Source organism: Pelophylax lessonae (genome assembly GCF_965119305.1).
Source record: "Pelophylax lessonae genome assembly, chromosome: 6".
Taxonomy (NCBI): Eukaryota; Metazoa; Chordata; class Amphibia; order Anura; family Ranidae; genus Pelophylax; species Pelophylax lessonae.
The window spans coordinates 176,148,214-176,270,109 of NC_138773.1; the positions used below are offsets into that span (position 1 = coordinate 176,148,214).

The following is a 121,896-nucleotide window of genomic DNA, read 5'->3' on the forward strand; positions in this document are numbered from 1 at the left end:
GGATGGGAAGGTATCTGGGTACGGATCTGGCTCAGGGGGTTTGGACTTGGGAGGAGTCCAGTCTGCTGATCGATATCCTGGAAATTTGGGTGATCAGGCTTTGCCTAATTCATTGAACGGATCGTCTGTAGGGGCGCCAGGTGAGGATTCAATCGGACAATGCCACGGTCATCAAGGGGGTACCAAAAGTGCTTTAGCAGCCTGGGAAGTAGCCAAAATTCTAAGACCGGCAGAACGCTTTGTTCCAGCCATCTCTGCTGTGTATATTCCAGGGGTGGAAAATTGGCAGGCTGATCACCTCAGTCAGCAGACGTTGGATCAGGGAGAATGGTCTCTCCACTAGGAGGTGTTTCATCAACTGTGCCTCAGGTGGGCGACTCCTAATGTGGACCTGTTGGCCAATCGTCTCAACAAGAAGGTGCAGAGGTTCGTAGCAATGTCTCGGGATGCCACAGACGCTCTTGTGTCTACTTGAAACCAATACCGTCTAATGTACGCATTTCCTCCGCTGACTCTTCTGCCAAGATTTCTGTGGAGGATCCTAGTGGCACCGGGCTGGCCTCACAGGTCCTGGTATGCAGACCTAGTACTGCTGGTCGCCGATGTCCCTTGGAGACTCTCTTTAGGAGAGGATCTGTTAACTCAAGGACCGATCTTCCATCCTGCTTTACAGTCGCTGGTTTTGAAGGCCTGGCTATTGAAAGCCAGGTGTTGAAGGATAGAGGGATGTCTGAATCAGTGATTCCTACGTTGTTAAAAGCTAGAAAATCTACTTCTAGGAAGATTTATCGAGTCTGGAGGATGTACATTACCTGGTGTGAGTCTCAGGGGGTTTCCCCCCATTCCTTCTGGGTGTCTCATGTCTTGGAGTTTCTCCAAAGAGGTGTAGATCAGCGTTTGGCCTTGGGTACCATCAATGACCAGATATCAGCCCTGGCAATTTTCTTTCAAAGCCCATTGGCCACAAATTCCTTGGTTCAAACTTTTGTTCAGGGGGTCTGCCACCTGGCTCCCCCTGTAAGGTCTCCGTTGCCTCCGTGGGACCTCAATTTGGTGCTGTCAGTTCTTCAGAAACCGCCCTTTGAAAATATTAGTGAGATTCCTCTGCTCACTTTGACACCGAAGGTACCTTTCTTGGTTGCTCTTACTTCTATGGGCAGGGTGTTGTAGCTGGCCACGTTGTCCTGTCATTCACCTTACCTGGCAGTTCGCAGAGACAAGATGGTGCTTCATACCGGTCAGTCATTCCTTCCTAAAGTCGTCTCTGGTTTCAATTTAAATGAAAACATTGTGTTGCATTCTCTGTGTCCTAAAACTAAGCATCCTAAAGAGATTGCCTTACATTCTTTGGATGTTGTTCGGGCAATCATGGTGTCCCTGGCGACGACTGAGTCATTCCGTAAATTGGATTCTCTGTTTGTCCTTACGGATGGACCCCGTAAGGCAATGGCCACGTCTGCTGTGACCATTTCCAGATGGATCAGACAGACGATGGTGCAGGCCTGTTCCATTAAGGGTCAGGATTCTCTTTTCCCTGTTAAAGTGCATACTACAAGGGTGCTTAGTGCCTCCTCGGCTTTCCTTTATCAGGCCTCAGTGATGCAGGTATGCAAGGCGGCCACATGGTCGTCTGTGCACACTTTCACAAAATTTTATAAGGCGAATGTGTCGGCATCTGCAAATGCTTTTTTTGGCTGCAAGGTTTTGCTGGCCGCTGTTTGAGAGGTTTAGTCCTCTTTGAGGGTGTATTTGTTATTTTTGTCAGGTGAGCTCCAGTTGTTCCTGATAGAGCCCCTGTTTTGCCTGGTTGGCTATGTTTAGCCTTTGGGAAGTGTGTTTTCTTGCTGTGTTATTCCCACCCCTCATATTGACACTGCTTTGGGATGTCCCATCGGTCAAGAAGATATGGAGCTGTGTCTGTCAATACATGAAAGAGGAGAAAACTGGATTTTTGTCTTACCGTACAATCCTTTTCTCTGATGTTCATTGACAGACACAGCACCCGACCCTCTACTGAGTTGGGTTTTATAATCTTCTGAAACTGCTTGTTACAAAACTGAAGTCCTATAGCAGGAAGTGGGAGTATACCCCCTGGGACTGCCCTATAGGCGTGGTCATTTTTTTTTCTGCCTAGTCCTACTCCCATAGAGAGCAGCATAAACCCATCGGTCACGAAGATATGGAGCTGTGTTCATCCATGAACATCAGAGAAAAGGATTTTACGGTAAGACAAAAATCCAGTTTTTGGCACGACAGAAGGTCTTTTTTGATAGTTGCCAAGAGAGGTAGAAAATGAAGGGCAAATGCGTCCTCCACCTTGCTAAGTAAAAAGATGCCCAAATATTTTACATGGGACGTAGCCCACTTAAAGGGGAAGTCCGCCCTGAGTAGGGCAATCTGGGAGGCTGTTAACGATACGTTCAAAGGCTCTGACTTTTGGTAATTAATCCGAAAAAAAGATAGGCTCTCATAGGTCTTAAATTCAGAAAGTAGATTTGGAAGGGCAACGAGAGGGTTGGACAAAAAAAAAACATAAATCATCGGCATATGCTGCGACCTTTGGAGCTATCCGTATGCCAGTAATGTCTTGATTGTTCCTGATTATTTGCAGAAAGCTTTCAAGGGTTAAAATAAATATGAGGGGAGAGAGGGGACACCCCTGTCGTGTCCCGTTAGTTATCCCTAAGGAGGATGAGAGGTGACCATTCACCTGGGCGGAAGGTTGAGAATAAGGAATCCAGTCAACATTAGCTGACCCAGCCCAATATGTTTAAGATTCTCCATCAGAAAGGTCCAGTTCACCCTATCAAATGCCTTTTTGGCATCTGTTGAAAGGTGCAACATAGGGATTTTCCAAACATGGGCAGCATGAATCAGATTGATAGCCTTGACTGTTTTTTTTTTTTATAAATTCGTTTATTGAAACAAAAAAAAGGAAAATAGGCATATAACAAGCCAACAGATTAGACATAGTAAGCAGTGATAGTGCAGCGGTAAGATGTACAGCTCTTGGTGGACATAGACAGTATGGAATAACAGCATAGTGTAACATGGGGGCGGATATCCCCCGATAATCAAACCCAAGCATTCCGACCCCCCCAGAACCCATCACAGTGAGAAATATGGCATCAAGAGTGTAGTCAGGAGCCCCAGGGCCACCGCGGGGCAGGCCCCCGCCACCACCGGCATCCAACATTTGGCCGGCATCTGGCGCGCGGAGGGCCGCCCCCCGGCGGATTCCCAAGAATCTCCAAGGGGCAGGGGGGGATTGACACCAATACGTCTGTCTGGGAGCAAGACGTGGATCTTAACAAACAACCATAGTAATATGCCTGCAAGAGTAAACCAGACAGGAAAAAGAGGAAAGAAAGATAAAAAGGAGATAAAGGAGGGACAGCAAGATGAAGGAGAATAAGAGGGGAGAGAAAAAGAGGGGTAAGGGAGAGGGACAGGGGGGGGGGAGGGGGGGGCAGGAGGGGGCAGGACGGTGCGGCTCAACAGCACCCACAGTCATAGAGCATCATAGCAGCAGGTCACGGTATTCCCCTGAAAAAGTAAATTCGTGCCAATAGAACCAGCGTTTCGTGAATTTCTCTCTGGTTCCCCTCTCCGTCGCCATCAGATCTTCCATTTCATTAATGCATTTGACTTTATTAAGCCACATGGCCACAGTCGGGGGCTGGGTCTGCCTCCAAAGGGGGGGGATGCAACTCTTCGCTGCCGTGAATAATAGCGGCAAGATGGATTTCCGATAGGACGCCCTCGGGAACTCGTGATGGTGGAGCAGGAAAAGTGCAGGGTCTAGCGTCAAAGAGTGGTCTGTGAATTTTTGGGCAATGAGGCGTACCGATGCCCAGAATGGCTGCACCCGTTCACATGACCAGAAAATATGGAGGTACGTCCCCCGCTCCTTACCGCACCTCCAGCAAGTGTCAACGCTGGTCGGGAACATCCGACTCAACCGCACCGGGGTATAGTGCCATCTAGTCAGACATTTGTACCCCACCTCCTGGTAGCGAGAGCAGACGGAGGTCTTGTACGTGAAAAACAGTAGGCGTTCCACCTGCTGATCGGTGAAGGATAGACCCAGATCCCGCTCCCATCGAGCAACATAGGGAGGTCGGAACGACGCTTCAGGAGTGACCAGGGTCCTGTACATGAGGGAGATAGTGTGACGCAAAGGAGACGGAACGGAGCAAAGTTCCTCAAAGTAGGTGAGACGCCTGGCAAACAGGGGCGCTGCCGGTAGGGACTGCAAAAAGTGCGAGAGTTGGACCTGTTGCCAGAAGTTCAGCTCGGAGAAGGCGGCGTCCGAGTGAAGGCGAGACCTAGTGATCCAGGACCCGTCCCGCACAAAGTGGCGGGCCTGACCAAGTCCCGAGCCTTGACTGTTTTGTTGCGGGCTTCACTTGTAGGGACGAAGCCCACCTGATCCAAATGAACCAACTTCATTATCAGACCTATCATGTGCATTGTGAGAATTTTGATGAACAAAAAGGGTCAGTGTTCAGGAGGGATATTGAGCGATAGTTTTGGCAATGTAATGGGTCCTTGCCCTACTTCAAGATCACTGTAATTTGGGCATGAAGAGTATCCTCCAGGAAGGTCTCTCGCCCGCAACTTTGTACGACGAGAGGAAGTTTGGGGTCAGGAGGGATGCAAACGTTCGGTAATAAAGCAGAGAATAACCACCTGGACTTGGGGCCTTTCACAACTTTGTTTGCGACATGGCTAAAGTCAGCTCTTCTGCAGAGATGGGATCCTCTTGAGAAGCCATTGCCTTACACTGGAGCCAAATAGAGATTAGTATGCCCACATGTCAAAATCAATACATACGTATGTATTGATTTTGGGATGCAGGCATACTAATCTCTTTTTGGCTCCAGTGTAAGGCAATTACATTATCCAGGGTAGTAAATACCCAACCCTCGGATAATTTTTCTGGGGCCTTAATGGGCCATACACACTATAAGATTTTCTGAAGACCTATTCCTTGAGACTTACCAAAACCATATAATATGAGGTCAAACCTAAACACTTTCAATTTGTATGCAATCTGGCAGGCCCTTGCACTACATAGAAAAGGTAAATCTGAAGGAAATCTAACCACAAAAGTTGGATAGTGTGTACCCAGCATTAGAGTATGCTAGTCTTAGATCTACCATCACCAACTTTGTAGGGAAGGAATGGGACACACGCATGTCTCATTTCCTCCAAGAATTCTATAAAAAGGAACGTAAAGATGCTGAACTATCGTCCTTATTCTTGAGCCTTAAAAAACTATTACAGAAAAAGTCATCATATTATTGCCATATTTGCTCCTTTGAGCAATATGAAAAAACCAACATTGCCCCCTTTGGGCTGAGGGTGCAAATTTTTCCTACCATGGAGAACCTCAGCCCGGCTTTCAAGAAGGAATGGGAGGATAACTTATTGATGTGCTCTAGGGGCATGATGACCCTTCTAACAGAAGAATATAAGAGGAAAATCAATGATCTAGATAAGGAGATAGGTTTGATCAATGTCAAACTACAACCCTATAAAGAATATCCAATGTTCCCACAGTTGGATAAAGAATTGGCAATACACCTTGAAAAATTCAACAGAGATATTTTGAGCAAAAAAGAAAAAAAGTTTCACAGGGATAGAATGGCTTTTGAGGACAATGGAGCATTCAATTGAAATATGCCTATGTCCCGGAAAAAACGACCATCATATAAAAAGCAGAGACCCACATCGGATGTAGCTACCTCTGAGTGTTCGTCTCATTCTTCCTTGTCAATTTCTTCCACAAGACCACCTTTTCCTAAACAGTCATGGAAAGTTAAACGGGATCCACCTGAAATTGGTTCACACCTTACCAAAAAAAGAGTCACGGAACCTTCACTTCCCATAACCACCTTGGGTAATGCACACACAGTGACAGGGAGTCTTCCCGCCAAGTCGGGTCTTCTTTCTTCCTGTAATGCACATGGTGTTCTTAAAACAGCATCTAACGCTACATCACAACAATTATTCACTGATCCTGGCACCTCATGAAATAATCCAGAGGGGTTACAAATAACCTCACCTACTACTGGTAACACCGATATGGACTCACAGAATTCCCCATCCACACATCCTGATCAGCAGGATTCCTTAAACATGGTTAATCTTTCACAGCACATCCTCACTCCTATGGAAAAACAGGTTCTATCGAGAGGCTTGAGCTTGTGCCCGAACGAAGATATTGATCACTTTGAGGTGATCAAAGATCTCCAACTATTTGTTAGGAAAATTATACTTAAACTGTTATTTGATTAAAAAGAAAACAGGTTCATCCCAGCCGGGGACTCCTGAGACCAAAGGTCTTGAGAGTCTCATCAGCCTACTTGAAGACAATAATTCCTACAATTGGATCGATCGTCCTGATCTTGATGAAATATTGTCACAAATTGATCAGACCTCAGAGGTAGATACACTCCAGGGATCCCATTCCTCTAAAAACAAAAAAGTCAGACAAATTCCCTGCTTTAAATCTAAACAATAATGTTCTGGCCTTCATCAAATTGACTACTAGCGAGATTGCCAAGATTAATTCCAACAAACCTCTGCATGGTAATTTGTCCGCCTCTGAAAGGCGGGCTGTACAGGAACTCTCAAAAAATCCCTTGATCACAATAAAGCCCTCAGAAAAAGGGGGCAATATTGTTATTAAGGGCAACGACAAGTGTTACAAGATTCTTAACAATAAAGAATGGTACTGTCGGATCTCGGGAAATAAAATTGAGACATTTCAAAAAGAGTTCTATACACTAGTGGATGCCGCCTTTGCGAGGGGAACAATCAAGAAGACAGACTGGGACTTTATTTGGACAGCTCTCCCACGCACCCCAACCTTCTATGCTCTTCCCAAATTGCATAAAAGTCTCAAGTGCCCTACAGGTAGTATCGGGCAATGGTTCCCTCACGGAGAACCTCAGTAAATTTGTGGACGACTGTCTACGGCCTCTTGTCCAAACCCTCCCTAGCTACATCAGGGATTCCATTAATTTGCTACAAAATATCGATGGTTTACAAATTCCACCAAAAGCCTTACTTGTGGCTATAGACGTGGAAGCGTTATATTGTTCGATTCCACATGACAAAGGGATGGCGTGTATTCAACATGTTCTGTCGCAAAAAAGCAGATATGAATGTAATTTCCATAACTTCATCAGTGAGAGCTTGAGATTCATACTACACCACAATTTCTTTTCTTTCCATGGTTCCCACTTCCTTCAGGTACAGGGAGTTGCGATGGGGACCTCGTGTGCCCCATCGTATGCCAACCTGTAACTGGGGGAGTGGGAATACTACATTAGATCATGTGACAAGCTTTTACCCTTCATGGAGAAGGTTCTCATCTGGGCACGCTTCATTGATGATATTTTTGTGGTGTGGGATGGTTCTCACCCTGACCTGCAGGCCTTTATGTCCCTTCTGAACGTAAATGATTTCAACCTTAGATTTACTGTAGAAAGTAGTACCCAAACTATTAACTTCTTGGATGTAGAAATTTGGAAGAACTCCGAGGGGGGCCTGTCAACAGGTCTATATTGCAAGCCGTCAGCTGGCAATTCTATTTTGCACGCGACAAGCTTCCTTGCCGAGCCACTTATTAGATCAATCCCCTATACACAATATCTCAGGATTAAGCAGAACTGTTCTGATGAAGCGGTATTCAAGAAGGAAGCAGACAAACTAAGAGAGAGACTTCTCTCTAGAGGTTACTCGCCCACATGTCTGAAGAAAGCCTTCAGGAGGGCTGTCAACCACAACGGACTGCACCTCCTCTACAAACCCAGAAGGGAACCTGATAAAAAAACAAGCGCTATGCATAGTCACCAGATTTTCCAATCAGCATGGTAAGATAAGGAGGATCATGCAAAGGTATTGGCATGTCCTCCAAATGGATCCTCTTGTAAATTCATATATACCGAACAACCCGCTATTTACCTTCAGACGAGCCAAATCCCTCCGGGATAAATTAGTCTCAAGTGAATTTAACCACTTGCCTACAGTGCACTTTCACCCCCTTCCTGCCCAGGCCAATTTTCAGCATTCAGCACTCTCACGCTTTGAATGACAATTGCACGGTCATGCTACACTGCACCCATATGACATTTTTATCATTTTTTTCACACAAATAGAGCTTTCTTTTGGTGGTATGTAATCACCTCTGGATTTTTTATTTCTTACAAAAAAAAAAGAAAAAAGTCAGAAAATTTTGAAAAAAAAAAAAAGTTTTTCTTATTTTCTGTGAGTAAATTTTGAAAATAAATACATTTTTCTCCTTCACTGATGTGCGCTGATGAGGCGGCACTGATGGGCACTGATAGGCTGCACTGATGGGCACCGATGAGGAGGTACTAATATGCCGCACTGATGAGCACTGATAGGCGGCACTGATGGGCACTGAGAGGCGGCACTGATGGGTGGCACTGATGGACACTGACGGGTGGCACTGATGGGCGGCACTGATGAGCACTGATAGGCAGCACCATCAGTGCCCACACTCAGTGCCTAGATGAGCAGGCACTGATGGGCGCTGACTGGCAGCACTATGGGCACTGATTGTGGGCACTGATGGCTGGCACTGTGGGCACTGATGGTGGGCAGTTATGGCATTTTATTTACCTCTTGTGTAATCAGGGCACTGGTGATCAGTGCCCTGATTACATTTCTCTGTGTCCCCTAACCGCTGATCGGCTCTCCTCTTCCTCACACGCAGTCTCTGTGTGAGGAAGGAGAGCTGGCAATGAGAGATGATCTCAAATGTTTACATTTGAGATAATTTCTCATTGGATGTTCCGATCGCGTGGCAAATGGCCGCTGTGATTGGCCATTCACCACGATCTGTGATTGGCTGTGTCCAAGGGACACGGCCGACACAGATTTTCCCCGATGCGCATGCGTGGGAGCGCGTAAGGAGCCTGTTACTGGGAGGCCGTTTAAAGACGGCCTCCCGGAAATTAGAGCCCGCGCTGTAGCCATCTTTCGGCTATAGCGCGGACGGGAACTGGTTAAAGTAGGACCACACGGGGATCCGTGTAAAAGATTTGGTACTTTTCGATGTGGGGGCTGCCAATACTGTAGGTATATAAACACTTCCAGTGCCTTAACTTTGCCTAAAGGTGAGAGTTACAGATCTCAAGGTGTAGTCTATCTGCTATTGTGTAGCTGCACATGCTTCTATGTAGGGAAGACGCGTTTAGAATTTTGGCAGCGTGCCTACCGACATATTCGCAGCATGCAAACCAGCAATCCAGATTTACCCCTGGGCAGACATGTTGCCATGGCCCATGGTGGGGTTTTCCACGCATTTCGTTCCTTATTTTGGATCGAGTCCACCCAGGGTTTCGAGGGGGAGAATGAAATAAAATCTTACTCCAAAAAGAGCAGAAGTGGATATTCAGGCTCGGGGCCACCGCACCTCCTAGCCTGAATGAATCAATTTCTTTTAGGCCATTTCTGGATGGCTTTGTCTCAGGAGGGGTCCGAATGGGCTATGAGCTAATTGCTATTTGTCGGTCCCATCTTCTGTCCATCTGACACTATCTCCCTTTCTTTATCTCTGTTTAATTCTGCTCCTATTCTTTAAGCTGGATATGTGCAGAATCCTCTGTTTCTGTCTCCATGAATATTTGTATATAATTAAATCATTATATAGGACTTGGGTTGTTGTATATACTACTGTATACGGATTACTATAATTATTTACCGTATATAGTTCTCCTTGTTCCATTGGTGTGACTCTTTTCTATGTATATTTTTTACTTTAACCAATCAGCCCATGCATTTATTCATGTATACTTATTTGCCAATAAGCCACTGTTTTCTTCCCCCCTCTTTTTCTGTATTTAGCTTAGGCTGTATATTTGTATATAGTGCCCATGCCTGAGTTTCATATGGGGCTGCACTCTCGTCCGTCTCCAGCAGGGGCCGCTGTCCTGATTTCCCCTCCAGTGTCCACCCGGCGCACCCAGGTCGGCTTTCATCTGTTTAGCCGGCCTATTGTCAGGAGATCGATTGGCAACTCTCTGTTGCCATGACTCCTGTTATGGCGTCGGTGGAGTAGCGACGGTTCCGCCAACTACGCTGCTGCTGATGGTGGTGCGCACTTGTTGCGACCCTGCACACATCCATGGCATCCTCCCTTGGACGCCGGGCTGTGTGTGTTTCCATCCCAGCATCAGTGTATCCTGGGTGGGCGTCTCCCCCTCCTGGAGGCGGGGCCTTCCTCATCTAGCTGTGCCTACTAACACAGCTTCTCATCTCTCCCTATTAATAGAATGGAGCTATGCTCATCTACCCTTTCAGCTACTATGTCTCCAGGAGGCGTCTCCGCCTCCAGGGGCGGGGCTACATTCAGTTCATGTTCACCTACAAAGCTCTCTATCCCTCCCCATCAATACAATTAAGTTAAATCCATTCACTGCTCTAGCTGTGACGTTTCCGGGAGGCGTCTCCGCCTCCTATGGGCGGATTGACATACACCGGTGTTCCGTGAAAAAACCATACCCGTGAGAAAACCATACCCTCGTCACTTCCGGTTCCGCTACGGAGGGTATGGATTTCTCACGGTAGTTAAACTTGCGGCGGGTACATTAAAACACTTCGGGTGCAACATAAATCATGTCCTCTCCTATCACTGTAACTTCCCTCATCTCCGGTAATAAATATAAAAGCGTCACATTTACGTCTCATACACCCGCCGCCGCTTTTATATTTATTACCGGAGATGAGGGAACTTACAGCGATAGGAGAGGACATGATTTATGTTGCACCCGAAGTGTTTTAATGTACCCGCCGCAAGTATAACATTAGAAACAGTGCCGTGATAATTTCATGCCCACCGAGCATGCGCACTTCTCAAATTCTTTCTTCTTCAATCACGTATCCGGGGCTCTGAGCATGCGCACTACTGCGCTGCTCAGCTGTTTCAGACCGGAAGTGACGAGAGTATGGTTTCGTCACGGGGTATGGTTTTTTAACGTTACACCGGCTGGTGTTATCACACAGATTGCTGGATCCTATTTATATGCTCATTCAGCCACACACCCTTTTTACCTCTACTCAGCAGAGTGTGGTCACGGGCTGATGAGCTGCTTGAAACCAGGTATGCACAGACTTGAATGTTTTTGACATATTATTTAACTTGTATTTCCTATATCCACCCCAGCGGGTGTTCCCAGGCCATTTTTTAAATTTATTTATTTATTTTTTTGTATACCTCATATATCTCCATGGTATTTTTATCATGACATGCACTTTGTATATTTAGCTAAGGACCGTAATGATCACATGCATATATATAACATATATACTGCATATACACATTTTTCTTATAATGATAGTCATTTTAACTTCCTCTAGAGGACCTGCTATTGACCCCTGTCACTATGTCCACATATTTTACTTCACTCTCTAGCATTATATATGTTTTTTCATACTAGGTCTTTTGTGATATATATTGCACTGGCCTCCCTTCTGGTACTGGTCTGTGGATCACCTGGCATAATAAACCCCTCTGCATCGTGTATCAAGTACTTCACAGGTATTTTCCACCTTTCGGTAGCCCCATACTATATTTTATCCCTTGTTTAGGGTAGATCACTGACTTTTGTCCATTTCAAACTATGCAGATACTCCAGTGTGGACGCTGGGGGTGCCCAGGTTCTTGGCCAGTGGCCCGCTCTGGTACTGACTGATTTCAGTCAGTACGAAATACTCTGGCTTGGTTCTTTTAAACATGCGTTTGCTTCATTCCAAACACCAAAGCATCTGTGATTGTAGGTATGTAAGAAATTATATTAATTTTCTCTATGTAGTCTATTATGTTAACTTGTGATATATATTTATGATCATTCTAATATAATGACATTGTTTCATCATTATTTTTCTAGACCTCTGTACATAGCCATGCATTGGGTCTTAGCTATCTATGTTTTTCACAATATGCTCTTTTCTTTTGTCAGGTTTTCTGTATGACATTGTGTAACCACATCATTTTGTTTTAACTAATCCGGAGGTTCTCTCTGGATTCATGTGATTTTTACATGTTTCATGCAATAAACTTCATATTTTTTGAGAATTGTTTTCCCTTTTTTTCTCTTTTCCTATATTTTCTTATACTTTTTTGAAATTCATACTTTGTCTACCCATTGCCCTTAAAAGTATCTCTTGAGAAGTCAAGTACTCGTCTGAGAGACTCGGAAGGCCCAAGCTCCGCAAGTATGCCTGTATAGCAGCCACCTTAGCAGGGTCGTCTACGGAAGGATCAGAAAGGGGAAGATTATAAAGCAAAGTATAGGATCTTTGGAAAATTTCAGCAATTTCCTCTGTTGCATGAACCTTATGTTGAGTTTCATCAAGGAGCTCCGGAATAAAGGTACGAGCTTGTTGAGGTGTGAGCAAGCGAGCAAATATTTTGCACATTTATTGCTGTGCTCATAAAAGGAGCATCTACATTTAGCCAGCGTGCTTTTGGCTCTGTCCATTGCATTGCCAGAGAGTGAAGTTGTCTTCTTAGTACTGTAGGTTCTGTAAGGGTAGTCTTAACGAACGACTTCTTGTGGATTGCCTCTAGTGAGCTGATGTTCTCCAGGAGGTCTGTAATTTTGTATTGCCCTTTCTTTTTTAAGGCGTGAGCCAATCTTGATCAGAGCTCCTCGGATGTACCCCTTATGGGCCCACCTCCTAATTCATCATGTGGGCACTTTCCGGTTTCACATTCACAGAAAATAGCTATGGTTCTCTGGAAATCTCCTCAATCACTTCTTGTGTTTGGAGCATAGAGTCAATATGTTTCCACATCCATGGTTTAAGGGCTGCAGACAGTGAGTCCATGTCCACAAAAACTGGGGCATGGTCCAAAAAAGTGATTGAACCAATGGATGCGGAGGTGACCTTTGACAGGAGTGATTGAGGCAACAAGAGATCTATTCTAGTGTACGAGTCATGGGGGTGAGAATAAAAACTATAGTCCCAGTGGTTTGGATGAAGAATACGCCAAACGTCCACCAAGTGAAAGGCATGAAAGTTTTTCACACGTTTCAGTGCAGAGTAAGAGATATGAGAAGCATTCCTAGAGGCATCCAAGACCTGGTCCATAGTGAGGTTCATGTCATCTCCAACTTTTACCGCTCACTCTGCAAATTCGCCAAGTTTGGTGAGCACCGATTCCAGAAAAGCGATCTGGTTTGAGCTGGGGAGATAGAAGTTCACCAAAGTTCACCAGGGTGACCGTAGAACGACCGATAAGCCCCTTAACAAAGAGTGCCCGACCCCCTGGATCGTACCACTGATCCTAAAAAACCCAAGAAATCGAGTTACATATCATGATACTAACACCCTTAGATTTGAAATCAGGAGAGCAGCCATGATAAACCGTCGGGGGGAAAAAACGGTCATAAAGTTTAGGGATTCTGGCAGCAAGAAACTGAGTCTCCTAAAGAAAACATAGATGCACCTTCATTTGTTTCAGATTGGAGAGTACCATAGAATGCTTTTCAGGAGTATTCAGCCCCTGTACATAGAAAGAAGCGAGCAGATTGGGGTTTACTAGAGGCCAAAGCTGAGGGTGACTGTTGGGAAAGGGAGGTATGGAGGAGAAAAAAAAAAGGGAGGAAATGAAGCGTCAAAGCAAAAGAGCAGAGAAAGAAAAACCAGCAACCGTCCGGTCACTAGGTTAAGAGAACAAACCTAAAATGCCAAAGGCGTTGGCAGGATAAAAATCTCAAAGCACCCTTAAAGCCTATCAAGGCTAGGCAAACATAAAAAAAAAACCTATTGGGTGCAGCCCCATGTGGGGAAGAGGTCGCCAACCAGGCCTAAAATAAGCCATCAAGCAGTGTCTGGACTCTGGCCTACCTGGTTACAAGGGACAGAGACTCCCTATCCCAACTTAGGCCAAAAAGAAATCGATACTCAACAAGAAGAATTCAATGAGGACAGCCAGGCGATAAAGTCACATGTGTGGTGTGTCGGGAGGAGTTTTTGGATGACATTAATCCCTGTGTCTCGGCCGGACCGGGATTACTCTGAAGTGTGGACTGTATGGAATGTCAATGCATTACCCTGTATTTAAATGTAAGTGTTATGCTATTTTTAAATAAATCTGTAACGTTTTTACACTATGGGACATTTTTTTTTTATTTCATTTATGCGAAAAACCTGGGAGTAGAAAGGAGAGGAACAATGTAGGAGACCACTCATGAGCAGATCATTGGCAATCACAGTACAAAGGAGAGATGTGCTGAAAAGTTTGTTTGATCTAGAGAAGGTTTTCCAAAACTGTGGGTCGCGACCTGCTTTTGAGTGGGTCACCGGCGGTAGAGCAGTCAGAGAGGCATTGGCAGCAGCGCACTGTGTCATAAGCAGGCAGGTGAGGCCTTGAGTTCCACTGACGCTCTGACCCCGCCCCTTTCCGTGCACGCTGTTCTGTACAGGAGGCGGTTTCTCAGGGTTGGAGTCGGAGTGGAGCCGTTATCAGAGAGCAGTGCATCACATCAGAGCTGAGTGCCAGGACCAGTAACCAGGTAGGCCAGAGTCCAGACACTGCTTGATGGCTTATTTTAGGCCTGGTTGGCGACCCACATTTGCACAGGCATAGCAGCTCGTTGATTTGAATGGGCTGCTATGACTGCGTTTTCCGCTGAAAAAAGGTGCATGCAGAATGTAAAAAAAATGCAGTGGCCGTGAAATCCATCCTCCACCCTGCACACGCAACTGTTTTTAAATGCTGGGCCCACGTATATAAAAATGCAGTAAGCTTGCCAGTGCAGGAACTGCGGGTAAGACGCATGAGGCAAAAGCAGGATGGATTTCGAGGCCACTGCATTTTTTTAAATGCTGCATGCACCTTTTTTCTGCGGAAAACGAGGGCACAGCAGCCCATTCAAATCAATGGGCTACTATGCCTGTGCAAATGTGGGCTGCCAACCCACATTCATGTGAACCAGGCCTAAAGCAGTTGAAAAGTAATTTACAAATAAAAACTAAGACGGGCGGTCGGGAACCAGTTAAGTCATACTGCACTAGTATAACACTGTGATGTGTAAAGGGGCACTATGACATGAAACTGGCTGCAAGTGGGTCTCGAAAAATAACTGTATTCAGAAGTGGGTTTTGGCCCCAAAAAGTTTGGGAAGCCCTGATTTAGAGTATAGATCTATTTTTGAGGTGAGCTGCCATCCACACAATATACTTTCACACGTGGTAATCACTGGATTGAAAGCATAACACGCTGTTGAAGATGGGAGAAGGCATTATCACTATTGGAAGGTTTTCCCAGCTTGTGCCTTTCAATTCCCTCTTTAAAGCGGTAGTATCCCGCTTTTTGACACTTTTACCTACAGGTAAGCCTATAATAAGGCTTACCTGTAGGTACAAATAATATCTCCTAAACCGGCATGGTTTAGGAGATATTTACAGTGCATGCAGCCGCTCGCGCGAGCGGCGCATGCGCTCTGAAGGTCCGGGGGGACCTTCAATTATCTTGCCGGGAGCTTGCCGGAAAAATCACTCCCGCGCGCATGCGCGGGAGTGACGTCATCGCGGCTCCGGCCAATCATCGCGCCGGAGCCGTCTCTTCCGGCCAATCACCGCGCCGGAGCCGCCGAACCCGGAAGAGACGGCGAGGGATCATGGCAGCGCCCGCAGCGATGTCCGGGGGTCCGTGTCTGGGCTTCGTTCTAAGGTAAGTTACACATAATTATGCCTTTGTCTTGCAGGTTTTTTTTTTTTTTTTTTTTGTTTCTAGGGTTTACAACCGCTTTAACTTGCTCAGTTGTCTCCCCGACATAAGATAGTCCACACAATTAATTAGATAGATAATGAAAGCACTCAAACAAGTAAAATAATTCTTTATATTTATAGGATATCCTAGGTGTGGGTGAAGAAAAAAACTCCCTCTGTTCATATTTGAACAATGAATGCATGATAGTCAGGGGAAACTACCCCTGTTTTTGGCACCTAGAAAAGTAGTAGTAAATACAGTGAGCCACACACCGCAAAAAACACTTGATTATAAATCATCCATCCTCTTCTACTTTATTGACAAAATTCACTAATTTGGGGGTAGTTACTCCTCAGTAAGTGCCAAGGTCATTTGAGACAAGAAAAATCTTTTGTAACATTCCATGATATTAGAGTGGTTCTAAAGGCTCAGTTTTTTTTTTTTTGTTTTTTTTTACCTTCGTACATTCTATGGTATTTACTGCACTAACAGAAGCGTTTGCTGGGCACACTGTATTAACTGTATGTAGCCTCAGCTAAAACTTCCCATCTCACTTCCGGAACAAAATAGTCAGACTGAGTGTTGCTCAGCCATTCACAAAGAAGCTTTGTATTCATTCATAGAATACAAAGGTCTCTGTGAATGGCCGAGCAGCGCTCACACCAACACTGTTTTGTTCCATGAGTGAGACAGAAAGTTCTTGTCCCACTGCCGGAACACAGCACTGTATACTGTACATAGCTGAGACTACATACAGTTTATGCAGCACACCCAGCAAGCGCACCTTTTAGTGTAGTAAATAGTTTCCTTCCTCAGGAGAATATTATCAGTGGGTACAGATCTATAACATACAAACAGTAAACATGTTATAATACACACATATTTATACACATTTAATCATAGAGATGTATCTCACAAAAGTGAGTACACCACCTACATTTTTGTAAATATTTTATTATATCTTTTCATGTGACAACACTGAAGAAATGACACTTTGCTACAATGTAAAGTAGTGAGTGTACAGCTTGTATAGCAGTGTCAATTTCTGTCCCCTCAATATAACTCAACACACAGCCATTAATGTCTAAACCGCTGGCAACAAAAGTGAGTAACCCCTAAGTGACAATGTCCAAATTGGGCCCAAAGTGTCAATATTTTGTGTGGCCACCATTATTTTCCAGCACTGCCTTAACCCTCTTGGGCAAGGCGTTCACTAGAGCTTCACAGGTTGCCACTGGAGTCCTCTTCCACTCCTCCATGATGACATCACAGAGCTGGTGGATGTTAGAGACCTTGCGCTCTTCCACCTTCCGTTTGAGGATGCCCCACAGATGGTCATTAAAGTTTAGGTCTGGAGACATGCTTGGCCAGTCCATCACCTTTACCCTCAGCTTCTTTAGCATGGCAGTGGTCGTCTTGGAGGTGTGTTTGGGGTCATTATCATGCTGGAATACTGCCCTGCCGCCCAGTCTCGAGAGGGGATCATGTTCTGCTTCAGTATGTCACAGTACATGTTGGCATTCATGGTTTCCTCAATGAACTGTAGCTCCCCAGTGCCAGCAGCACTCATGCAGCCCCAAACTATGACACTCCCACCACTATGCTTGACTGTAGGCAAGACACACTTGTCTTTGTACTCCTCGCCTGGTTGCTGCCACACATGCTTGGCACCATCTGAACCAAATACGTTTATCTTGGTCTCATCAGACCACAGTACATGGCTCCAGTAATCCATGTCCTTAATCTGCTTGTCTTCAGCAAACTGTTTGTGGGCTTTCTTGTGCATCATCTTTAGAAGAGGCTTCCTTCTGGGATGACAGCCATGCAGACCAATTTGATGCAGTGTGCAGGGTATGGTCTGAGCACTGACAGGCTGACCCCCCCACCCCTTCAACCTCTGCAGCAATGCTGGCAGCACTCATATGTCTATTTCCCAAAGACAACCTCTGGATATGACACTGAGCACGTGCACTCGACTTCTTTGGTCAACCATGGTGAGGCCTGTTCTGAGTGGAACCTGTCCTGTTAAACCGCTGTATAGTCTTGGCCACCGTGCTGCAGCTCAGTTTTAGGGTCTTGGTAATCTTCTTATAGCCTAGGTCATCTTTATGTAGAGCAACAATTTTTTTTTTTTTCAGATCCTCAGAGTTCTTTGCCATGAGGTGCCATGTTGAACTTTCAGTGACCAGTATGACTTTTACAAAATTGTTTACGGTTGGGTCTGCAGTTAATATACACTGCTCAAAAAAATTAAAGGAACACTTTAAAAACACATCAGATCTCAATGGGGAAAAATCTCATGCTGGATATCTATTCTGATATGGACTGGGTAATGTGTTAGGAAGGAACAGATGCCACATCGTTTGATGGTAATGAAAATGATCAACCAACAGAGGGCTGGATTCAAAGACACTCTGAAAATCAAAGTGAAAAAATTATGCAGCAGGCTAATCCATTTGGTTCAAATTTCATTGCAGCAACTCAAAATGGTACTCAGTAGTTTGTATGGCCCACACATGCTTGTATGCATGCCTGACAACGTCAGTGCATGCTCCTAATGAGACAACGGGTGGTGCTCTGGGATATTTACTCCCAAATCTGGACCAGGGCATTACTGAGCTCCCGAACAGACAGAGTTGCAACCTGGCGGTGTCAGCTGGACCAAGAATTAATGTCCCAGAGGTGTTCTATTGGATTTAGGGGGCGAGCGTGGGGGGAATTCAATGGTATCAATTCCTTCGTCCTCCAGGAACTGCCTGCATACTCTCACCACATGAGGCCAGGCATTGTCGTGCTCCAGGAGAAACCCAGGACCCACTGCAGCAGTACAAGAAAACAACAAGAGAAGGGTGCACGACCTTGTGCATTACCACAAAAAAAGTTTATTAAAATCAAAGAAGGTAGTGTACAATATACTCACAAACGTAGGATATGTACAAGCATGTAGGAAATAGGGACTGCTCACTTCCAGGACACTTCTCTACTGCTGGATAGCGTGATGGCGTCCTCACAACCTTGTATGGCTTACGCGTTTCGAGGGAGGACCCTCTTCCTCAGAGCCAAAGTTGCCACTGCAGCAGTGCAGGGTCTGACAATGCATCCAAGGATTTCATCCTGATACCTAATGGCAGTCAGGGTGCCATTGTCCAGCCTGTAGAGGTCTGTGCGTCCCTCCATGGATATGCCTCCCCAGACTACCACCAACAAACCGGTCATTCTAAATGATGTTAACCACTCAACAACCGCCCATCGCAGTTTTACTGCGGCAGGCAGCTGCTCCTGGGCAAAGCGGCGTAGTACTACGTCGCTTGCTCCGGAGACTCTAGGGGGCGAGCGCGCACCGCCCGCTCGTCAGCCGGGGGGCCAGCGCGTGTGACCGGCGGCTCCGATGGCTGCTGGCCACTCTCAATCTCCCGCAGCTGAGGGAGAAAGACAGACGGCTGATGTAAACACAGCCGTCTGTCATTCTCCCTAAAGTGATCACAGAGGCTATGTGATCCTGCTATGTAGGATCGCATTTCTCTGTGATTACTTTACAAGCCACGCCCCCTGACAGTTAGAATCATGCCCCTAGGGACACATTTAACTCCTTGATCACCAGTACAGTTAACCCCTTCCCTGCCAGTGTCATTTTTACAGTAACAGTGCATATTTTTAGCACTGATTACTGTAGTAATGTCACTGGTACCCCCAAAAATGTCAGTTAGGGGTCTGACCTGTCCACTGCAATGTCGCAGTCCCAGAAAAAAAAATCGCAGATCGCCGCCATTACTAGTAAAAAAAAAAATATAAAAATGACAACTCTTTCCCGTAGTTAGTAAACACAATAACTTTTGCGCAAACCAATCAAAATACGCTTACTGCGATTTTTTTTTTTTTTTTTTTTACCAAAAATATGTAGCAGAAAACAAATTGGCCTAAAATGTTAAGAAATTTAGATTTTTACATTTGTTTTTTTTTTTTTGGAGAATTTCATATAAAAAAATGTAAAAAATATTGTGATTTTTTTTTTCAAAATTGTTGCTCTTTTTTTAATTATATTGCAAAAAATAAAAATTGCACAGGTGATCAAATACCACCAAAAGAAAGCTCTGTTTGTGGGGAAAAAAAGGACGTCAATTTAATTTGGGTACAGCGTTGCACGACTGCGCAATTGTCCGTTAAATTCACGCAGTGCCGAATCACAAAATAGGGCCTGGTCTTTGAGCAACCAAATCCTCCGGTCTGAAAGTGGTTACAGGCAGCATAAGGTTCTCCATGGCTTCTCCAGACCCTTTCATGTCTGTCACGTGCTCAGGGTGAACCTGATCTTATCTGTGAAAAGCACAGGGCGTCAGTGGCAGACCTTCCAATTCTGGTGTTCAATGGCAAATGCCAATTAAGCTCCACGGTGCTGGGCAGTGAGCACAGGGCCCACTAGAGGACATCGGGTCCTCAGGCCACCCGCATGATGTCTGTTTGTTTGGTCAGAGACATTCACATCAGTGGCCTGCTGTAGGTAATTTTGTAGGGCTCTGGCAGTACTCATCCTGTTCTTCCTTGCGCAAAGGAGCAGATACCGGTCCTGCTGATGGGTTAAGGACCTTCTACAACCCTGTCCAGCTCTCCTAGAGTAACTGCTTGTCTCCTGAAATCTCCTCCATGCTCTTAGGACTGTGCTGGGAGACACTGCAAACCTTCTGGCAATGGCACATATTCATGTGCCACCCTGTAGGAATTGGACTGCTTGTGCATCCTCTATAGGGTCCAGGTATTGCCTCATGCTACCAGAAGTGACACTGACTCTAGCCAAATGCAAAACTAGTGAAAAACAGTCAGAAAAGATGAATAGGGAAAAAATGGCAGTGGCCTCCACCTGAAAAATCATTGCTGTTATGGAGGTTGTCTCCTTGTTGCCCATCTAGTGTACCTGTTGTTAATCTCAACACCAAAGCAGGTGAAACTGATTAACAACCCCTTATATATTACAGCTGTAGTAAAGTCCACTGTCATTTCTCGTTTTTGGGAGCCCCCAGGTGGGTTATGCCATTAAGAGCAAGTATGCCCAGCATATTATCACATTATGACAGACTTACCTGTCAAATCGAGCTTTACAGCACTGCGCTGTAAATAAGTCGGTGGGTCCCGAGCGCTTCCATCTTCACCTGGTCTTCCTTCTGGGTTCTTTGCCACCAAATTGGCTGGGCCGTTACTCACAGCTGCATACGGGCTGCACATGGGAGTCACACTGCAGCTGCATAGAGCGGGGCTGTAAATGCTCACTAAACTGCACATGACGGGTCTAGGGTGCCATTACCTGCCATGGATTTCCAAGAAACGATTGTGTCGATAAGTCATCAGGTTGCTTCTTGATAGTAATATCCAAAAAAAAGATATTACAAAGAAGGAAGGACATGGCGAATGCTAAATTTAGATCATTATTGTTCAAAATATGTACAAATTAATTCAGCTCCTATTTCAAGCCTGTTTAAAAGAAAACCACATCAATGCACCTCTGCCACAAAATAATGTGGCACAGGTACATCGAGAGGCCTTTCTGAAAAAAAAAAAGACTTTGTTTCCCCACCCTAGGTACAGATTAGTGCACCATAGGGTACAAGTGGTTCCCATAGTTGCACCCTGGGGGACTCTGCAAGCATTGTAATAAATATTCCAGTAATTGAAAGGTATTGGGATCATGCAAATTTAACAAACCAAAATTATTCAACATCTAGATTTAAAGGCAAAGCTTTTTCTAGTAATGTGATTTCCCAAAGTGTATTTATTAAGTGTGGAGTGTCCCTGACACAGAATAGTAGTTTCCTCAGGACTGCGGGGAAAATGGTCCGTGTTAATACTAAACATTTTTAATAATTGACTCATTGCCTGGAAAAATTGGTAATCCCAGTGGGTCAACCATATTTCAGCGCACCTTGGTCAGGGCATGGAAAGTAATAAAAATATCTAATTTACTTCCATTGAAACTATTTTCTTAGCTACAGTAAAATCATTCAGCTGGAACAATTCATTCATAACAATCCATAAAGATTCCAGATACCTTTTTTAACCACAATTCTATTGCACAGAATTTCCATACAGTTGTGTACATTCCTGTCCATAACCACAACATCCAAAAAAATGTTGTGTTAAACATTGGTATAGGTATACATCTGTGTGTGTATTTAACTCCTTGGCACTGGCGCCTCCCTGCACTTTAAGGGGCTTCAGATGCCAGTGAGGCGGTGGGGTTTATGATTATGTGACCACCAGTGACTGGGCCGGAAGTGCGCAGGGTGCGCTTTCAGCACAGCTGTATTTACATTCTAGTACGCAAATATGCAGCCACTTGGTCTCAAGGCCAAGCCGCATAGAGGACACATATTTGTGTACTGTTTGTGTCAAGAGCTTAAAGGATCATAAAAAATACTTCAAAATGTAACCAATAGTAAGTTACTAGTAGCACTGAATAAACCCTAGAAAAAAAAAATAACTATTGATTCATATAAACCAATAAACAAATCTATATAATATATAAAAACGTGTTTGTACTAAATAATCAAAATTCTCAAAGCTCCATTGTGAATTGTGAAGGAGAATTATGTTTCAGTTACGACAGGTAAGCAGTACCATATTGAGGAGTTTATTACCTGTCAGATGACATATGTATTGTTTGTTTTGGAATGCTCATGCGGCCAACAAAATGTTGGTCGCACAAAGCGTCCACTTAGAAAACGCATTGAAGAACATGATAAAAATATAGTATTAGTTTTTCAGCAACATAGCGTGTCATTGCATTTTAAATGTTATCATAAAAAAGATCCATCTAGCATAATAAAGTTCCATTTAGCCGTTTTTGGGGGATTGATAGGGTGTCTCCTTCCTGGAGAGGGTCAAATATAGTGAAAGACCTCTGCAGAAGGGAAACAAAATGGATCTATACTTTGGGGACCTTGCATCCAGCAGGTTTGAATATTGAATTAGATATCATCTGTTTTATAAGCGATTATTAATTTGGTCTCTGTATTGTTATGTATCACTTTTATTTATTGTTTATTTGTGGTTTATTGTTATAAATTAGGATGTATCTAGATAAGGCGCTGAGCTGCATTATAGAGGTTCTTTTTTTGGACAGTGTGTAAAGGTTTGAATATTATGGGGAAATAATTTTAATAATAAATTGGTTATAGTGAGAAGTGTTAATATTTTTTCATATGGAGAATTTTTATACATATTAAAACTTTTATATATAAGGTTTTATGTGTAAATATTTTTGCACATATATATATATATATATATATATATATATATATATATAATATAATATGAACTTTTTTGAGGTGTGTGTATGTATATGTATATGTACATGTGTGTGTATATATATATATATATGTGTGTATGTATATATATATATATATATATCTATCTTTTGCGATTTATTATTATTATTTTTGACATAGCTTGGGTAGACGCTGTTCAAATAAACTATATTATGCTGCATGTAGGATATGTAATTGATATTGAATTATATATGCTTTGGCAAAAGAGGGGTTCATTTGTCATATGACACATATGAGATATTTAATCTTAACTGCTTTTTTATTTTATATGATTCAGTGAAAGAGCAAAGGACGAGTTAATTTGCCATGATGAATCGGGTTTGGATAGTTCTGGCAAAAGATGGGTTAATCTGCCATGTTAGACTATTTAGGGGACACTGTTTCCAACCAGGTGATACCTTGATATGACGAAACATGCCGGGCTGTCACTCAGTGTAAGTAGTAAGAGTGGCAGTTGTGACGGAACCGGAAGTGACGTCACATGGGTGGTCGAATGCGGTGTCCAGAGCCCGATAGCTATCTGTGTGTGGCATTGCTCTTATGTATTGGAAATTGAGTTATGTGGGATTTACAGATTTGCCTGTGACAAGAAAGTCTCTGGTGAGATATGTCCTAGTAAAATAAAGGTTTTATTTAAAGTGTAAGTCCACCCTAAAACGAAAGTCCCTGCAACTATAGACATCCATTATCTAACACTAACCTATCTAGCCCTGTAAAGAAGAAATCAGTATACATACCTTTTTTGAATGATGTCAAGCCTTAGATACAGCAACAAGTGAAGCCAAACCGATCCGGTCTCCAGCGGCGGATGCTCTGCAGAGGACACAGCCGACAATGGCTGTGAAATGAATGGGGAGTAATGCCACCCATAGACTTAATATAGGGCTTCCATTGTCAGATGTGTCCTCTGCACCCGCCTTCACAGCGAAGCTGCGACTGACAGCTCAGCATGGAATTTGGTCGGATCACCTTTAAAAAAGGTATGTATACTGATTTCTTCTTTACAGGGCTAGATAGGTTAGTAATAGATCGCAGATATCTATAGATGCAGGGTTTTTAGTGTTAAGGTTGACTTCTACTTTAAGTTTTACTGCACTTGAGAGTTTTTTCTTTTCATGTGATTCCTGGCCATTAAAGTGGGAATAAACTCCCATGCATGAATTTTACCTATAGGTAAGCCTAAAATAAGGTTTACCTATAGGTACTGTAAATATCTCCTAAACGTGCACCGCTCTGAAGTAACGGCCACCCGGGCCATTCCTTCAGAGTCTTGTGCCGTAAACAGCGGTTCCCACGCGCATGCGTAAGAGTGACATCATCATGGCTCCAGCCATTCACACAGCCGGAGTCCGCAAACCTGGAAGCCGGTGACGGCTCGCCGCTGAAAAGGCTTTGTTCTAAGGTACATTTCACGTAATGTGCTAGTATGCAATGCACACTAGCACATTATAACTTTGGCTTGCAGGTTACAAAAAAACAAAATCGCCGGGTGTTTACTACCAATTTAATATCTGCTTTAGATTTGTGGAGTTGAATAGAGGTGAAAGAGAGTCCATTAAGAAGAGATGTGTGGAGATTTCTATTGTGAGTGTTTATTGCCTATCTGAAAAATGACAGGCAATATTGTCAGGTGAGTGTTCTACCTTAATTGGGAGAAGGAGTCTGTACAGCATGATCACTATTGGTGTGGTGGAAGAAGACATCCATGTTTATATTTATATTTGGACTTTAAATGTTCACTATGTTATTGGACTCGCTGATTCACAAAGGTGTTTTGAGAACTTTGTTTAGTACAAACATGCTTAGATATATTATATATGTATATATTTGTTTATTGGTTCATATGAATTATTTTTATAAATATATATATATATATATATATTTATATATACAGTGGGTACGAAAAGTATTCAGACCCCCTTAAATTTTTCACTCTTTGTTATATTGCAGCCATTTGCTAAAATCATTTAGGTTCATTCTTCTTCCTCACGAATGTACACATAGCACCCCATACTGACAGAAAAACACAGAATTGTTGACATTGTTGCAGATTTATTAAAAAAGAAAAACTGAAATATCACATGGTCCTAAGTATTCAGACCCTTTGCTCAGTATTTAGTAGAAGCCCCCTTTTGATCTAATACAGCCGGGAGTCTTTTTGGGAAAGATGCAACAAGTCTTTCACACCTGGATTTGGGGATCCTCTGCCATTCCTCCTTGCAGATCCTCTCCAGTTCTGTCAGGTTGGATGGTAAACTTTGGTGGACAGCCATTTTTAGGTCTCTCCAGAGATGCTCAATTGGGTTTAAGTCAGGGCTCTGGCTGGGCCATTCAAGAACAGTCACGGAGTTGTTGTGAAGCCACTCCTTCGTTATTTTAGCTGTGTGCTTAGGGTCATTGTCTTGTTGGAAGGTAAACCTTCGGCCCAGTCTGAGGTCCAGAGCACTCTGGAGAAGGTTTTTGTCCAGGATATCCCTGTACTTGGCCGCATTCATCTTTCCCTCGATTGCAACCAGTCGTCCTGTCCCTGCAGCTGAAAAACACCTCCACAGCATGATGCTGCCACCACCATGCTTCACTGTTGGGACTGTATTGGACAGGTGATGAGCAGTGCCTGGTTTTCTCCACACATACCGCTTAGAATTAAGGCCAAAAAGTTCTATTTTGGTCTCATCAGACCAGAGAATCTTATTTCTCACCATCTTGGAGTCCCTCAGGTGTTTTTTAGCAAACTCCATGCGGGCTTTCATGTGTCTTACACTGAGGAGAGGCTTCCGTCGGGCCACTCTGCCATAAAGCCCCGACTGGTGGAGGGCTGCAGTGATGGTTGACTTTCTACAACTTTCTCCCATCTCCTGACTGCATCTCTGGAGCTCAGCCACAGTGATCTTTGGGTTCTTCTTTACCTCTCTCACCAAGGCTCTTCTCCCCCGATAGCTCAGTTTGGCCAGACGGCCAGCTCTAGGAAGGGTTCTGGTCGTCCCAAACGTCTTCCATTTGAGGATTATGGAGGCCACTGTGCTCTTAGGAACCTTAAGTGCAGCAGAAATCTTTTTGTAACCTTGGCCAGATCTGTGCCTTGCCACAATTCTGTCTCTGAGCTCTTCAGGCAGTTCCTTTGACCTCATGATTCTCATTTGCTCTGACATGCATTGTGATCTGGAAGGTCTTATATAGACAGGTGGGTGGCTTTCCTAATCAAGTCCAATCAGTATAATCAAACACAGCTGGACTATAATGAAGGTGTAGAACCATCTCAAGTATGATCAGAAGAAATGGAAAGCACCTGAGTTAAATATATGAGTGTCACAGCAAAGGGTCTGAATACTTAGGACCATGTGATATTTCAGTTTTTCTTTTTTAATAAATCTGCAACAATGTCAACAATTCTGTGTTTTTCTGTCAGTATGGGGTGCTATGTGTACATTCATGAGGAAGAAGAATGAACTTAAATGATTTTAGCAAATGGCTGCAATATAACAAAGAGTGAAAACTTTAAGGGGGTCTGAATACTTTTCGTACCCACTGTGTGTATATATATATATATATATATATATGTGTGTGTAGCAGGTTTTCCAGGTTTTGACACTCTGGTTAGCTCAAAAGTCCTGTAAACAGCTCCCTCCAGCCCTTCACTGACTGAAGAAGCTCCTTGTAACTGCTTGTGCTGCTGCAACTCTCAACACTGTACACTGCACGCTGTACACTTTAACTCTTCAGGGCCCAACTGATGCCCCCTTTACACTTCAGGGTCCTCTCACTAGGCACCCCCTCTACACTTCAGGGTCCTCTCACTAGGCACCCCCCTCTGAACTTCAGGGTCCTCTCACTAGGCACCCCCCTCTACACTTCAGGGTCCTCTCACTAGGCACCCCCTTTACCACTAGCTGGCTCCTGGATCCCTTGGACCTTCATCAGAGTGGTCCCCTCAGCTAGGCAGACCCTCGGGGGTAGTTTACAGTACTCACAAACTGGGAATGCTTTCCTGAAACTGGACCCCCCTCTGCTCCACTGGTCCCCGGCACACCGGATCCTCTCTGCGGCTCAGCTCAGCTCACTCCGTCCTCTCAGGCAAGCTGCCCGGGACAACTGATCCTGCTGACAGGAGGAGAGACAGCCGTACTCTCCATCCTGGGACTCTGCTTCCTGCCAAAGACGCTGCGTCATGCGCTACCCTCAAACTTATACCCACTCCCAGAATCCTGTGCGGCAGAATCTGCTTTTCTGTAGGTATATACAGGCCTGAGTGTGCCATTGGCTTGGTTTCCTCCACTGCCCAATGAGAACCCTCTCATGAAGCACAGTGGGGAGACTCCCCAGTCTCAACAGCTACACCTGGGAGACATGACAGCCCAGCTGAAAATCATGGCCCTGCCTTAGGCAGCTAAGGCCCACTATACTTTGCCTAGCACATACCTTGTAGGGTGCTACATCTATCTATCTATCTATCTATCTATCTATATATCTATATATATATATATATATATATATATATATATATATATATATATATGCGTTTTTCTGGGGTTTAATCACAGCAATACTAGTAAGTTACTATTGTTTACCTTTTAAGTTTGCACACGAGCAGGGGTTGTTTTCAGATAAAAAAATACTTGTTATTTTAAATACTGTTTGCTGTTAATGCCATTGTTACAGACAAACTTTAACACCTATATTTCTAGTTTTTTAATATTAATATTTTTTTTTTATTTTGCTATCACAGGATTTGGTATTTAAAAATTCTCACTTTTTTTCCTTAAGAAAGTTAATATTTACCATGAAAAGGCAGACTGTGTGAGGCTGATTTACTCAATGGGTTGAGATTCTTCACTCAATAAATTAAAGTTTTGTTCATTCTGTTGTATTCTTGTATTTCAAATCAAATGTAGGTGAAATGAGTAAACTGGAATTTACTTTTCAGCCAGTTGTGACAATGAAGTGAATCTTCACTTCAATTTATTGTTTAACGATTCTCAGCTCCATTAGTGGATCAACTTCACATAGCAGGGAGAGTTAGCCTTTTAGCACTTTTACATGTGCATTCCTGTATAAATATTTCTTTTGATTTTGGTAAAATGGTTTCCCATCAATGACATTTTATTCAGTTTTGTCTTATATTTGGTCACATTCAAAACTGTACAACAAATTATTCCTGTATTATTACTATATCTTATCCTCCCAAGCTGCAGAGGACTAGCAATAAAGGTAATAAATGAATTTTCCATGACTTAAGACACGTTTTTTTATCACGCTACTTTGTTTATGGGCACATCTGTGATTATCATTAACAACTGTCCAAAACACACCGGTTCAGGATATTTGTTTAAACTCTCTAAACAATTCCCTTTAACAATCATTATTTGTCATAATGATCATTATTATGATCATTAGGTGCATAAAAATTGATCATTATGGCTAATAACACACATATTATAACTTGTCATATTGAGTCTATTGTAAGAAACCTGTTAGAATTTCATAGAACATCTCTTTCAATTTTGCTGGGACCGTCTGCCTATTGATGATAATTTTTACTGAAACAGTGGATTTGCTTTTTATATCTTTTTTTTTTCCTGTTACCTTTCAGTCCTGAAGCATTATGTTGAAGCAGTTACTTTAGGTAGCCTATTCAAATGAATCTGCTGGAAATGCAACAGAAAGTTCAACAAATTAACATGCACCGTTTTTGGCAGCACAGTGCACCACAATGCATAGTCTTGTTCTGCACATTGTGGTGCACTGCAACAGGTGTGCATTGCAGCTGTGTTGCCTTAGTTTGTTGCGGTGCCCTTCAAAATGAATGGCACCACAGTGCACTAAAGCATGTAACACACGTTTATGTGCATTGTGGTAACGTGTTACTGCTATGCACCGCAGCCATACTAAAGCTTATATGAATGGCATAGGAGCTATGAATAGAAGATGAGTGGATGGCTGATAACTCCACCACCTCCATTCACTAATCCCGTGAATCATAGAGCTTTAGTATGGCTTCTATGAATGGCGGATCTGGCAGGAAAAGACTGGGCATTGGCGAATCTTAAACGGAGTTCCTGACAGCCCCATAGCTGTACTAATGCCCGCTGCACTGGAAGATTACAACAGCAGGGGAGTAGGATGGAGGAAGATTTCTACTGAAACAAGAAGAATAAACTCTAGGGACACATCATACTAACTGTAAGTTGTGTCCCTTATTGTTGATATTTATGATTTTATTTTTAGCCAAACTTAAGCTTTAAGAAATAATAATTATTTAGTATAATGGAGCTCACCATGCCTCCAGCACAAGCAATTAGCATTGCTTAGTATCGGGAATAATCTATTCAACATCCCTATTAATACTAACACTCCTGCCACTTCCAAACTTCTCAGTCTAACCTCCTCCTTTGACCTGAAGCAAAGGATACATGCTTCTACTCACTCTGAAGGCAATATCCTTGACCTTGTTTTCTCCCACCTATGCACTCCGCACAACCTTTCAAACAATCCTTTCCCTCTCTCTGATCACTACCTTATTAGTTTCACTCTCTCCCTCTCCTCCACCTCCTCTCCCTCCAGCTACCTTACAGTTACCCGCAGAAACCTACGCCATCTCAACCCTTCTGTTCTCTACTCTGGTACCGACCACCTCTATGACAAAATCGCACCCCTGTCCTGCACCAACCTAGCCACTTCTGTCTACAACGCTTCACTCTTAGCCTCCCTGGACACAATGGCCCACCTCACCACACACCGAATCAGGCCCCGACCCCTTCAACCTTGGCAAACAGATAACACTAGAAGGCTGAAAAAGCATAGCCGTGCTCTTGAACGCCTATGGTGTAAGACTAGGTCTCAGAAGGATTTTAACCAATATAAATCTGCCCTCCAAAAATACAATTCCAGTCTCCACACAGCCAAACAAACCTATTTTATCTCTCATTAACAGCCTGTCATCACGCCCCCGGCAACTCTTCGCTACCTTTAATTCTCTACTCCGTCCTCCACTACCCCCCTCCCACCGACTCACTCACTGTCCAGGAGATTGCCTACCACTTCAAACAGAAGATTGATACAATTCGTAAGGAGATCATTGCTGTTCAGATACCTTCCATGCCTTATGCTTCATGCCCACAGGTGCGATCATTACTTCCCTCATTCAACCCCACCACTATAGATGAGGTTGCTAAACTACTTGCTAACGTCCACTTAACGACCTGACCTCTGGATCCTGTTTCCTCGCAAATGCTATGTTCACCTTCTGGCCCTATTCTACGCTCTCTAACCCACATCTTCAATCTCTCCCTCTCTTCTGGCATCTTCCCCAACTCTCTAAAACATGCACTAGTCAGCACCATACTTAAAAAGCCCTCACTGGACCCAACCGATCGGAATAACCTACGCCCTATTTCCTTGCTCCCCTTCACATCCAAACTCCTCGAACGTCTAGTCTACAACCGACTGTGCGACCACCTTGCCGAGAATAGCCTCCTTGATCCCCTTCAGTCTGGATTTCGGCCTCAACACTCCACTGAAACTGCTCTCCTAAAACTGACAAACGATCTACTAATGGCCAAAACCAATGGACACTATTCTGTACTCCTACTTCTGGACCTTTCTGCTGCCTTTGATACGGTTCCATGGCCCACTGGAGACCCTCCTCCCCCCAGGCAGCCCCGACTGAGCTGTCCCAGCTCCCACCTGCTGGCCAGGTTGGGATCCCAGATTCAGCTGGTGACTAAAGAGTACCTGGAGCAGGGCTTCAGGTTGGAATGTGGGTAAGGGAGAGGATGGGAAGAGGTAGAGTGGGAGGGAGGCCAAGTCGCCATGGGCCTCTGGTTTGTACTTGCCCCCTGGGCCGAAAGTTGCCAGTCTGCCCCTGTCACACCCATTCTGTCACACTACTAAGGCAATACCACAGCATCCAAATTCAATAAAATAGCAAAACGATGCAGTCTTTTATAAACCATGCGTTCTTAAAAATTTCTAGTTTAGAGCAGTTAGCAAAAAGCTCTTGTTGAGCATTAAGCATTTGAAAAATTCACAAATATTTTGCAAATACTTACAACAATTTAATCCTATATGAATTAATACTAGAAAATTCACAATCTCACTGTTGGATTTATCACTTTTTCTTTCACCAAACAATAGTGTGCAGTGTAAGGTTCCCTTCACACTGGCGGAATCTGCCAGGGGATCCTCCTGTTCAGCAAGGGATCTCTTTGGTGATCCCCGCTGAGCAGGCGAATGACAGGTCCATGTCCACTCAACTGATGCAGAGCAGATACAAACTCAGCCCGATGTTCTCTATAGGCTGTCAGATGGAAACAAACTGCCTGTCTGTTTCAATCTGTCATCCGATCCACCAGACTGTTTAGTCTGTTTTTAGCAGACAGGATCGGTTTTAGATGTAGGCGGGTATCAACGGACACATGTACTCTCTAAGCAATGGATGGTATGATCGGGTCTGCCTGAAAAACTGACAGGTGGATCTGATCAGTCCGTCAGTGTGAAAGTGGCCTAAAGTTGACCATACAGTTATTTTGAGTGAGTGAGTATGAATACTGAATAATTGTCTGGTTCCTGCTGAACAGGTCAAATTTCAATCTGTATATCTTAACCTGTTCCCGACCGCCCGCCGCCGCTCCTAGGCAAATCACCGTACATGTACGGCGCTCGCGAGCACGAGGCTAGGGGGCGAGTGCGCTCTGCCAGCGGCACGCTCTCGCCCCCATTTGTCAGCGGGGAAGCTGATGCAGCGGGCAGGCGGCTCTGATTGCCGCCTGACACCCACGATCGTTCCCCACTGAGAGAGAACGGTCAGCTGTTGTAAACACAGCTGACCGTTCTTCTCCCTGAAATGATCAGAGAGCGCATGTGATTCTTCTTTATAGGATCACATGTCTCTATGGTCATTTCTAAAGCCACGCCCCCCCACAGTTAGAATTACTCCTCTAGGCTCACATTAAACCCCTTGATCAACCACAATGTTAACCCCTTCTCTGCCAGTGTCATTATTACAGAAACAGTGCATATTTTTAGCCCTGATTACTGTAGTAATGTCACTGGTACCCCCAAAAGTGTCAAAAATTACAGTCAGGGGTCCGATCTGTCCACCGCAATGTCGCAGTCCCGCAAAAAATCGCAGATCTCCACCATTACTAGTAAAAAAAAACAATAAAAATGACATAGACTTTCCCGTAGTTAGTAGACGCAATAACTTTTGCGCAAATCAATCAAAATACACTTATTGTGAAAACAAATTGGCCTAAAATATTAAAAAAATTTGATTTTTACATTTTTTTTTTTTTGGGAATGTCATATAGCAGAATGTGAAAAATATTGTTTTTTTCAAAATTGTCGCTCTTTTTTTGTTTATAGAGCTAAAAATAAAAATCACACAGGTGATCAAATACCACCAAAAGAAAGAAAGCTCTATTTGTGGGAAAATAATGACATTTATTTTTTCGGGTACAGCATCGCACGACCGCACAATTGTCCATTAAAGTAATGCAGTGCCGAATCGCAAAATAGGGCCTGGTCAGGAAGGGGGCAAATCCTTCCGGTCTTAAAGTGGTTAAGGGTGTATTTGCTTCCAGGCCAAAATACTGATCATCAGAATGGCATGAGAGAATAAAAAAAATTACTACAGAGTAAGGACAGGCAGAGTGGTTTTGCTGAAATTTATTTTGCTAGTTGAAATTGCCAATGGTAATTTTCGCAAAAAATTTGCTACAGCAAAACTCTCAATTATGCTCACTGAACTGCTTAGGCTAAATTTTCTAAATTATGTCTGTTTGCCATTTATTTGTGTTTTTTGAGGGGTGGTATTTAGGTTGTTTAGCTCTGGGGTCCCCACCACCCGGTCCATGGAGCGCTGCCAGTTCATGGCCTGTTGATGAATTTGCCGCACAGCAGAAGATGAGCGGCGACCATAGTCAGCACAGGGCTTTCACACACCACGGTTGCTGCTCACCTCCTGCTGTGCAGACTTTCCTTTGTGTCCTCTCTCAGCTCCCCTGCCCACCAGGCAAACAATGTCATCCAATAAGCAGGGGAGGAGCTGCAAATCAGAATGGAGAGCTCCTTCCTGTTCCTGCCCTGCTGATAGGATGACATTACAGTGCCCCCGTTACAGAGCCGTCCCAGTTACATTAATGTAAAGGGGCACTGTGATGTAAAGGGGGGCTGTGATGTGAAGGGGAACTGATGACACTGATATAAAGGGGGGACTGTGCTGTAAAGGGGGGCTATGGACAGACTCCATGAATAGCTCCAACCCCCCCCCCCCACCCCTCAGTACCTGGGAAAATTGGCTGCTGTGGCTACCGGTCCTTAGTGCCAAAAAGATTGAGGACCACTGGTTTAGCTTATTTCATTTAGTGTGCATGTATGTGCTTTCTTTTTTTAATCATATATTTAATGGTGTATTTGCTGAAAAGTTTCAAAATGCCATTTCATTTTTTTTTTTTACTTTACTTTTCTCCACTGCCTGTTCATTTCTGTGAATAAAATGTAAATTACTTAGGATAATGATGAGTCTGTTTTTGGCAGAAGAACAGCTCCAGGATAGTGTTCATAGCCGTCAGGAGTCATTATACCCCTAAAATACACCAAAAAACACCATTATTTTGGGAAAATGAAAACTGAGTTTCGCTCATCCCTACCTCAGCGAATCCCAGAGTTGTCTACTTTGTTCTTAGGTAAACTTCAAAGCTATGAATTGTTTCCAATGCTACTACCCATTTGTTTATTTATGAATTAAGGCTGGGTATTAGTAGTACAGTATGGCAATGTCTACTTTCATTCACACAATACTCCTCTTCCAGTTTCAAATAGGTGAAACAGGTCACTTTTCTCATGATAGTGTAAACACAGGGACCCATATTCCACATGTGACCAGTGATGAGATACCTCTTTGCATTACATTTTAGAAAAGGTGTAATAAACAAACTTGCATTCACTCAATTGGGTGACAACCTTTTTTCGCATCTCACGTGCCAAGCAGTCTGTACATGATGGCAACTTGATTACATGATCCAAAGCTCCAGATAGTTCAGTCTGAGTTCAAGTCCTGAGCCATTTTTCTTTTTTTATTAAAAATTGTGTCCTTCATTCCTTTTTGCTTCATCCAGAAGCATTATAAATACTTGCTTAACGTTGAATCCAGTTAAAATATTTATACAGTATATATAATTCAGTCAGTTATGTTGCCTTAATCAAAGAGAAGCATCTGCTTTTGACAGCTGTTTAGGTACATCGATATATGTCTGAATTTGCTTTCATACTTTGTTTATGACATTATGTACACATTATAAGCACCTCAAAAAAATAAACTCTACAAAATTCAGGAACTGTATTGTATGCCAAATGGTTTGTAAAATAAGAGACATGGCATTGATAAGGCACTAGGAAAGGCACTTACCATGCCTCGTTATGTACTGTCTCAATGTGGAGGCAGCTATTTTGTGGTAAAGGCAGGGTTTTGATTTCTCATGTCAGGACATCCAGCAAGGAGAATAGAGAACAGCACAGTAGTGAAATCACAGAATCTCCTGAGACTAGCTGTCAGATGCAACAGTGCCTTGGATCTATCACTGCATTTATAAAACTATGTAGCTTATGTACAGGAGTGCCTAGGTAACCTCACCAGGAAAAACACCGTTATTGTTAATGCGGCACCTTGTTTAGAGTACTGTTTAACATTTAAATTAACATTTCAAAAAGCTCTCTCAAAGCTTTACTATTTGTGTTCAGTGCCACTTTAAGTTTAGGCTGTAATGCACATGGAGCATATGACTTGGAAAAGCACTGCTGGCTGTGCAGATGAATGCTCTATATTTCTCCTTGATCATACGAACTATGATGAAACGTGTATCCTATATGTAGCACCCTCTAGTGTGCTACTAGTGTTAGTGTAGGCAAATTTATGTTATGACTCATGGTTTGTGAGTCTGAAATTGGGTCAGGGTTTACTGCAGGTCAGGCTGAATAGCACCACACAGGCAGGTCTCTGGTACCATTTGGAGAAACTTCTAGAAGTTAGTGAGCGGAGGCCAGAAGAGCTCATCTGCATACTTGAAGGAACTTGGCCAATCCCCAGGCAGAATGTCCTGGCAGGGTGGTTGAGTCAGCCCTTAAATATGGTGAAGCTATGCCAGCAGGGGAGTCGGCCGGAAGATAACGTGCTTAGGAGTCTGTCGGCGGCCTAGAAAGGATCACTGGGTCTGGGGGGCTCTGCCTCCAGGCTGGGCTCGGGCTGGCTTGGGAAGATCCTAACAGTATTACGGTTTGGAAAGAAATCTTGCCTAAGGAGCAGCAGCGAGCAAAGAGGACATAGTGGGTACATCAGCACACCCGGTAATTCACAAGGGACAGAGTGCCACATGTATCAAGCTTTCAGGAGGGCAGTGCTGTGATTAACCCTTCCTATCCCTTGCCCTGGGAGAACTCAGAGCAGCCAGGTGGGCTGGTAGTTCCTGCAGGCAGTAAAGCTGGGAGCAGTTCTACATAGGAGAGGGGATACTCCTGTATGCAGCTTACAATGTATTGTGCTATTTTCTAAAGGGGCTGAGAGCTCCTAGTCCTCAAGGGACTATTGCTTCTGCTCACTAAAGACTGTTGGACGCCAGGAGACAGAACAGTCCAGGATTTTTGTACATAAAGAGGAAATTATCCCCATCCATAGTTTCAGTCAAGCTGGGCATCCCATAATCCCTTTTACCTCCTCTAAGTTATCACCCCTAATAAAACAACAAAACTAAGCTCAAAGAATATTCCTTGTGTCTGGATGTGAATGGAAAATGCTTGTTGCCTGGCTGTGCAGGAGTAGGGGAACCACGCACCAGCAGCTCCTGCTGGGTTAGTGCTACAACTATAAAGCCCACTTCAACTATTTGCATAAATGCAGATAGTAGACATACAAATACTGTGCATGCAACATCGCATTCCTTCTGTTGCAACACTTGGAAGCAAAATGTATCATTTTAGATGCATTAACTTCCATATGCAAGGTTCCTAATACTTCCAGATGTGAGATCTACCCTCCCCAAATTACTATGCGGTTGCATAAAAGAAGGAAGGTAAAAATACTCTTCAGGGTCTATAGTTCTATAGCCTGTGCCAGCACCCGGTATCCTCTTTGCACAGTAGCTAGTAAACCATATGCATGCTCAATGCTTTCCATCCTGTAAGCCTAAATAAGTACTCCTCTCTACAACCCATAAATTTAACAATGCAGGTGCTTCTCCAGCAAGCCTCTTTTCAAACTTCAGATGACATAAAGCAATTTAATATAATTATCTAAGGTAAGTTTAAAGAGCTGAATTAACAAATTATCTTCTCACTGGGTTTTATGTTTGATTTTTTTTAAAGATACAAATCCTTTATTGTAGAAGGAGATGGTATAGAAAGAATTGGATTTAGAGCCTGTATTCACATGCAGGTGACTTGGGTCACGGCTTCTTCTTGTTCATATTGTACATCATCCAGGTCTCTTAGCATACTATCATTGCTGCTGAAACCAGAAAAACTTCCAAAATGCTGATTGCTGTCTGTATTCCAGTATTGCTTGGAAGGAGAGAGGTGAAGTTCATTTGATGGTTGCCCAATTTCAAAGCTTCCTGGAGTCTTCTGTCCAATGCTTCTGCTGGATTTGTTATTCCTTTCTTCATTTACTGTTTGTCTTACAGACTTTTTCTAAAAAAAAAAAAAAAAAAAAACATTACATCACAAATGTCTGCTTAGTGAAATGACAACAGGATTTTGGAAGGTGCTGTTGTATTTATAGGCACCCTTAGGTTCAACTCCCACCCCTCACGTTTCTTTCACATCATTGACTCACTAGGTAGTGAATCCAGAATCAGGCTGACAGCCCCTGTCTCTTCTAAAACAAGTCATCATTGCCAAAATCTGTAAATGTATCCTCAAAAGTTCACTTCAAACAATTTTGTCTAAAGCCTGAACCCACCTTTGTAAATAAAAAAATAAATAAAAAATAGGTAGCTTATAATGTTTAAAAATTAAAAAAGCTCCTTAGCCATCCAATTTCACCTCCCGCATACTATGCTCTTTCGGTACCTTCAGCTACGGCATGCGTTCCGCACGCAATTTCCTCAGCCGTTGCCAGCTCTGCCCCCGGTCCCAGTACTTGAAGTAGTTGGTTGCTCGAACCCTAGTCACCTTATCTCGATTTTATACACTATGCTGCACGAGCCGGCCTCCACGGTCCTTGCGTATACACCTAAGGCTAAGTGGGAGGAGGATGTGGGCCCCCTGGAAGACGACGAGTGGAGTGACGCTCTGGATGCCTGTAAATTGGGCTCCCCTAAACTGTCCGACCGACTTACTCAGACATACATCCTACATCGTGCGTACCTTACCCCCCTATTGACTGCCAAATACCGACAAGACGCCACAGACACCTGCCCTATGTGTGGCCGGGAGCAAGGTACTTTTTATCATCTGTTGTGGAGCTGCCCCGAAATCCAGGGTTACTGGGCTCAGATAGTTAAATTTCTTCATGACACTATGGGCTCCCCCCTCTCATTGTTCCCCAAACCATGTTTATTGGGAATTTTCCCTGATACCAGTATGAATAAATTTACTACTATTTTTCTCCGCCCGGAAAATGATAGTGCGCCGTTGGATGCGTGACAGACCCCCTACGTTTCATGACTGGCTCAGAGAAGTTAACGCTACTGTACCCTACAAGAAACTGTTGTACACACATCGTGGTTGCCCCACGAAATTTAATAAGATATGGGATAGATGGACGCAGGCCCCAGAGACGTGTGTTTAACCTGGGTTCCCTTCTAATGTTGCCCTGCATAGATGATCTACTGGCCATCTGATGTACGCCTCGGTCTTCGTGCCTTATATCCTGAATTTGTTCCTTACTAGTGACGCCTCCTTGAATTACATTTCACACTGTACTTGTTATTATGCTCTTTTTGATACTCATGTCCAGCTGTACCCTATGTTGCTTATTTCATTACCTGTGATTCACTGCATTCTCCTGTTACTGTTGTTTACACCTATATGTGCAATAAAGACTCGTTTGATTAAAAAAAAAAAAATTAAAAAAGCTGTTTATGCTGTAATACTCGCCCCCTCAGTGTACACCAGAGCTGGTCCTCTTCTGGGCTAAAAGTAGCCCAGCATCATTCAAACTTCTTCCTGTGAGCCTAGGCCATCATGGACGCCCAACTTTGGGGTGTAATATTACAGACTACTGCACAGAATGTTAATCAAACATCAAGCTCCGCTTTGTTATGAAGTAAAGATAATAGTTTCTAATGTGAAGGCGCCTGGTTGTATGGGTCTATAGTATACCTGCTGCCCCTTTAATTGTATAAAATACAATAATAATTCAGGGTATAAGGTAAAAAGGCGCTGGTATAAAGCTTCCAGAGAACTGTGATAGGCTTGTACAGCCATAGCCAGAAGTTTTGAGAAGGACACAAAGTCTACTGCCTAAGTTTTTATGATGCCAATTTGCATATACTCCAGAATGTTATGAGGAGTGATCAGATGAATTCCAATTAATTGCAAAGTCCCTCTTTGCCATGAAAATTAACTTAATCCCATAAAAAAACATTTCTACTGCATTTTTGAAGAAGGCTTCAGGGCACCCAAAATAGTCCATCAAGCGCCAAGAGCATCTCCTTTAGTTGATTCAATTGCTTGATCAGGGCACCACCAGTGTAGAAAAGCAACAGGCAGGTGTGAGTGCATCTGCACGCACAATGAGGCCTCACTGCATGCATAATGAGGCAAATACTTTTCGAGGATGGCCTGGTGTCAAATAGGGCAGCAAAGATGTCACTTCTCTCCAGGAAAAACACCAGGGACAGGCTGATATTCTGCAAATGTTAAAGGGATCAGACTGCTGAGGACTGGGGTAAAGTAATTTTTTTCTGATGAATCCCCTTTCTGATTGTTTGGAGCATCTGGAAAAAACCTTGTCTGGAGAAGGTGAGCGCTACCATCAGTCCTGTGTCATGCCAACAGTAAAGCATCCTGAGACTATTCATGTGTGGGCTTGCTTCTCAGCCAAGGGAGTGGGCATACTCACAATTTTGCCTAAGAACACAGCCATGAATAAAGAATGGTACAAAAACCTCCCCTGAGAGCAACTTCTCCCAACCATTGAAGAACAGTTTGGTGAGAAACAATGCCTTTTCCAGCATGAGGGAGCACTTTGCAGTAAGTCAAAAGTGATAACTAACTGGCTTGAAGAACAAAACATGAAAGTTTTGGTCCATGGCCAGGAAACTCCCCAGACCTTAATCCCGTTGAGAACTTGTGGTCAATCCTCAAGAGGCGGGTGAACAAAAAAAACCCAACATTTTCTGATAAACTCCAAGCATTGGTTATGGAAGAATGGGCAGCCATCAGTCAGGATGTGCCCCTGAAGTTGATTGCCAGCATGCCAGGGCCAATTGCAGAGGTCTTGAAAAAGAAAGGTCCGGACCTTGTGGGGTGTAGCGGGGGGCCGAGCTGGGCCACAGTATTGCTCCCGTCAGGGGTGGCCGGGCTTGGCCTTCCTGCTGGGCCCCTGAGGGAGTTTCGGGTCGGGGGCTGGTCTGAGGGGTGTATTATAACACCGACTGTTGGTGGAGCCAAGTGTACAATGTTAATCGTGATTGTTACTTTCTTCAACCAATGTACCTGTATATGATGTAATTGTTATTTGTTCTTTTTGGAAAAACCTAATAAAAACTATTGGAAAAGAAAAAGAAAGGTCAACACTGCAAATATTGACTCTTTGCATAAACCTAATGCTATTAACAATAAAAGCCTTTGACACTTATGAAATGCTTGTAATTATACTTTAGTATACCATAGTAACATCTGACAAAAAGATCTAAAAACACTGAAGCAGCAGACTTTGTGAAAATGAATATTTGTGTCATTCTGAAAAATTTGGCCATGGCTGTAGATAACAGTACAGGGATAATAATACAGTGGGTTGGACTTTTACTGAACAAACTATGAAATGGTGCATGTATTTGGTAACTGATGCTTATGAGTTTTACAAGCACTTAAAACAAAACACTTTTACTTAGGCTGGGGCAGCAGGAGACACGCACCCTTCACTCGTGAGTCTCCTTTGCTTGTCAGTCATTCAAATGACAGGTGGTGTGGCGACACATATTTTCTGCATGTAACAGATTTTTTACCAGTAGCAAAGTGGGGAGGATTACAGATGGCCGGCTGCTTGTATCCCTGCCAGAATGTGCACAAATGAGTTGTGCTGCATTGCTAAGGAAAGCTATATTGTTCAGTTAAATGTTTGTTATCTGGGTTTACAACCACTTTAAGCCTAAACTTTGAGCAAGAAACGTGTTCTGGATTCAGTCACACAATAACGTATCCTGGATTCAGTCATGAAATACAATCTCTACTCAGGGCCGGTGCTAGACTATTTTATGCCCTAGGCAAGACCAGCTACTTGCGCCCCCCCAAAAAAGGGAAGGGGTTAAAAACTCCTCTATGTGACCCTGATCTGATGGTTCCTCCATTTTATGCTGTCATATCCAGTGACCCCCATATTCCTCCATTTCACACCCAGGGACCCTAATGTCCCTCAATGTCACACCAAGAGACTTTGATGTTTTTCCATGTCACACCCTGGGACCCCAATATTACTCCATGTCATGCTGTCATACCCACTGACCCCGATGTACCTCTATGTCAGCTCCTGTTTTTCCATTTTACATTTGGGGACTCTGATGTTCCCCTGTGTCACACCTGGGGACCCTGATGTTCCTCCGTGTCACACCTGGGGACCCCAATCCCCCATGGCACACCCAGGGACCCCAATTCCTCATGGCACACCTGGTGACCCCGAACCCCTGTTAAACGCGGTGGCTCCTGGTGGAGGGAAAAGCAGCAGTTAGAAAGCTCCACACATCCTTTATCACCAACCTCCTCAGACCATTCTGTTGCCTCGTCGCTTCTGCCCTAATAAAGGTTCCGCCCTCCAGTGCCGAGCTCTGGCTTAGGTTCAGCTCTCCTCAGCTCCCTGCTTAATACCAACCCAGGGAAATAAACGGCTGCCCTCCAGCTCAGTGCAGAGAGTCACTTCCTGCCGCTCAGCTCCACCTGAAGAGGATCATCATGCAGGATGCACTCTGGGGGGCTTCCTTCTTGCCTTTTGGGGCCCCTCCAACAGTGGTGGAAAGCCAGGGCCTGGTAGTTCCACCACTGCCAAAGACACTTCCGCTGTCCCTTCTTTCCCCCCACCTCCGCCCCTCGCCTCAGCTCACAATAATCATTCATGATGGATGGAGAATTCATGATGGAGAGAGAGTGCTGACTCCTGGCTGCGCCCCTAGGTGGCAATGCGCCCTAGGCGGCTGCCTAGTTTGCCTAGTGGAAGCACCGGCCCTGTCTCTACTTGGGTGATAACTTACCTCAGGTGACTGAACAGCTGTAAGTGCGTGTGGAATAGCAGATCTTTGAAGAAATATGACTTGTTTTGTAGTCAGATTTCCTTCACTAAAACAATAGATAGATAATGTTAGTTGCATAATATTCACATGACATAATAATTATTGTATATAATGACCTACAAAAGCTTTATTTTTTCCCCCTCGTTTAAATTTAACTGTCTGTCATGAAAAAATATACAAATGTACCAAGCCAGCAAATGAGAACGGATTTAAACCCTGCTTTTTAAATTAGACCAATAACAGATGTCTCTGATGCATTTGATTGCAAATACACATGGAAGCCATGCACTATATTGGAGGTGCCTCTGAAAGTGTGGTTCCTACTATATGTAACACAATATAACAACATGAGGCACCGAAAACATAAAACATGCATTATTATAAATATTCACCACTGTGAAAGCTCAAGTGACAAGGTGTATGACAAATAATGATTAGTCCATCCTGCAACAGTTCTAGATAAACTCTTCTCAAGAAAGGTTTATTAAGTTGGCTTGGAACAGCCAACTTACTGATATTGTATTTAAACTTATTATTATTATTCTTCTTCTTATTATTTTTCTGGCCGGTAAATTTTTGGACACTATCTCCTCCTAGACCGTTCAAGCTACATACTCCAAACTCGGCACAGACCTTCATACTGTTCTGACTCGGTGTGCTATATCTTTTCAGACTGGTTTGAGTTACGGTTTTCCTAAAAATTAAAATTAAAAACCCAAAAAATGCCCATAGACTTTCATTGACAGGATGTTCAGATGACCCAAGCTCCAAATCCCATTAGACTCAATCAAGCTTTGATGCTTATCAATGTAAACTCATTCAAACTCATCTAATCTATCTATCAATCGATCTTCAAACCTTTTCGATTGATCGATCTTCAAACCTTTTCGATCGCAAGCCTTTTCGATCGATCGATCTTCAAACCTTTTCTATCGATCGATCTTCAAACCTTTTCTATCGATCGATCTTCAAACCTTTTCGATCGATCGATCTTCAAACCTTTTCGATCGATCGATCTTCAAACCTTTTCGATCGATCGATCGATCTTCAAACCTTTTCGATCGATCGATCTTCAAACCTTTTCTATCGATCGATCGATCTTCAAACCTTTTCGATCGATCGATCTTCAAACCTTTTCGATTGATCGATCTTCAAACCTTTTCGATCGATCGGTCTTCAAACCTTTTCGATTGATCGATCGATCTTCAAACATTTTCGATCGATCGATCTTCAAACATTTTTGATCGATCGATCGATCTTCAAACATTTTTGATCGATCTTCAAACCTTTTTGATCGATCGATCGATCTTCAAACATTTTTGATCGATCTTCAAACCTTTTTGATCGATCGATTGATCTTCAAACCTTTTCGATCGATCGATTGATCTTCAAACCTTTTCGATCGATCGATCGATCTTCAAACCTTTTTGATCGATCGATCGATCTTCAAACCTTTTCGATCGATCGATCGATCTTCAAACCTTTTCGATCGATCGATCTTCAAACCTTTTCGATCGATCGATCGATCTTCAAACCTTTTCTATCGATATATCGATCTTCAAACCTTTTTGATCGATCAATCTTCAAACCTTTTCGATCGATCTTCAAACCTTATCGATCGATCGATCTTCAAACCTTTTTGATTGATCGATCTTCAAACCTTTTCTATCTATCGATCGATCTTCAAACCTTTTCTATCTATCGATCGATCTTCAAACCTTTTCGATCGATCGATCTTTAAACCTTTTCGATCGATCTTCAAACCTTATCGATCGATCGATTGATCTTAAAACCTTTTCGATCGATCGATCTTCAAACCTTTTCGATCGATCGATCGATCTTCAAACCTTTTCGATCGATCGATCTTCAAACCTCTTCTATCGAACGATCGATCTTTAAACCTTTTCGATCGATCGATCAATCTTCAAACCTTATACTGAGAGATAACAATGTAACATCCCATAATATAATGAGAGATAACAATGTAACATCTGATAATATACTGAGAGATAACAATGTAACATCCTATAATATAATGAGAGATAACAATGTAACATCTCATAATATACTGAGAGATAACAATGTAACATCCTATAATATACTGAGAGATAACAATGTAACATCCTATAAGATAATGAGAGATAACAATGTAACATCCCATAATATAATGATAGATAACAATGTAACATCCGATAATATAATGAGAGATAACAATGTAACATCCCATAATATAATGAGAGATAACAATGTAACATCCCATAATATAATGATAGATAACAATGTAACATCCGATAATATAATGAGAGATAACAATGTAACATCCTATAATATAATGAGAGATAACAATGTAACATCCCATATAATGAGTGATAACAATGTAACATCCGATAATATACTGAGAGATAACAATGTAACATCCTATAATATAATGAGAGATAACAATGTAACATCTGATAATATACTGAGAGATAACAATGTAACATCCCGGAATATAATGAGAGATAACAATGTAACATCCTATAATATACTGAGAGATAACAATGTAACATCCTATAATATAATGAGAGATAACAATGTAACATCTGATAATATACTGAGAGATAACAATGTAACATCCCATAATATAATGAGAGATAACAATGTAACATCCCATAATATAATGAGAGATAACAATGTAACATCCCATAATATAATGAGAGATAACAATGTAACATCCCATATAATGAGAGATAACAATGTAACATCCGATAATATACTGAGAGATAACAATGTAACATCCTATAATATAATGAGAGATAACAAAGTAACATCTGAAAATATACTGAGAGATAACAATGTAACATCCGATAATATACTGAGAGATAACAATGTAACATCCGATAATATACTGAGAGATAACAATGTAACATCCCATAATATAATGAGAGATAACAATGTAACATCCCATATAATGAGTGATAACAATGTAACATCCGATAATATACTGAGAGATAACAATGTAACATCCTATAATATAATGAGAGATAACAATGTAACATCTGATAATATACTGAGAGATAACAATGTAACATCCCAGAATATAATGAGCGATAACAATGTAACATCCTATAATATACTGAGAGATAACAATGTAACACCTGATAATATACTGAGATAACAATGTAACATCTGATAATATAATGAGAGATAACAATGTAACATCCGATAATATACTGAGAGATAACAATGTAACATCCGATAATATACTGAGAGATAACAATGTAACATCTGATAATATACTGAGAGATAACAATGTAACATCCGATAATATACTGAGAGATAACAATGTAACATCTGATAATATAATGAGAGATAACAATGTAACATCCGATAATATACTGAGAGATAACAATGTAACATCCTATAATATAATGAGAGATAACAATGTAACATCTGATAATTTACTGAGAGATAACAATGTAACATCCCAGAATATAATGAGAGATAACAATGTAACATCCTATAATATACTGAGAGATAACAATGTAACACCTGATAATATACTGAGAGATAACAATGTAACATCCTATAATATACTGAGAGATAACAATGTAACACCTGATAATATACTGAGATAACAATGTAACATCTGATAATATAATGAGAGATAACAATGTAACATCCGATAATATACTGAGAGATAACAATGTAACATCCGATAATATACTGAGAGATAACAATGTAACATCCGATAATATAATGAGAGATAACAATGTAACATCCGATAATATAATGAGAGATAACAATGTAACATCCCATATTATAATGAGAGATAACAATGTAACATCTGATAATATACTGAGAGATAACAATGTAACATCCTATAAGATAATGAGAGATAACAATGTAACATCCCATAATATAATGATAGATAACAATGTAACATCCCATAATATACTGAGAGATAACAATGTAACATCCCATAATATAATGAGAGATAACAATGTAACATCCCATATAATGAGTGATAACAATGTAACATCCAATAATATACTGAGAGATAACAATGTAACATCCTATAATATAATGAGAGATAACAATGTAACATCTGATAATATAATGAGAGATAACAATGTAACATCCTATAATATACTGAGAGATAACAATGTAACACCTGATAATATACTGAGATAACAATGTAACATCTGATAATATAATGAGAGATAACAATGTAACATCCGATAATATACTGAGAGATAACAATGTAACATCCGATAATATACTGAGAGATAACAATGTAACATCTGATAATATACTGAGAGATAACAATGTAACATCCGATAATATACTGAGAGATAACAATGTAACATCCCATAATATAATGAGAGATAACAATGTAACATCCCATAATATAATGAGAGATAACAATGTAACATCCCATATAATGAGAGATAACAATGTAACATCCGATAATATACTGAGAGATAACAATGTAACATCCTATAATATGAGAGATAACAATGTAACATCTGATAATATACTGAGAGATAACAATGTAACATCCCAGAATATAATGAGAGATAACAATGTAACATCCTATAATATACTGAGAGATAACAATGTAACACCTGATAATATACTGAGATAACAATGTAACATCTGATAATATAATGAGAGATAACAATGTAACATCCGATAATATACTGAGAGATAACAATGTAACATCCGATAATATACTGAGAGATAACAATGTAACATCCGATAATATACTGAGAGATAACAATGTAACATCCGATAATATAATGAGAGATAACAATGTAACATCCCATAATATAATGAGAGATAACAATGTAACATCCCATATTATAATGAGAGATAACAATGTAACATCTGATAATATACTGAGAGATAACAATGTAACATCCTATAAGATAATGAGAGATAACAATGTAACATCCCATAATATAATGATAGATAACAATGTAACATCCCATAATATACTGAGAGATAACAATGTAACATCAAATAATATAAGGAGAGATAGCAATGTAACATCCGATAATATAATGAGAGATTATCTATCTATCTATCTATCTATCTATCTATCTATCTATCTATCTATCTATCTATCTATCTATCTATCTATCTATCTATCTATCTATCTATCTATCTATCTATCTATCTATCTATCTATCTATCCAGCTATCTATCTAAACTTTTCAAACTTTCTGGTCAGGCTTTCTCAAGCCAACTTAAAGTTTGTCTCGACGAACTTTTTTTTCTAGTTATTCTTCTTCTTATTATTATTTTTCTGGCCGGTAAATTTTTGGACACTATCTCCTCCTAGACCGTTCAAGCTACATACTCCAAACTCGGCACAGACCTTCATACTGTTCTGACTCGGTGTGCTATATCTTTTCAGACTGGTTTGAGTTACGGTTTTCCTAAAAATTAAAATTAAAAACCCAAAAAATGCCCATAGACTTTCATTGACAGGATGTTCAGATGACCCAAGCTCCAAATCCCATTAGACTCAATCAAGCTTTGATGCTTATCAATGTAAACTCATTCAAACTCATCTAATCTATCTATCTATCTATCTATCTATCTATCTATCTATCTATCTATCTATCTATCTATCGATCGATCGATCGATCTTCAAACCTTTTCGATCGATCGATCTTCAAACCTTTTCGATCGATCGATCGATCTTCAAACCTTTTCGATCGCAAACCTTTTTGATCGATCTTCAAACCTTTTTGATCGATCGATCTTCAAACCTTTTCGATCGATCGATCTTCAAACCTTTTCGATCGATCGATCGATCTTCAAACCTTTTCTATCGATCGATCGATCTTCAAACCTTTTCGATCGATCGATCTTCAAACCTTTTTGATCGATCGGTCTTCAAACCTTTTTGATCGATCGATCGGTCTTCAAACCTTTTCGATCGATCTTCAAACATTTTCGATCGATCGATCGTCAAACCTTTTCCATCGATCGATCGATCTTCAAACCTTTTCGATCGATCGATCTTCAAACCTTTTCGATCGCAAACCTTTTTGATCGATCTTCAAACCTTTTCGATCGATCGATCTTCAAACCTTTTCGATCGATCGATCTTCAAACCTTTTCTATCGATCGATCAATCTTCAAACCTTTTCGATCGATCGATCTTCAAACCTTTTCGATCGATCGATCTTCAAACCTTTTCGATCGATCGATCTTCAAACCTTTTCAATCGATCGATCTTCAAACCTTTTCGATCGATCTTCAAACCTTTTCGATCAATCGATCTTCAAACCTTTTCTATCTATCAATCGATCTTCAAACCTTTTCTATCTATCGATCGATCTTCAAACCTTTTCTTTCTATCGATCGATCTAAACTTTTCAAACTTTCTGGTCAGGCTTTTTCAAGCCAACTTAAAGTTTGTCTCAAACTTTTTTTTCTAGTTTTAATTATACTCTCAGTATAATACTTTCTATGTGTCCTGAATGCTGGTAATCCTTTAGATTATAGTAGGAACCATACATCTAATCACCCAACTCAGCTCTACAAACATACAATACCCAAAAAAGAATATTAATACAATGCGTAATATCGCTGCAGCCTTCAATTCAATATACAGTACCCAAAATATGTAACACAATATAACAATAAGAAAGGCACTGGGAATGTAAAATATGCGTTATATAAAATAAAAAACATGTATGACAACATAAAGATTAGTCTATCCTGCAACAGTTCTAGATAAATTCTTGTCAAAGTGTTATCTTTCTACAATTAATACTTTTGTACCTCCAGTGGTCAAACACCTTTCCCCAGCAGACTAGGAACCCACCAGACAACAATGCCTCTCTTTTTACACATTGGCATTGAACGCTTATACAGATACTTTCATCTAATATGGCTTCCGTCCTGACTCTTCTCTCTTGTGGAACTCCCCATATAGAAAGAAAAAGGGGCACCAATAGCATAAAAACGTTCAACTAAAATGCGCTCCATTTGTATTAAAAACACACTCACAAGAAGCGAGCACATTACTAAAGTGACTCAGCCTGCATAATGTATTATGCCAAAAGGAACATTAAAATGCAGCCTCAGTCTCACCAGATGGCTGCTGCATCACTTCTAATAGGTCTCTTCTGGCACCACCATTGACATCTCATCCAGTTGCCCCTCGGCCAGCACCCAAGGTTTCATCTAAGTCGGAATATATGAAACATTGGGGTGCTGGTCGAGGGGCAACCAGATTTGCCCCTCGACCAGGGGTGGTAACCAGAAGTAACGTATTGGAAGTGGCATAGCAGCCTTCAGGTGAGACCAAGGCTGTGCTTTAATGTTCCTTCTGGCATAATACATCATACAGGCTGAGTCACTTTAGTAATGCTGGAATGTTTTAGCTTGTGAGTGTGTTTAAAATACAAATAGAAAGCATTTTAGTTGGAGTAGGATCGTGTCCAGGGGCCTGACCTGAGGGGGGCCACCCCGGTATAGGATAGTCAGAGGACGGGTGTCAGTGTGTCAAGTGAAAGGGGACAATGGTTTGTAGTAAATTGGCACAAGTAGAGGTCTCAGTGTGGGCTGGTCCTGGGGACCATGAGGGGGAGGTGGGGGAGGGGGAAATAAAGTTCAGGGGATAGCAAGTTCAGCGGATAGCTGTCCACTGTAGCGGCTGCCGACGGGAGAGACAGAAGTAATCTCTGGGGGGAGACAAGAGGAAACAAGCGCAGCACCTTCTAAGTGCAGCAACGCATTTTAATATGGTGTAAAACAGTAATACACTCACATAAACAGATGGAATAAAGGCACTTCATGAAGAAATGGAAGTTTCTCATCTAGGGCATCACTGGAGCAGGTCCTGGTAGTTTAGGCACGGGCACCACCGAGGCCGCCCCACCGCACGCGGAGGAACTCCCCTGCCTCTTGCCGGGACCCCCCTGCCTCCACTACCAGGACCTGCTCCAGTGATGCCCTAGATGAGAAACTTCCATTTCTTCACAAAGTGCCTTTAATCCACCTGTTTATGTGAGTGTATTACTGTTTTACACCATATTAAAATGTGTTGCTGCACTTAGAAGGTGCTGCGCTTGTTTCCTCAAGTGAAAGTGGATACTAGGAGAGTATCCTGAAGATAATCTAGTCCATCAAGTTATCTGGATAGAGACTTAATCCAAATTTACCTAGTGGCAGGATGAAACAGCAGCCTGGCTGCACCATCAGAAGTAGGAGTCCTCCGCATTGTGAATAGTTAATTTTGAGCATCCCACTATTCCCTTCTCCCATCCCTAATTTAAATAAAACACCAAAAACAACTACATACCCCTGGACTGATCATTGACTGAGCCAAGAAGTAAAGTGTTATACTGCGCATGCTGAAATTGCTAATGGTAACCCAGGGGGACCCGAAGGTGTCGAATCCAGCAGTCCTCAAGGGGGCAGTGCTACATAGATTTATATAAAAGAAAAAGACTGATGCAAACCATACGCAATAATGCTTGCAACACTATTTCACTAGAGGCTCTAAAGTCATATCACAGTGTACTGGTCAATCCATTAGAATACTAATATACAGACATGTAGACATGACTATAAGATTATCTGAAACTATCCTTAATCTTTGGTCAAGCCACTGCATTTATCATGTGTTGGAACTGATTTACTAGAGAAGCAAAGTGAATGCTCATTTAGCTTAGTGACTAAAAATCCTTTTTCTCTTATTTGGAAGGGGCGGGGGTGCTTTTCCTCCAATCAGCTGTCTTGGCTGTATACCAAGAATCCACTCACAGTGCTGAACAGGAAGAGAAAATTTCTAACACGAAGTGCACTTTTTAAAGAATATATAAAGCTGAAGACAGCAGATATGCATGTAAAACTTTATGTAGGGAGATATGTTTCATCTCTATGTATCATCTGAGGCTGTTCGCTGCATTGGGTATATGTGAGGTTTTACATCCACTTTAAAGTAAAGTAAAAAAAACTTTTAATAGTGGCTTACCCCCCAGCCCGCCTAAATACTCACCTGAAACTGATCTTCGTCCAGTGCTATGCACGTCTGCAGCAGCTCCTTTCCCCTCCCCTCTCCCAGCTCTGACAGGCTTGGCTGAGAACAGGTTCCTGCTGCTGTCAGTCAAAACTTGTCAGCAGAGAGCGGGAGCGGAGCCACGCCTGGTTGTGTGTCTGAAAAGATGCAAACAGCCCAGCTCAGGTTCTAGCATACATGAGTGCCCCCATGGGAAGCAGCTTCCTACAGGGGCACTCGGTGAGGGGGAGGAGTTAGAAGCATCGGCGGGGGACCCGAGAAGAGGAGGATCCAGACTGCTCTGTGCTAAACCATTAACCGCTTTAAGACTGGAAGATTTTGCTGCTTAATGACCAGGCCCTATTTTGCAATTCGGCACTGCGTTATTTTAACGGACAATTGCGCAGTTTATGTCATTTTTATAGTTTTGTTTTTTTTACTAGCAATGGCAGCGACAGGACTGCAGGACTGCGACATTGCAGAGGACAGATCGTACCAGTGACATTACTACAGTAATCAGTGCTAAAAATACGCACTGTTACTTTAATAATGCCATTGGCAGGGAAGGGGTTAATACTATTGGTGATTAAGTGGTTAAATGTAAGCCTAGGGGAGTGATTCTAACTGTGGGGGGGTTGGGCTTGTGAGATGACCATAGAGACATGCGATCCTATATAGCAGGATCGCATGATTTATGTGATCATCCCAGGGAGAAGGACAGACGGCTGTGTTTAAAAAAAACCCCAAAAAACTCTCTTGCAATACACACTGAACTGAGCATGTGCGGAGTGCCTCCAAGGCTCTGTACAATCAGCCGTTAGAATGGAACAGTGGAAGAAAGGAAGGATCAGGGAAGACCGTATTAAACAGACTTTTTACACAATGTGGAGGATTACCCCTTAGGTCCCACAGTGAGTATAACAAGCAGGCTTTACTGATTTTACTGTTGTGGGTTTAGTAACACTTTAAATAAGGTTTAAGATAAGACAAAAATATCAGTCTATCATGAATTAATTCCTTTTCTCATATTTACATTTGTTAGCTGTAATGACATGACATTTTTTTTATCTTTTCTCAAGGTTACATTAATAATATAATGTACAGTATTTAGACAATTTGATCAGTAGGCATAATTTCACTTGCAGAGCTAGGGGCTACATGTTCCCAAGGTTTAGGGTAGAGTTTGTGGGTTTGATTGCTAACTTTGTATTTGTTTGAAAAATCTCCTCCAATGTGGCTCTCAAATATCAAAGGAAAAAGAAAAGATAATGATTACAAACTTACCTGTTATATTTAATTATTGGGGTAGGTATGACACATGTAAGATACCATCCAAATTCAGCCAGTGTGTGCAGCAAGGGACCATAGTCAGCTTTAATTTCAGAGCCCTAGTGTAACATTTATTAATAAATGTATTAATACATTTCATTTTAATGATCCCAAGAAGAATGTGCATTCATAAAAACATAAAGTAAACATAAACCTTAACTGTATCACATTTCATTCCTAAAAAAACACTGGCATAAACATTTTTTATTTTTTATATTAAATACTTTTGGCCTTTTTAATCCTTTGCTGAATTTCAGAGTTCCTGATCACCTGCAACCTTGTGCTATTCTATATAATACAGTGTACAATGATGCACAACGATGCATGGCATGTTGGCATGACTAGTTGTCTCCATCCGAAGTTCATGTGGCAGAGAAACAACGCCGAAGGAATAGTGAGAGAGAGAGAGAGCATTGTCACCATATACCACAAAATGCCAGAAGGACCTTCATTGCAGGATCAGCAGGTATTATTCAAATAAAATATTTATTTATATTCAAAATTACTTTTGAAACAATTGTACATAGTTACATAGTAGTTGAGGTTGAATAAAGACAATAGTCCATCCAGTTCAACCTGTGTACGTGTGTGTGGCCATAATCATTTCTCATACCCCTGAATGTTCTGATCCTTGAGATGTATGTCCAAGAGTCTTTTGAAAGTAGCCATACTTCCCGCAGAAACTACCTTTTGTGGTAGAGAATTCCACAATCTTGTAGCCCTAACAGTAAAGAGCCCCCTGCGTTGCCTGAGGTTAAAACGCTTCTCCTCTAATCGCATTGTATGTCCTCGCATCCTCATGCAACCCTTGCGACTGAATAGTTTTTTTTCTATGCTGAGATCAACATTGAGGTATTTGTAAATTGCTATCATGTCCCCTCTCAGGCGTCTCTTCTCCAGGGAGAATAAATCAAGCGATTGTAAACGCTCTTCATAATTAAGGTCCTCCAATCCCCTAATTAGTTTAGTTGCCCTTCTCTGGACTCTCTCCAGCTCCAACACATCCCTCCTGAGGACTGGCGACCAGAACTAGACAGAATACTCCAGATGCAGTCGGACCAGTGTTTTATAAAGTGGTAGGATTATAGTTTTATCTCTGGAATACATCCCCTTCTTTATACATGCTAATATTCTGCCGGCTTTGGCAGCTGCAGCTTGACATTGCATGCTATTGCCTAGTCTATCCTCTACTAAGACTCCCAGATCTTTCTCCATTTTTGATTCCCCCAAAGGTTCCCTCCCCTAAAGTGTATTGTGCTTTTATGTTTTTAGTCCCCAAGTGCAAAACCTTACACTTCTCCACATTAAACCTCATTTGCCATGTAGTTGCCCACTCTGTTATTTTGTTCAGGTCATTCTGTAAGATATCTGCCTCATGTTGAGAAGTTATTGCCCTGCCCAATTTTGTGTCATCTGCAAAAACTGATATTGAGCTAATGATCCCGTCCTCAATGCTGTTTATGAATAAATTGAACAAGGTTGGTCCCAGGACTGAGCCTTGGGGGACCCCACTTACCACCCTAGACCAGTCTGAGTATGCGCTATTTATTACCACCGTTTGGACACGCTCTTTTAACCAGTTCCGTATCCAAGAGCAAACCTAGTGGTCGATGCCTGCAGACCTTATTTTATAAATGAAGTGCTTGTGGGGAACTGTATCAAATGCCTTAGCAAAATCCAGGTACACCACATCCACTGGTCTCCCCCTATCTAGCTCACAGCTTACCTCCTCGTATAATGTTAACAGATTGGTTTGACAAGAACGCCCATTTGTAAACTGATTAAACTGTAAACTGTGCTGATTACTGCTGATGATGTTGTTGTCTTTAGCAAACTCTACGATATGGTCCCTTATCATGTCCTCCAGAAGTTTACATACCATCGATGTCAGGCTGACCGGCCTATAATTTCCCGGGACATGCCTCTGCCCTTTTTTGAATATCGGTATCACATTAGCTTTCCTCCAATCACCTGGTACATTTTCTGTCATAATACTGTCAGCAAAGATCAGGAACAGTGGTCTAGATATAACCTTACTAAGTTCTTTGAGTACTCTCGGATGTACGCCATCCGGGCCTGGTGATTTATTTGTGTTTAATTTTATCCAGCCTTTCCCAGATTTCACCCTCTGTTAGCCATAGTGGCAAGTCCTGTGAAGTACTGCTAACCATACAGTCATGGTCAGTGTACCCCTCCTTTTCCTGTGTAGAGGAGAAAAAAGCATTAAGCACGGTTGCCTTTTCAGTGTCCTCTGTAACCATCCTCCCCTCATCGTTAATTATGTGTGCAAGATGCTCTGCCCTTGTTTTTTTGCTGTTGATATATTTAAAGAATTTTTAGGGTTTTTTTTATTATTCTCCGCTATTTGTCTCTCGGAGTTGATTTTAGCCATTTTGATTTCGTATTTACATCTCTTATTTGCCTCCTTGTATTGCTGGAAAGCCGATACTGTGCCCTCTGATTTATATTTCTTGAAGGCCATTTTTTTTCCCCTAATACGTTTTTTACCATTACGGTTTAGCCAGCCAGGTTTGGCTTTGTCTCTTCTAAATTTATTTCCCATAGGAATGCACTGTGAGATGCATTTGTTTAATATGTTCCGAAAGCATTCCCATTTTTTCTCTGTGGTCAGTGTTCCTAGGGTTTGGTTCCAGTTTACCTTTTCCATCATTGAGCACAATTTGGGAAAGTTTGCCCTTCTGAAGTTTAGGGTTCTTATGTTCCCCTCTTGCTTTGTTATATTGTTATTTACGCTAATTGTGATCATCCTGTGATCGCTAGAGCCCAAGTTGTCCTGGCCTCCTATCTCCGAGATTAGGTCTGGGTCATTAGTAATTAATAGATCCAGCACTGCATTTTCTCTAGTAGGAGAATCCACCAACTGAGACATGTAGCTGTCCTGTAAGGTTTCCATGAACATGGTAAAGCTGATATATGATTTTAACCAAACAAAGGTATATCTGAAAAGCCCAAGTCTGTCAGTGCTTTTGTCTTGTGATATCGCTGCTTGGAATAAAAAAAGTGCAGTCAGTAAGGTATGGAGCTACCCATTCCTTCCTTTTTCAGTTTTTTTAGTTCAAAGGTAAGGAAGGAGGAGGGAAGGGATAGGGGAGGGGGTGTTTTGAGGGGGCTGTTTTTCAGGTGGATCAGGGAATCCGGCTGGATGATCCGATAGGGGGCTTAGGTACCAAGAAGGGCAATTCCCTCGTCAGAGAGTATAAACAAGTTCCACAGTCCCCATGTCTTGGAGTATTTGTCATGCTTATGTTGTGCTGTGAGTATTAAGTCTTCCATTTTGTTAATCTCTTCCACTCTATGAAGCCAATTAGCGATAGTCGGATGTAGTTGCTTTTTCCATTGAAGGGGGATGCAGGATTTGGCCGCATTTGACAGGTGGCGCACAATAAATTTTTAAATAATTTCACCGGAACGTTGGAAAAGTGTAGTACAGGGAAGCAGGATTATCAGGAACTTCAAAATCTGTGTATTTTTGGTAATCCTTCTGACCTTACTCCAAAAAAGTGTCAGCTTGGGGCACGACCAAAAAAATATGAAGCAATGTTCCACCGCCCTCCTGGCATCTCCAACAACAGTCGGACATGGTAGGATAGTATTTGTGTAATAGGTGAGGGGTAAGATACCATCTTGTCAGAATTTTAAAATTAGTTTCTTGGATCTTAGTGCAAATTGACAATGTGAGGGAAAATCTGATAATGTGTTGTCGTTGGTCTATCATAAATGTACGATTTAACTCCCTTTCCCATTTGGTGAGCCATGGTTTATGTGGTAGTTCAGAGGGAATGTTCAAAAGGCTATACGTTTTAGATAGGACTTGATAGACAGTTCCATCGCCAGAACAATATTCTTCAAAAGGTATCATCTGGCGACCAAAGCACTGAGGATTAGGGATGGAAACTAGAAAGTGGTAAAGTTGGAGTGCGTTCCAGAAAGGGAACTTAAAAGGGCTCCCATCGCTTACTAACGTTGTTATGGATTGGCCATCCTTCGGCTATTAGAAAGTGGGAGGCTTCAGTATGACCCAAAAGGTGTTGGGCCTTAAACTCAGGAGCGTAAAGGCCCAGGGTAAATTGTGGGTTCCCCGGGATAGAGAATAAGAGTCATGGGTAGAGAGGGAGGCCTGCATGCTAACCTGTGAACTTATCTTTAAGGTGGTGCCTATTAAGTGGTGTGATTTTAGCCCCTGAAGTAAACTATTTTAACACCACAGAGCACTTTTCAGCAGATGTCCATTTGGGCCTGCTGTATTGTGTCTTTTTTCAACCTGATTAACTATGTAACTATATCAGTGATAATACTATACACTGTCACTGTACTAATGACACTGACCGGGAAGGGGTTAACATCTAGTGTAATTAAGATGTTAAATATGTGCCTAACTATGTGTCATATGTGTACACTGTGTTACTTTTGCTAAGAGATCTCAAGTTTTCTCATTCCTGGGATGAGAAACTGACGGATTGCTCCCTCTGTGAAGAGCTCTCTCCTGTTTATCAACACAAGAGCTCTGGGCTGTGACAGCACATAGCCAATCAGCAGGTCCCGGCCGTGAATCATTCATGGGAGTTTATTGACAGGCTCTTGCTGTGTGCAATCACAGCAGGTGCCAAGCGAGGGCCAATCATGAGCATGCCCTAAACCCAAGGGTAGGCAGCAACGTAGGGGTGCGTTGCTTTGCCTACAGCGGCCACCCTTCTGTAGTACATTGGAGGGCGGTTGGTCCCTAAGTGGTTAATGATAGTGGTTATATATACTTTATACTGTGTGGAAGTGATTTTAGGGATTAAAGGGATTGTGGGAAAAAACTGTATGAGTTTGTATCAATTAATTAATGGAAAGCACCCGGTTAAATGTTATCCCTAAATCTTTTAAGGAATCACAAATTGTAGAATAATTTTTTTTAGGAAAATGTTAAATCATATAAATGTCTTCAATCACAGTGTTCAATGTAATGTACATCAGATATGGTTATTAATGGCCAATGACAGGTAGTAGCTATAGTAATCTCCACGTTTCTTTCTGATATACTATTTTCACACCTACGTGGAAGACATTTTTTTTTTTCAGGAGTTTATTAGGCAAGCATATACGATAGACACGATAACAAAACAGATGTGTTCCAGCATACAAGAAGTACAGAGATCTAAAAGAATCATCACTTCACCAAAGACATTCTAACAAGGTGCATACACAGTAATGCAAAGAAGAGAAACCGTGCAGGGCTAAGGAGGTTTAGATAATTGCAGTAGCACCTCATCACAGGCTAAGCAGCCTAGGGCATCATGAAAAGGATTGTTAGCAATATTTAACCAAGAATTCTATCCATACCCAAGTCAGTAGGAGATAGGTCAGGGACTGCTAACCAGTTTTCTGAAAAGATTTTCAAACCTTTCCAGACATCCTCTTACTTGACAAAAACTTTTTTCAAGTTGGAGAGTGTCACTCATGTGAATAACAAATTTCCTATATGTCAGGGGTTTATCAAACTTCCAATATTGCAGGATACGTCTCCGAGCCTGAAAAGGGACCCCTTTAGATAGGATAGAAGCAGTATTTCATAACAATGGGAGATAAACCCTTTAGTTTCCTTGACCAATTGTATATAGTTGAAAATGGGCATTGGGGAGAGACTCTAGTCAGTCAGAACTCCCTGGAAGCAAACAGTATGTTGGAGTTGGAAGTAATAGATTTGCACTGAGGATGGGAGATGATACAGAGATTGCAATTCAGCAAAAGATAGAAGGGAACCATTGCGAAAAATGTGACATGGGTGGATAATGCTCCAGCATCTCAATATGTCCGCACAAGACGGTTTTGCCAATTCAGGGTAGGTGGAATTATTCCTTATAGGGCTATAGGTGGTAAACACAGTAACATCCTGCAGGGATCTCACTTTCAGCCATACCTTTTGAATTAGAGAGTATGTGGGGTACATTCTATACGAAGAGCTAAAGGGAATCCAGGCAGTCAGGTAAATCGCTTTTCTTGAGGTGGTGACGCATAATAGCAAGAGTGGATGAGGGCGAGGGGTTGAATTATCCTCCACTACCACAAAAGTTCCAATAAGGTGTTGCATCTGTGCCACAAGGCAGTACAACCAGGGATTAGGAAGGGCCCCGCAATGTTTTTGTTTTTTTATTTTCTCAAAGTGGGATCAAAAAACAAATCCCGTTCGTTAACCACTTTAGCCCCAGAGAATTTTCCTGCTTAAAGGCCAGGCCACTTTTTTCAACTTGGTACTGTGCGAATTTAACTGACAATTGCGCAGTCATGCAATGCTGTACCCAAACAAAATTTACGTCCTTTTTTTTCCCACAAACAGAGCTTTCTTTTGGTGGTATTTGATCACCTCTGTGCTTTTTATTTTTTGCGATATTAATAAAAAAAGAGCGAAAAATTGACATTTTCTACTTTGACAGTTAAAAAATATCCAATATATTCAATTTTTGTCATATATTTAGGCCAAAAATTCTTAATGAGCGTATTTTTAACCACTTTAAGACAGGAAGATTTTACCCCCTTCCTGACCAGGCCATATTTTGCGATTTGGCACGATTTAACAGACAATTGCGCGGTCGTGTGACACTGTACCCAAATGAAATTTACATCCTTTTTTTCCCCCCGCAAATAGAGCTTTCTTTTGGCAATTGTCTTTTTGACAATTTTGAAAAAAAAACAATATTTTTCACATTCGGATATATAACCTTCCCCAAAAAAAATGTACAAATAAAATTTTTTTTAATATGGCCAATTTGTTTTCTGCTACATATTTTTGGTAAAAAAAATTGCAATAAGCGTTATTTGATTGGTTTGCGCAAAAGTAACAAACTATGGGAAAGATTTGTCATTTTTATTGTTTTTTTTTTTCTTATTGGTAATGGCGGCGATCTGCGTTCTTTTGCGGGACTGCAACATTGCGGCGGACAGATCGGATGACATTTTTTACACTTTTGGGGGGGACCAGTGGCATTACTATAGTAATCAGTGCTAAAAATATGCACTGTTACTGTAATAATGACACTGGTAGGGAAGGGGTTAACACTGTTGGTGATCAAGGGGTTAAATGTGTGCCTCATGCTTATTGACGTGTGTGGGGGGAGGGGGTTCTGTGACACAGACACAGATCGCAGGTTCATCTATGCTGAATCCTGTGATCTCTCCCTGTCTGTCACAGAGAAGATCCGCCCGCTTTGTTTACACAAGCGGGTGATTTTCTCAGTCTTTCTCTGACGATTGGGGAAGAGAGACGGTGATTGCCGTCTCTCCTCCCCTGGCCCGACTCCCGCTGTGTCTAAACACAGCGGGAGCGAGCCACCGGCGGGAGACAGCAGGGAATCCAGCGCCATAGGTCTACATCGCTAGACCCAGGGCTGCCACCTTGCTGCAGTAGCAGCAACGTGAGCAGTCCTAAAGTGGTTATAGTTGCATTGAAGTCGTATCGATGTCGGACCGAAGTTGCAGGACAAAGCCAGATTGACAGTCGCACGACTTTTATGTCGCACCAGTGTGAACCTGGGCCTTATCAGAAGACTGAAAATGCACCAGCTTATTATAATGAACCTGAGCCTCTCATTCAGAATCAATCTGTAAAGGACATGGTCAAACAAACAGCTATTTCTTCAGTAGGAATACTGTATCTAAGGCTAAAACCTTTTTTTTAATTAGTATGCATAACTGTTACCTGCATTTTCTAAGTGTAAGTGTAGTAGCTGATTTGACTACCTTTTAATTTGAGACTTACTGCCTTGAGATTAAACTTAAAGTGTTAGTCCACCCTAAAAATACAAACCCGATTCCAAAAAAGTTGGGACACTGTACAAATTGTGAATAAAAACCGAATGCAATGATGTGGAAGTTTCAAATTTCAATATTTTATTCAGAATAAATCATAGATGACATATCAAATGTTTAAACTGAGAAAATGTATCATTTTAAGGGAAAAATAAAATGATTTTAAGTTTCATGGGATCAACACATCTCAAAAAAGTTAGGACAAGGCCACGTTTGCCACTGCGGCATCCCCTCTTCTTTTTATAACAGTCTGCAAACGTCTGGGGACTGAGGAGACAAGTTGCTTAAGTTTAGGAATAGGAATGTTGTCCAATTGTCCAGTTGTCTAATACAGGCTTCTAGTTGCTCCACTGTCTTAGGTCTTCTTTGTCGCATCTTCTTCCTTTTGATGCACCAAATATTTTCTATGTGTGAAAGATCTGGACTGCTGGCTGGCCATTTCAGTACCTGGATCCTTCTTCTACACAGCCATGATGTTGTAATTGATGCAGTATGTGGTCTGGCATTGTTATGTTGGAAAATGCAAGGTTTTCCCTCAAAGAGACGACATCTGGATGGGAACATGTGTTGTTTTAGAACTTGGATATACCTTTCAGCATTGATGGTGCCTTTCCAGATGTGTAAGCTGTCCATGCCACACGCACTCATGCAACCCCATACCATCAGAGATGCAGGCTTCTGAACTGAGCGCTGATAACAACTTGGGTTGTCCTTGTCCTCTTTAGTCCGGATGACATGGCATCCCAGTTTTTCAAAAAGAACTTCAAATTTTTAATTCGTCTGACCACAGAACAGTTTTCCACTTTGCAACAGTCCATTTTAAATGAGCCTTGGCCCAGAGAAAATGCCTGTGCTTCTGGATCATGTTTAGATATGGCTTCTTTTTTGACCTATAGAATTTTAGCCGGCAACGGGGAATGGCACAGTGGATTGTGTTCACCGAAAATGTTTTCTGGAAGTATTCCTGAGCCCATGTTGTGATTTCCATTACAGTAGCATTCCTGTATGTGATGCAGTGCCATCTAAGGGCCTGAAGATCACGGGCATCTAGTATGGTTTTCTGGGCTTGACCCTTTCACACAGAGATTGTTTCAGATTCTCTGAATCTTTGGATGATATTATGCACTGTAGATGATGATAACTTCCAACTCTTTGCAATTTTTCTCTGAGAAACTCCTTTCTGATATTTCTCCACTATTTTTTGCCGCAGCATTGGGGGAGTTGGTGATCTTCTGCCCATCTTGACTTCTGAGAGACACTGCCACTCTGAGAGGCTCTTTTTATATTCCCCAAACAATGTTGCCAATTGATCTAATAAGTTGCAAATTGGTCCTCCAGCTGTTCCTTATTTGTACATTTAACTTTTCTGGCCTCTTATTGCTACCTGTCCCAACTTTTTTGGAATGTGTAGCTCTCATGAAATCCAAAATGAGCCAGTATTTGGCATGACGTTTCACAATGTCTCACTTTCAACATTTGATATTTTATCTATATTATATTGTGAATAAAATATATGTTTATGAGATTTGTAAATTCGTTTTTTTTTACTCACAATTTGTACAGTGTCCCAACTTTTTTGGAATTGGGTTTGGAATTGGGTTTGTAAAATCCATTCTAACAACACAGCTCACCACAACATATTCTATATGTGTTGTGGTGCGCTGCATTGCATGGTATTTTGCTGTACAATGTGTTGGGCAAGCTAAATACGACAACTTAGAGTATCATTATAATACACGATTTATTCAGAGAGCATAAATTCTGATTGGTTATTTAACTGCATTGGCAGACCAAAAGCCCCAGTACTCCACCTCCTTCCTCCACCCCCTTCCAAGTGGCATATTAATTCCCTCACTGGCTGAGTTTCTTAAAACCATTGAGAGCAGGAACACCACCCTTTACAGTTGACCTTATCAACTCATCAAGAAATGGCAGCCAAGTAGTTAGGCAGCATGTTTGTTCTCAACTTCAAAAGCTGTCAGAATGTTACTGGGTACTTCCCTATAGTGACAGAACATTTACTGTGAATCCCAGCCGGTTACGCAATATACTTTCTGTAAGCATCAGCCAGAGCTCTGACATCTCCTGGGGAGAAGGTAGAATATGCTGCTTAGCCATCTTCTAGTCAGTTTACAGCTTGACAAGGTAAACTGCAAAGTAAACTGCAATTTACAAATTAGAGCAAAGTCACTTCAAAATGCCACAACTTTTTTACTTTGCTTTAGTCAATAAGCCTATATGTGTCACCCACTAGACTAGAGATAGAATTTTTTGTTCATGTTTCTGGGTCCATGAAATTTAAAGTAGAAGTCCACCCTAACACTAAAATCACTGTATATATAGACTTCCATGATCTAACACTAACCTATTTAGCCCTGATATGCCACTTGGAAGGGGGTGGACAGCAAGAGGTTCTAAGATTGCTGTCTAAAGTGAAGACAAATAAGTCACAGGGTCCTGATGAGATACACGCAAAATTATTAAAAGAGCTTAGTGGTGAGCTGGCAAAACCATTAACAGATTTATTTAACCAATCATTAGTAACAGGAGTCGTCCCGGAAGATTGGAAATTGGCAAATGTCGTGCCCATTCACAAGAAAGGTAGTAGGGAGGAATCGAGCAACTATAGACATCTGGATGGGAACATGTGTTGTTTTAGAACTTGGAGAGCACGCTGTAGCACGGACAGAACCAAGTTCAAGTCCCATGGAGGTAAAGGCTCCTTCCTGGGAGGAACCACGATATCAATAGTAGGCAAATTAATGGAAACCCTATTAAAGGATAGGATTGTGGAACATCTTAAATCCCATGGATTGCAAGATGAAAAACAACATGGGTTTACTTCAGGGAGATCATGTCAAACAAATCTTATAGATTTTTTTGACTGGGTGACTAAAATAATAGACGGTGGAGGTGCAGTAGACATTACATATCTAGATTTTAGTAAGGCTTTTGACACTGTCCCACATAGAAGACTTATCAATAAACTGCAGTCATTGAGCATGGACTCCCATATTGTTGAGTGGATTAGGCAGTGGCTGAGTGACAGACAACAGAGGGTTGTAGTCAATGGAGAACATTCAGAACAAGGTCATGTTACCAGTGGGGTACCTCAGGGATCTGTACTGGGACCAATTTTGTTTAATATCTTCATAAGTGATATTGCAAAAGGCATCGATGGTAAGGTTTGTCTTTTTGCTGATGACACAAAAATATGTAACAGGGTTGATGTTCCTGGAGGGAAACGCCAAATGGAAAAGGATTTAGGAAAACTAGAAGAATGGTCAGAACTCTGGCAACTGAAATTTAATGTGGATAAGTGCAAGATAATGCACCTGGGGCGTAAAAACCCAAGGGCAGAATATAGAATATTTGACACAGTCCTGACCTCAGTATCTGAGGAAAGGGATTTAGGAGTAATTATTTCAGAAGACTTAAAGGTGGGAAGACAATGTAATAGAGCAGCATGAAATGCCAGCAGAATGCTTGGATGTATAGGGAGAGGTATAAGCAGTAGAAAGAGAGAAGTGCTTATGCCGCTGTACAGAACACTGGTGAGACCTCACTTGGAGTATTGTGCGCAGTACTGGAGGCCATATCTCCAGAAGGATATAGATACTCTAGAGAGAGTCCAGAGAAGAGCTACTAAACTAGTACATGGGGGGGCGTGGTCTGGACATGGCCGGCTGAGGACGTCTTTTTGCTGTGCTCCGTGCCTTTCATCCCCAGCCCGACTAATTTCAGTCTTGGCCGTGAGATATGCGGACATCCAGGAAGAGGAAGACTAAAGGTACCCCTGGAAGTGTGGGGACATCGACTAAATCTCGTCCCTCGGGAGAAATTCAACGTTTCTTTGTGGCGTCCCAGCCCTCTTCCCCCGCGGGCAATATGGCGGCGGTGGAGAGCCCCGGGCCTTCTGGCGGGAACGACGGGGCGACCTCTCCTGCGTCCTCTACAGACACGGGACTGACTACTCCGGCAGCCTTCCGCCCGCTGCCGACCGGCGCTACTCCGTCGGTGGGCATGGATGAGGAACTGAGGAATATCCTGCGCTCCCTGCCTAGCACCCGGGACATTGAGACTATAGTCGGCCGCCTGGAGGCAGCGCACAGGCGGGAGGTGCAGCAGGTCCGGAAGGAGGTGAAGCAGGTTGCTGACAGGGTGTCCTCCGGAGAGGCAGCACTGTCCGCTATGGATGCCCGACTGCTGGCTGTGGAGCGGTCTCAGGCGGAACACAGGGACACCACCATGGCCATGCAGCTCCACATGGAGGACATGGAGGACCGCAGTCGGAGGAACAATGTCCGCCTCAAAGGACTCCCGGAGGCTACAGGATTGGAAGACTTGGCGGCCTCCGTAACTGCGATCCTGGGTATCCTTCTGGGTGACTCTATCCCCCCGAACTTGGAGTTCGATCGGATCCATAGGGCCCTGGGTCCTCGGTCCCCGGACCCGGACCGCCCTCGAGATGTGGTGTGCCGCTTCCACCGCTACTCACACCGGGAGATGGTTATACGGAAAGCCTGGGAGGCACGCACAGTGGACTTTGATGGGGCACAGATCCGGATTCTGCCGGACCTCTCGAGGGCCACGTTATACCGCAGGGCGCTGCTTCGCCCTGTCCTGGATTTGACTCGCAGGGAAGGTGCCACCTATCGCTGGGGATACCCCCTAGCGCTCACTGTCCGGAAAAACAACTCCTCTTTTACTCTCCGATCCCCTTCGGACTTACCTGCCCTTTTCGCCTACCTGGGGGTGCAGCCAGTACAAGTCCCGGACTGGCTAGTGCTCCTCCCGCGCCCCACAGACCGCCGGGGCCGGAGCCCCGCCGGCGGAGACGCTCCTCTTGCTCCTAGACCGCAGCGCCTGCGGCAACGGCAGCGATCGAGTGCTTCCGAGGCTCCCAGAGAAGACTGAACTGCATCATCCGAGGTACCGTGAGTTCTATGGACAATTGGCCCCCCCGACCCTGTCTCTGCCCCCCCCGTTCCCCCCACGTGTTGCCGCTGCCCGGTATGCCTGGGTTTCCCGAGCCCTGTGTGACACCGTGGACTGACCCCCCCCCGCCCCTTTGCCTTGGACTGGTGAGACTCTCCATGCCCCGAGACATGTGGATGGCGAGTTAGGCCGGGGACCCTGTGGATCCCGGTTCCCTTTGCATGGACTGTGTAGTTTTTTTTTTTTTTTTTTTTTTTTTTTTTTTTTTTTTTTTTTTGATGCCCGCCCCTACCCTCCTGCTTCTATGGGACCCGCGGCCGGGGGCCCCGGTTGAGAGCCCCCAGGGGGACCCGGATCCCCTGCCTCCGCTGTGGATACTGATCTTGCTGGACATGGGGGGGAGGCGGGCGGGGGAGCTGTGTGAGTGGAGATGGAGACCGGGGTCCGCCTGGCGGCCGCATTCTGCGGCACTATATTCAGGGCTTGTGGACATGGACGATGAAGGGGGATGCGGACTATTGCTCCCGATTGGTTGGGGCGGGTGGTGGGGGTGGTGGATTGGTTGAGTTGATGGACATCACCGGGAGTGGGGGTTTTTCTGTCCTTCTGTGGATTGCGGGGGGGGGGGGGGGAGGGGGGTCACGGTTGCTCTTCAGGGACTACTACGGACCTCTGGATGGGGACTTTGTGCCTTACTGTTTTGGGGGGGGATCTGGGTGACCTCACGATATAGGCTGTGGGGGGTGGCAGACGGGGCAGGGATAGGGGAGTGGCCCCCCTTGCGGGGGCGCCCCCCCTCTTCTGCGAGGTAGTTGGATTGGCATACCTTTGGGCTCAGGGAAATGGTCGCTCAGATCCCCCCCCCCCTCCGGGGATGCTGTTACATGTTGCACTTGAAGGTTGAGTTAAATTTATTTGTTACAGTTCGCGATGTCTGCCAGCCTGGAGTGGCCCACCGGGGCTCCTTGCCTCGGGGCCATCTCCAGATGTTTGTGTGCTCTTCTCTGCTTTCTCCCTCCTGGTCCCCTTGGACCTCCTACCTTGGGGGGTTCTACCACTGTTTTCCATGCTGTCCCCCTGGATGTCTTGCTGCCTCTGTCTCATTCCTTACGTTGTCCTCCCCTGGTGCTGGACTGGGTGGGGGCCGGAGACGGCGGCTCGAGCTGTGCCTGCTCTACCCACTTCCCCACGTAGGCCTGCACTGGAGTGCCCTTACGGGACTCTACGTGCCTGGTGGCTTAGCTGCCTGTAGTTGACGCAGGGTGGTGTTACCCTGCTTCTTTTCCTTGTCTGTTTTTGTCTTTTGTCTCTCTCTCCTGCCGTCTTTCCTACTGTTGGCTCCTTCTTTCCCCTGAACCCCTCCCCCTTTGTTGTTGTATTGTTGCTCTCTCTTTCCCTCTCCCCCCCGCCATGGACGAGCTCACGGTGGTCTCCCTTAATGCCAAGGGGCTTAACGTCCCGGAGAAACGCAAGGTCCTTCTTAACGATCTGCATCGCCGGCGGGCTGATGTCGCGTTTCTCCAGGAGACGCATTTTCGTTCAGATCGCATTCAGAGACTAACTAATAGATACTACCCCAATTCCTATCACTCCACACACTCTGCTGCCAAGTCTAGGGGGGTGTCCATTCTTGTGGCTGCCAGGGTGCCCTGGACGTGCCAGGATTCCATGCTGGACCCCAATGGCCGCTACGTGTTTCTCAGAGGTACTATTGGAGAGACTGTGGTGACGCTAGCAAGCATCTATGCGCCGAACGATGGTCAGGATGTGTTCGTCACCCGCGTCCTGAAACGACTAGCCTCCTTTCAGAGGGGACAACTGATTTTGGGCGGCGACTTCAACGTCCCGCTGTCCCCGGGGCTGGATACTTCTTCCGGCAGCTCTTCGGTGACCCACGCTGCCCGGAAGCGGATTCTTCGTGCTCTGCACGAAGCACAACTCATAGACGTGTGGAGGATGCAGCACAATGGGGAGAGAGACTACTCTTTTTTCTCGCCGCCTCATAGACTTTATTCGAGAATCGACTACTTTCTGATCCCGCACGGGCAGCTTCATGCAGTACTGAAATCCACGATTGACTCAATGACCTTTTCCGACCACGCCCCGATTTCGCTTGTCTATAGACTATCGGAGGGGACGCGGGGACGGACGAGGTTCTGGCGTCTGAGTGACTCCCTCCTCAACAACGAGGAGGTTCGGGCGGACGTCTTAAAGGAACTCACTGAGTTCTTCCGCAATAACACAGCGGATGACTGCGATCAGGGGATCATATGGGAGGCCCATAAGGCGGTCATCCGCGGAGTGTTCATGAAGCATGGGGCCCGACTCAAGAAGCAGAGGTCTCAACAGCTACAGCGCCTTCTGGAAGACATTCACAAACTGGAGGCCTCCCATAAGAAGCATTTGGACAAGTCAGACGAACGGGAGCTGTTTGCGCTCCGTCGTCAGGTGCAGGACCTTATGTTCTCCAAGGCTAAGGCGGACCTCCAGAGGGCCCGCCATGCGTTTTACATGGAGGGGAACAAGTGCGGAAGACTACTGGCGGCTTCGGTCAAGGCGCAAAGATTGGCGACCTATGTTCCCCGTATCAAGACCCCGTTGGGGGGCTCGGCTACCTTGCCCGAACAGATCGCGGGTGAATTCCGGAACTTCTATGCGTCCCTTTACAATCTCCCGGACCCCGGGGGAGCATCGCCTACTGTAGGGGACTACCTGGCTTCAGTGGAACTCCCGTCCCTGGGGGCGGGGGCCAGGGAGGAGTTGGAGGCCCCCATTACCATACTGGAACTCCAGGCGGCGGTGGGAGCTCTGCAGGCGGGGAAGGCACCGGGTCCTGACGGCTTTACATTGCCTTATTATTCCACTTACCTGGACGTGCTTGGGCCTCACTGGGTGACTTGGCTCAATTCGTTGGGGAAGGGGGAATCGTCTTTCCCCCCGGACACGCTTCGGGCTCATATCTCGGTCCTCCCCAAGGACGGTAAGGACCCTACTGGCTGCGGCAGCTACAGGCCTATATCCCTACTGAACATAGACCTGAAGGTGTTTACTAAGATCCTAGCCAATCGCCTCAGCCACCATATGCCGGACTTGGTCCATTTGGATCAGGTGGGATTTATTCCCTGTCGGGAGGCGAGGGACAATACCTCTAAGGTACTGAACCTTATCCACGTGGCCCGGTCGACGAGCACACCCTGCGTACTACTCAATACGGATGCGGAGAAGGCATTTGACCGCGTTAACTGGCGGTTCATGCTTTCCACGTTGCGGGCGATGGGTTTCGGGGACACGTTAATGTCCTGGATAGGGCATATCTACTCCTGCCCGTCGGCACAAGTGAAATGTAATGGTGTTCTCTCTGACACTTTCTGCATTTCCAACGGCACGCGGCAGGGCTGCCCCCTCTCCCCACTGCTGTTTGCGCTATCTCTGGAACCGCTTCTGGGCAGGGTGCGGGCCAACCCCGACATCTCGGGGATTAAGGTTGGGGAATTGGAGTGTAAGGTGTCGGCATATGCCGACGATATGCTCTTCACTATCTCTAACCCGGCAATCTCGGCACCCAACCTGATGAAAGAGCTGGAACAATACGGCCTGTGCTCTAATATGAAAGTGAACTTTCATAAGTCCGAAGCTCTGGGAGTGGGCGTCCCGGCCCCCCTCTTGGCGCACTTGTCTTCCACGCTACCCTTCAAGTGGACTCGGGGTGCCCTGACATACCTCGGGACCCAGATCCCCGCGGACTTGTCGCAGATATACGAATTGAATTTCCCTCCCCTCCTGGCCCATATTCGAGGCCTGCTACAGAATTGGAATACCGGCCTACACTCCTGGTTCGGTCGGTGCAATTTGGTCAAGATGTCGATCCTCCCTAGGATCTTGTACCTGTTGCAGGCATTGCCTGTGAAGATCCCGACCTCCTTCTTTACTCAAACCCACAGCATCTTTTTGAAATTTATCTGGGCTCAAGGGAGGCCCAGGCTGTCTCGGGCCCAGCTGACTCTACCGAAACATTCCGGGGGCCTTGCTCTCCCTGATGTAGCCAAATACCATCAAGCGGTTCATCTGGGCCGACTGATTGACTGGAGGAGGCACAGTGCGGGAAAATTGTGGGTACAATTGGAGAGGGGACAGTCCGTTGCTTCATTGGAGGGGCTGCCGTGGGTTGCGGGGGACCTGCCGCGTGGCCTTCGGGAACACCCCACGATTGGGGTGACGATTGCGACAACTCGTCGCGCCCTGTCCCACCCCTCTATTTCCACGCTGACATCCCCGCTATACCCAGTTCTGGGTAATCCGGAGTTCACTCCGGGACTGAAGGAGGCAGCGTTCCGTGGACTAATGTCCCGGGGCGTCTCCCAAGCCACCCATTTCCTTAGGGGGTCTCGATGGCCGACGATAGAGGAATTGATGTCAGCTAGTGGCCCCTATATGTTGGGGTTCTGGCACGCTGCTCAGATACACCACTACCTTCACTCTTTGCCGGACCCTTCGTCTTTTTCCAGAGACCTTACCCCATTTGAGGATTATTGCGTGGGAGCTGGAAGCCTGCCGGGCACACTGTCCAAGTCCTACAGTTTACTGATTACTCCGGGGGAGGACTATGTCCTGCCCGGGTTGGGTAAGTGGGAAAGAGACCTTCAGCTGCATCTCACACCGGCGCAGCGGACGAAAATATACACCCTGGCATTGAAGACTCCAACCTGCGCGAAATTGCAGGAGCTGAACTACAAAATCCTCACCCGATGGTATAGGGTTCCTTCTCTTTTAAGCAAGTTCTTCCCCGGTACGACGGACCGATGCTGGAGGTGTCAGGGTGACGTGGGTACGATACTCCATGTCTTCTGGTCCTGTCCTCGGATACGACCCTTCTGGCGTGACGTCCGGGCCCTTTTGGGGGAATTATCGGACCAGGAACTCCCGGATACCCCGGAGTTCTTTTTGCTCCAGGTTTCCTCAGTACCTGTCTCACGATGTAAAAAGTCAATTGTCCCTCACGTTTTGAGCGCTGCGAGGGCTTGCATCCCAGTGCTCTGGAAGACAACTAGAGTACCGTCTATTGGGGACTGTATGCGCAGGATGGAAGACATTAACAGAATGGAGAACCTCACCCTCACGAGGCAGCATCGCAAGGAACGATACGATAGGATTTGGGGTTACTGGAATGTCTTTGTATTATCCGATAAGGGCAAGTCTCTGATGTGTGGCTGATTACTACACTGGGTGTGCCCGTGGGTCTGTCCATGCCGGGATCTGCCCCATCTGGTTCTTTTCCCCCCCCTCCCCCATCCTGTCCCATCCTTTCCGTCATCCCTTCTTGTTGTTCTTGTTTGTCGCCCTGTCTAGGGCTCTGCTTTCAATTCCCTTTTCTCTTTCTGTGAAAAAATTTGGGAGCAACGGTCGGGAAAAATCTTTCCCTCCTATACGTTCCAGCTCCTCTACCTGTTTACATAGGGCCTGGTTATCCGTGACTTTGGGCAGAGGTGTTCGCACTTTACCCGACTCTGGGGCTGGATTCTTGGCCTAGGCCAGGTCCGTCTTTTTTGTTCAATGTGATGTTATGGTTTAAAGTTTCTATATTATGTTGATCCTGCTTTGGATATGTGTGCATAATGTTTTACAGATTGTCTCTCAGCTGTTGTTCCTTTTCTAAAATAAAATATTTGGAAAAAAACTAGTACATGGACTGCAGGAAAAAACTTACCAGGAAAGGTTAAAGGACCTTAACATGTATAGCTTGGAAGAAAGAAGAGACAGAGGGGATATGATAGAAACTTTTAAATACATAAAGGGAATCAACTCGGTAAAGGAGGAGAGCATATTTAAAAGAAGAAAAACTACCACAAGAGGACACTGTTTTAAATTAGAGGGGCAAAGGTTTAAAAGTAATATGAGGAAGTATTACTTTACTGAGAGAGTAGTGGATGCATGGAATAACCTTCCTGCAGAAGTGGTAGCTGCAAATACAGTGAAGGAGTTTAAGCATGCATGGGATAGGCATAAGGCTATCCTTCATACAAGATAGGGCCAGGGACTATTCACAGGATTCAGATATATTGGGCAGACTAGATGGGCCAAATGGTTCTTATCTGCCGACACATTCTATGTTTCTATGTTTACTGGGGCTTTTGGTCTGTCAATGCAGATAAATAACCAATCAGAATTTATGCTGAATAAATCATGTATTATAATGATACTCTAAGTTGTTGGATTTAGCTTGTCGCTCCAACACATTGTACAGTAAAATACCGTGCAATGCAGCGCACCACAACACATATAGAATATGTTGTGTTGAGCTGTGTTGTTAGAAAAGAGGATCATGCAAGTTATTTTTTTACATTGTGGTGTATTGGCAGCTTATTCATAATGATTGGGTACCTTAACACAATGCACATTAATGCATACCAACATGTGCGCATTGACACACCGCAATGGAACATCTGTAATGTGAATGGACCCTTATAGTATATTAACTACAGACATACCAAGTTGAGAAAGCCTGGTCAGCCCCAGGATTGTTTTTTCACCTTTTTAGCACTTCTCTGCCCCCTACTGGCTGTACATGCATCGCACCATGTCAGTCACTAAAGAGTTGAATGAAGCTCCTGATACCAGAGATTACCTGGAGAAAGCACCACTCATCTCAGTGGTAGCCTACTGCACAACCAGGGCCGGGAAGCTTATGCCCCATACACACGTGCAGATTATCTGCAGACTTTTGTCTGCAGACTTACCTTTTCTATGTAGTGCAAGGGCCTGCCGGATTGCATACAAATTGAAAGTGTTTAGGTTTGACCTCATATTATATGGTTTTGGTAAGTCTGCAGACAAAAGTCTGCAGATAATCTGCACGTGTGTATGGGGCATTAGGTCAAGTCATGGCTGCAACATCTAAGTATGTCTGTATATTTAGTGTGTGTGCTCAGAAGGGTTAGGGTGATAGATGCACACTGCTCAAAACATGTAAAGGAACACTTTTTAATCAGAGTAAAGCATCAAGTCAATTAAACTACCAGGATGTTGATCTGGTCAGTTAAGTATCAGAGGGGGTTGTTAATCAGTTTCAGCTGCTTTGGTGTTAATGAAATTAACAACCGGTCCACTAGATGGGCAACAATGAGACAACCTACAAAATAGGAATGGTTTTACAGGTGGAGGCCACTGACATTTTTTTCCCTACTCATCTTCTCTGACTGTTTTTCACTAGTTTTACATTTGGCTAGGGTCAGTGCTACCACTGGTAACATGAGGCAATACCTGGACTCTATAGAGCAGGGGTCTTCAAACTATGGCCCTCCAGTTGTTCAGGAACTACAATTCCCATCATGCCTAGTCATCTCTGTGAATGTCAGAGTTTTACAATGCCTCATGGGATGTGTAGTTCCGCAACATCTGGAGGGCTGTAGTTTGAGGACCACTGCGAGGTTTCACAGGCAGTCCAACTCCAGGATGGCACATCACTAAGTGCAATTGCCAGAAGGTTTGCTGTGTCTCCCAACACAATCTTAAGAGCATGGAAGAGATTCCAGGAGACAGGCAGTTACTCTAGAAGAGCTGAACAGGGTCATAGAAGGTCCTTATCCCATCAGCAGGACCAGTATCTACTCCTTTGTGCAAGGAGGAACAGGATGAGCACTGCCAGAGCCATACAAAATTACCTCCAGCAAGCCACTGGTGTGAATGTCTCTGACCAAATATTTAGAACCAGACTTCATAAGAGTGGCCTGAGGGCCCTGGGCTCACTGCACCTTGAAGCTCAATTGGCATTTGCCATTGAACACCAGAATTGGCAGGTCTGCTGCTGGTGCTCTGGGCTTTTAACAGATGAGAAGAGGTTTACCCTGAGCACATGTGACAGATGTGAAAGGGTCTGGAGAAGTCGTGGAGAACTTTATGCTGCCCGTAACATCGTTCAGCATGACCGATTTGGTAGTGGGTCAGTGATGGTCTGGTGAGACATATCCATGGAGGGACGCACAGATCTCTACAGGCTAGACAATGGCACCCTGACTGCCATTAGGTATTGGTATTAAATTCTTGAACCCATTGTCAGACCCTACTCTGTTGCAGTGGGTCCTGGGTTCCTCCTGGTGCAGGAAAATGCCCGGCCCCATGTGGCAAGATTGATACCAGTGAATGGCCCCCACATTCTCCTGACTTAAATCAAATAGAACTCTTCTGGGACATTATGTTTTGGTCCATCGGACGTCACCAGGTTGCACCCCAGTCTGTTCAGGAGCTTAGTGATGTCCTGGTCCAGATCTGGGAGGAAATACCCCAGGACATCATCCATCATCTCATTAGGAGCATGCCCCAACGTTATCAGGCATGCATACAAGCACGTGGAGGCCATACAAACTACTGAGTACCATTTTGAGTTGCTGCAATGAAATTTCAGAAAAATGGACTAGCCTGCTGCATCATTTCTTTCATTTTGATTTTTGGGATGTCTTTGAATTCAGTCCTCTGTAGGTTGAAAATTTTCATTTCCATCAATTGGTGTGGCATCCTTTCATTCATAACACATTACCCAGTTCATATCAGTATAGATATCCAACAAGATATTTTTTCCTAAAAAAGATCTAAAGAGTTTTCAAAGTGTTCCTTTCATTTTTTTGAGCAGTGTATATGTGCATTTATTAGAGAATAGTGTAATGGGTTTGTACATCATTTGTTTCAGTTTATTGTGGTCAGAACTAAAAATAAAATTTTAAAGGAAATACATAGATATGATTTTTTTAAATTAATATTTTTAAACATATACTGTATATCCAGCCAGCAGGTAGAGCTTTAGGCTTTTTAACAGTTTCCTGCATGGCCTTTTGTAAAAGGCCTGGTGTTTACAGAGCTCAAAGCATTGACTCATATTCCTGACTGCTGAACAGTGGTGACCAAAGTTTCAATGAGAGACAGCTGCCTAAGAGGAGATACCTACAGGTGCACTCTACAAGCTATATTTAGAAATCACATAGTAGTCTGAGAATTCTTTGTGATACGTTAAAGTAGAAGAATGACCAAACTATTTTTGGTCATACTTCTCCTGGAGATCACAGGAATGCACTTAATTCCACACTCCTGTGACCCAGATTCAGCCAACATTGGGCTAAAGCCCACTGGTGGCTGACGTCACAGAGGCGGTGCAGGCTCTGCAGGGATCCCAACGATGATGTCAGGATCCACCAGGATGCCTGCCCTGCAGCTCAGTGGCCACTGAGCCCGGTACTACAATGAGCGCTGGAGGGCAGAGCAGAGAGCCGGTAACTGACATTTACCAGCTCTCTGCTCACTGAAGACCGAGAACTGAGCAATCAGCAGTCTTTGATCTCTCAGTTCTCAGGGTAGAGCTGATGGGGGACAGCTGCAGGATCGGATAATGCTGCAGCCATCTAGGTGAGTATGTATGTTTGTTTTTTGTGAACCCATAATTCTCTTTTAAATGTATTTTTGTTAAAGAGTTTATACAAAAATATGAAAAAAAACAAAACCTTTGTATTTTCCCTTTATTACCTAAAAGTAGAAAAGACTACATTTTCTGTGATATAAAAGAAAATATAATATATGTATTACCTCAAATACAGTACATTGTTCGACTATGATTGCATCATTTCCTTTGTTTTTCGACCCTGTTAGTTGGGCAGCTTCATCCTCATAGATAAATAATCCATCCAATGATTTTGGTGACAGGTCTCCTAGAATAAGAAGAAAGAGCAATTAGCTCTGAAGTCAAACCCCCCAGTTTGTGGATACAGAAGAAGCTTTTGCATATAACTCACTGCTCCAAGCTTCAAGATTAAGAATATTCACCTCCCAATCCCCATCGCCCCTATGTTTTTGAACTACTCTGAGAAACTAAACTCTGAGAACTTGATTTTAAAGCATAGAAACTACACTCTTTTCAGTCAATTATATGAAAATATACGATCTGCCTAACTAGGCGTTATTGAGTGCTGTGTGCACTCTCCAGTTTTTTTATTAAAAAAAAAAAAGATGAATTTGTTGTGTTACAATCACACTGCCTGTGAATCAGTATACCAGGAATGTACGCAAATTAAGGAGCAAACCTAATTACAACAAGGAGGATTCTTATCAGGAAGGAAGCCAATAATGGAATGTTACTGGTGATTTCTCTTCCTTTATTTTTTCTTCACAGTTTTATCAAAAGTAATCAGCAAAGGTCTGTTAATGTTGGTAAATTGTATACTTTGACATTTTGTTCGTCTGCTAAAGCATATAGTAGGGCAAATAAAAGAACATATGCAGTGCATTTCTTCTATGGAGGAATGGGGTGTATTTAGAGTAGTCTTTTTGTTTTCTTTGTAGTTTTCCTTTTTATGTATTTAAAAAAAATCAAACAAAACCACGTCTAGGATAGCTTAAAGCAGCTTCCAACACATGAGCTATTAAAATACTATTACACATTTGAAAACCACCAAAAAATAGCCACGGATATATACTGCTTGTGAGTGGTAAACAAGTCAAATAAAATGTGTGGGCACTGCCTAACTACCTCAAAAGAAGCATTTTACATACTCTTCCTTTCCGGGCTATTTTTCAGTTTGGCCTGCTGACGAAGTCGATTGAGTGACGCAACGCATACGGGGGGCGGAGCCTGCGTACACATGCCGCATCTGGTATTCGGTATCATTATTCAAGCCTGTCATGCCTGCACTGCATAAGTGCCTGGATATGTGAGTGTTTTGTCAATACTGTTTGTTATTTAAATAAATGATATTCAGAGAGCACTAGGAGCCTTTCTTTTTTTGCCTTCACATATTTAAATGGTATTCCCTGAGACTGAAAGGAAGAAGGAGGAGGAGGTTATCCCGGTATATCTATAGCACCATTGAGTGTAAACAGCTTATCTGACTCATTGGAACATATGGGTCAGAGAGTGAGGTGAGCTGCTATTGAGCACTTATTCAAGCACACAGAAGCACTTGTGTGTGGATTGCAGCACCAGCATCTTATATTTACCTTTGCACAGCACGGAAGGATTAATTATTTGAACTTTTTTTCACTATGGATTTTTTACACAAAAAATAATTATTTATCTATTATAAACAGTATATTGTTCATATTTTGCACATTTTTAATTGTTATTTATTTTTGATTTAACCACTGTTCATACACTTGTTATTGCGATTAATTGATACTATTTATTTATCTAATATAACCACTGTCTTACACTTATTAATGGGATTAATTGACACTATATAATTTTTATTCACCTTTTGGCGTTGCATTAATTTGCTATTTTAGCAGTAGTTTGACTGACATTTACTCGGTCATTTAACACTGCACCCAAATTAATATTTAAATCCGAATGAATATTATTCACAAGTACTGCTTACATTTGTGATTAACAAGGCTAAAGGTAATCATAGACTAAATGCCATGCTCTGTTAGCCAATAATTGCCTCTGTCTAATGAGGAGATGGGTAAAAAATATCCAAAAGGATATCTAAGCCCAAAAACAAAAATTCTAAATGTTTCTTAGATGTGGTGGATGCAATACATTTATTTTTCAGGGCAGGAACATTTGGAGCAAGTACAGAAAATATCTGTTGATCTGCCAGAAATGCAGTAACCTTGTCAGTTCCCATGAATTAAAATGAGATATCAAACAATGTTATCTTTCCTTCAAGCTATCTTCTGTAAACTACTACTGACTTTGCCGTGAGTCTTTTTTTTTGAAAGGTGTTTATTTATGAATTTTCAACCAACAACACATAATACAAGTACAGACAATGCCAATAAGAAAAATATATATATAACAGGCAATGAAAATATACCAGGTCAATGGAAGGCATTGCAGAATAAACATAACAAGAAGGCCAACAGGGCCTAGGGGGGAAGGGAAAGGGGGGAGGGGAGGGGGGGCTCATAGCGAAAATTTCCCCAAAATGCCAACCATCGGCACTGGAGCACACCCAGCAGAACACCATAAGGGAGCCCCACCCTAGGATGGATAAGGGGGGGGGATAGCAAGAGAACAAGACAACCGACACAAACAAGGACACACGACCACACACAACCCCAATATTCACACTAACACAACCACTCACACACACCTCCCTCCACCCTCAAGTACCCACCCCCGCGGGGGGGGAGGGAGCAGGTAATACACAACATGTTAACCAGATAATCCTGCAGTAAACCTGGGACCACAATAGTCTCAGTCAGCAGTCAAGCTCGAGGGCAGAGGGACATCTGCCCAGAACGAATCCTCCACATCAAGCCAAGGCTGCCAAATTTTAGTAAGACTTTGCCGTGATTCTTGCCACGACTTGAAACAATGTCTGTGTAATCTTGTGGTCTATGGACCTCAAGTCTCATCAAAGTCAGACCAAAGTAGTGCAGGGACTATTTTGAAGTCGCTGTGACTTGAAGTCGCACAGATATGAACGGTACTCGTTGGAAATCATGGGGTACAACTTGTCATGGGCCTAAACGTCTAAAGCTAGATTTATTTGTAATCATTAGTATGACAAAGGTATATGTCTGTCGAGTATATACTGTATGTTCTCTACTGTTTAAAGCATTATTGTGATCTTACACGCATGAAAAGTTAAACAGTCAACAGATTTCTGTTTTGTAAACATTATGTTCCTGACTATCCTGCAAAAGGCTATTGCTGTTAACCCATCACAGGTGATTGTTCTATGTTATATACAGACTTTTTAACCATGTGGCTGGGGCTGTAGGTCAAAAGAGACTAGAAGTAGCTTTAGCCCCCTGTTCACACTGGTGTGTAGCTTTGAAATCGTGCTACTTCAGCATGATTTTCAATGCCGCGCGTCAGTTCACTTTGCACCGCCGATCTCATTGCGGCTTGCGACTTCGTTAAACAGAAGTCTATGCAAACCACATTGAAATCTGCAAACAGTAGTGCAGGAACCTTTTCCAAAGTCACTGCTGTTTGAACAGTTCAATTGCTGACAATTGGGTGCAACTTGTCATGAGATTTAGAACTGTCAAATCTCATGACAAATCACACAGGTGTGAATGGGGGTTTACAGTGTATTCAACAAGACTTCCAGGGAAATAATTCCAAAATAGAAACAAACAATAAATACATAGATTGTCTTTTAATTGCTCCACAGTGCCTGTAGCTACAGAAGTCAGTATTTTTTGTATGCAGAACTACAGGTCCCTGGAGCTCATGTCAGAATTTTCAAGTATGCACAGTATACTTAGCATTCACTCTCCTCCAGCACTGCCATTGTCTCCTTCCTTCTGCTAAGTCTTTATGCATGCTGAAGTCAAATTGTCACAGCACAGCCACATTTTGTGGCATCATACAGATGCCAGGAATGGGCCTGGATTGTACTGTGTATGCTCTATAGGCAGTGTATACATCAGAGGCGTAACTAGAACCTTCAGGGCCCTGATGCAAGAAACCATGAAGGGCCCCCCAGACCCCTGGCCGGGGCCCTTACCTTCAAGCCCAGGGCTCTTCCCACTAATCCTGGGGCTCTTTACACTCGTTGCATGGCCTTTTATTACGGTCCCGCAGCAGGATTCTTTCACAAGTTCTGCAGTGGGCCCCCTTCCTGCAATCTTGGGGCCTCCCCACAGTGGTGAAATGCCAGGGTCCGGTTGCAAGTGTGACCTTTGCAATCCTGGAAGTTTACCCACTGGTTTGCTACCGGGCCCCCTGGAGCATGGGGCCCGGTAGCGATTGCAACCCCTGCAACCCCTGTAGTTACGCCCCTGGTATACATAGAAAAAAAAAAATTATAGCTTACAGGTAAGGCAATTTTGGCTGAAAAGACTTATAAAGATTAATTTGCCAAAAACCCTGACTACCTTCGATGGTTTTTCTTTTTTACTTTTGATCTGATGCTGCATCTGACCCTGCTGGCTCTGCAGAACTCAGTGATCAAACACAGCTGATCACTCAGTTTTCCTTCTCTACTCTGCGCAGAGAGTGGTGACTGTCAACCATAGGCTCTCTGCTCTGCAACCTCCAATGCTCACTGGAGCACTGAGCTGGGGGGAGGGGGGGGCAGTAGGGGTTGGCTCAGGCTCTTAGTAGATCTCTGAGAGGCTGAGCCAGGTGCTGGTCCAGGCATCTGGGTGGATCCCGACCATATGGTCAGAATCTTTTCAGAGCCTGGACTGGTTGAGTGAAACCAGCCAGTGGACGTTAGCCCGCTGTTGGCTGAAAACAGGTCAAAGGAGTACAGAACTAACTGCACTCCTATGATCTACAGGAGAAATATAGCCCAAAAAAGCGTTGGCTATACTTCTTCTTTAATTTCATTTATTGCTTGTTACAAATGCATAAATACTTGATTGCCCATGTCTGCCAATAAATTATGGACATAGAAAATAAGAAAGTAAAAGAGAAAAACACTTACCTCGTAATGTTTCCCAGTGAACAAAAGAATCAATTAAAGAAAAGCCTTGCTTATAATAAAATGTTGTCATTTCCAGCCAGTCAGCTTCAAGTGAACTGATTGTTGGGCCTTTTCTACAGACCTTCATAGAGAGGTTACCTTCAATGTATTTGTAGCATGCTAGATCATCATCCAAAGCATTAAATACAGCATATAATGTTTTTCCTAATGAACAAAAGGAAAGCAACATTTAGATTATTTTTATTTATTTATTTTGTATTTTTTTTAACTGGTTTGCATTAGACCTTCTAACATATTGCATTATTTTAATGCATGAATGCACTAACCCCAAAAATCTTTGATTGGGGAACTACCGCTCAAAACTTTCCAGATATCTAAGTCTCTGAAAAGGACCACATACTTTCTCCCATCTCACAGTCTGGCAATGAAGTTATATGTACAGAGCCATAGTGTGCGACTGAAAATGCTCACAAGAAAGTCTTATGCAAGTCTATGAGAGCTTACTGCACAGGCATGGGCAGTAAGGAGAATTGGAACCTTGATGAAAACAAGGGGCAGGCCACAGCTGTCCTACTTTGGTAAGTAAATAACTGTGGTTATGTGGGAGTTAGAGCTTACCATTACCTTCAATAAGCTTTGATTTGGAGCCAAGACAGAAATTATTTTCAGAGATCTGACAGATGGGCAGAGTAGCAGGGAAGCACGGGGAACATAACCACTGATGGATGGGGGCTGGCTTGTCAAGAGAACCTGTCATTGTGCTGTGAATGAGCACAGTATCTAACAAAAGACCTTAGGGCCATACTTAATATTTCCCATTAAAAATGTTTTGTAAAGTAAAATTCCATAGATGATGTGGGGGAAGGTAATGGTCCCTTTTTCCATGTAACAAAGCAGGTCGCTAGATTCGTTTCCCTGTGACTTGGTTGCACAGGTCCTCCCTTACTCACCGTTCTATACACCTACTTTCTTTTCTGCTATTTCCGCTCTTCTTTGAAATCTATGTCAGTATTACCTTTGAATTATCTTTGCTTCTACCACATACTACTTCGCCTGTACCTATTTGTTTTCCAACTCGCAATTTTAAACTCGTATTTGGAAAGTTACTATTAGAAAGAGAGAAAGGCTTCTCTAAGTGCTATATCAAAAGGTTTATTATAGAGCACAAGGGGTTAAAAACACCCACAGGATCGCGGTTAAAAGAAGGCATACCAAAACAAAGTCCTCATACAAGTCGCTTGTCCTTCCTCTTATCTGCAGGGGAGAGTGGAGAGAGATGTCCAGAAGCTGTCCGATACCCAGAAGACGTGCAGAGGCAAGGAGGCGATGAGGCGACCTGGGTTCCGGAAACCACGCTCGAACGCATGTGGCCGATGTGGCGTCAGATGAGGGCAGTGGGTCTGACAATGGAGCCGCGCATGCTCCAAAACGCGTTACCGCCCACTGCCCTCATCTGACACCACATTGGCCCTGTGCGTTCCAGTGTGGATCCGGAACCCGGAGCCGACTTCTTGCCTCTGCACATCCGGGAATCTGACAGCTGCTGGACAGCTCTGTCCACTCTCCCCCGCAGATAAGATGAAGGACAAGCGACTTGCATGAGGACTTTTCTACGAGATGTCTTCTTTTAAGCACGATCCTGTAAGTGTTTTTAACCCCTTGTGCTCTATAATAAACCTTTTAGTTGCTTCTCCTCTCATAAGTGCTGCCTGAAGTGCCTTTCCCCCACTGCTGTTCAGGACTGGTCATTCACCCCCACCGGAGCGCCCTCATCTCTCTCTTTTCCAGAAAAAGACTATTACCTATCCATTCATCAGGTACATAAAATAATAGTGATTCTTTCTCTACAATAATGTTCATAATATATTTGATGCAGGTCACCTACGTGACACGTGTTGAAATAGATATTTATTCCTATATTAAACATACTATTTGTTGTAAACTTTGAAAACCAATAAGGTTTCTGTGTAACATATAAACTGTTAAGCAGAAACTCCAGGTACATATTTAAATAAATAGTTGATAATATATATATATATATATATATATATATATATATATATATATATATATATATATGTGAGGTGATTCCAATTTTTCCTTTTTCAGTTTTACATAGCAATGAGGTTGATTCATTTTAAGTGGAGGGGACTGGCGTGGGGATGGGAACACAGAATGGTGAGAAATAAACAGGGGTTTTACTGGCCTGACTATGGAGTGTTGATCACAGGACAAAAAGCTAGTGTTATATTCCCATTCTCAATTCACTGTCTTTTAATTAATTACTGTAACATTTTGAACATTACAGAACAAGTGCATTTGAATATGACTTACTACTACTAGCAAATTACTGTGCATTTTTTTTTTTCATTGTGCATTATCCATTTACTTTACCGAGCACTTCCCATTCACTGTACTAAACCCCTTTATTGATCAACATATAACCGATTGTGCTACTCAGACTTTGTAGATTTTACTATGCCAGCATGTACACACATGCTTTAAAGCTGAATTCAGGAACCCATGGCATTTGTTTCCTTGAAATTCCACTGCTGATGATAATTTTAGAAGCCTGCACAGCTTATTACTATGGCGCTGAAGCCACTCATGAGTATATTTTGAACTGGTTGAGGTTATTTAAAATGATCATAATCTTGTCCTGTGGTCTTTTTTTTGTAGTTTAAGATAGATTGGAGAGGTATTAGAACACCTATTAGGTTTTTATTGCTGTCTGTGCCCCTGTTAAGGAGATATAATCTCTCTATTTGTCTTGTTTACCATTATTGAAAGTGAAAGTAAGAAAAAATCCAACATTTCGGGTTGTCTCCAGAAAAGTAATAGCTGGGAAATCTTCCAATAGCGACACTAGTTCTGGTGACCTGGGAGTTTCCAAGGGATTCCCTTAATTTGCAAGGATTTCCTCTCACTTCCAATTCAATGAGACAGGAAGTGAAGGGAAATCTCCTCAATGGGACACAGATGGCAGAAAAAAAAAATAATAATAATCTGAAAGGGGTTATTATCCTCCCTTGCTCTATCCAAAATGAAAAAAAAGTTTTGCTTATATTTCTACTTTAATCATCAATTTGTAAGATTTTTCTAAGCCTAATAAAGATCTTTTTGAACATGGATGATTTTATAACTAATTTAAGACTTTCTTGCCAATGGCAACTGAGAAGAATTACTGTAGGTATGCATACTGTATATTCTAATTATTTTGTCTAATACTTTTCAGTTTATATGACTATCATAGCCATGGCAATCCCATAAACTGTAATGGTGTTTTCCCCTTTGAAAAAAAGGTTGGTTTTAGGAGCGTGTTATGTTGTTACTTCATTTGGGAAATTACATTAAATACATTACATTAGTGTTCATACTATGTTTTAGTGTGTAGTATGATTTTTCTGGCAAAGGACTTGGCAAGGGGATCATTACTAAGCAGAAAATACCTTTTTAATTACTATACTACTATTAGCCAGTGCTAATCACTAAATGATCCACCTGGTAAAAAATATTTTTAGTATTAATGGCACTTTTTCAAAAGGTGTGTTTATTGCTTGGGCAGGAAAGATAAAGATTTCCCATTAGTCTAGCGAGATTTCCCCCTAATTTTCCTTCTGGTGAATCAACATGAAGGTGGGAACCCTGACTGCAATAAAAATCTGACAAAGCTTTTTCCTTAATTTGCTGCTACATATACTTGTTCTGGCTTTATGCCACATCTTTCCAGCTCTGTGACCTGGGAGGAACAGGTGCCCCTTACACATTGACTTTGCTAGACAGTGACTAACTGTAAATTCAGATGTATTTACAGCACAGCAGACCAGTTTTAATCCCATACTGCTGTTGTATCATGCAGATAGTGTAGTTAATTTTCTAACTCATATTACTAGTTATTCAGTGTTTTGAGAGCTAATGATTAAATGATTTTTAAAGTTGCTATATTTATTATCCCACTGAAATTAGCCTATGCTCAAAGCTATATGTGCTGGTATTACTATATATAAAAATGACCCCTGTTATATTAATAACATACTGAATACAAGTTAGTTTTTAAATGGAAGGGGCAAACATTGTGAAATAAAGTCAATCACTGATAAAAAGTGACAGACTTCTACTATCAGACCTCAGGTCCTTTCTCTGTAAAGTGTGCCTAATCAGGAGTTGAGGATGTTTTTAATTTTTTGTATGTTTTTGTATTTTAAACTTACAAAAAGAAAAACAAAGAACATCACATATGGTAAGGATGTCAGGACCTGCTGAAGGTTATGGTTGCGGTAAGCCTAACCTCATATATGAGGATAACAAAATCTTACCACCATAGTACTTGGCAACCTAAACAGGCCGAAGATCAAGTTAGCCACTTTAACATAGCAGTATACCCCCAGGGCCCAAGGTGACCTTCACAACTAAGCCCCAACAGGAGACATCTATCCCATTGGCCAAATACACACTCCACAGTCTCAAGCGCTGGCCTAATACATGGCTCCCAAATACGTCCAATTGGAGGGGATGACTTTGCAACCCGAAAAAATAAGAGTCAATATCCTACACAATCAGTATGGAGACCCCATTGAATGCTTATTTTTAAACGTATTTCAGTTACCTACCCTAGACCCTGGTAAGTTAGCACTATCATCATTTGCACATAACAACCAGGTCTTGATGCAACATGTTACAATCTATGCTGTTTAAATTGTGGTTGTGGTAAATGTTATTTTTTCATTGCTCTGATTATAATAGAGGTAGACTTTACCTTGACTTTTTCTTGATTTATGCAAACTGCCCTCATCAGAAAATACAGAGTCTTGTAAGTGTTCACTCCCTGGATGGATATCTTCATCAATTCCACTTTCAGAGGAATGGCCACTTAAAGTTCCTTCTTTCCGATTTTTATAAATATCATCAGTACCATTTCTGTTTTGCTCTGCACTTTTTACATCTGCCAAAGTATTTGTGGTCTGATGAAAATGCTTTGTTAGAAATCCAATAAATCTCATGCCTTTTCGGGATGCCTCATTGACCTACATAAACATATGGTTGAAGAGGTTGATCAGATATGTATGGATGTTCAGTTAGAACAAATAGTGCAAAAGCAGATCATAAATTGTAACTCAAAAGACAAATACTTTTATTTCTCGCTAAAAAAGATTTAAATCTCATTTAAGGCCACATGCTTTGAAAATTAAGGATGATCTATAATGTTCAAAGAATATAACAGTTTTAGGTTAGAAACAAACAACATTTTACCAATTAACAATCAATTTGAGGAAATTAGGATGTTTGATTGCCAGTTGGTCTTCTACATACAGCCTCTCTATACACTGTTAACAGAAGGCCAATGTGTTGCGCAGAAAAAGTACTGTTTAATGACCAAAAGTAATGTTTCATCAAGTCTAAATACAGAAAACTAGTTGAAAAAAAAAAATTATAATAATAATTTTTGTTGTGTTAATTCTTTATGGGTTGTGTAAACAGGGACATGGCAGGGGTGTATTCTCTGTCTACATGCTTTGTGCTCTCTGGTAAGAAGGATCCCTGGTGCTGTTTGAAAAAAAAAAAAAAGAATTCACTAAACTTCAGCTTTAACAGTATGCATTAAAGCCTGTGTTTACCATAGAAATAAGAGGGGCCATTTGATAAATGCCTGTCAAACTGCATCCATTTTACTTACAGGCATAACTCCATAGCTTTTAGGATATTTACTAAATAAAAAGTAGAACATTTCTTTGATGCAGTTTGTTAATGTGATTAAAAGCTAGCTTTTTTAATTCCTAATTTAGGAAAGATCTTTTTGTTGACAGTGTTTAATGCATACAAAAGTATACTCCATGATAAATAGTAACTTTTTCATAAAGTTCTATAAATCACACACACTAAAAAAAGAAATTGGAAAGAAGTAAACTCCGCGCTATGGATATCTAACGGGTGTATAAAAAGGATGAAAAAGTATTAAGGCTGCAGCCTACCCTACTCTACAATCAAAAGACTGTATAAAAGGGGGGGGGGGGATTTTGGGTAATTGGCGCTGCCTCTATTAAATATTGTAATATATAAATAACAACGTTATGTGTGTGAATGAAAGTGACAGTGTAAATATCAATATACGCAATTAGGTAAATAAATAAATAAAACCAACATATAAAAACAAGAATAGTATAATAAGACCAACATATAAATTGATAATATATCCCAGTGATAAAAAGTGCAATCAAGTGATATAAAACAATTGCATTGGTGCTGGTATAAACAATCTAATGTGCAAAATAACCAATAGTGCTGTGTGGTGCACAAAAGTAGAATTCAAGTGTATTAAGGGAAAACGTACAGAAAATTTGCAATAAATGCGGTAATGTGCAAAACAATGAGTATTATGGCAAACTGGCTAAAAATATATAGTCCAAATGGCCAGTAAATGATAAAACCAAATATTAAAACAACGTGAATAAAGTGCAATTAATGCAATATTGTGCAAAAAAGCAATGAATATTATAGTATCTGGCTAAAAACTATATATTTAGTCCTAGTAGCCGGTAATGGTGATAAAGATAGTCCGAATACAGGAAAAAAAGGAAGGTCTGTGAAAAAGAGATCCGTGAATGGATGAAATAGGATTCAGGTGACCCCGTGGTGGGCAACTGGTGAGGTGCATGGAGATCCCCCTAGTAAATGACCTACTAACCAGATGTACCCACCCCTCACAGGGGTAAAGGGCGGGTATTCGGTTGTAGATGGAACTCCTTCCCTTGGCTCTTAACTTCTTGGATCAGGGGGATATTGAAGGCAGTCCCTGGGGGTATATATATATATAGTTTTTAACCAGATATTATAATATTCATTGCTTTTTTGCACAATATTGCATTAATTCCACTTTATTCACGTTGTTTTAATATTTGGTTTTATCATTTACTGGCCATTTGGACTATATATTTTTAGCCAGTTTGCCATAATACTCATTGTTTTGCACATTACCACATTTATTGCAAATTTTCTGTACGTTTTCCCTTACACTTGAATTCTACTTCTGTGCACCACACAGCACTATTGGTTATTTTGCACTTTAGATTGTTTATACCAGCACCAATGCAATTGTTTTATATCACTTGATTGCACTTTTTATCACTGGGATATATTATCAATTCTATATGTTGGTCTTATCATACTATTCCTTTTTTTATATGTTGGTTTTATTTATTTATTTACCTAATTGCGTATATTGATATTTACACAGGCACTTTCATTCACACACATCACGTTGTTATTTATATATTATAATATTTAATAGAGGCAGCGCCAATTACCCAAAATCCCCCCCCCCCCACAACTAGATAAGGGCAGGATTTGTAAATTCAAAGGTGCCAGTTTTTCTGAAGCAGGCCTAAACCTAAAACTACCCTTCTTCTTCGCCAAAGTTTACAAAAACTGCTTTCAAATAAGAACATTTCAGCTTATAAAAAACTTCCCTTTGCATAACCAGTGAACTAAAAGTCTTCAGAGATCAAGTTATTTCACCTTTGGGCAACACCACCTTTTACAGCATAAAAGATGAGAGGCTAGGGTGTCAATGACATTTATTTTTGACAACATTTTTTGTGACATTCATGTGCTACCATGATCAGCAGACATAAATCTCTAGGAGGTCGAGAATAGGGGCCTATTGACAAAAAAGTAGCAATTTGCTTATTAGCAACAACACTGTATACCCTGCTACAGAAGGGTAAAGAAGAAAGCTTTTGCTGCATCAGAAAGGGCAAGTGAGAATAGGCCCTTAAAAATGCCTTACTTAAACTATAATAAAAAAAAAGGCGTTAGCGATATATACGCTGTCATTTTTTTTATAGGGTAATACTATGGCGATTACCATATTCAAAACTTCTTCAAATATGTAATATCAAGTGAAGCAAATTAAGTTAGTGATTACCTTTTCTATCAACATTTTCACACCCTCGTTTGTGAGTGCTTCATACATTGACATCCATTCCTCAACAACAAGGCTTGCTCGCTTTTGCCCTGTGTGTGCAGTATTTTGTTGACTGAGAAAAATAAAAATGAATATTTATATATGTAGTTAAAGCTCATAATAACCAAATGTTATTTTTTTTATTCTGTACTAGAAAAATTATATTATCCTGTTATCTTTATACTTTGTATTTTAGCATATTAATAATATAATAATATAATGATCTTTATAACATTTTATTTGTAACTATTCTAGTATGTAACCCACCTGTACATATGGAACATTTAACAAAGTATGGCATTTTCATAATGGCAGCATGTATGTATGTTTATTGCACATGAATAAACATTTTTAGGCGCTATTTGCTTTTGCACTCTGAGCTAAAAAAAAAGAAGATGTCTCTGTACCATCTATAGCTGTTGATATTAATTATAGATATATAAACCCTCTCTCACAGTTTACATATGTAGCATGTTTTAGTATTGCTGGCAGGTTGCATTACCCTTTGACAATCTCTAGTGCTTTAATAGAGAGATCTTCGAACTTCAGAAACCAGCTCCACTCACTCACTGTTTCAATTACAAGGAGTTCCAGCTCAAATTTTAAAATTTGAATACATAAGAAGGACAGAGATACAGTTTTATGGCATTTTTTCATGCATCTCTATGTGTTTTCCCACATAATTCATGAAGACATAATATAAAAAAGTCATTAATACGCATTACATTACTGAAATAAGCGCACACCAAAATGTGATAAAAACATATATGTCAGTAGCTTATATGTGTTAATGTAATGGATAAGATAAATTCAGTGGACTGACCTATTAAAAACAATATACTGTATACTGATAGAATAGGGAGGTTGCCATTTCTGACCTCTCTTCTTTTAGACAACTAGCTATCTAGCTGTCATTCCAACCCGAATACTTTAGGTATTCTGAGTCACAGACCTGGAATAAGTATGCATTTCAGGAGAGCCGACTTCACTCTGACTGTCAAAATGGCATTCTTGTTTGAAGTCAGTGACTCAGGAATACTGAACCCAGAGACAATCAAAAATTTTAGAAGGGCACCAGTAATGACAGCCTTCAAATTTCTGTCAGTGCAGTGTCAGTTTCCTTAAACCTGTACAATTTTCTTTAGGTGTTTAGGTGTCACAGTCCCTCTCTCTCCTGGACTCCACAACCCAACTCTCAGTTTCCTTATGATGTTGCGCCTCTGTAGTTAATATTGCCCATTCAGCTGCCATCCCTGGTGTGAAAAAAAGAGAACCCTGCCCTTGGGCCCCCATTTCCCTCTTGGGATTGTGGAATGACCTTTTTAATGCCCCCGTTGCACCTGTGGCACAGATGGGGCCATGTGACAGGTAATGTGATTCTTAAGAACCTTCTGGAACCCTTGGAGGTCCCTATATAAAGAGACCTTTCCATAGGTCCAGGCCAGTCGTCTGAGAGGTAAACTTCTGTGGAGCTCCCCACCTACCCTGCTTTATCACAGCCATTATTATGTTATGTTTTCAAAGGGAGACAGTGGAAGAAAGTTTAAAGCTGGTACTGAATACAGCTTGAGTCATAGTGGCTGAGCTGTTTTAAGTTGATGGATTTAAATAATAAATGATTGAGTGTTCTTAAAGTATAAGTAAAGACAACATTTTTTTTAGTTTTGGATAAAGTTGAGAGGGATTAAAATCCCTGTCAGTTTATATTGCTCTCTGTGCCCCTGTTTTGGTTATCCACAGAACAGTAAGAGAGGGGAAATATTCTAATAGGGATGCTAGTTCTGATGGCCTAGGGGTCCCCAAGGGATTCCCTTAATTTGCAGGGGTTTCCTCTCACTTCCTGTTTTGGCTATGGGACAGGAAGTGAAGGCAAATCTCTCCAATGGGGCACAAATGGCAAAAAAATAAACCAGCAGGGGTTATAATCTTTTCTTACTCTATCCAAAAAACAATAATAAAATGCTACAGCCAATTTGTATACACTAAATTGTCTGCTTGTATTCTTTTATTTGCCTGTTGTCTACATTTTCATGTTCCCTGGCAGTCTGACCCCATGCTGTAGCTTGCATGTGAAGTTACGACATGTAGGCTGCAGATTTCCTCTCATCAGCACCACAGTCAGAAAGGTGCAACTCCAGCTTTGCTCAAAGTGAAGCTGAAGTGGAAGTGGGCAGAGCCTGTCACTACATGTCAGGCTGCCTGGCTGTGGAATTTCCTGTGGGGTCCTGTAGCTTCAGCCTGGCCTACAGGACTTCTCTCTCTGCCTGCCTTGACCCAGGAGCCTCCTCCCGGTGCCACTCTGGCTTCCCATTGTCGTCTCTTCTTGATAGGAGCTGTCTGGTGTACCTGACGTTACAGCAAGGTCACCCCGGACCTCCACTTCTTCTAGGACCCAGCAATCTCCTTCTGGAAGAAACCTGTAAGCCACCAAACCCTGTGGATCATCCTGCCTGAATCTCTATACATTAAGCTAACCCAACCAGCTGCCCAGGGCTGTCAAACACCTACAGAGTCTTTAATCCTTGTATTGTGCCCTTGCTGTGCCATCTTGCCAAACCTGCTGGTTTTCCTTGTTGTGCCCAAATTGCTGTACTAAGACTCTGGACTATAACCTCAAGGTCATTTTGCTACCCTGGGATTCTGTTGCTTTTCCTTGCTGTACCTGGGTTGCTGTTCTAGGACTCTGGACAGTCTGGTGACTGGACAGTGAAAGGAGAAGCAGCTCAAAGATGAGTTTAGCTCCCTGTCACTCTGTTTTAGCTTTTTATCAACATACTTCTTGGCTCCTTGTGCTGCATCTTCCTCTCCTACTCCAGTTTGCTGTATAGGGACTACAAGAGGCTGATACCAGGTCAAATTCAGGTAATTATACTGCTTCCATTTAAAAAATACTATACATTTAAAAGTGTAATCATGAATGCAGTACTGCATTAATTTCTCTTTTATGTCTGCCTAGAGTTTAGCTTTAAATGTTACCACATTGAACAAAGTAAATATGATCTAATAGATGGTGGTAAGGTCACTTACCTTAATTTAAGTCGATACAGTACTACTCGATACAAGTAACTAATAGGTAAATGTCTTCTACGACCACTAGACACAATAACTGGATGGACTGCAGCAACAGTATAGCCTCTTAAATAGTATTCTTCCACTTTACTTGGAATATCAAGTAAAGATTTTATCCTAATAGCATTGATGCTCAATGAAGCTAAGAAAAAAAGCAAAAAACATCATAGGGATACTATACGAAAATCATAAAATAATGTAAACCTTTTGAAATATGGAGGTCAGCTAAAAGATTTTATAGACAGCCTTATGTGAAAATGGGTGTTAAATCCAACAACACCTCTAAACTAAACAATTCATACAGAAGGCTTTGTAAACAACTTTGTTTTATAAGTATATTTCTGCCTTATATTTGCAAGTGGTTCCGTATGATTGTTTCTTCTACACACAATTTGGCAGACTTTTTGCCGTAAAAAATATAGTAATTCTGTAAATATGTTTTATATTTTCAGACATGCTCTCATGTCACAAGGTTTCTTACTATCCAGATTTTCATCTTACTTTAGAAATCTTTATATGTGTCACTAAGGGAAAGGGTAAATAATTTTCACATTTTAAATAATCCAGCATCCAGTATTGACATCAATAAGCACACTTTTCAGGTACTCTGAGCCTGCATGCTTATGCCAGCATCTGCTTGAACCAAAATCATTGTGCCACAGATCTTGTTGCCTTTTTCTGTTTATAGCCAGCTTAACAAAGTATAACTTACACAGCTGAACTGTAAGTTAGACAAGCGTTTCTCAACCAGGGTGCTGTCTGGGTTCCCCAGGTGCTGTGAGCTCAAGACCCAGTTTTTCCTGGATCAGCAGTGCCGGCAGCACCATAACAACCATTGACACTCTAGGGCTAGGATGCACAGCATCATTTGTGCCTCTGGTGATGGTGGCTGGCTTGCATTCAGGAGAAGACAGAAGTCCACCTCCTCCAGACCCCCCCCCCCCTCAATTCTGCCACATTGCTGTAGCCAGAGAAGAGCTCTGATATGAAGAGGGGACTGTGGGATTGGGGGACCTCTATGATGTAGGGAGTGTGTAATTGGGGGACTCTGTGATGGTGGGCCTGTGTAACTTAGCAGGGGAGGGAACTCTTTGATGGGGGATTGTTATTTGGGGTATCCTGAAATGGAGGGGTCTCTGTGGTGAATAGGGTTAAATCTGATGGGATGGGAGGCCTCCGACATGATTGGGGACCACTGATGTAAAGGGGGGCCTCTGATGTGAAAGGGGGACTCTAATGTAAAGGGGGTATTTGTTGTGATGGGGGGGCTTTTGACGTGAAGTTAATTTCCTCAAGGATGTGTGTATTGTCCCAGCTCAGTTTTCCTATTAAAAAGTAGCATCCATATTTTTTACATTTTAGACTGGGTGCGTTGAGATTTTGCATATTTTTGAAGGATGCCGCCACTGATAACTGTTTGAGAATTGCTCAGTTTGACCTGAGCATGGTAAATGCAAGTTAAGGGGGTGTTGCTTGTCTCTCTGTGACTAATATGGCTGCTCTAATAAACAGTGTAGCGGGTAAGATGAGTATCTGTGGGGTAGAGGGAAATGCGCAAAAAACAGTATAACATGTCACTTTACTTTACAGGTATATTTCAGTTTCTATAATTTTTAATAGAAGGCATCTCAGCATTTCATTTAGAGTAAGGGGGGCTAGATATAGACACCAGAACCCTTTTGTATTTATTTCATGCCAACTCACATTTAATACGCTTGTTATCCAATTTTCCTTCCAATTATAATAGTTACCGAATATAAGGGGATCACTTATGTAAGTATTTAAACAAAAATATCAAAATCCATCTTTATTGTACACAGACTAAACACACTTATATAAAACACTTAAAACTGATGTATTACAAGCTTAGTCAATATCGTATAAATCTTATAATTTGTTTAGTTGGCCTTTGAGTACCAGATCCCTAGTTCAAAATGTTAAATACAAAAAGGTTGGTGTGATTTTAAAGATGCAAATCAGACTATAATTTAAAAATATAACATTTATTACAAAATAAAAAAAAATGTTTTTAAACAACAAACATTTTCCATTAAAAGTCTCACAATATCTTATTTATAATTTAATCATATGAACCTCTATATTAATTCTCATGTAGGACATATAAATCCGTGTGCGTGCCTTAACCTACTGGTGCACCAGTATTTATCATTACCACTGTTTACATTATATCCTTAGCTGTTTATGCATAAGCTAGTAAAGTCATCCATCCGTTATGTGTCAAACTTTCTCCATACTTTAATAAGTCAGTCTCTCTCCTATCAACTAGGAAAGGGCCTTAGTTAATTAAGCAAAAATACATTTCCCATCTCTATCAGTATGAACCAGAAAGGTACAGTGCCTTGAAAAAGTATGCATGCCCCTTGAAATTTTCCACATTTTGTCCTGTTACAACCAAAAACGTAAATGTATTTTATTGGGATTTTATGTGATAGACCAACACAAAGTGGCACATAATTGTGAAGTGGAAGGAAAATAATAAATGGTTTTCAATTTTTCTTTTCTGAAAAGTGTGGCGTGCATTTGTATTCAGCCCCCCAAGTGAATACTTATAGAAACACTTTTCGCTGCAATTACAGCTGCAATCTTTTTGGGTATGTCTCTATCAGCTTTGCACATCTAGAGAGTGAAACTTTTGCTCATTCTTCTTTGCAAAATAGCTCACGCTCTGGCAGATTGGATGGAGAGCGTTTGTGAACAGCAATTTTAAAGTCTTGCCACAGATTCTCAATTGAATTTTGGTCTGGACTTTGACTGGGCCATTCTAACATATGAATATGCTTTGATCTAAACCATTCCATTGTAGCTCTGGCTGTATGTTTAGGGTCGTTGTCCTGCTGGAAGGTGAACCTCCACCCCAGTCTCAAGTCTTTTGCAGGCTCTAACAGGTTTTCTTCTAATATCGTCCTGTATTTGGCTCCAGCCATCATCCCATCAACTCTGACCAGCATCCCTGTCCCTGCTGAAGAAAAGCATCCCCACAACATGATGCTGCCACCACCATGTTTTACGGTGGGGATGGTGTGTTCAGGGTAATGTGCAGTGTTTTTCCCCCCCACCTAGCATTTTTCTTTTAGGCCAAAAAGTTCAATTTTAGTGTCATCTATTTCAGAACACCTTCTTCCGCATGTTTGCTGTGTCCCCCACATGGCTTCTCACAAACTGCAAATGGGACTTCTTATGGCTTTCTTTCAACAATGGCTTTTTTCTTGCCACTCTTCCATAAAGACAAGATTAGTGGAGTGCACAACTAATAGTTCTCCTGTGTACAGATTCTCCCACTTGAGCTGTTGATCTCTGCAGCTCTTCCAGAGTAAACATGGGCCTCTTGGCTGCTTCTCTGATTAATGCTCTCCTTGCCCAGCCTACTCTTTCCATCTTTGGATAATGGATTGAACAATTACTCCCTGAGATGTTCAAAGCTTGGGATGTTTTTTTTATAACCTAACCCTGCTTTAAACTTCTCCACAACTTTATTCCTGACTGTCTGGTGTGTTCCTTGGCCCTCATGATGCTGTTTGTTCACTAAGGTTATCTAACAAACCTCTGAGGGCTTCACAGAACAGCTGTATTTATACTGAGATGAAATTACACACAGGTGGATTCTATTTACTAATTAGGTGACTTCTGAAGGCAATTGGTTCCACTAGATTTTAGTTAGTGGGACCAGAGTAAAGGGGGCTGAATACAAATGCACACCACACTTTTCAGCTATTATATATTACATTTCATTACATTTTCGGTTGTAAGATGACAAAATATGGAAAATTTCAAGGGGTATGAATACTTTTTTCAAGGTACTGTAAGATGTAATTGTTTGCTTGCATAAGTATAAAATAGCCAGACGATAAATGCCGCTCAAGCTTTCTTAAGGTGGAAAAAACAGCACTTTCAACAGTAATCCCATGATTTGTGTACAATAAAGATCTATTTTGGATTTTTATTATAAATACTTATGTAAATGTATTTCTTATGTTGGGTATACAGTATCTACTATAATTTGACGTGAATTTAGTTACTAATGCATTTCAACATTTCAGAGGCGTAACTAGAACCTTCAGGGCCCCAGTGCAAGAAAGCAATAAGGGCCGGGGCCCTTCCCTTCAAGCCTGGGGCCCTTTACTCTCGTTAACCTTCTTAGCAGTATTCCCGAGTGTGGCTCGGGGTTAAATTTCAGAGCAAAAAGCGGTAACCCCGAGCCACACTCGGTCTACCGCCAAAAGCATCGCTGGATCCTGTAAGCAGGGTTACTTACCTTGTCACCGGGATCCAGCGATGTGTCCCGGCGGTGTCTAGCGGCAGTTCTTCCTCCCGATCCTCTCCGTGCCCCGGCTTCTGTCTCCTGCGAAGTGACGTTCGCAGGGGGGTGGAACCGGCGGCAAATTCAAATGTAAAACACACCAAACACACTGATACAGTTCAAAATAAAAAAGAATCACATTTGTTTGCCCCCCAGTGCCCTTTCCTGCAGTTTTACTGTACTTTATATATATATATATATATATATATATATATATATATATATATATATAGATATGTGTATATATATATATATATATATATATATATATATATATATATATATATATATATATATATATATATATATATACACACACACACATATAAATATATATATATATATATATATATATATATATATATATATATACAGTGCATTGCGAAAGTATTCGGCCCCCTTGAACTTTTCGACCTTTTGCCACATTTCAGGCTTCAAACATAAAGATATAAAACTGTAATTTTTTTTGAAGAATCAACAACAAGTGGGACACAATCATGAAGTGGAACAAAATTTATTGGATATTTCAAACTTTGTTAACAAATAAAAAACTGAAAAATTGGGCGTGCAAAATTATTCAGCCCCTTTACTTTCAGTGCAGCAAGCTCTCTCCAGAAGTTCAGTGAGGATCTCTGAATGATCCAATGTTGACCTAAATGACTAATGATGATAAATAGAATCCACCTGTGTATAATCAAGTCTCTGTATAAATGCACCTGCACTGTGAAAGTCTCAGAGGTCAGTTTAAAGCGCAGAGAGCATCATGAAGAACAAGGAACACACCAGCCAGGTCCGAGATACTGTTGTGGAGAAGCCGGATTTGGATACAAAAAGATTTCCCAAGCTTTAAACATCCCAAGGAGCACTGTGCAAGCGATGATATTGAAATGGAAGGAGTATCAGACCACTGCAAATCTACGAAGACCGGGCCGTCCCTCTAAACTTTCAGCTCATACAAGGAAAAGACTGATCAGAGATGCAGCCAAGAGGCCCATGATCACTCTGGATGAACTGCAGAGATCTACAGCTGAGGTGGGAGACTCTGTCCATAGGACAACAATCAGTCGTATACTGCACAAATCTGGCCTTTATGGAAGAGTGGCAAGAAGAAAGCCATTTCTTAAAGATATCCATAAAAAGTGTCGTTTAAAGTTTGCCACAAGCCACCTGGGAGACACACCAAACAAGGTGCTCTGGTCAGATGAAACCAAAATCAAACTTTTTGGCAACAATGCAAAACGTTATGTTTGGCGTAAAAGCAACACAGCTCATCACCCTGAACACACCATCCCCACTGTCAAACATGGTGGTGGCAGCATCATGGTTTGGGCCTGCTTTTCTTCAGCAGGGACAGGGAAGATGGTTAAAATTGATGGGAAGATGGATGGAGCCAAATACAGGACCATTCTGGAAGAAAACCTGATGGAGTCTGCAAAAGACCTGAGACTGGGACAGAGATTTGTCTTCCAATAAGACAATGATCCAAAACATAAAGCAAAATCTACAATGGACTGGTTCACAAATAAACATATCCAGGTGTTAGAATGGCCAAGTCAAAGTCCAGACCTGAATCCAATCGAGAATCTGTGGAAAGAACTGAAAACTGCTGTTCACAAATGCTCTCCATCCAACCTCACTGAGCTCGAGCTGTTTTGCAAGGTGGAATGGGCAAAAATTTCAGTCTCTCGATGTGCAAAACTGATAGAGACATACCCCAAGCGACTTACAGCTGTAATTGCAGCAAAAGGTGGCGCTACAAAGTATTAACTTAAAGTGCTGAATAATTTTGCACGCCCAATTTTTCAGTTTTTTATTTGTTACAAAAAGTTTGAAATATCCAATAAAATTTGTTCCACTTCATGATTGTGTCCCACTTGTTGTTGATTCTTCACAAAAAATTACAGTTTTATATCTTTATGTTTGAAGCCTGAAATGTGGCAAAAGGTCGAAAAGTTCAAGGGGGGCCGAATACTTTCGCAATGCACTGTATACGTATATGTATATATATATATATATATATATATATATATATATATATATATATATAATGTATACAGTTGGTTTGGGCTGCTCATTCACAAGAATTACATGCAAAATAATGGTACCGCTTTCAGCACCTAAAATCCGAAAGAATCATACGGCCAGGGAGGTTAAGGAGCCCTTTATTATGGTCCTGCATCGGGACGCTTTCACAAGTTCTGCAGTGGGCTCCCTTCCTCCCATCTTGGGGCTTCCCCACGGTGGTGGAATGCCAGGGCCCGGTCGCAAGTGTGACCTTTGCGATCCTGGAAGTTCACCCACTGGTGTCAGTAGTTTTTATTTTTTGGTATTTTAATTGTATTATTTTTTATCATTTTATTTTGTTTTTTTACAATGTCACTGACTATGACCATTCAGAAAAGGAAGGAGCTGGTAAATTACATATTTACCGACCCCCTTCCTGGTTCTCTATTGTGACACATCCCCTGCGGCATCCGGCAGGAGAGGGGAGGGAGCACAGTGGAGGGGGTTTGAACCACAGGGGCCCAGAGGCAGCAGAACACAAGTGAGCTGGATAGGAGGAGTGGCGGGGGCAGCATACAGAGGAACCAATCTCCTCCATTTTCCTCCTGCAGCTACAGGAGGAAAAAGGAGGACAGTGATTTCTCTACATTCTGCCCCCGCTGCCTCTCTTATCCAGGTGTACAGGGGAGCATAGGCCCCCTGGAGCATGGGACCCAGTTGCAATTGCAACCCCTGCAACCCATGTAGTTACGCCCCTGCAACATTTGCAGACAATCCTTCAGTCAGAATAAATGCAAATTACTGCGTGACTGTGAAGGAGGTCACTGAATGCTGCGTAGAATCTGTAGTTAAGTCTGTGTGGTACCAGGATACACATGGTTCCAATCACAGGATCCCCATGGTTTCAATGAATACAAGGTGGAGAGAAGGGGCAGTGATCTCACGATTTACACCTTGTCCAATCAGAGAACGCATGCTATTCATTGAAAAAAAGCCATTCTATGAATGACAGAGGTGCTGTGCAGGCGTCCCCCTGAAGTCAGTGAGCAGGAAGTGGGAGGAGGAGAGGGATTACCTGTCAGACATTCGTTCTGACAACCAGGGATTCCCTCAGTTTGGAGAGATTATCACTCACTTCCTGTTTTGGCTATAAGCAGATCACCCAGTAAATATTTATCAAAAAATATAACCTAAGATTCAATGGTATTTGCCCATCGGTTTTTGCTGCTTCTGGCCAAATCTTTGGGGCAAATTTTATTAAATATTGATGTCCTTTAAATGATCTGCTAGGATTAGCTCTCCCTTCCTTCCCTGGCACACCAGGCATGCAGATTGGTTTCCTCATATCAAAAAAGCTGCAAACGCTAAAGTCCCCTGCATTGTTAACACCACCCCATATGCTGGGATTTGCTTTGAGAGTGGCCTTGCTTAAACAGTAGGGGGTCTCCCCCCCAAAAAAACTGAAGCTGTTGGGCACAAAAAAACTGAAGCAGTTGGGCACAAGCTTCAGCCCATGAGGGGCAGAGATAAAATTGTGGTGCACAAAATGCAAACACCTTGTACTATTTATTAGGCAGGGGGCTAGTGGTCATTCTAAATGAACTCTTTGAGTTTTACAAAAGAGCAAAAGACATAGAATTCAAAAGGTATTCAATTATATTTTTGGAAAAATATACTATCCAAAAAAAAATAAAAGATTTTACTGTAAAGGGGAAAAATAATAAAATAAATTATTTCTATTACTGCTCTTCAAATTTTGTGATGTACTCTTTGGCATGCTCATGTGGGTTACATTACGTGGGCAGGACCATCAGGCCCCTTAGAAAAAGACTTGCTGAACATCGCCGCTTTGTAGAGGACGTAGTGGCTAAGCTTTGACGATCCCCATTTTTCCTATTTCATTTTTTTACGGCCTAAAAAAAACAAAAACAAAACAAAACTTTTTTTCTCTCTTTTTAGAATATTCTAATTATCATAGTATACAGTTTTCCCCTCCTAAACTACACATATCATCTTTTCCGGTGTTTGCTGAATCTTCCCTTTTTTTAAAGGTATGTCTCAAGATTCTTTAGATGTATGCATGTGTAGCACAATTCCCAGCCGTTTTGCTGGATATGGGTCCCCCTGGGTTACCGCTAGCAACAACAGCACTTTTAAGCATGTTTCTCCAAGTGTGAGCACTGAGACAATGACCAGTCCAGTATCTTGGGTTTTTGTATGTATTTAGTAACTTAGATAGGAGAAAGTATGAGTGGGATATTCCTTGAACTAAACTAGGCTTGTTTGGCGGAGACACTTGAATACTGCTGTTTAGTGCTGACTTGACGCTGGCTGAATGTCTATCAACGCTGACCTGATGCTGGTTAACACTGGCTGGATGCCTGTTAACGCTGACTTGACTTGTGACTGCTTTTTCACTAAAGAAGTCCTCTTTTAAGCTCCCCCTAAGCACTCCTGCTGAGGTAGCTATTTGAATACACTTCAGGGCCTGCACCGGCGCCCTCTTTCTCTCACTAATCTTCAGGGCTTTGACACTGGCACCCCCTTTCTCAATCACAACCACTGGTTAGCTGGCCCTGGATCCCCTTGACCTTCTGGAGTGGCCCCCTCTCTCAGGCAGACCCCTAGGCAGTTTCGAGTACTCAGACTTATATCTCATCCCAGGGTGCATTGCGGCAAACTCCACCCACTGAGATAGCTATAAGCCCTGGTGTGCTATTGGCCAGGTTTCCTCCACTGCCCAACAAGAGCTCTCATTGGATACAGTGGGGAGACTCCCCAGACTCAACAGATCACACCTGGAAACGTGACTAACTAAACGATCAGGCCCCCCTGATAAGCAGTCATGGCTACATATGCTTTTCCCTAGCACCTACCTAGGAGGGTGCTACACATGTATGTTTATATTTGGCTATATACATAATTATATGCGTTTGTTTTTTTTTCCATTACAATATTTTATCTAATTTTTTCCAATATTATTTTCAAGTGGATCGTTTTTGGTCAGACTACAGCCAATTAGAGATTTGTACAAATGCTATAGTAAGTATATATATTAGATATCTATAACCATATGAATAAATGTTATATTAATTTTATCCAGTTTCTTTTTTACTACTATAATGTACCTATTAGGTTAGTATGACTAGTTCTTATTGATGTAATGTTTTACTATTCTGCTTTGGTGACTGTATTGCATTTAGAAGACATTCTGCACATTGAATGAGGTTCCATTGGTCATCGTAGTTGTCCCACGGCACCTGTCCCTATAAATAGCAGTTTCTCTGACATACACACTGGCTTGAGAAAGGAGTGCGAAAACTGTTGTGACATCACTTCCGCCAACATGCAGTCCAATGTGGTTCCCGGAAGCCGGAAGTTTGAGGCGCCATCTTTCCACCATCTATCTGAATACACAGAGCCAGCCAGGGCATGGTGGGATGAAGACATCATACAGAACAGTGGTTTTCTTTATCAATGGGCCTGTGGACCTTTAATAAACAGTCCTTATGCTACACTTAGTAGGCACTTCCCTCTCTCCCCTGTTTGTTTAATTACAGAGACTGCTTCTGCTCTGAGGACAGCTGCCACGTGTTATGGACTATTGTCAGAGATTTTTATGGATTCAATGATAATATGATACATGTTGTTCATACATTGATACATTGTTTGCCTACTTTTTCTTTTTATCATTAGCTTAAAACCTAATGGCCAAAGCTTTTTTTGGTCATAATTTTCTCGTGGGTCACAGGAGCACCCTTGTGCTCTCCTGTGACCCAGAATCAACAGTCAGCTGACGTCATAGAGCTGCTCCAGGCTCTGGAAGGAACCCAACCATTTTGCTGGGATCCTTCCAGATGCTTAATTGACAGTTGGCTCTGGCTATCAGGGCCTACCCCCTCTCCATTCGGGCATTCCAGTGAGTGCTGAAGGGGCAGAGCAGAGAGAGGTGACTGACAGTCACTGACCTCTGCTCTGGGAGAAGCGAGCAATCAGAGATCTTGTGATTCCTCAGTTCTCTGTCTTAGAGCTGGCGGGGGACATCTGCAGTGAAGATGTAGCATAGACACATACACTATATTATCAAATGTATTCAGACACCTGCCTTAAGACATACATGAACTTTAATGACATCCCAGTCTTAGCTCATAGGGTTCAATATTGAGTTGGCCCACCCTTTGCAGCTTTAACAGCTTCAACTCTTTTAGGAAGGCTATCCTCAAGGTTTAGGAGTGTGTCTATGGGAATGTTTGACGAATCTTCCAAAAGCGCATTTGTGAGGTCAGGCACTGATGTGGATGAGAAGGCCTGGCTCGCAGTCTCTGCTCTAATTCATCCCAAAGGTGTTCTATCAGGGTGAGGTCCATGTCCATGTCTTACTGGGCCTTGTTTGTGCACTGGTGTGCAGTCATGTTGGAATAGAAAGGGGCCATCCACAAACTGTTCCCACAAAATCGGGAGCATAAATTTGTTCAAAATGTCTTGGTATGCTGACACCTTAAGAGTTCCCTTCACTGAAATTAAGGGGCCAAACCCAACCCCAGAAAAACAACCCCACACCATAATCCCCCCTCCACCAAATGATTTGGACCAGTCCAGAAAGAAAGGTTCATAAAGACATGAATGAGCGAGTTTGGGGTGGAGGCCCTTCACTGGCTTGAGTCCTGACCTCAACACGATGGAACACCTTTGGGGTGAATAAAATTTCCATGCCTTCTAATCCCTAACTTCTGTGCAACTCCAAGACTATACTCAAAGCGGTATCAGGACAATATCCCCCCCGGAAAACATCCCCCTGGACATAATCCCCCCCAGGACAACATCCCCCCGGATAATATCCCCCCGGGACAACATCCCCCGGGCAATATCCCCCCGGACATAGGGTTAGGGTTAGAGGGTTAGGGTTAGAGGGGGGATATTGTCTAGGGCAGTGATGGCGAACCTTGGCACCCCAGATGTTTTGGAACTACATTTCCCATAATGCTCCACTACACTGCAGAGGGCATGAGCATCATGGGAATGTTAGTTCCAAAACATCTGGGGTGCCAAGGTTTGCCATCACTGGTCTAGGGGAATATTGTCCAGGTAGGATATTGTCCGGGGGGATGTTGTCCCGGGGGGATATTGTCCGGGGGGAGATTGTCCTAGAATCACTTAAAGCAGAACTAAACCCAAAGATTTAACGATTTCCCAAAACAGTTACAATCAAGGCATACTGTGAATGATAGCTGTCACATTTATTTTTGCCCTCAACCGAACTGTGAAGCCATCAAATGGCTGGTGTCATAACTGATCGCATATGCAGCACCATGGCAACTGCAGATCAAACAGAGGCCACTATGGCAGCTTCCTTGCCTGTAAAGTATGATAGTATTTATTTACAATATAGGACCAGGTTCATACCGGTGCACTGCAGTTTGGGTGCAGTGTGATTGTATATGTGTTTTATATGTAGTTTAAGGTGCTCTCCCATAGACTTTTATGAGATTACGTTTTATGAAAGCGCATCATAGATGGAGCACGCAGGACTTTGATGATGCACTTTCATGAATAAGTAAGGTCTAATAGAAGTCAATAAGAGTGCATCTAAAACTTTGTGTAAAACACACATAAATTGCGTGGCACCCATACCGCAGCGTACTTGTGTGAAGCTGTGGTTCGTCATAAAGTACTTTTGCTGTGTCTTTTTTTAGCCCAACAATAGCAAGCAACTTCCTGTATGCTTTCGGCCAACAATTGCAGTGCAGGTGGGTATGAGGCAAAGTTTTTTAGCTGTGTCTTAGTCATCTATAACAAATCGTGTTTTTTTAGAAGCTTTGAAAGGCATTAAATAGTAAACACGTGCCTTTACTCTGTCTGCTTCTTAGTACTGAATGAACATCTGTTTCATTCTGTTTCTTTATTACACATTGTTACAGCTTCTCTTTTGATTGTCTTTTTTAATTCCATAAACATTTTCTTTTTTTCATTTTCACAAGCACAGCAGCAATTCAGAATAGATCTTGAACAAAATAATACATAAATGAGTATACAGGTTGCATAGCTATAAGCACAGGTTAGGGTGATAGCTCAAAGTAGTACTTTTAAGAGAGTTTTGATTTCCTCTAGGAAGATAGTGTGCACAATAAGTAGTGGTATAGTCCCATGATATGCATACACTAACCCAAATTGCCTTTGGTAGGTTGCAGCAGAGCACAGTATATTGAAGTTTAAACCATTTGTGGTAGTAAGGAATGGTTTTAATTTAGGCATTTGAAGTCCACATATGGAATCCAGAGCCTGGACATCCACTAGGGTGTAATGGGTTTGCACCCCTTCAGATGCTTGGGGAACCTGTAGCAGAGTAATACAGTAATTGATTCCCTCTTTCAGCGGTGAACATCCAAAGGTGCAATGGCCCCCTGAAACTGCAGACCCCGCTGTTGGTCATTCATGCAGGCAGTGATGTGGACATTTGAAGAAGGAAGTAAGCATAAAAGAAGCAGGCGCTGTTCTGGCAAATCACATCTCAGTGGCAAAGAAATGAAATAACCTTTGCAGGCCTAACCTAAGTGTAGGGTGAAGGCTGTACAAGCTTATGTTGACTTTGAGACATTATTTTTTTTATGTTCGGGATGAGTGCAGAAGGTTAGATCCTCTGACATGTTTGCATCACTTTTTGTTTTAACCGTGTACATACGAAAAAGTAAGTACATCCCTGCATTTACCACTATGTCAAATCCATAAAATTAGAATCTAGTGTTCCAGATTGGAAGCCAGTGATTATACCCTTGGTAGGAAGAATGCAGATAGAACCTGTCTTATTTAAGGCTTTAAGGCCTTCAGAAAGAAGGTTATGGATGCCTATTAGTGACAAGGTATTTAAAAAAAAATATTAAAATGAATAATTCCACTCTAAAGAAAATAATCTACAAGTGGCATAGTTTTCAAATGACAGCTAACTTGACATTAGAACATTAGAGCAAGAACATAGTTTTTCAGTGAACTTATAGGCTATGATTAGGCCTTCTGAAACAATGTGCTATTGACTGTGAGGAAAGACAAAGTGTTTTAGCCATTGTAACAGTACTGTATATATGTTTGGCACAAACTGAAGACATAATTTCAGAAGAAGAACCACATACCATTTATGGTAATGGAAATGTTATGATCTGGGGTTACTTTGCTGCCGCAGGTCCTCAGCAGCTTGCACTCATTAAGTCAACTATGAATTCTGCATCATATCAAAGTGTGAATGACGAGGCCTGGGGATGATCATGGGTTTATTCCGAATGAGTTTGGGTTTGTCCTGGAAGTCAGCTGTCATTTCTGGACCAATGAGCTGTGGACGGGGGGTTATCTACTCCACAGCTGACGTACACACAAAGGGGTGATGATGTTCTTAACATCATTGACTTAATATGCCAACATAGCCATATTCGGTCATTGTCAATTGTCATTGTTAAAGTCACAGACTGGTGGGCGTTTATGCACAATGCCTTCAAAAAGTAAATTCTGCTAAAGATGGCAATACCAGCTACTGAGGCCATGGCTGTACTTGCTTTTTACATTGTACACCATTACATCTATTATAGATATAACAAATATTTTTGTTGAATAAATCAGAGAGAAAGCACATTTTCCTTGTGTTTTTATTTTAAGTGTTACTAAACCCACAACAGTAAAATCAGTCTGTAAATGCAGTAAAGCATGATTGTTATACTCACTGCAGAACCTAAGGGGTTAATCCTGTGCATTGTGTAAAAAGGCTGATTGCTTTGGTCTTTTCCGATCCCCCTCCCCCCCGCCCCCCTCACTTCCACAGTCCACAATCCATCTGCTGAAAGTACAGGGCCTGTGGGGCACTTTGCACATGCTAACTTTGGTGTGTTTTTCTAGAGATTTTTTTTTTTGGAGGGTGCATGTGATCAACACAGAACCAATCAGCACTGTCCAGACAGAGGGTCAGGGGTCATGCCGCCTTATAGGACAGTCAGAGAAGAATGAAAACTCCTCCTACAAGCTTTAAACATTGCTCAGTGAGACACTGATAGAAGTCAAAAGACTAGTATGTACCACTGATGAGAAACGGTATTTAGCAGTTTTTATTTACTATAATAATTGCATTTCTTGCAGTTCTGTGTACTGTGAGAGACCAGATATAGTGAGTTCAGGCTCCTTGGTTTAGTAACACTTTAATAACACCACCTTTATTTTATCTTTAGGCAATGTTGGAATTTAAATCTAATGGCCTGTTCAAATATTTTGGAAAAGTCACTAATTTGTATTAGGTTTACTTATTTTTTTAAATGACTATATATGCTAGCAGCTAATGTTCATATGTTAAGGTAACTATGGTACTCCAAACCCATTCCACCCTGTATCCTGCTTTTTCCTCAATTCTATCTCATTTAGGCTGATTTATGTAAACTAGAAAAAGGTAAATTGAAGCAGGTGTTAATTTTTTCATCAAATAAAACCTGAAACTCGATTAGTGGATGTTTGTATTTTTCTTCTAATTGTTTTCTATGATTAGACTCATTTTCTCTTGGTATTTCAATTGCCCGTCTATCTTGAGCAGACCAAGGAGCTGATATTAATTGTAGTTAAACCATACATTGCTGTGAGAATAAAAAAGGGGATTGATCACCCACTATAACCTAGGAGACCATAATACTAAATCAAAGGTTAAAGAATATTCAAATCATGAATAATTTTACATAGTTACATTAGTCTAGCTTGAATCAATGTTACTATGCATATACCATACATGGGGAATCCCTCTAGAAGCTGGAAATCACTGAAGTATGCAGCACTACTGCAATGATCGCCTCTAGCTTCCGGGTCCCATGCCAAGGCTTCTCTGCTGCATTATGAGCACAGAAGTTAGGTTTCTCGGCATAGCAACAATTCAGAGATCAATTTGCATTTTCGCAATATATGCAGAACATTCTCTGATTGGACAAGGTGGAGAAGCAGGGTGGTGACATCACAATTCATTGAAATGTATTACAAAGCATTCTCTGCGTGGCACAAATGCCCAGCGGCCAACTTCCTGTGTTTGCATTGCAGTAGAGTATATGCTTGGCACAGGACCTTGAAGCTAGTAGAAATCACTGTATTGGGATGTCTACTATAGTGATTTCAAGCTTCTAGAAGGATCTCATGGGTATGGTATGTGTAACTATGTAAAAATATCCATACTTGCAATTCTTCTTTATGTATTGCCCAGTCCTAGGCTGTATAAATTTAGTTTTTGGCTCTGTTGTACTTAGTGGTACAGCAATTTATTTTTCAGGTCTGCTCAGGCCTATCCCATAACCTGGGGGTTGGTTGCTCCTGCCTGTATCTGGAAGAACCTTCCAGAAATAGAGTAGGAGGATCAATCTCAGGGCTATCAATATTTATCTAACCTCAGCCAATCCCTAGGAGGGGGCATCCAGAAGAAGATAAATGTCTGGGGGGGGGGTGTTCAGAGTTCTCTGTCCTGGGACCTCTTCCCCTGGGAGGCAGCTGGTGCTACTGAAGATCTCTTGCTGTTGGGCCTCAGCATGTGCTTTGGCAGAGGGCCTGAAAGACATCTGCTGGAGGACACTACCTTAGGAAGTTGGGCTGCAGAAGGACCTCTTTCACTGAAGAGTGTTGCAAGGAAGCTGGTTGGAGAGCTATCGTTAGACATTGTAAGTAGTAAGTAGAACCTTTTGCTTTGCTTAGAGCTTCAGGTGTGCATGTGCTTTGAAGGTTAGATGCCAGAGATTGCTAAATGGACTGCTTTTACAGTGCCCCCCCCCCACCTCCAGCAATACTTAAGGCTGCTATTGAAGAACTTTTCTTGAGAATCTTTCCTCCTTTAACTGCTTGCCTTTTTGGAGTATACCTCTCTCCTGTTCAAGTACTTTATTAAAATTTCAAAAAGATATCCCCTAGAGTTTGCCCATGTTTGTTGGTGTGCTCTGAAACGGGTATGTAGGCTGGCAGCCTTCGGGGGGTAAGCGTTACATTTAGGTTAATAAATGGGTCCAAACTTTGTAGCTATATGATCAAGGATGCTAATTTGATTCATATAAAACTTCACTAAAACACATAAATATTCAGATTTAGCATCAGGTCCACAAATCTTTATACACCACAATGACACAGATGGAAACAGTCACTTGTGCTCTAACATATGAAAGCATCACCTCTTTGGATAGTCACTCACAAAACCTTTAGGTTGGATTCAAACCTATGTACTGCAGTAAGGTGTGTTATGTGCATTGATGCTTTGCTGTACTATTCATTCTAAATGGCATCCCAACACACCTTACCGATGGACCTGCATTGCCGTGCACCACAATGCACAGATCCACACTTCTGTGAATCGTAGTGTGCTGAGTTTCTAAAAATTGGGCAAATCCATTTTTTACTTTGACCTGGTAAATTTAATTGGGCCACCTAAACACAATGATTGGTAATGTGTGTATGCTATCACAATGCAATGAAGGTAACAGGAGGGAGTCCAGCATCCAATAATTTATGTGTGTTACTAATGTAACGTGTCTTTGCTATTGAAGCCGCTAAATTCAAAATATTTTGTAATCTCCTCTGTCCTTCAGATCTGGTTTAAAAATTGAAATGTTATTAAAGGCTACAGGGAGTTAGGAGGCTACAGGGAGGTATGGGTCATGCCCGTTCCTGGGCCATGGGGCCAGCATTTCCCTGTTTATTCTGTAGATGATACTCTTCTCCTAGTGTATGCAAATAGCGAGTGGAGTAGACTGGGCATTGTGTCCTAGTCAATGGTGTATTTAGGATTTGTGCTGCCCTAGGCCTGACTCAACTTGGGCACTCCCTAATTTAAATATGATCCACCCCTTCCTGTAAAGGCCACACCCATTCATGGTCACGATCCGCCCTGTTATCTGTAAACCACAGACTACAACCAGTTTTTCAGTGCCCATCAGTGCAGCCTCATCAGTTTCCATAAGTTCAGCCTCATCAGTGCAGCCTTATCAATGCAGCTTCATTACTGGCCATCTCAGTGCAGCATATCAGTGCGGCCTCATCAGTGGCCATCAGTACAGCCCCGTCAGTGGCCATTAGTGCAGCCTATCAGTGCATCATACCAGTGCCTATCAGTGCTGCCTTATCAGTGGCAATCAGCGCAGCCTCATCAGTGGCAGTCATTGCAGCCTCATCAGTGGCCATCAGTGCAGCCCATTAGTGCCCATTAGTGCAGAATATCAATGCAGCCCCATCAGTGAAGCTTATCAGTGCCCACTTTTTTGCTGCCCCCCTGCAAAGTGCCGCCCTAGGCCTGGGCCTTGTTGGCCTAGGCCAAGATACAGCACTGGTCCTAGTAAGGACTGAAGGAGAGGGAGTTCCAGTGTAGCTTCAATGGAAACTTTTGGTTCCCTGTATTTTAGGATGTAGAACTCCGTTAAAGCTTGCCACACATTATACAATTTTCTTATTCTATTTCCTTTAGATTTACCTTCAACTTTGTAGTGCAATGGCCTGCCTAGTTGCATACAAATTTAAAGAGCTTGATTCTGACCTCTTATTATATGGTTTTGGTAAATCTAAAGAAAAATTGTACAAGATAATTGTATTATGTATGGCCAGCCTTAGATGGCTTTTCCTGGCTGGGTCTAAATGGGCTCAGCTAAGGAGACAGCAATTGGCAACCACTAACTAACATGACCAGATTTAAGGATTCTTGTGTGCCTGCCATTGCAAGATGAAGTAAAGTTACCAAAAAGCAGCATGGACTCATGTCTGTTATTACTGCCATGAGTGGGAGAGTGTTCACCAGGTAAAGCCAGGGAGTGCAGGGTGAAGATATGGACTGAGTACTAGAAATGCAATCACAAAGTGAGTATGTTACTGTTTGGGACTGTTCAAATATTACTCTCTTTAGGCCCATAGTAGCGTAAGTTTAGAGTAGATGCCTGCTGGCAGTACCCATTAATGGAATGTAGGTGTAATGTTTACTTAACCCAAGCCAAACATATATTACTCAGTAGCCTTAAAGGGTATAAAAAATCCACTTTGTGATTACCGAATGTCAAACCCAGATATTACCTTATGAAAGTAGCAGTGAGATCATCACTGTGCTGTACATCACATGTGCAGAGAGTTGACCAGCAAGCCCCACCCACTACATGCTGCCTGCAGAAAACTACAGGAGGGGATGGAGACAAGACCAGTCATCCTGCAAGTAGAGAGAGCAGTAGTGACCTGTCTTTATTACAGGAAGCTCTTGCATAGAGGCAAAGTTTCACGCTCGATTACTACACAAATCTGGAAGAAATATGTGAAACAAACCAAGATTCAAGAAAAAATACACATGCCTTTTATATTTAGAACATTTTTGCTTATCCTGGAGTTCAGCTTCAACCACTTCCCGCAAACTGACATACCTGTACCTCGGCTTGAAGAAGTGGTTTTACCAGGGTGATGCCTGTAGCTAGAGGCATCACCCCAGTACCATTTTTTAGAGCCCGCGGTCGGCATTCTGGTGATAACAAAAGATGCGGCCCAGCAGCCGATCAGCCGTTATCACAGGGAGCGGGAGGGGCCGTCTCTGCCCGGGTTTCCTGTCCCTCCGGGAGACCCAAGCGAACAGCCGGCATGTCCGCCGGCAGGTCAGAGTTCCGAGCGAAGACGTATTTGGCTTCAATCTGGTCTCCGATGAAGTAACCCGGAAGCGACGTCACAAAGTCACTTCCGGTTTACTCGGCTGCCAACAGTGCCGATTTTAAAAAAGTGACAGTATTCAAAAATGCCAATTTTAGCATTTTGAATACTTTTAAGTGCAAAGGAGAGATTTGGGGTCTTTTAGACCCCAGATCCCTCCATAAAGAGTACCTGTCACTGCCTATTACTGTCACAAGGGATGTTTACATTCCTTGTGACAGCAATAAAAGTGATCAGATTTCTTTTTTTAAAGGAATAGTGAAAAAAATTAAAAATAAAATAAAATAAATAGGAACATTTTTTTTTTAAAGGCATCCCTGCGAAAATGCATATGTAAGTCGCACCTGAAAATGTAAACGGTGTTCAAATCACACAAGTGAAGTATTGCCGCAATTGTCAGAGTGGGAGAAACAATTCTAGCAAAACACCTCCTCTGTAATTCTAAACCGGTAACCATTAAAAATGTTTAAAGCGTCACCTATGGAGATTTTAAAAGTACCGTAGTTTGTCGCCATTCTATCAGTGTGCACAATTTTAAACCGTAACATGTTAGGTATCTATTTACTCAGCCTGACATCATCTTTCACATTATAGAAAAAAAATTGGGCTTTATATAAACTTTATATATTTTTTTTTTTTTTTTTTTTAGTGAAGTGTATTTTTTCCAAACAAATTTTATTCTCCAGAGTCTTTGCTAAAAAAAAAAAAAACTCTATATATATATAAAATGTTTGGGGGTTCAAAGTAATTTTCTACTAAAATTGATTTTACGATGTAAACAACATGTGTCAGAAATAAGCTTGGTCCTTAAGAAAACAGAGCAAATAGGAGAAGTTCATTATTAGGTCTTACATAAACTTTAAACTATCTGGTCACAAAAATATGCCAGTTTCCCTGATTTATTGGTCTTGAAAAAATTAAGGGTAATAGTTTTTACAACAGCATAGTATCTTTGCATGGCATTCTTTTAATTTACAGGAAGGAATAACACAGGACGGATGTGTAGTATTGTCTGAGTTGTAGGAAGTTACTGTTTCCTATCAAGGAGTTGAATGGTTTCGTTCATTGTCTGCTTCTAGTTCAATAACCGATTTTCAGTTCAATGTTGTATGTTCAACTCAGTATAAATGTAATTACAGCTCAATACAAATCTAATAGTGAACATATTTTACAGTATGATTGCTTTTTATGTATTTATCCGTTTTATGAATCACCTTTATCTGTATGATTATCAAATCCCTTTGGATGATCATACAAAATTAGATAGGAATAAACGGGAGAATGATGTCAGGAGATTAATGCCAGGATACCTATTTTGCAAGTTCAGTCATAAATAGCATTATCCTGTTTTCTCCTGTGCCAGTGCCAGTTATTAAATACTAAAAGGGTTGCAAGCCATATTTGGAGTCACCCTATCTATAGGAATACTGGTCCTGTCTATTGTTATGCTAGACTTTTCCCCATAAAGATGAGTAATATGACCTCAAGGCAGATATTAACCTCGGACAGATTGGTTTCTGCTTGGATTTCTAACATTTTTGGTTATCCTTAAACATTAGGTATAGAGGCAAGTGATCTTTCTAAAGAAGAACTCCACTGTTCCCCCTCCCCCTTACACACATGGCCAGCGAATGCAGCATTGTCTGGTATAAGCTACTGCTCTGTCTCAGCATCCAGGTCCGTGCTATCATCTTCTCATCAGATGTCATCAAGGGGCTGACTGTCTCTTCCTGGTTATTGCAGCCACCCCCTTGATGATACTCCACAGCGCATGTGCAGTGTGGTGTGGTGGAGATAGAGCTGTGCGTAAGCAGTGAAGATTGCTATGGGATCTATGACGACAATATTCTAAGAGGCTATGGATGTGGGGAAGGGGGTGTGGATGGCGGGGCGAGACATCATTTTTGCTTAGGTGAGAAAACTAGAAGTGCAAATCCAGGTCCCACAGAAAATATACTAAACCCCCCTCTTAAAAAAAATAAAATGTTCCATATTATATTTCATCGTGTAACAGTGGGGAGGAAGAATATAATAGCAAATGATAGAGGAGAGTGAAGGTCTGCTTTAAATTCTGTATATTTCTGCAATTTTCTACTGTTGGCCAAAGATTGAATTATAAGTACTACGTTTTGCTTGCATCCATTCTTTTTTGGCCTAAACACACAAAGGTGCTCAAAAGAAAATACAGGAGAATATAAATACTGATCATGTAAGGAACTGATAGCATGCAAACAGGTTTTGTTTTTTTTTTTGGGAAGCTGTAGCTATGGGGTAAATGGGTAACAAATGGCAGCAGCATAGTAGGCAATGCGGAACAACAATTTTTTTTTTCCTTTTGTGGAGCATCTAAAAACTGAAGCAACAGCACAATGGACAAGAGACTGTTGAACAGATGGGGAAAAGCATATAAATCGAATACATACATACATGTATCTTTGGCTTTATTTCTATAAACTCTTTAAAAAACGGAAAATTTATATCAAATACTTACCGTAATTTTCCTTTCCTGATGGACTCCATGGCAGCATACGTATCGGGTTTGGCCCCGCCTCCAAACCTACCCATAGGACCTCACTCCCATAAATCTTTGCTCCTGTTCAGCACACGTGTTCTGTAACTATCCTCCACAGAAATCCGGGAGGGAACTCCTGCTGCCATGGAGTCCATCAGGAAAGGAAAATTACGGTAAGTATTTGATATAAATTTTCCGTTTTCCTGACAGACTCCATGGCAGCATACGTATCGGGAAATAACTCGCCGTACACACAGGGTGGGCAGGTGCTGAACAGAAAAGTTTAATGCATTTTGTCAAACAGACAGGACTTGCAAACCGAAATTCACAGAAGAAAGAGCCGCTGGCTCAACACAGTAATGGGATAAGAAAGTGTTAATAGAGGACCACGACGCTGCTCTGCAAATGACTTCAGGAGCCACATGTCTGGATACTGCCCAGGAGGTAGAGATGCTCCGCGTCGAATGAGCTGTAACTACTGCTGGAGGGGTCAAGCCCTTAGCCCTATAAGCCCACTGGATGGTCTGGATGATCCAAGAGGAAATGGATCTCGTCGAGGCTCTTGAACCTTTGTTTTTTCCATAGAAGGTAACAAAGAGATGTTCTGATTTTCTGAAAGAGGAAGTGGCATCTAAATATTTCTTAATACACACTCCAACATCCAGCGGATGAACCGAAGATTCTTCCTCTTCCTGTCTAAAGGTTGGTAATACTGTTTCTATGTTTTCATGGAAGACAGAAGTCCTTTTTGGTCTCGCATCCAGCATGGGGATGAGCACCACTCTGTCAGGAAAAAAGGTTAAGAAAGGCTCTTGTGTCCCAAAGGACCCAATTTCCGACACTCTCTTTGCTGAGGTTATAGCTACTAGAAACACTGTTATCAGTGTAAGCTCTCTTATGGTCAAGGAATCAGACATGTCCTGAATCTGACACGCCAGGAAATCCAGAACTAGTGGCAGATCCCACTTGGGAAACCTGGGTTTTCTCTGAGGTCTGATTCTCACTGCCCCTTGGAAGAACTGACGAATTAGGGCATGAGTGGCCCAGGAGATCCCTGTAAAAGCGGAAATAGCCGAGACCTGGACTCTGAGCGAACTCACTGATAGAGGCAAATCCAGTCCTGATTGGAGAAAGCTCAATACATCCTGAATCTTAATTGAAGATTGAGGATCAGGCCTTGTATTCAGTTGTGCAGAAAATTTTTCCCAGATTCTCTGATACACCCTGTTCGTTGAGCTTCTTCTAGCACTAAGTAATGTCGAGATTGCCGTTTCTGGACAGCCTAAAAGCCTGTAACCTCCTCCTCTCAACATCCAGACCCTGAGATGTAAACGGTCTGGGCACGGATGGAGCACAGACCCCTGGGACAACAGATCCGGTCTGAAGGGTAGCGGAATTGGGTCTCGGACACTGAGTAGTGTCAGAAGGGGAAACCATGGCCTGTTCGGCCAGAAGGGAATCACCGCCACTACCTCCACTGGCTCCGACCTGAGTCTCCGAAGGAACTGCAACACAATCGGAATTGGTGGGAAGGCGTATGCCCTGTGGAATCTCCACTGATCCGAGAGTGCATCTATCCCTGATGCTTGTGGATCTCTGAATCTTGAGTAGTACTTCGGCAGTTTGTGATTGCAGGGGGAGGCGAAGAGGTCTACCTCTGGAGAAAACCCCAATGTTAGGATCCAGTTGAACATTTCCGTGTGAAGGGACCACTCGTTGTTGTCCAGATCCACTCTGGACAAGAAGTCTGCTTTGACATTCTGGACTCCTGGAACATAAACCGCTGAAAGATTCGAGAGATTTTTCTGTGCCCAGGACATAATCGGCTCCACTTCCCTCAATAGGGACCAGCTGCGTGTTCCCCCTTGTTTCCTGATGTATGCCACTGCTGAGGTGTTGTCCAGGCGCAGCATGACAGGTTGGTCTTTTGTCAGGTGAGCAAATGCTCGAAGAGCTTGGAATGCTGCTCGGAGTTCTAGTATGTTGGATACTATTCCTCGAGTGGAAAACTCCCACCTGCCCTGTGCCACCCCCGACAGACAGTGGGCACCCCAGCCTATGTTGCTGGCGTCCGAGGTAACCACTACCCACGGAGCTGGCTTCAGAGAGTGGCAGTTCAGCAGGTGGTCTCTGCATAACCACCAGGGGAGACTCGCTCTCATTGAAGGGGTTAAGAAGATGCGTTGATCCAGATGCCACGTATCCCATTGCTGAAGGAATCCCTTCTGAAAGGGTCTCATCCTCCACAGGGCCCACTTCACCATGGGGACTACTGCGACCATAGTCCCGATCACCTTCAGGCATTGACGTGCCTGAAGATGAGAGGATGAGAGGGCAAAGCGAATCCTGTCTCGAAGAGTCCCTATCTTTTCCTCTGGAAGAGAGATAGTCGCCTTCTCTGTATCGAACAGAGCGCCCAAGTAGATCAGGGACTGAGTTGGAATCAGGTGACTCTTCTCCTTGTTGAGTAACCAACCAAACTTCTGGAGAGTGGACACGACCTGCTCCAGATGAACTAATAGTTGATCTCTGTCTTGGGACAACAGGAGTAGATCGTCCAAATAGTGGTGAAGACGGATACCTTTCAATCTCAGTAGGGCTACCACGGCCAATAAGATTTTTGAAAAGGTCCGTGGAGATGTTGAGAGCCCGAATGGGAGACAGATAAACTGAAGATGTAATCCTCTCACTTCGAACCGGAGAAACCTTTGAAAATCTTCGTCCACAGGGACATGAAAGTAGGCGTCTTTCATGTCGATGGACACCATCCAATCTGCCGGCTGGACTGACTGCTGTATGGACAACAGGGTCTCCATTTTGAACCTTTCTTTTTTTATGAATTTGTTCAAGAAGGTCAAATCTATTACTGGTCTCCATGATCCGTTCTTCTTTTGGACCAGAAAGAGCGGAGAATATATTCCTTGGCCTCGCTCGGACTCTGGAACGGAGATGACAGCCCCTTGAGCAATGAGAGCTTCGACGTAAGAAAACAAAATCTGACGCCTTTCTTCTAGGCATGGTATGGCAGTAGGCAGGAACCTTGAGCCTGGCCTCTCCTTGAAGACCCACTTGTGGCCTGAAGACACCGTCCTGACGGCCCAGGGGTCCTGAATCGAAGCCGCCCAGACATGTCTGAAGGAGCGTAGACGCGCACCCACCCGACATGTCTGAGCGGGCCCACCTTCAAAAGGACTTAGTGGGCTCACGGTCCCCCGAGGAGACGTTCTTTGTCGTCTTCCTGGAAGACTGTCTTGATCTCCAGTTCCGGTTGAACTCCCGACCAGGTCTATAAGAACGAGCTTCCCTGGCCCGGTCAGGCACAAATTTTCTGGTAGGCTGTCCTTTCTTGACGTTGAACTGGCGCCGATCCTGGGGAAGAAACCCAGACTTACCGCCTGTAGCCCGGGTTATGGCCTCGTCAAGTTTATTCCCAAAAAGGGAGGACCCCTCAAAGGGAATACGGCACCAAACTTGCTTTGATGCCGGATCCGCAACCCAAGGGCGGAGCCAAAGAGCTCTCTTAGCTGTGACCGAGGACAGCATAACTCTTGCCAATAGACGGATCAAGTCTATGGAAGCCTCCCCAAGGAACGACGCGCCCAGCCTAAGCTCCTGGATTGGAGCGCTTCTGGCCACCTCCTCCGAAACCGATCTGACCGATTCGTCTACCACATCAGCCCAAGACTCCATGGCTTTGGATAGAGCAGCCAAAGCCAGGACTGGTTTACAGGCCATACCTGCTGTAAGGTAGATTCTCTTCAAATCAGAGTCCATCCTTCGGTCCAACGGGTCTTTAAATGAGACCGTATCCTCTAATGGAAGGGTCACGTGCTTGACCAGTCTCATGACTGCTGCGTCAACTAGGGGAGGAGACTCAAGATGTTTCACGTCATCCTCTTTGAAGGGGTAAAGTTTAGCCATCTTGGATACTAAGGAATTCTTTCGTTCCACCTTTTTCCACTCCTCTAAGATGATTTCACCCAACTCTCCCAGGAAGGGAAAATTAACACGCTCCTTATTGAGCTGTTTAAAGTACTTCTTCTGCTTGGGAGGGGGAACAGCTGACTCTTCCCAATTTAAGGTCTCTCTGACCGCTTTAACCAGGGAAGGCACCAAGGAATATTCAAAGCCCAAGCAGGGATCTTCATCTTCAGAGTCGCTACCCGACAAGAGCATCGACTGATGGCTTGTGTGGGTCGACTCGAAATCTTCCTGTACCTGTAGTGCTACAGGGGAAGGGCTTGGGGAAGCCGTTGCAGTGTCTTGAGAACGACTGACACCCAACTCTGCCAAAGAGTCCTTTACCACTCTCTTAACCAAAGCCTCAATGCGTTGATCAGAAGTATCCCTTTCTCCCGCAGCCTGGGAGAAACATCTGTCACAGAAAAGCTTCCTCTCCGGGACACTAGCGCCACAGCCTCTGCAACCTGCTTTGTCAGGTCTCTGTGCGTGGCTGGCTGAAGTGGACGCTTTATGATGATGTGAGCCCGAACGGGACTTTCCAGTAGAGTGCCGGTGGCGAGAGCTTGAGCGCCTTTCACTTCTTTGAGAAGAGTGCCTAGTCTCTGAACGAGGAGGGCTGTGAACAAGAGAAAAAACAGAAAAAACACAGACAGGAAGCTAGGAACTCTTGAGTTCCTACCCCCACCCCCTATAACCCACAACCCCACCAAGAAGCCCCAAATACCTGTTAGGGGCGGGCTGACCACCGGAGGGCAAAGTAGCTTCCATTCTGATGCTGACCTACAAGAATGAGCCGGACAGCATGTCAGAAAAACCAGCAAAGCGGGGGGGGGGGGGGGGGGGGGTTGCTCCCAAACTGGGGCCAGTACTCACCAGGAACCAAGGTTAGCAGGCAGAGCGGCAGCGCACAGCAAAAAGACCACAAAAACGAACGATTTCCGTATGTGTAACACCCAATATCAGCAGTGTGTACAAACACAACACTGCTGACAGCTTTGGGGTTTAAATATGGCGCCTGGTGACGTCATCAGCAATCGCCACCGACGCCAGCTTACTGCGCATGCGCCGTGCTTACACTGCGCATGCGCGAGAACCAAGCCTCGATCCCGAGGCGCCGCACATGCGCAGTAGCGCGCACCGGAGGCCGGTCAGGAAGTGAATCGCTGACCGGCCCCGGACCACTAGCCACCAGGGAAGGCAGGAGAAAAACCAGGTAAGACATAAAAGGCACAAGCAAGCAATATATAAACAAAATAGCTGCCATGGAGGACTTTGTACTCACGGACCGCAGATCACCAGGGATGGATGCACACACCGGACTTATCTCATTCTTAGGGTACCGGCCACCCGCAGCAGCTGGGCTTTTTGGCCAAGGCTGCATACATCTTCGCCCCTACTCCATACCCCGCAGCAGCTGGGGCTTATTGGAGAGCTCCATACCCGACTGGTAGAGCCATCCATCACCCGGAATCCATCTTCAGGTAGGATATCAGGTAATCCTTTGGAGGACAAAAAAAGAACACGTGTGCTGAACAGGAGCAAAGATTTATGGGAGTGAGGTCCTATGGGTAGGTTTGGAGGCGGGGCCAAACCCGATACGTATGCTGCCATGGAGTCTGTCAGGAAAAAGTAATTTAGGTATTTAAGTTCCTTAGATTGTTATCTTGACCTGTTATCTCAAGTGGACACATGCATACACTCTGGTAAGAATAAACAAAACAGGAAAGAGCTTTTCTGAATGTTTTACTAACACACTTTTGCCAATGGCAAAACTGCAAGCTCTTCCCCAGAATAAAACTATCTAAAGAAGTTAGGTTGTGCATGCTTGCTAATGAAAGATTGGTCTTCAAACATTTAAGTCTGCATTAGGAGCTTGCATGTTTGCGTCTATGTCTAAATAGGGAGGGGGAAGAGCTGAAGGCACCAGTTGTCTTGTGGAGGAAACAAAAATGATCAGCCAGGAAAATCCATCTGGTGATCAACTTTCTCCCAGTTCCCTCAGAGAGGCTCCTTAGCCAGGGTTATGGAAGGGCCTACAAACATCCAAACTATTCCTGCTGTCGGCAAAAGTATGCAAAGTACCCAGTCTCCACAGTTAGGTCACTGGTACAGCAATTTCAACAAAGTTTTTATATGTACCAGTGTACCAGTGTCTTATATGTACCAGTTTTGCTTTATTCAGAAATTACTTTGGCTTGTTCTTTCAGGCAGATTTTTAGAGTTTGTAAATAACACCACAGACTATTAATATGCTTAGGAGTCTGTGGTAAAGTAATATACATTGGGAAAAGCATTATAAACAATATCCTTTCACAGAGGCCAATGCACAAATGAGCTGTGATTGTTTATGCCACTGAATAAGAAGTGACAAGCATTAGTAACTGGCAAACATTGCAAATTAGCTAATTTTTTTGTTTTATATGAGCAAGCAACACATTAGTGCTCGGCACAGAAATTAAATGAAGCAATCAGCTCCAGTGCTCAGAAAATTGCATCTGTCATGGTTGTGATGCATTTACATGGAAATTGTCCACTGGGGACCTGTTCTTTGGCCATGGAAAGTAACAGGTCCACTTTAAGGCCTCGTTAAGATGGGAACTGGCACCTGTACTGTGTGCAGAAGGTATCTGCTTTTCCGTCTGCATCCACCCGCAGCTGCATGCAGGCAGCCCATGTAAGTGGATAGGGGCCACTTATACAGTATGGCTGCCAAATTTTCACATGCGGCTGTGTCCAAGCAGCCACTGCATTTTTATAGATTGCTTGCATGCAGCTGGGGGCAGATGCAGACACCAAAAAAACATCTCCTGCAAGCAGCACAAGGGCAGCACCCATCTGAACGAGGCCTAATGTTGGCCACGCCAGCAGCACATACTGACTCTTCCTTCTCTCCCATCCTGCTTTATTAGGCCATCTGGATGTTTTAGAAATAACCAGTACTTTTAAATATGCGGGCATCTGAATCACTCCCTTGCTTCCCTTAAGACCACACTGGTGCTTGGCTGCTCAGGTACCCAGTGATACCACACGTGGGCAGGGAGAGAGTCCTCAGCACTGTGCTAATCACAAGATATGACTTGGAGCTTACAAAGGCATCAATCTCTTCTCTACTGGTGGCCAAAAGGGGTGATGGGGGAGTGGAAAAATTGTACACATAAACAAATGGAACAGTTGGCATTACAGTAAACTTGTTGTTTTGCCTTGCAGGGCAATGCACTAATAGAGTTAAATGATAAAACCACAGTTATAATGGCTGTAAGAAAAGTGTAAGTGGGAGGAGGGAAAGGGTAACAGATATCATGGGAGACCACTGGACTTCAAAGTAAATGGAAAACAGTGCAAATTTATTGGGATCAACCTACAAAAGTTTGTAGATATCTGCACTATATGTATCTGCAGTACGTGAATTTAGAGTGACCTGTTTGGATTTTTTAAATCAAGAAAAAGCTTTATTGAGAAAAACTCACACCATTACATTCAAAAATAAAAACTGTTGGATGGCAGCATCAAACCATAAACATTACATAGTCCACACCATGCCACAGTCCCCCCAAGGTTATCACATATAGGTACAGTGCGATACACATAAAAAAGAACATAGTATATGAAAATGCAGGAAATTCCCCTACCCCACTCAATCGAACCAAAAATTAACAGGAGTGCCACCCAAGGAATTACAATAACAAACGGTCCAGAACGAGATCATCAGGGGCCATGCCCGGACTGTTCAACCATGCACCCCATACCTTAGAGAATTTCTGAGGCACCCCCTTATGCTGGTAGATAACCTTCTCCATACGTAAAGTAGAAGCCATCTGTTCCAGCTACATCCTATACGTAGGTGATTCCTGTGCTATCCAGTGTCTCAGGATAAGTAAACAGGCCTGAAAGAGTGCCCGAGTGGCAGCCTCTCTCAGAAACCTATCTTCCACTATCGACTCCAGTATCGCAAGAATACAGTGTCTGGGATCCTTAGGGATATCCACCCCCAGAGCCCCATTAATGGCAGACGTCACCGTGGACCAGTATCTGTGCAATTTTGGACATCTCCACAGCAAGTGAATCAAGTCCCCCCTTCTCTCTCTGGCATCGTCCACAGAGATCATCATGACCTGTTTGGATTTTAATTTATTTTTTTTTACTCCCATTTTAGTATGTAAATTTCACTTAGTTTGACTGCTAAATTTATAATACCGATAATCAATCTATAGAAAATCTAAGACTATCATCTGGTGGGTCCCATCAAAAGGCAAGATCTTTGTTTAGGCAAAGACATTCATTGACTGACTTCCTGAACATCACCCTTTGACAGCACCCTTGCTGTGTTTGAGTGCCTGGAGCCACAGGAAAACTGTGACAGTAAGCTTGACATCATTTTTAGCATCAGTTTAGGTAATAGGAATGCATTGGGAATGTAAATTAGGTAACCTTAGGTTACACTTTAGGTTCAGTAGATTCACTTTGACAAATAATGTACTCATTACTTAAAAAAAAAAAAAACAATAATGAGCCAATGTAATTAATGGTGAGTTGTATCTACATAAGAGGGCTTTCAACATGCATACTTTAATACGTTTTTTTTTTTTTTTATATGCTTATATCATGCTAATTATATAATATTAGTACTGGGAACGTAAATCTACAAAGTTAAGATTTTCAGTTAAGACAGGATAGAAGGTCTTAGAACGTATACAGAACAGAGAGGCCTATGTTCCCAGAGGGCAGCCATCTGGCCTTGTTTATTTGTGTTTTCAACTTTGTGATCTGGTATTTCACTGCGCTGCTCGGGCATCCTGGAGACGAGAGGCCTCTTGCAAAGCATGCCTTGCATAAAAAAGAAGTGAAAAGCGAGGGAAGAAAGTGTGTTTTTCACTGTCACTTCTGTATGTGTCCCTAAACTCTGCACAATATTTCACTGCTTATTCTTAAGCTGTTCTGTTAGACTGCAATGAACTACTTTGCAGTGACGTCTTTGTTTTTAAAGATTTAAATATTCTATGTAGCAAAAGTAACTAAGAATCGTCTCTGGATATTTTATGATGTATACAAGTGAAAAAATATCACATAATTCCCAATATTCTGTTTAGCTCCACAGATATACAAAACTGCTTATTATTTCCATATGCCAAAAAAAGTGACATATTATTATTATTGTAGCATAATATAGAATTTCATATTTAGCAAACAATTGGAAACAATATAATAAATACCAAAAACTAAAACCCGCATTGTGGACTCAACAATTTATACTATATACATGAGATTTCAAAAATATATAAAAAAAAAAAAATCATCAAATCAAAATAAATAAAATAATAAATCCAAGACCACAAGCCTCTCTTAAAATATATTTTACAAATGTAATTATATAATATATATGTTTCAAACCATGTTAAAACACAACAGGCATTTGTGTAAAACTGTCAGTGAAAAGTGAAAACCAAATAGGGCATTGTAATTTACAAAATATCAGTGCTAATATATGTAACACAAATGTTATAACCGTAAAGAATTGCAGCATTTAAATTATGATTGCATTGAAGTGTACATACCTTCTAAAGAAAAATCCAGTAACACATATTCATAGGCCAGGTCGATTTTTGTCTCTACTTGTGGCCTTTTTAATGTTGAGAAAATTTTTCCAGGGCTGCTGTCATCGGAATCTTCTAGTTTCCTTAATCCACACCCCATGGCAAAGTTTGCATTCAATAAACTTTGACACACGAAAATATAGATGGGCTCCCTGAATCAAACCTCTTCAGTGTCTCATTACTCATCTTCCATATTTGAGAATGCTAGATTGTGAGAATAACGCCTGTTCATATTTGGAAGCATGGGCTTGTCCTATTTCCCATGCAGGCGGTGGGGCAGAGCTCTAAGATACAGCTACACAGACACTGAAAAGAGTTTAGCGAAGACTTTTCATGCCACGTCAAATTGCAGCCAGCCCCCTATCCCTTTTCTGTGCAGCAGACACCAATAGTCCTTTGTCCTTCTATGTATCCTCCCCTTCTGGCTAGCAGTTGGGAAGGCAATTAGGAGCTGACATATAAAGGAGAACACTTTTTGGTGAGCTACTCACAGAAGGAACACTGCTCTTCTGCTTCAGATGAGATTTCATACCAGTTGCTGGTCATATCAGATTTTAAAATGTTTGCAAAAGTAAGATAAAGAGTTTGGCTTTCTTGTAAAATTAGGCGCCTGGAACTTTCAATGGGAAAAATTTTCTAACTTATTCATTGTGTTTAACTAGATTCTTGACATTCCAGTATATTCACAAACTACTGTCAACACTATAAATATGTGGAGCAAGGTTTACAGCAAAATTAATGTTGCCAATGTTTAAACCAAATCACAAAAATCTCATATAACCTTTAAAGGTGCAAATGCCATTTCAAAAGTAATTTTCCAGGTTTTTTTGAACTTCAGCTTTTATTAAAATATTACCTGGTGATCC

At 42.5% G+C, this 121,896-nt stretch overlaps 1 protein-coding gene across 1 annotated transcript; it reads right to left on the reverse strand.

Moving 5' to 3' along the window:
• Positions 1 to 36,424: 36,424 nt before the first annotated feature.
• RFTN2 (raftlin family member 2) lies at positions 36,425 to 121,376 on the reverse strand. The gene is made up of 9 exons (XM_082260713.1): positions 120,992 to 121,376; positions 89,944 to 90,127; positions 86,878 to 86,989; positions 83,713 to 83,980; positions 78,957 to 79,160; positions 74,161 to 74,282; positions 51,802 to 51,905; positions 41,475 to 41,559; positions 36,425 to 36,753 (listed from the first exon to the last, which is right to left on the reverse strand). The coding sequence occupies exons 1-9, from the start codon at positions 121,128 to 121,130 to the stop codon at positions 36,490 to 36,492; spliced, it is 1,482 nt and encodes a 493-aa protein (XP_082116839.1). The 5' UTR covers positions 121,131 to 121,376; the 3' UTR covers positions 36,425 to 36,489.
• Positions 121,377 to 121,896: the final 520 nt, after the last annotated feature.

Coding starts and splice junctions, on each gene's coding strand:
- RFTN2 (XM_082260713.1), bottom strand. CDS start 121,130: ATGGGGTGTGGATTAAGGAAACTAGAAGATTCCGATGACAGCAGCCCT. Junction 86,990..89,943: donor CTGTATCGACTTAAATTAAG/GTAAGTGACCTT, acceptor TATTTTTCTCAG/TCAACAAAATACTGCACACA. Junction 51,906..74,160: donor AACAATGTACTGTATTTGAG/GTAATACATATA, acceptor ATGTTACACTAG/GGCTCTGAAATTAAAGCTGA.